The following is a 144,179-nucleotide window of genomic DNA, read 5'->3' as shown; positions in this document are numbered from 1 at the left end:
AATACCTCCTGACGGAGGTATTGTGATCACTTTGTTTTGTTTGTTTGTTTGTTTGTTTGTTCTCATCTTTAGTATAAAACTCTTCCCCCCATCTTTCCCAAATCTTCCCCACAGATAGGCCTAGGCCCTGGGACCAACCCATTCCATTTTGGTCCCAGTAGGACAAAGTTCAAGGTCACAGCAAGGTCACAACATCTACAGTTTTCCATCTGTCATCATTGAGACATTTTCAGAAATTCATCCAAAATTCAAAACGACTCCAATTCTCCTCCAATTGGATCCACCTGTAGCTTAGAACAATCTCTTGTATCTGGAACTAAATTGTCCACATCCACTGTGGAATGTGGACTCTGTGGACATTTACACTGAACACTGAAAATCCCATTTCCCACACATTTAAAATTAGAACTCAACTAATATTGATGTGAATTGAATCTAATTGGACAGACATATGACTGGGACCAGATTCAACTGTTTGTGTGTATGGAACAACCTGGAAACTGTGGAATTTAAACAGAAACAGTGGATCCACACATGCACAGAGTTCAGGGTGAAGGAGGAGCTCTGAGTTCTGAACACTGGGTTTGAATGTTTACTGTTGTGTCACCACAAAACCATCAATTCTGTAAATAAAAGTCTAATCTGTGCTTAGAGCCCAAGGCTTTAAAAGTGTAAAATTAGTAAAATGACATTAAAAAAATGGACAAATAGATTAAGACTGACCTTTCTAAGAGCAACAGAACTTTTTGAGTGAAAGATCTGTTGACTTACTGAACTTCAGTGGTATTCTTATTGTTCTTATTCTTGTATGTAAACCAGGGGTGGGGGGAGTGGCAGTTCATCACATGCGATAATGAAACAGACATTAGCCCATGGGCTCAGTGATGCTGTTACTGTTTCTGCTTCTGCCCAGATCCAAACCCTGTCATCCACATCATAGTCAGTCCTGTTCCCACTGACAGATCCAGCCAAAACGACCAGGAGTTTATTACCTACTGATCAATCCACTGATATTTATCAATGAATAATGGATGTACATCATTTTATCTTTGAGCTGAAAAAGTGTGTTCAACCCTAGAGGTGTGTGACAGGTGTCACCTACAATAATATCCTAAATGTTGGTTTTATGATGTGCAATTTTACATTATGGAGTATTCATACTGTCTGGAAAAGAAAACAAATGGACGGAGCATAGACGGTAACAGAGAGTTCCATGAAAGTCCTGAGTGGCTGAATGCGTGGCTCAGGAGCCAATCAGTGGACAGGATTCAGTTTGTGGTGACTGGGCGGAGCCAACACACAACAACATCACAAATGGAGGAAATCTGCAGGAGTTTACAGTCGACAGCATTTTATGTAAAAAAAAAAAAGAAAAGAAAAGAAAAGAAAGAAAGAAAGAAAGAAAGACAGAAAGAAAATCCCATTTTAAAGGACATTGTCGGATTATTGCTGCTGGGAAATTGAAAAAAAATTCTTCAGACTATTTTTGTGCCTACACCCCCCCCCCCCCCCCCCCATTCACCCCTGGGTTAGATGATCTGGTGAAATTGTATTTCTGAAGAAGGTTTGGATCCTTTTTGGGATGTGACGTTTACTCCTGTGGGGTGGGGGGGTGTCACCATTTATAAGGAGTCTATGGAGTTTTTGGGCGGCGCCCCAAACAGGAAACACATGACTGGACAATTCACTGAATGATGAAAACCTTTTTAAACTCCACTAGACTCAGATTCTACACAGTCCTCTGTATCATGTACAGCTCAGTTATTTAAATATTCATGTTTTTGTCAAATTTGTTCTTGTGATTCCTATCGTCTTCTTCATATGAGATGGGGGGGGGGGGGCTAGCGCCCTCTATTGACAAGCTGCCATTGATTGACAGGGTAGGTACACCTTCAAAGGACGAGTTAGGGTAAGCAACAAATGAAAGTTGGATAAATTTGAATGCAGTGTCCGAATCAGAGCATACATTAAAGCTAACAGGAGCAGAGAACACAGAGCAGTAGATGGAGGTTCAGGACGGACACCAGGGTGGTCCAACAGTCCTGGTCAAAAACACTGTTTCAGATCACCTTCATTAGAACCCTGCATTAGGTTTATGCATTCAAAAGATGACTTAGGAAAATATTTGGAAGAAAAAGCAGATGTTTTAGAGGTTGCACAAGTTGCTGAAGTTTCCTGTAAATGGACTAATTGTTCATTTTCAGCACAGACGAGACGAGCTGAGCTGTAAGAGAAGAGCAGAACTATCAGAACCAAGGTCTGAGGGATTCAGCTACAAATATATGGATGAAGTAACTCCGCCCACATCTGTGGAACTGGAGTAAATATATGGATGAAGTAACTCCGCCCACATCTGTGGAACTGGAGTAAATATATGGATGAAGTAACTCCGCCCACATCTGTGGTACTGGAGTAAATATATGGATGAAGTAACTCCGCCCACATCTGTGGTACTGGAGTAAATATATGGATGAAGTAGCTCCGCCCACATCTATGGAACTGGAGTAAATATATGGATGAAGTAACCCCGCCCACATCTGTGGTACTGGAGTAAATATATGGATGAAGTAACTCCGCCCACATCTGTGGTACTGGAGTAAATATATGGATGCAGTAACTCCGCCCACATCTGTAGTACTGGAGTAAATATATGGATGAAGTAACTCCGCCCACATCTGTGGTATTGGAGTAAATATATGGATGAAGTAACTCCGCCCACATCTGTGGTACTGGAGTAAATATATGGATGAAGTAACTCCGCCCACATCTGTGGTACTGGAGTGTAGAACTGGTTGTGGTCCATTCTGTGACTCCAGTGTGACACCAGAGCAGAAGCAGCTGATGGTGGACCACCTGATGTTAAATGCAGGTTCTTTGGTTCCTCTAAAGCGTTGGGATGTCCTTCATCCATCAGATTGTGAAGGGAAGCAGATCAGGGCTTTTGTCTCCACCAGCACCATGCGTTTGTTTGAACCTTTGGATCTGCCACAAACATTCTGAACAGTTCCTCCAGTAGACTGGGCTGATGATGCAGACTTTCAGAAGGAGGAGAAAACTGGGCATTCCACTAAAGCTGTCAATGATGTCACTGACAGAGGGGCGGAGCTTATTCCAGACTTCAACTGTAGCCGAACAACAAATGCAGATCACAAACAGTACTGGCAACAAGTTGTCAAAGAACACAGGAACATTTTTGGTCATTTCAATAAACCAACAGTGGTTGTTGGACTTTCTAAGGAACATTTTTATGTGAGTGTCAGTTTGATTTGGAGAATAAAATGACAGATTCTTCTGATCTGCCTTATTCATTTGAACAGTTCTGTTAGAGTATACAGAGACATCTGCACCTGTCTGGGACACCTCTGAATATTAATGAATTTGCATAACATTTGGACTGAAGTAATTTGGCCACATATTGAACCAAATGCAGGTTCTAATCCAGAGAATCTGAAAAACACATTTTTTTGGACCACCCTAATGAACATGCCTGCAAATGTAAAAAAGAAAAAAAAAAGTAGACAAAAGGCATTCCTCCCACTATAGGAAGGTAACAGTGCGCTCTTTTTGTGCAGCTGTCACTTCCTGTGTGACAGTTCTTAAACTCCGCTTTAATAAACTTGACAGTAGGAGCAGGAATCATCTGTTTTATGTGAACTTCACATGTTCAAACTAATGCATGAGTTTACACACATGCACAGTTACATGTTCAGCTTCACATTTAAGTCCATTGTTTTCCTTTCATTCCTTCTTCTATTGACTGTGATTAGACACAAGGAAGCCTTTTGAAACGTAAAAACAGCACATATTGCAGTTGGACTGATTGCACAACTCTTTGAAGTGTCTGTTGCTCAAACCTGCCTCCATCTGCGACGCCTCAAAAGGGAAGCGAAAACCTCGAACAGTTGAATTCACGCGTCAACGGCCTGTAGTTTGAAATGTGTGTGGTGCAAAGTTCAAGCTCCCACTCCCACCGTGTTCAGCTGAGAATTCAGCCCCAGTGGAGCAGTGGAAACTGAAGGTGTAGGGCCTTCAGAAGTGAGTAAGTGTCAGCCTGTTCAGACCCAGTGTGTTTTCATCTGTTCATTCTCTGTACATGTTTGAACAGGACTGTGAGCGCACATGCACTCAACATGGGGAAGTGAGAGAGAGCAGATAACAACATGTTCCAATCTGTCTGTCTGTGCTGCACACCAAAAACACACACCTAACCCTAACCCTAGACCTGAACCTGTTCTTCTGGGTCCAGGGGGTCCAGGGGGTTTTGGGTTTGGTTCTACAGTCATATGTCCAGAGCAGAAGGGTCTTACCTGTGTCTGCTGGGTCCTCCTCCCTCCTGTCCTGGGTCAGATGGGTCTGGGTTCTGGGTTCTGGTTCTGGTTCTGTCACAGCCCACACACACCAGGCGCTTTAATCAGATCCTTTCATTTTCCAACATGAGCAGAAGCAGAAGTTCCAGAAAACAGACCCTCCTGCTGCGCTGTCACTGCTTCAGCCCTGACTTCAGATAATGTTGACTTGGACTTCCTTGAGGAACTAAATTACTATGACACACCCACAAGCCTCTGCCGCTCACTCACACTCTCTCTCTCTCTCTCGCTCACTCTCTCTCTCTTTCTGTCTCTCTCGCTCACTCTCTCTCTCTCGCTCACTCTTTTGCTCACTCTCTCTCTCTCTCACCTGTCTTGTGTTTTCTCTGTAATGCTCCCTCTCTCTCTTCTAACTCCACTGTTCTTTCCCTTCTGCCCTTACTAATCTCTCTCTCTCTCTCTCACTCTCTCTCTCTTTCTGTCTCTCTCTCTCGCTCACTCTTTTGCTCACTCTCTCTCTCTCTCACCTGTCTTGTGTTTTCTCTGTAATGCTCCCTCTCTCTCTTCTAACTCCACTGTTCTTTCACTTCTGCCATTACTCATCTCTCTCTCTCTCTCTCTCTCTCTCTCTCTCTCTCTCTCTCTCTCTTCCCTGGTGGTGGTGGTATTGTTGGTATTGCTGATGTTGTGTCAGTGTCGTCTGTTCGTCTTTCAGACAGCTGAAGCTCACTGTCACTTACATCAAAAAAACTGTCCAGTTATTTCAACATAAATTCATCCTCCGTTCCTTTTTCAGAAAATGCTCAGTGACCTTATCGAACCAAGTAAACAAGACAACATGTCCCTTCAGTCCAGTGTACCAGTTAGTCCAGTCCAGTGTACCAGTTAGTCCAGTCCAGTGTACCAGTTAGTCCAGTGGTTGTGTTTTCTTTCAGGTCAGTAAATGAACAGTTCATTTGGTTTCTGTGATTTCACAGCAGAATGTGTGACGGTATTAAACTGAACTGTGTCAGTGAAGGAGCAGATCTGAAAACAACTGTCAATCAAACCGCATTCAGCCTTCGGACCCGTCCTCCGATCGGCACGCGGAAGCTGAGCGTCCGGCCCGGCCGAGCTCCGCCCACGGCTTCGTTCACCAACAGAGACGCCGAGCGTCCGGGGGCGGGACAACAGGTGTGATGTGTCCAGTGCTGGTCCAGTTTGTAGTGGTTTTTCCAGCAGTTCCACTCAGTCCCATTGAAGTGCATGGACGCTGAGCGTCTACGGACAAATGCACTGAGCAGAGATGGAATGAACAAACACAGACACGGGAATGGAGGAGAAGTGAACAACATCCAGTCCACTGATCTGGGATCAGACTGATTCTGAACCAACTGGTCTGAGAGATGAACGTGTTCCAACACATTTGGAGTCAATGAAATGAAAACAACTGAACAGATTTGAGCATTTAATGGGAGTCATTTTAGGAGAAGAGGAGCTTCCACTGCAGTCTGACACAAACAGCTGTGGGTTCAGACCTCTGTCTGTCTGTATCTCTGTCTTTCTCTCTCTTGCTCACTCTCTCTCTCTCTCTTTCTTTCTCTCTCTCTCTCTCTCTCTCTCTGTCTCTCTCTCCTCTGCTGGTGTTATTGTTGGTATTTTTTGGTATTGCTGACGTTGTGCCTCTGCTTGCTCTGACAAGTGAAAACCCCACAAAGAATGTAGCAGTAATCCAGTGATGCAGCCGCTGACAGGGGAGCGGCTTAAGCCCTTTGTGTGTGTGTGTGTGTAAGTGTGTGTAAGTGTGTGTGTGTGTGTGTGTGTGTATGTGTGTGTGTATCTGTGTGTGTGTGTATGTGAGGGTGTGTGTGTGTGTGTGAATGTGTGTGTATATGTGTGTGTGTGTGTGTTTACATGTAAGTGTGTAAGTGTGTGTGTGTGTGTATCTGTGTGTGTGTGTGTGTGTATGAGGGTGTGTGTATATGTGTGTGTGTGTGTGTGTGTGTGCGTGTAAGTGTGTGTGTGTGTGTGTGTGTGTGTGTGAGGGTGTGTGTAGGTGAATGTGTGTGTGTATATGTGTGTGTGTGTGTGTGTGTGTGTAGGTGTGTGTGTGTGTGTGAGGGTGTGTGTGTGTGTTTTTTAAATATCTGTGAAAAGCAGCACTGTCATCACATGTGACATTTGTCCAATCTGTTTGAAGGAAAGTTTAATGTAGTTTAATGTAGTTTAATATAATTTAATATAATTTAATGTAGTTTAATGTAGTTTAATATAGTTTAATGTAGTTTAATGTAGTTTAATATAATTTAATATCATTTAATGTAGTTTAATGTAGTTTAATATAGTTTAATGTAGTTTAATGTAGTTTAATATAATTTAATATCATTTAAAATAGTTTAATGTAGTTTAATGTAGTTTAATATAATTTAATATAATTTAATGTAGTTTAATGTAGTTTAATATAGTTTAATGTAGTTTAATGTAGTTTAATATAGTTTAATGTAGTTTAATATAGTTTAAAATAGTTTAATGTAGTTTAATATAGTTTAAAATAGTTTAATGTAGTTTAATATAGTTTAATGTAGTTTAATATAGTTTAATATAGTTTCATGTAGTTTAATATAGTTTAATATAGTTTAATGTAGTTTAATATAGTTTAATGTAGTTTAATATAGTTTAAAATAGTTTAATGTAGTTTAATATAGTTTAAAATAGTGTAATGTAGTTTAATGGAGTTTAATATAGTTTAAAATAGTTTAATGAAGTTTAATATAGTTTAAAATAGTTTAATGTAGTTTAATATAATTTAATGTAGTTTAATGTAATTTTAATATAGTTTAATGTAGTTTAATGTAGTTTAATGAAGTTTAATATAGTTTAAAATAGTTTAATGTAGTTTAATATAGTTTAAAATAGTTTAATGTAGTTTAATATAGTTTAATGTAGTTTAATATAGTTTAATATAGTTTCATGTAGTTTAATATAGTTTAATGTAGTTTAATATAGTTTAATGTAGTTTAATATAGTTTAAAATAGTTTAATGTAGTTTAATATAGTTTAAAATAGTGTAATGTAGTTTAATGTAGTTTAATATAGTTTAAAATAGTTTAATGAAGTTTAATATAGTTTAAAATAGTTTAATGTAGTTTAATGTAGTTTAATATAATTTAATGTAGTTTAACGTAGTTTAATATAGTTTAATGTAGTTTAATATAGTTTAATATAGTTTCATGTAGTTTAATATAGTTTAATGTAGTTTAATATAGTTTAATGTAGTTTAATATAGTTTAATATAGTTTCATGTAGTTTAATATAGTTTAATGTAGTTTAATATACTTTAATATAGTTTCATGTAGTTTAATGTAGTTTAATACAGTTTAATGTAGTTTAATTTAGTTTAACATAGTTTCATATACTTTAACATAGTTTAAAATAGTTTAATGTAGTTTAATATAGTGTTAAATAGTTAAATGTAGTTTAATGTAGTTTAATATAATTTAATGTAGTTTAATATAGTTTAATATAGTGTTAAATAGTTTAATATAGTTTAACGTAGTTTAATATAGTTTAAAATAGTTTAATATAGTTTAATGTAGTTTAATATAGTTTAATGTAGTTTAATGTAGTTTAATATAGTTTAACGTAGTTTAATTTAGTTTAACATAGTTTAAAATAGTTTAATATAGCTTAATGTAGTTTAATGTAGTTGAATATAGCTTTATATAGTTTCATGTAGTTTAATATAGTTTAATATAGTTTAATGTAGTTCAATATGGTTTCATGTAGTTTAATGTAGTTTAATATAGTTTCATGTAGTTTAATATAGTTTCATGTAGTTTAATATAGTTTCATGTAGTTTAATATAGTTTAATGTATTTTAATATAGTTTCATGTAGTTTAATATAGTTTAATGTAGTTTAATATAGTTTAATGTAGTTTAATATAGTTTAATATAGTTTCATGCAGTTTAATATAATTTAATATAGTTTAATGTAGTTTAATGTACTTTAATATAGTTTAACATAGTTTAATTTAGTTTAACATGGTTTAAAATTGTTTAATATAGTTTAATGTAGTTTAATATGGTTTAATATAGTTTAATATAGTTTAATATGGTTTAATATAGTTTAATGTTTAATATGGTTTAATATAGTTTAATATAGTTTAATATGGTTTAATATGGTTTAATATAGTTTAATATAGTTTAATATGGTTTAATATGGTTTAATATAGTTTAATGTAGTTTAATATAGTTTAATATGGTTTAATATAGTTTAATGTATTTTAATGTGGTTTAATATGGTTTAATATAGTTTAATGTAGTTTAACATAGTTTAATGTAATTTAATATAGTTTAAGATAGTTTAATATGGTTTTAATATGGTTTAATATAGTTTAATATAGTTTAATATGGTTTAATATGGTTTAATATAGTTTAATGTAGTTTAATATAATTTAATATAGTTTAATGTAGTTTAATGTACTTTAATATAGTTTAACATAGTTTAATTTAGTTTAACATGGTTTAAAATTGTTTAATATAGTTTAATGTAGTTTAATATGGTTTAATATAGTTTAATATAGTTTAATATGGTTTAATATAGTTTAATGTTTAATATGGTTTAATATAGTTTAATATAGTTTAATATGGTTTAATATGGTTTAATATAGTTTAATTTAGTTTAATATGGTTTAATATAGTTTAATGTAGTTTAATATAGTTTAATATGGTTTAATATAGTTTAATGTATTTTAATGTGGTTTAATATGGTTTAATATAGTTTAATGTAGTTTAACATAGTTTAATGTAATTTAATATAGTTTAAGATAGTTTAATATGGTTTTAATATGGTTTAATATAGTTTAACATAGTTTAATGTAGTTTAATATAGTTTAATGTAGTTTAACATAGTTTTATATAGTTTAACATAGTTTAAAATAGTTTAATATAGTTTAATGTAGTTGAATAAAGCTTAATATAGTTTCATGTAGTTTAATATTGTTTAATTTAGTTTAATATAGTTTCATATAGTTTCATGTAGTTTAATATAGTTTAATGTAGTTTAATATAGTTTAATTTAGTTTAATATAGTTTAATATAGTTTCATGTAGTTTAATATAGTTTAATGTAGTTTAATATAGTTCAATGTATTTTAATATAGTTTAATATGGTTTAATGTAGTTTAATATAGTTTAATGTAGTTTAATATAATTTAATATAGTTTAATGTAGTTTAATGTACTTTAATATAGTTTAACATAGTTTAATTTAGTTTAACATAGTTTAAAATAGTTTAATATAGTTTAATGTAGTTTAATGTAGTCGAATATAGCTTTATATAGTTTCATGTAGTTTAATATAGTTTCATGTAGTTTAATATAGTTTAATGTAGTTTAATATAGTTCAATATAGTTTAATATGGTTTCATGTAGTTTCATATAGTTTAATGTAGTTTAATATAGTTTAATGTAGTTTAATACAGTTTAATATAGTTTCATGTAGTTTAATATAGTTTAATGTAGTTTAATATAGTTTCATGTAGTTTAATTTAGTTTAATGTAGTTTAATATAGTTTAATGTAGTTTAATATAGTATAATATAGTTTCATGTAGTTTAATATAATTTAATGTAGTTTAATATAGTTTAATATAGTTTCATGTAGTTTAATACAGGCTAATGTAGTTTAATATAGTTTAATATATTTTAATGTAGTTTAATATGGTTTAATATATTTTAATATATTTTAATATGGTTTAATATATTTTAATATAGTTTAATATGGTTTAATATAGTTTAATGTAGTTTAATATTGTTTAATATAGTTTAATATGGTTTAATATAGTTTAATGTTGTTTAATATGGTTTAATATAGTTTAATATAGTTTAATGTAGTTCAATATGGTTTAATATAGTTTAATGTAGTTTAATATAGTTTAATATGGTTTAATATGGATTAATATAGTTTAATGTAGTTTAATATAGTTTAATATGGTTTAATATAGTTTAATGTTGTTTAATATGGTTTAATATAGTTTAATGTAGTTCAATATGGTTTAATATGGTTTAATATAGTTTAACGTAGTTTAACATAGTTTAATGTAATTTAATATAGTTTAATATAGTTTAATATGGTTTTAATATGGTTTAATATAGTTTAATATAGTTTAATGTAGTTTAACATAGTTTAATAAAGTTTAACATAGTTTAAAATAGGTTAATATAGTATAATGTAGTTTAATGTAGTTGAATAAAGCTTAATATAGTTTCATGTAGTTTAATATAGTTTAATGTAGTTTAATATAGTTTAATGTAGTTTAACATAGTTTAATATCGTTTAATATAGTTTCATGTAGTTTAATATAGTTTAATGTAGTTTAATGTAGTTTAATATAGTTTAATATAGTTTAATGTATTTTAATATAGTTTAATATGGTTTAATGTAGTTTAATATAGTTTATTTTAATATAGTTTAATGTAGTTTAATATATTTTAACGTAGTTTAATATAGTTTAATATGGTTTAATGTTGTTTAATATCGTTTAATATAGTTTAATATGGTTTAATATAGTTTAATGTAGTTTAATATAGTTTAATATAGTTTAATGTAGTTTAATATAATTTAAAATAGTTTAATATAGTTTAATATAGTTTAATATAGTTTAATGTAGTTTAATATAGTTTAATATTATTTAATGTAGTTTAATATAGTTTAATGTAGTTTAATATGGTTTAATATAGTTTAATGTAGTTTAATATAGTTTAATGTAGTTTAATATAGTTTAATATAGTTTAATATGGTTTAATATAGTTTAATATAGTTTAATGTAGTTTAACGTAGTTTAATATAGTTTAATGTAGTTTAATATAGTTTAATATAGTTTAATGTAGTTTAATATAGTTTAATATAGTTTAACGTAGTTTAATATAGTTTAATATAGTTTAATGTAGTTTAATATAGTTTAATATAGTGTAATGTAGTTTAATATAGTTTAATATAGTTTAATGTAGTTTAATGTAGTTTAATATAGTTTAATATAGTTTAATGTAGTTTAATATAGTTTAATATATTGGATGTTGGGGGTACTTGGATAAACAGTATTTTTTTGGGGGGGGGCGTTGAGAACCACTGATCCACACTCCCATCTTTTTCCACAGGTCAGCTCTACAGGTCCAGTTTACAAACCACCACATCTAGAACCTGTGGTTCCACACAGGTCTACACAGTAGTGCTGACATTAAATCAGAAAAAGTCCATCACAGTTTGTAAATGAATTTGTGGATCAGTTTAAAACTGAGTGGATCATGGCAGCTCCACATACTGACACCTTTAGTTTTTTTCTTCATGGGCTGAAGCTGTCCACTTTCACTGCAGACTCCAACATGAATGAAGCACCTAACCCTAACACCCCCCCCCCCCACACACACACACAGTTCTGATCTAAAGGAGTGAACTAAACACACACAAGGTGGACAGGACTGAAAGTGAACGAGTGAACGAGTACTGAAGGAGCACTGGAGCAAACGTGTGCTGGGGACCAGTCCTGCCTTTAGTCCTGCCTCCAGTCCTGACTCCAGTCCTGACTCCAGTCCTGCCTTTAGTCCTGACTTTAGTCCTGACTCCAGTCCTGCCTCCAGTCCTGCCTCCAGTCCTGACTCCAGTCCTGCCTCCAGTCCTGACTTTAGTCCTGACTCCAGTCCTGCCTCCAGTCCTGACTTTAGTCCTGCCTCCAGTCCTGACTCCAGTCCTGACTTTAGTCCTGCCTCCAGTCCTTACTCCAGTCCTGACTTTAGTCCTGCCTTTAGTCCTGCCTCCAGTCCTGACTCCAGTCCTGCCTCCAGTCCTGACTTTAGTCCTGACTCCAGTCCTGCCTCCAGTCCTGACTTTAGTCCTGCCTCCAGTCCTGCCTTTAGTCCTGCCTTTAGTCCTGCCTCCAGTCCTGACTCCAGTCCTGCCTCCAGTCCTGACTTTAGTCCTGACTCCAGTCCTGCCTCCAGTCCTGACTTTAGTCCTGCCTCCAGTCCTGCCTTTAGTCCTGACTTTAGTCCTGCCTCCAGTCCTGCCTTTAGTCCTGACTTTAGTCCTGCCTCCAGTCCTGCCTCCAGTCCTGACTTTAGTCCTGCCTCCAGTCCTGCCTTTAGTCCTGACTTTAGTCCTGCCTCCAGTCCTGCCTTTAGTCCTGACTTTAGTCCTGACTCCAGTCCTGCCTCCAGTCCTGACTTTAGTCCTGCCTCCAGTCCTGCCTTTAGTCCTGACTTTAGTCCTGACTCCAGTCCTGCCTCCAGTCCTGCCTCCAGTCCTGACTCCAGTCCTGCCTCCAGTCCTGACTTTAGTCCTGACTCCAGTCCTGCCTCCAGTCCTGACTTTAGTCCTGCCTCCAGTCCTTACTCCAGTCCTGACTTTAGTCCTGCCTTTAGTCCTGCCTCCAGTCCTGACTCCAGTCCTGCCTCCAGTCCTGACTTTAGTCCTGACTCCAGTCCTGCCTCCAGTCCTGACTTTAGTCCTGCCTCCAGTCCTGACTCCAGTCCTGACTTTAGTCCTGACTTTAGTCCTGCCTCCAGTCCTGCCTCCAGTCCTGACTTTAGTCCTGCCTCCAGTCCTGCCTTTAGTCCTGCCTTTAGTCCTGACTTTAGTCCTGCCTCCAGTCCTGCCTCCAGTCCTGCCTTTAGTCCTGACTTTAGTCCTGACTCCAGTCCTGCCTCCAGTCCTGACTTTAGTCCTGCCTCCAGTCCTGCCTTTAGTCCTGACTTTAGTCCTGACTCCAGTCCTGCCTCCAGTCCTGACTCCAGTCCTGCCTCCAGTCCTGACTTTAGTCCTGACTCCAGTCCTTCCTCCAGTCCTGACTTTAGTCCTGCCTCCAGTCCTGCCTTTAGTCCTGACTTTAGTCCTGCCTCCAGTCCTGCCTTTAGTCCTGCCTCCAGTCCTGCCTCCAGTCCTGACTTTAGTCCTGCCTCCAGTCCTGCCTCCAGTCCTGACTTTAGTCCTGCCTCCAGTCCTGCCTCCAGTCCTGACTTTAGTCCTGCCTCCAGTCCTGCCTCCAGTCCTGACTTTAGTCCTGACTTTAGTCCTGCCTCCAGTCCTGACTCCAGTCCTGCCTCCAGTCCTGACTTTAGTCCTGACTCCAGTCCTGCCTCCAGTCCTGACTTTAGTCCTGCCTCCAGTCCTGCCTTTAGTCCTGACTTTAGTCCTGCCTCCAGTCCTGCCTTTAGTCCTGACTTTAGTCCTGCCTCCAGTCCTGCCTCCAGTCCTGACTTTAGTCCTGCCTCCAGTCCTGCCTTTAGTCCTGACTTTAGTCCTGCCTCCAGTCCTGCCTCCAGTCCTGCCTTTAGTACTGACTTTAGTCCTGACTCCAGTCCTGCCTCCAGTCCTGACTTTAGTCCTGCCTCCAGTCCTGCCTTTAGTCCTGACTTTAGTCCTGACTCCAGTCCTGCCTCCAGTCCTGCCTCCAGTCCTGACTCCAGTCCTGCCTCCAGTCCTGACTTTAGTCCTGACTCCAGTCCTGCCTCCAGTCCTGACTTTAGTCCTGCCTCCAGTCCTGCCTTTAGTCCTGCCTTTAGTCCTGACTTTAGTCCTGCCTCCAGTCCTGCCTTTAGTCCTGCCTCCAGTCCTGCCTCCAGTCCTGACTTTAGTCCTGCCTCCAGTCCTGCCTCCAGTCCTGACTTTAGTCCTGCCTCCAGTCCTGCCTTTAGTCCTGCCTCCAGTCCTGCCTCCAGTCCTGACTTTAGTCCTGCCTCCAGTCCTGCCTCCAGTCCTGACTTTAGTCCTGCCTCCAGTCCTGCCTCCAGTCCTGACTTTAGTCCTGCCTCCAGTCCTGCCTTTAGTCCTGCCTCCAGTCCTGCCTCCAGTCCTGACTTTAGTCCTGCCTCCAGTCCTGCCTTTAGTCCTGCCTCCAGTCCTGCCTCCAGTCCTGACTTTAGTCCTGCCTCCAGTCCTGCCTCCAGTCCTGACTTTAGTCCTGCCTCCAGTCCTGCCTCCAGTCCTGCCTTTGTCCTGCCTTTAGTCCTGACTTTAGTCCTGACTCCAGTCCTGCCTTTAGTCCTGCCTTTAGTCCTGCCTCCAGTCCTGCCTCCAGTCCTGACTTCAGTCCTGACTTCAGTCCTGTCGGTTTCAGGAAGTGGATCTGCAGCTCTGCAGGGTTTATCAGTGTGGACGTCAACGACAGCAGCTGCAGCCGAAGCTCGGCCCAGGTTCGGCCCAGGCTCGGCCCAGGCTCGGCCCAGGTTCGGCCCAGGCTCGGCCCAGGTTCTGTCCAGGCTCAGCAATCTGAGCATCAGTTCATTCAAGAAGACATGAGAAAAAAAAGAAAAAAAAAAAAAAAAACAAGACCCAACAAAGCCTTGCAAAACCTGAACTAGGGTCAAAGGTCAAGAGCAGACCCAGCGGGACTCAGACCCAGGTGGGCACAGTGCAGACCCAGCTGGACTCAGACCCTGCAGACCCTAACCTTAACCCTAGACCTGCAGACCCCCCAGTGTGGACCTCAGACCCTGTAGACCCTAACCCTAACCCTGGACCTGCAGACCCCCCAGTGTGGACCTCAGACCCTGCAGACCCTAACCCTAACCCTAGACCTGCAGACCCCCCAGTGTGGACCTCAGACCCTGCAGACCCTAACCCTAGACCTGCAGACCCCCCAGTGTGGACCTCAGACCCTGTAGACCCTAACCCTGGACCTGCAGACCCCCCAGTGTGGACCTCAGACCCTGCAGACCCTAACCCTAACCCTAGACCTGCAGACCCCCCAGTGTGGACCTCAGACCCTGCAGACCCTAACCCTAGACCTGCAGACCCCCCAGTGTGGACCTCAGACCCTGCAGACTCTAACCCTTACCCTGGACCTGCAGACCCCCCAGTGTGGACCTCAGACCCTGCAGACCCTAACCCTAACCCTAGACCTGCAGACCCCCCAGTGTGGACCTCAGACCCTGCAGACCCTAACACTAGACCTGCAGACCCCTCAGTGTGGACCTCAGACCCTGCAGACCCTAACCCTAGACCTGCAGACCCCCCAGTGTGGACCTCAGACCCTGCAGACCCTAACCCTAGACCTGCAGACCCCCCAGTGTGGACCTCAGACCCTGCAGACTCTAACCCTTACCCTGGACCTGCAGACCCCCCAGTGTGGACCTCAGACCCTGCAGACCCTAACCCTAACCCTAGACCTGCAGACCCCCCAGTGTGGACCTCAGACCCTGCAGACTCTAACCCTTACCCTGGACCTGCAGACCCCCCAGTGTGGACCTCAGACCCTGCAGACCCTAACCCTAACCCTAGACCTGCAGACCCCCCAGTGTGGACCTCGGACCCTGTAGACCCTAACCCTAACCCTAGACCTGCAGACCCCCCAGTGTGGACCTCAGACCCTGCAGACCCTAACCCTAGACCTGCAGACCCCCCAGTGTGGACCTCAGACCCTGCAGACCCTAACCCTAACCCTAGACCTGCAGACCCCCCAGTGTGGACCTCAGACCCTGCAGACCCTAACCCTAACCCTAGACCTGCAGACCCCCCAGTGTGGACCTCAGACCCTGCAGACCCTAACCCTAACCCTAGACCTGCAGACCCCCCAGTGTGGACCTCGGACCCCTCAAACACCTGCTTCTTTGTTTCCCCCCCCTCAGCCCTTCTGTTCACATCAGCTCCAGTGAACACACGCTGAAGTTTGCAACTGCAGAATGAGGTCTGTCACCATGGCAACCGACAGGAAGTAGTGCTTAAGCGGTTTCCTGATGACTTCCCCTTTATCGTGTAATGACATCTGACAAGGAAACAGCAGCAGGAGCCGAGTATTTGAGTATTTATGTGAGTGTTAGCAGCAGGAGCCGAGTATTTGAGTATTTATGTGAGTGTTGAATAAACGACTGTAGTGGATCCGACAGAGCATGTGCAAATGAGCTGGTACCTGTTTAAGCTAACAGAGTACACAGGTAACAGAGTACACAGCTAACAGAGTACACAGAATACACAGGTAACAGAGTGCACAGGTAACAGAGTACACGGGTAACAGAGTACACAGGTAACAGAGTACACAGCTAACAGAGTACACAGAATACACAGGTAACAGAGTGCACAGGTAACAGAGTACACAGAATACACAGGTAACAGAGTACACAGCTAACAGAGTACACAGAATACACAAGTAACAGAGTGCACAGGTAACAGAGTACACAGGTAACAGAGTACACAGCTAACAGAGTACACAGAGTGCACAGGTAACAGAGTACACAGGTAACAGAGTACACAGCTGACTCATTGGCCCAGTTTGGTTCCGACATAATCAGAGAACATTTCTTGTGTCACTTGTGTGTCATTAAAGGATCAGACAGAGTTTGTGCAGCTGTCGTCGTCCACACACTCCAACACAAACCTGTGATCAGCTGATGAGTCACACACCAACAACTGACCTGAGAACCACTGACCACCTGAGGAGCTGTGCATTCATGCACAGGCTGTTCTAAGGAGCTGTGGTGTGCATTTATGCACAGCCTGTTCTAAGGAGCTGTGGTGTGCATTTATGCACAGGCTGTTCTAAGGAGCTGTGGTGTGCATTTCTGCCCAGGCTGTTCTAAGGAGCTGTGGTGTGCATTTCTGCCCAGGCTGTTCTAAGGAGCTGTGGTGTGCATTTATGCACAGGCTGTTCGAAGGAGCTGTGGTGTGCATTTATGCACAGGCTGTTCTAAGGAGCTGTGGTGTGCATTTCTGCCCAGGCTGTTCTAAGGAGCTGTGGTGTGCATTTCTGCCCAGGCTGTTCTAAGGAGCTGTGGTGTGCATTTCTGCCCAGGCTGTTCTAAGGAGCTGTGGTGTGCATTTCTGCCCAGGCTGTTCAGTTTGATGCTTTATTTGCACACTTGGGTCTGTGCTCAGGTGCCTCACTGACTTTCTCTTCAGTGTTCATGTTCAAATAAACACTATTTTTCACTGTTTTATCCAGAATTCTTCTGTTTTTTTGAAGTGTGCTGTGCAAAAGTCTGAGGACCCCTTTAGCTTTTGCAGGGTTGAAAGGATCAAATACATTTATTTGTCATTATTTTTTCTTCACAGACAACAAGAAAATACAAGAATTCTGAGACAGCCTTAACAGACACACAGAAAACTGAACTAAAGGGTTTATAAATGTTAGTCACAACTGAGTGTGCCGCCCCCCCCCAGTATCATGACAAGAAGCTCCAACAATAGAAACATCTGACGTGTCAAATCAAACCTGCTATAAATCATCAGAATGTTATTGGAATAAATCCCATATTGTCTGAACCAAATGGTTAAAGACGTGCCCAGTGCACAGGGAGCTCCCAGCAGACAGTTCCACTGGTAGGATTTATAAGTGTATGGGCATTAGAATGGGAGTAAACCAACCAGCCTACAGGTACAGCTCCAAAATGAGAAGATCATGAAAAAGTTGAATAATAATTCATGTAAAAGGAGAACTGAGTTCATACAAATGAACAGACTTTTCATAAGCCTGACATTTCTGTTGAAAATATCCTTTTTTTTTTTTTTTTTTTTTATATAATATTCTAATTTTCTGAGACACTGAATTTAGGGTTTTCATTCTCTGTAAGACATAAACATCAAAATGTCAAGAAATAAGGCTTGAAATATTTCCCTCTATGTCTAATGAGTCTGTAGAATGTTACATTGAGTTAACTTCCTGTCTAACTTCCATCCATGCTACAATAAATTAAGTTCAATAATTATACAAAGCAATTAAAATAGCAGAAGATTTGAATTTAAATCCACTTGGAATTGAGTCCAAAGAACTGATGATATGAAGTTAATGATTCTGCAAAGGAACTGACACTGGAACACACTGTAAGTTAACCCTTTCATGCATGAATTATGAGAACTTTGGTAAAACTTTATTTTCCTGAGTGTTTTTATTCCTCTTTAGGCATGAAAAAAAGAATGTGATTGAAATGTTTTATGAACCTATTTTTCATGGAGTTACTAAAATGTCCACTCATCTGGACAGCATGCATTTAATTTATGAAGCAAAGAAACATGTATTTAAAACCCATCATCAGAAAGTGTGAAAACTATGAAATAAAAACATTTTTCATGCACCTAATCTGATGTTTCCTCACATTTTAACATATTCTAATTCTAGTTATTACTCACTTTATAAAGATAATAAGCAAAAACAAAACTTTTAGAGGAAGAAAATTGTAAATTATTTTCCTAATAACAATTACCAGTTGATTTCCACTCAAACATGTTCAGGTTTATCAAGAACAGCAAAGTTACAGTAATGGTCTGAATGTCAGTGTGAAGGATAATGCACATGCCTGCACTGTGTTGGCTGATACGGAACTGAAACAACAACATCCACAAATATAGAAGAGAACAGCTGGAGAAGAACTGACCACTGGAGTGACCACTGGAGTGACCACTGTGCATGAAAGGGTTTAGGGTGGTCCGACAATCCTGGTACAAAATACAGTTTCAGATCACCTCTGTTAGAACCCTGCATTAGGTTTATGTATTCAAAAGATGATTTAGGAAAAAAATGGAAGAAAAAGGAGATGTTTTAGAGGTTCCACAAAGCCTGTCCATCAGAGCCTGGTCTGAAGAACCAACACCAGCAAAAGCCCCTGAAAAGGATTCTGCATTCCTTCAAAAGGTGTCTGAACATTAGGCTGTCCTACAGCAGCCTGGACAGCTTTGGACCACATCTGTGGAAGATATGGATGAAGTAACTCCGCCTACATCTGTGGAACTGGAGTAAATATATGGATGAAGTAACTCCGCCCACATCTGTGGAACTGGAGTAAATATATGGATGAAGTAACTCCGCCCACATCTGTGGTACTGGAGTGTAGAACTGGTTGTGGTCCATTCTGTGACTCCAGTGTGACACCAGAGCAGAAGCAGCTGATGGTGGACACCATGATGTTAAATGCAGGTTCTTTGGTTCCTCTAAAGCGTTGGGATGTCCTTCATCCATCAGATTGTGAAGGGAAGCAGATCAGGGCTTTTGTCTCCACCAGCACCATGCGTTTGTTTGAACCTTTGGATCTGCCACAAACATTCTGAACAGTTCCTCCAGTAGACTGGGCTGATGATGCAGACTTTCAGAAGGAGGAGAAAACTGGGCATTCCACTAAAGCTGTCAGTGATGTCACTGACAGAGGGGCGGAGCTTATTCCAGACTTCAACTGTAGCCGAACAACAAATGCAGATCACAAACAGTACTGGCAACAAGTTGTCAAAGAACACAGGAACATTTTTGGTCATTTCAATAAACCAACAGTGGTTGTTGGACTTTCTAAGGAACATTTTTATGTGAGTGTCAGTTTGATTTGGAGAATAAAATGACAGATTCTTCTGATCTGCCTTATTCATTTGAACAGTTCTGTTACAGTATACAGAGACATCTGCACCTGTCTGGGACACCTCTGAATATTAATTAATTTGCATAACATTTGGACTGAAGTAATTTGGCCACATATGGAACCAAATGCAGGTTCGAATCCAGAGAATCTGAAAAACACATTTTTCGGACCACCTTAGGTTAAAGCTCTACCGTATGATGTGGCATTTTTACACTTTTCTTTTGTCATCTTAAAATGCTCCTAATAAGTGTGTGTCAAACTAAAATGTAAAAGAAATCCGCCAGGCATTGAAACTCAAAAATGTTTAATTCTCATATATTTCTAATAAAAGTCTGACCAATCATTTTAGTCGGTCCGAATAAAATAATTGGCCGAACCTGACTGAGCCTCCTGTCAGTCATCCATTATGGCCGTCCAGCATCCGATCCATTATCTCCGTCTCACATCCGCTATGTGTTCCTCTGAATCTGACGCTTCACTGGCGCTGCTTCTCCTGTCACTGACCACAGTCTACTGTCTAGGATGCAGGCCCGGACTGGCTAATCGGGAGGACCGGGACAATTCCCGGTAGGCGGGTATAATATTTGGGCCGCGAGGGCCGGAGTTCACTTTAAATATGTATTTAATATTTTATTTATTTATTTTTTGGGGGCCGGTGTTCAGTCATAGCACTGAGTTGATCAAGTAATCTGCAGCCGCTGTTCCTGGGCCCCACCCCCTCTACTAGTAAACTGTTTGTTTTCTTCCTCTTTTTTTGCGGACACACCGTGACCTGACGTAACATGTCCGTGCAAACGGTTAGTAGCTCTATACTGTAGCTGTGAAGCAGATACGATCTGTGCTCTGTAGGCTGTGGATGGTCAGCTGTGTTTGCTGTCTTAATAGAAAGAACAAGGGTGGCACAGAGAAGACAAGAATTAAAAAGAGGAAAGCTCTGGAAGCAAACGCAGCCAAATGTGACAAAATCTGCAACTTTTTCACAAAAACGACCTCCAGTTGGAAACAACTAATGAGGACGATGAACCAGGTAAACCACCTTTCAAGTTAGTTAATTACGGAGTCAGTGAATTGTGTGGCATTGTGGCGTGGAACATAACATTATGCAATTTAAATAATAGTATGATGTGACGCCACAGAAGTGGGAAACTTTGTCTTGTAGCTCCTCAGAGCCAGAAAGCAGATCCAGCAGCAGACACCAGCCATGAGCCCACAAGTCCAGAGTGGGCAGGTAGGACTGCTCAGAGAGGGAAGAGGATTAGAAGAAATAGGCTCCAGTGAAGAGTATGGTGTAGGCCTGTTCAGTATGAAAGGTATCTGAGATGATTCAGCACTACATGAATGAAACTGACACCACGGCTTTGAAAATAAAAGATCTGTGCTGAGAATTCAGAGCATTTAAACTGTGCTTTAGTGTCAGAAGCAGAGCCAGGAGCCAGTAGTGATGAGGGGATTGTTCCTGTCAGGATGGAAGGAGAAGGTGAGCTGTTGGAACAGACTGTGTGAACAAGCAGTAGTTCCACTAAAACCACTGTCTAGACCCAAACCATAGTCCTGACCTGTTTTATTTTTATTATTAAAAGTGAGACAGTAAATACACAAAGCCCACAACTGAAAGGCAATAGCATAAAGTAATATCAAATAAACCTGCATATTTTGCCAATGCAAATATCTTAATTAGTTAAGTAAGTCAAAATGTCTGTAGATATTATTTTTTATTGTGATCCAGGTGCAGGTGAGTCTAGAGAAACTGGAGGAAGTGTGAAAGGGAGAGCAGAGTCTACTGATGACAGAGGAGCAGCTCAGCAGCACAACCTGAACCACTAATGACACACATGAACAGGAGTCTGTTGTTAGCTTTGACTGCTTTGCTCGCCCTCAGTCACAGGATATACAGGCATTTTTTTCTTATCATCCTCATCAAACCCCTAATATCACTATACCAAAAGTTTTCAATAGCAAAGATGGAACAAACCACAAGTAAGTTGTGATGGAAATCTTTTGTTGCAGAGGATACAAAAATAATAGTTATTAGAAAAAGCAGCAAGCTTTATTTTTTTTTATTTTTTTTTTTCAATATTTTTATATATTCTATCATTTCATTTCAAACATTTTAAAGCTTTGAAAAATGTTAACACTTATAAGAACAAAAATATAGATTCTGTTATTGTTGTGTTGTGAGGAATAATTATGTTGGAGATGTGGATGTGCACTCACTGTTGAAATAAATCCACATTGTGAAGCAACCTTTACTTGCACTGAATTGGAAATATTTTAGAAAATACACTGAATTACAAGGCTTTGGAGAACAGTGTGTAGACCTAACATGTAAGGTTAGAATCAGGCCCGGACTGGCTAATCGGGAGGACCGAGACAATTCCCGGTGGGCCGGTATAATATTTGGGCCGCGAGGGCCGGAGTTCACTTTAAATTAGGGCTGGGTAAAAAAAATCGATTTAATCGATCTTAGATCGATCTCATTTTAATTTTGCATAATCGATTAATAGGGGATGGGATCGATTTTTCAGAGCAGGACCGGGAGTATCCAGAACCGCAGGTGGCTCCGTCTTGCGAACCCCTGGGGAAGACTTGGTCTCGCTCGCGAAAAAGACGCGGAGGGGAAACCCCCCCCCCCACCGGAGCTCCTCTGGCCTCAAACTCGAACCCGCAGTGTGAAGGAAGTGGCCGCCCAGTGAGTCGCAGAAGCCGGTTGTTCTTGGAATAATAACTTGGACCCATACCATCACCTATGGCTGAGTATGGAGTTGGAGGAAGAGGAAAGCGACAATGTCCGACTGCTACACTACCCCCCGACCAACATTCACGGAGCGCGTGCACGCCCCAGCCCCGCTCCGGCCAACAATCACGGAGCGCCGTGAAACGTGGGATGAATCCTCATAGATCTTGGTAACTTCAAACGTACAGAAACAGGATTAATAATTTTTGAGATAGGAAATGGGCCTACGAACCTGGGTGCCAACTTGCGACTCTCGATCCGCAGAGGAAGATGCTTAGCCGACAGCCAAACCCTCTGGTCCGGATGGTAAACGGGAGCGGGGCTTCTCCAGGAGTCAGCCGTGGTCTTGTAACGGCCCGACGCCTTCAGCAGGGCTTGTCTAGCTCGAGTCCAGGTCCTCTTGCATCTATGGATGAGAGCCAAGGCCGAAGGCACGCCCACCTCCTTCTCCAGCGAGGGAAACAATGGCGGCTGGTAACCATACCCCACATGAAAGGGTGATAAACCTGAAGATGCACTGGGCAGAGAATTGTGGGCGAACTCCACCCATAACAACTGGCGGCTCCAGGAGGTGGGGTTCTGGGAGGCCAGCACATGGAGTCCCACCTCCAGGACCTGATTAAGTCTCTCCGTTTGGCCGTTGGTCTGAGGGTGGAAACCTGAAGACAGACTGACAGAAGCACCAACAAGAGAACAAAAAGCCTTCCAAAAACTGGCAGTAAACTGGGGCCCCCTATCGGAGACCACGTCTCTAGGGAAACCATGCAGGCGGAAAACATGGGTCAACAGCGCCTCCGCTGTTTCCTTAGCCGAAGGCAGTTTAGGTAGGGGAATAAAATGCACCATCTTAGAGAACCTATCCACCACCGTAAGTACAACCGTGTTACCATTGGATGAAGGTAACCCGGTCACAAAGTCAAAGGCGATGTCCGACCAGGGCCTCTTGGGGACAGGCAACGGACGCAACTCCCCCATCGGAGCCTTATTAGAGACCTTGCTGACCGCACACACAGGGCAGGCAGCCACATATTCAGCGACGTCCTTTTCCATCGCCGTCCACCAGAAGCGCTGTTTCAGCACAAACAGAGTCCTCTTCACTCCAGGATGGCACGCCATCTTAGAAGCATGTCCCCACTGGATCACCTGAGAACGGAGGTGAGGAGGAACAAAAAGGCGGTCTGGCGGGACGCCATCCGGAATTTCACAATCATTAAGGGCCTCCAAAACCAACTTCTCCACACTCCACTGAAAAGCCCCCACCATACAGGAACTGGGCAGAATAGTCTCAGGTTCAGAGAAACATGTGTCAGGGGAAAACACTCTGGAGAGAGCATCAGGCTTACCATTTTTAGAGCCTGGACGGTAGGAAAGAGTGAAATTAAAGCGAGTGAAAAACAGAGCCCACCTGGCCTGACGAGAGTTGAGGCGCTTCGCTGAGCACAGGTACTCCAGGTTTTTATGGTCCGTCCAGATGAGAAATGGCACGTCCGTCCCCTCCAACCAATGGCGCCACTCCTCCAACGCCACTTTAATGGCCAGCAACTCACGGTTTCCAATATCATAGTTCCGTTCAGCAGGCGACAGTCTCTTCGACAGAAAGGCACAAGGGTGTAGCCTGTTGTCAGAAGGAGAGCGTTGCGATATCACCGCCCCCACACCCAAGTCGGAGGCGTCGACTTCCACCACAAACTGTAGAGTCGGGTCGGGGACGGACAGGATGGGAGCCGAGGAGAACGCCCCCTTAAGGCGGTTGAAGGTCTTATCCGCTTCAGTATTCCACCTGAACACAGACTTAGAAGAAGTGAGAGCATGCAGAGGGGCAGCCACGCTGCTAAACCCCCGGATAAACTTCCTGTAGAAGTTAGCAAATCCTAGAAATCTTTGAATGTCCTTCCGGGACGTTGGAGTTGGCCACTCCCTGACAGCACTAACCTTTTCAGGGTCCATCTGAACGCTTCCTTCAGAAATGATGAAGCCCAAAAATGACACCGAAGGCTGATGGAATTCGCATTTCTCTGCCTTGACGAACAGTTGGTTAGTGAGGAGTCTTTGGAGCACCTGTCGCACATGCTGAATGTGTGTTTCCTCGTCTGGGGAAAAAATCAAAATGTCGTCCAAATAGACAAACACAAAAACATTCAACATGTCTCTGAGCACATCATTGACAAGGGCCTGGAAGACAGCAGGGGCGTTGGTCAGACCAAAGGGCATCACCAGGTATTCGTAGTGGCCACTAGGGGTGTTAAACGCTGTCTTCCATTCATCACCTTCCCTGATTCTGACTAAATGGTAGGCGTTACGAAGGTCTAACTTGGAAAAGATCTTAGCACCATGCAATAGTTCGAAGGCCGAGGACATTAGTGGCAAAGGGTATCTGTTGCGGACTGTAATATCATTGAGCCCCCGGTAGTCAATGCATGGCCTAAGTGACTTGTCCTTTTTATCCACAAAGAAAAAACCTGCTCTTGCAGGCGACGAAGAGGGCCTAATTAACCCAGCAGCCAGGGACTCGTCAATGTACTTTTTCATGGCTAAGTTTTCTGGTCCAGACAGAGAATATAACCTCCCTTTAGGAGGAGACGTACCAGGGTGTAAATCTATGCAGCAGTCATAAGGACGATGAGGAGGCAGAGCCGTAGCTTTAGACTTACTGAAAACCTCCTTTAAGTCGTGGTAACACGACGGAACCTTCTCTAGCGCAGGAAAATCCTTATTTTCCTCCAAGGGGACACTAACTGGGGCTACAGAAATCTGTGATGATTTGGGAGGACTAACAGGCAATTCAACAAACTTGCAACGAGTCTCACAATCTTTACTCCACGAAATAACCTCCCCTGTGCCCCAATCAATAAATGGTTCGTGAGTCTGTAACCAAGGGCAACCCAGAATTAATGGCTGAGAGTCAGAATTATAAACATGAAAGCTAATGCTTTCAGAGTGCCCATCCAGGAACTGCACAGCAACAGGTTCAGTGCAATGAGTAATGCGGCAGATCACGTGATCGTCCAAGGCTCGGGCTTCCAGCGGATGCTGAACCGGAGTCGTGATGAGTCCCAGTTTAATAACCAGGTTCTGGTCCATAAGGTTAGCGTCGGACCCGGAATCGATCAGGACGGGGTGCTGGAGAGACAGAGAGTTAGAACACAGAAGAACCACAGGAAACGGGCGAGTGACAGTGGATAAACACACAGTTCTGCTCAACAGCGACCCCTCACCTGTCTTGGCATCAGGTCTAAGAGTACAGTTACTGACTCTGTGTCCACTTTGGCCGCAGTACAGGCAAAGACCCTCAGTCATGCGTCGGCGACGTTCTTCTGCTGATATATGAGTCCGTCCCAACTGCATAGGTTCCTCCCGGTTACCCCCAGTCTCTGTCACCGGAAGGCGTAGCGTCTCACGACCAGGTCCCCTACTGGACGGAGAGTTGACCTCTGGTTCCATTGATTGCCAAACAGACTCCTGGTCAGCGACCCGGATGGCCTCGGTTATGACGTCGTCTAGGGAGTGAAGTTGTTGACGGAGCGCCATCTCACGGCCAACAGAGCGATTAAGGCCGGATAAAAAAGCAGTGATCAGGGCCTGGTTATTCCACCCTGATTCTACTGCTAACGAACGAAAGGCGCTCACATACTGCCTGATAGACTTTTCTCCCTGTCTGAGCCTCAAAATCTGGTGACCAGCGAACTGGCTCCGAACCGGGTGATCGTATACCCTCTTAAGTTCGGATACCAGTGCCGAAAAAGACTGAACAGCAGGAGAACCTTGTTCAAACAGAGCGTTAAAGTAACTGAGAGGGGGACCCTCCAACAGGCTAGCCACATAGGCAATTTTAACAGAATCTTTAGCAAAACAAACAGGTTGAGAATCAAAAATTAACTGAAGTTGTGTAAAAAAGTCTCGACAGGTGTCGGGATTACCAGAGTACTTAGATGGTGCCAGAATGTTCGGCTCATCCAAGTCTCGAACTGGCGGGGTGGTAGCCCGACTCTCGCCTGACACAGCTGCAGCCGCAGCTTGGGTACTAGTGAGCAGGGCCACCTGAGTAGTTAGCTGGTTCATCTTGTCGAGGAGAATATGGAGAGCTTGGTCATGTCCCCCTAGCCTGTGCCCCTGGGACTGAATAGCCTCCTTGACCTGTGTGAGTTCTGCTGGATTCATACTTTGGCCAGTTTGTACTGTGATAACGTTAGTACAAACACAGAATCCAAATGCAGAACTCCGACAACAAAAGTTAGTTCCAAAAGGTTTATTGTTCACACACAGGTGAAAAAATATAATGAGTGACAGAATCTTGAGGATAATGGTTGGGGATTTCCTCCTCTGATTCGTCCTCCGGATCGAGGGCAGCAGCCCGTCTCCCCGAGCGGTGTTAGGAGTCTTTTCCCCGACTGGGGAAAAGCAGAGGGAGGTCAGGGACGGAAACAGGTCATACACAGGCAGGCTAACAATCGAGCAACAGGACATAAGGACTAGGCAAACTCACGTACCGGTAGTCAGGGCGAGAAGGTCAAAACCAGATCAGATGAGGCAGACAAAACCGACAGGGATCAGGCAGAAGACGAGAAACCGAGGAATCCAAAACAGGTCAAAAAACAGGCAAGCAAACGAACAAACGAGGTCAAGTACGCTGGTCTGAACTACTGGAGTTACAAACTGGCGACTGACAAAGGAAAAGACAGGGTTTAAATACACAAAAGGGAGGGAAGACAACTAGACACAGGTGGAGCAAATCAGGGCGGAGACAGGTAATCAGGTCAGAGGTGAGGATGATCAGGGAACAGGAAGTAAAGACGACAGACAAGACACATGAGGGCAAACTTAACAAAATAAAACAGGAAGAGACAAACAAAACATAAAAGACAGACAAAACCAGACTATTGTCTGGCAGCAGGTATGACAGAACCTATTAGATTTAGTGTCAGAAGCAGAGCCAGGAGCCAGTAGTGATGAGGGGATTGTTCCTGTCAGGATGGAAGGAAAAGGTGAGCTGTTGGAACAGACTGTGTCAACAAGCAGTAGTTCCAGTAAAACCACTGTCTAGACCCAAACCATAGTCCTGACTTATTTTATTTTTCATCATTAAAAGTGAGACAGTAAATACACAAAGCCCACAGTTGAAAGGCAATAGCATAAAGTAATATTAAATAAACCTGCATATTTAGCCAATGTAAAGATCTGAACTGGTTCAGTAAGTCCAAATGTCTGTAGATATTATTTTTTATTGTGATCCAGGTGCAGGTGAGTCTAGAGAAACTGGAGGAAGTGTGAAAGGGAGAGCAGAGTCTACTGATGACAGAGGAGCAGCTCAGCAGCACAACCCTGAACCACTAATGACACAGATGAAGAGAACATGTAAGGTTAGAATTCCATGATTACCTCCGCCAAGGAGGTTATGTTTTTGCCAGGGTTTGTTTGTTTGTTTATTTGTTTGTTTGTCTGTCCGTTAGTGTGCAACATAACTCAAAAAGTTATGGACAGATTTGGATGAAATTTTCAGGGTTTGTTGGAAATGGGATAAGGAAGAAATGATTACATTTTGGTGGTGATCGGGGGTGGGGGTGCCCACGGGGGGGCCCATTTCCAACAAACCCTGAAAATTTCATCAAAATCTGTCCATAACTTTTTGAGTTATGTTGCACACTAACGGACAGACAAACAGACAGACAAACAAACAAACCCTGGCAAAAACATAACCTCCTTGGCGTAGGGGGGGCCACTGATCAGCCTTGGCGGAGGTCTGCGCTCTCCGAGTGCTTCTAGTTTTAATAAGAATTGGTCGTGATCTAAAGTGGGCCGGTCTGAGGTATGAAACTCCAGGGCTGAAAATGAGTCTCAGTCCGGCCCTGCTAGGATGTGTTTGGATAGAACTGACATGCACATGTGGAAGGGATTAAACAGATTTATGAACAGAAACGACAACTGAGGGGCACAAACGGGAGTCTGATGAATGAAGGATGGAGATAAAAGTCCGGAAGTCAGCTGTACTGGACTGAACAGGTCTGCATAAAGCTCAGCTTTTCTGACGGTGGGACTCATACAGGTACATGTACCTGGTGTCACACATGTAAGATGATGTAGGATGAGAATTGTATGGACTATGAAACCTCAAATGTCCACGGAAAATTCGCGGAGGCCGCGCGTTCACAGTGCGCGCGCCCATCCCCTGGGCACTGCAGTGAAGACCCTGACCCAGTACTGCACAGACCAGGTCTACTGATGGAACAGGTCTACTGCACAGACCAGGTCTACTGATGGAACAGGTCTACTGATGGAACAGGAGCCGCAGGCCCGTGGCAGGTGGATGATGCATCTGATTACTGAGGGAGGGGTCCGCGGACACGCCAAAACGGACCGGACCTCCACCTCTGCTTCCTCCGCGCGCATCAGGTGAGAGGAGGAGGAGCCTCAGTGCTCAGGCAGAGGGAAGGGGGCGGGGCTTTGGAGGGAGGCGGGTTGTTCATGTTCAAACTTTTACTAAGTGCTGTGAGAAATGCCACATCGGTAGGCAGAGCTTTAAATGAACTTGTCATTTAGTGTGTTGTACTTAAAATAGCAATTCCATTCAAATCAAGCATTTTAGTTTAATACACTCAAGTTTTCATTACTCATTACTTAATTTTTTTAAGGCAACCGGTTACTCCATTTTTTTTTTTAAGTCAGCTCAGCTGAACTGGTCTGACAGTGTAGTGTGTTTGTTCTAAAAGTAAAACCATGTCACTGTCCTTCTAAACTGATACAAACCTGAACTCCATCAGTGTGTCGGTGGAACTGGTTCAGACACCTGTGAGGATGGAAACTGTGCACCAGCCACAAACCAAAGACACATGCATTTGGGCTGAACTGTACTCAATGCCATCCACCATTTGAACAAATACATGATAATTCATGTCATGACCTGGATACAACTGAACCAAGTGTACAGTTTGAGTGGCTGTGCATACAGTTTTTTATAAACCAGTACTGTCACACAGTAAACACATACAGATGGTAGAACCACAACATCTAGACAAAGGCCTACGTTATTTATTTATTTTTATTTAACCTTTATTTACCCAGGCAAGCAATTAACCCTCCAGTATCCAGGTGTGCCTTTTACGCACACTTTGCACTTCGTTTTAAAAAACTTCATATTATTTTTCACAATTTAAATAAGGTTAGAATTCAAAAGTTGTTCATTTTTGCATGATCTTTAAAATTCTGTCCACCAACTAAACTGTGCACATTGTAAACAAAAGAAAATGACCAGACTAGCATCTGTCTGCCAAGTGTGCATAAAACGCACTGTTTCTAACATTTGATCTGTATGATTAGGGCTGACCTGGATTTACAAAAATAAAATCAAATTAGAGCAGAAAAATAGATCAATATATACTCTTTAATAGTTTGATTTATAGGTGTGCATTTTATGCACACTTGGTGACAGATGCTAGTATTTTTGTACATTTGACCTAGCGCCAAAAATAATAATAATGCAAATTAACCGATGTTGGAGTTAATCACTGACGTATGCCAGGATGAAAAAATCTAATAATATGTGATCCACTTTTTATGGAGTATATTGAAAAAAATATTTTTATGTTTTTTGCATCAAAAAATGGTTTGTTTCCATTACAAACACGGCATTTAAAGGGTTAAAAAATGTGACAATTATTGAGTATTTGGTATTTTTATTTATGGCTCAAGTTGATGAAATAGAAAAAAGTGTAAAAGAATTAAAAACAAACTGTATGAATTTTTTTTTACATTATTCCACAAGTGTGTGAAAAAGGCACACTTGGTGCTTAGTATGGGCCTTGGTGGACAGGATACCGGAGGGATAAGAACAGATTTTTATTTACAAATGCAGCCTGATCAAAGAGCAATGGCTCCTGGAGGGTTAGGGGGTGGGGGTGGGGGGTTAAAAGTAAAAACAAGGTGAAACAATGACAGAAACAAACAGTTCATAAATAAATACATTACAACAAGAACAGTGAGACATGGAAAAGACAAATACTCAACAGGTACTACAGTCAACAAACGGACTAAAACAGACTAAAACTGACTGACAGCTGGAGTTTCCAAACTCCCACATCTGATGAAATGCATCTGAATTTTTTGCATCTGATGTTTTTTTTATTCTAAATTTATGAAAATAGTTAAATTAAGAGACAAAATATTCAGATACTTAATTTCAGAGCAAAAAAATTCAGTGCTAGAAATTCAGTGGCTTTTATAATTCAAAATCTGATGAGACAGATTTACTTCCATCTTCCAGAGCTGAAGCAGAAGAGCGTCCATGAAAACGCAGGCGTCAGCTGATCGCAGTGTGTCATGAGCTGCTGTTCCTGCTTCTGTACGCTGCTGTCGTTCACAGACAGGAAACTGGACTTCCCTTTTTTACAAACAGCAAAGCAACATAGGAAAGACACGTTGTGAAAGCTGACATTGATCTGCATTTAGGGTAGGCTTCAAAAAAAAAAAAAAAAGTGTTTTAGGCTCCGTTCACACTGCAGGTAAATGTGGAACAAATCCCATTATTCACCCAAATGTGACCTGGATCTGATCTGTTACAGACCCTTTGGACAGCACTGATCTGACCCAGACCACTGTCATATGTGGTCCTAAATCTGATCCGGACCACTTTCATATGTGGTCCTAAATCTGACCCGGACCACTTTCATATGTGGTCCTAAATCTGACCCGGACCACTTTCATATGTGGTCCTAAATCTGACCCGGACCACTGTCATATGTGGTCCTAAATCTGACCCGGACCACTGTCATATGTGGTCCTAAATCTGACCCGGACCACTGTCATATGTGGTCCTAAATCTGACCCGGACCACTTTCATATGTGGTCCTAAATCTGACCCGGACCACTGTCATATGTGGTCCTAAATCTGACCCGGACCACTGTCATATGTGGTCCTAAATCTGACCCGGACCACTGTCATATGTGGTCCTAAATCTGACCCGGACCACTTTCATATGTGGTCCTAAATCTGACCCGGACCACTTTCATATGTGGTCCTAAATCTGACCCGGACCACTTTCATATGTGGTCCTAAATCCAATATGTATCTGATATTTTCCAATGTGACTTCAGTCTGAACATCCAGGTCGCATTTATCCGACCTTTACAGCATTGAAATGCGACAAACGTCCCAGGGTAAAAACATATTTCCTTCTGTAAACACAGTTTGTGTCTGCATGGTCTGGTATTACATCAGGACCTCTTTAGTGCCTGTGGGTCACTTCAGGGTCACATCAGGACCTCTTTAGTGCATGTGGGTCACTTCAGGACCTCTTTAGTGCATGTGGGTCACTTCAGGGTCACATCAGGACCTCTTTAGTCCATGTGGGTCACTTCAGGGTCACATAAGGACCTTTTTAGTCCATGTGGGTCACTTTAGGGTCACATCAGGACCTCTTTAGTGCATGTGGGTCACTTCAGGGTCACATCAGGCTAATGGCTGGAGTGCTAGCTGTTAGCATGGTAGTTAAGCATTGATGTTCAGTCAGCTTTGGTAAGCTAGCTTTGACAGGCTAACGGCTGGAGTGCTAGCTGTTAGCATGGTAGTTAAGTGGACGTTTCCAGTCATGCTGAAGCTGTCACATTACTATTATTATAATTTGTGCAATGACAACAAATGCAGGTTATTTTCAGAGCTAACAGTGTTTGTGAAACATGGATGTGATTCCGTTGACGTCGGAGGTTTGGAACAGTGTCGTATTCTGTGAACATGTGCAGCCAGTGATTCAAAGGAGGAGCTTCACCACTGATGGACATGGAAATGCTACGACCTACGACCTTCATCCAACATTCTCCTCATATTTCCCACAGTTAGTCTGGTGGTTCAACACAGCACAGTTCTCCATTTTGATTTGAATCATTAAAAGAATTGAACAGACTTCAAAGGTCAGGTGTTGTAAACGACACTGCAGATGAGTTCTTCAGATACGACAGGATCAAATGGATAGGACAGAGGTCATGTTGGTAGATTTGATACTTAACGTTATAAAAGCAGGTTATAAACATTAGTAAGTCATTTAAGTGGTTTAATGTTAGTGATGGGACTGTTGGCTCTTTGAAGGGAGTCGTTCAATCAGGAGTCGTTCAATCAGGAGTCGTTCAATCAGGAGTCGTTCACTGAAAAGAGTCGTTCAACAGACTGGCTCTGTGATGTTTTTTACATTCTTATGAAACACCAGTGTTTGGATAACTAAACAGGCTCCATGTGATGGCTGACATTCCAGTTTAAAGGTGTTTCATTGGTGCGGCAGTAAATATTATCTTATTATGCAGTTTTATGCAGCAGAAGCTATACTTTCAGGGTCCGACTGAACAATACCTGACGGAGAAGGCGCTGATGCGACAGCTGAAGAAACCCAGCACACACACACACACACACACACACACACACACTCACAGCCACTGTCACTTTCAGTTGTAGAACTGCTCTCATCTGGGACATTTGGTCTGAGCTGTTCCACCAGGACAGTCGCTGCTGACTTTTCAAATGCTGGTGCAAATGATTCGTTGACCCAGACTTGAAAGGTCTATGTTTTTGGCAAATATTGCAGGTTGCATGTCCAGCTGTTCTGTCTGAAAGTTCATCCAAATCCTCCTCCTTTTTCTTTGGCTCATTACTCACAGCTGCTCACTCACTCACTCTCAAACTTTTCTTTGGTTTTGACCAGTCTTCCAGCTCCTCCTCCTCCAGTCTTCCGGCTCCTCCTCCTCCAGTCTTCCGGCTCCTCCTCCTCCAGTCTTCCAGCTCCTCCTCCTCCAGTCTTCCGGCTCCTCCTCCTCCAGTCTTCCGGCTCCTCCTCCTCCAGTCTTCCAGCTCCTCCTCCTCCAGCTCCTCCTCCTCCAGTCTTCCGGCTCCTCCTCCTCCAGTCTTCCGGCTCCTCCTCCTCCAGTCTTCCAGCTCCTCCTCCTCCAGTCTTCCGGCTCCGCCTCCTCCAGTCTTCCGGCTCCTCCTCCTCCAGTCTTCCGGCTCCTCCTCCTCCAGTCTTCCAGCTCCTCCTCCTCCAGTCTTCCAGCTCCTCCTCCTCCAGTCTTCCAGCTCCTCCTCCTCCAGTCTTCCAGCTCCGCCTCCTCCAGTCTTCCAGCTCCTCCTCCTCCAGTCTTCCAGCTCCGCCTCCTCCAGTCTTCCAGCTCCTCTTCCTCCAGTCTGCTCACCTCACTCTTCAAACTGTTTTTTTTTTTTTTTTACTTCTTCCATCAGACATGCTCAGTGCACTCTTTTTTTTCTGCTGGTACATTCTCCTCCTGGCCAATGCCCCCCCACTGACTCTAAATAGCTGTGCGATAAATTATTGTATTTTGGTTTATTTTGGTTTATTGTATTAATTACATTACTTGTTTGTACATATATATATATATATATATATATATATATATATATATATATATATATATATATATATATACACACACACACACACATAGATAGATATATACACATATATATATATATATATATATATATATATATATATATATATATATATATGTTTTCGGTTTTCAAAGCCACGGTTCGTTTTTTTTCAGTTCGGTACAGGAAGAAAGAAAACCCCTCAAAATATCTTTAATACATTTATGAATTTTTGAAAAGTTTTCCCCCAATTTTTGGACACAATAGAATATAGAAAAACAGGAATAATATAATTCTGCTGCTACAAACCAAATAGAAAATACAATGAATTATTAATATTACAAAATGGAATGTACAAAACATTAGTATGGCACTTTTCCCTGACAAGTAGTTTTGAACAAACAACAAAAATGAAATCACAGTTCTGTCAGTTCACATTCTGCATAAGAATTCCACATGAAATGCAACATTAACAGGAGGACAAACTGGTATTCTGTTTAAACAAACTGAAGAGAAACACTGACAACAAAAAATTAACCAAATTCTTTATTTTAGGACAGAGAACAAACTGTTTAGGACACTTTGTGTACATGCACGCGTGCAGGGTGCGATTTGTCAGGGGGATGTTTTTTTTTTTTTTTTGGTCGGAGCCGGGGGGGGGGGGGGCGGGGGGGTCCAAAACTAACACTGGCGTGAAACGAAAGTGAAACTTTATATTCTGTCAACGTCCAACTCTGGGTTCTATCCCTCTGTTACATAGCGTGTGTGTGTGTGTGTGTGTGTGTGTGTGTGAGAGAGACAGAGAGAGAGAGAGACAGAGACAGAGCTAGTGTCAGTGTTGTAGAACTACCGTAGTTCCTAGGGGCCAAACAACGTCCGTCTTATCTGTGTCTCTTTCCTGGTTGTTGTCTTTCACCTGAACCTGAACTGATCCAAACTGGACTGGACTGATGCTGGAGGGTCTGCAGTCTCTTCCTTCCAGGTTCACATCAGATTTGTTGTTGTTGTTTTAGTTTTTTTTAACCTTATATCAGCTGCTATTTGGTATTTCGGGTCAATGTGTGCGTCCTTCAATATGTCCGTGTGGAACTTGCGCAGATTAAAAGTTCCGCATCAAACAACGTCTTTCATTCCTTTTTCTTTTTCTCAACATTCTGTGCCATTTGGGTACAGCTGTGTACCGAACCGAACAGGTGTGTACTGAAACGGTTCGGTACGTGTACCGTTACAGGCCTATAATATATATATATATATATATATATATATATATATATATATATATATATATATATATATATGTTTTGTTTTGTTTTTTTTATTCTGTTTACTTCTCCGTTCCATTGTTGGTTGTTTGTGGGATGTCTATTGTGATGGGTCAGTGTGTTTGTCTTGTACTGCTGCTGTAGTAACGAAACAATTTCCTGCAAAGGATCAATAAAGTATCTATCTATCTATCTATCTATCTATCTATCTATCTATCTATCTAAATGGACAGGCAATCGGACACTCCCTCCTTAAAAAAAAAAAAAAAAAGAACGGCTCTTTACAAAGACTCGGTTCCCATCGTTCATTTCAAAGAGCCGTTCAAAAGATTTGATTCGTTCAAATTCGTGAACGTCACATCACTCTTTAATACGTTGACTGATAGAAGGACAACAACCTACACAGTTCATTAGATCTGAGATTCAACAGCGTCAGCCAGACAAAGTGTGTGAACTGTGTGAAAATATAAATACAGAGCATTTTCTTTTTTTTATTTTATTTTTATTGAAGAGTGAGAGACACAACATTTTCCAGTCACATCAATCTGCCACATATTCCTCACAGTGTTCACATTCTAGAAAAACACTCCCCATCCAAAAAAAAAAAAAAAACGGCTCAGCGAGGCTAATACATTTCTGATTGTCTCTGTCCCACTTTCTCAGGGATTGGAAATGATTTTTTTTTTTTTCTTCAAAGATCCAGAGAGAGAACAGCATGGACATATCTAGCTTTATATAACATTCATTAGAAAAGAAAGATTGCAAGCAGTATTTATACAGACTGAAAATAAAAATAGAAAAGTACATGTTAAATTGAATAGTCTCCTTTTATATCACCATGGTAACATTTGGCATGTATTGTTTCAGATAATTTTCCCATTTTTCCCAGTGTCTGATGAATATTTCTAATTTTAGATTAACGGTGAAGGTGATTTTTTTTTTTTTTTCCATTTTGTAAATGTTCCATGTTATTTGAACCCATTGCTGAACAGTCAGCTCATCTTGTAACATCCATTTTTATGTTATTGTCTTTTTCCCTGCTGCCAAAAGAACATTCCAGAGACGTTCATCTATTTTCACAGCAGGTGTTTTGAGTCCTAAATATATAGTTCTGAAGTTAGAGAGAATCAGTGCATTTCCATGACAACTGTTCTTCCTGGTTTAATCTGATTACAGGTTGGATCCTATTTCAGATGTCCATGTAAACACCTTATTCCAGTTGAAACAGAACAGTTCAGATTAAATTTAAACCTGATTAAAGTCAGTGGTTTAATCCTCTTTTAACTGCGGTCTAAATTCTTCCTGGACATGTAAAGCCTTTATTCCGTTTGGACTTTATTCCTTCCATTCTGCACATGCTCAGTGTCTTGTCCTGTGGCGATGACGCACACATTCTGCGCTGGTGGAAGAATCTGCACTGCAGTCTAGTCTTCCCAAAGCGTTCCAGTGGAATATTCTGATGGGATCTACCAGCCTGGAAAACCCTGAAGGAACAGTTCAACACTGGCTTTGGATTCATTCATTTGTCCTGAACTAATGAGTTCCACAAGTGGGACAAACAGTTTGAACTGCAGCCCTAACGTTAGCTTAGCTTAGCCTAGCTTAGCATAATGGCTTCATTCCTCTGCTCAGACGTAGCCAGGCTTTTAGAGGTGATTTGTAGTATTTTAGGAGTGATTTGGGTCAGTTCAGTTCTCCCTAATCATTCCTTTAGTCCGCTGGGGTCAATATGATCACAAACTGAGGCTCAGATCATGGTCATGTGACTTACTGCAGGAAGAAAATCTGGGAAATAAAAACTAATGCAAAGCTAAAATGCTAAAGCAAAGCTAATTTAGCGCACACATCCCTTCAACAAAAAGATTTTCCAACTTCCGTCAACACAACAGTCCACAGATTGTATGAGTGCAGTAAGTCGCAGATCTGAAGAAATAATTAGAGAGAATCGGATTTGACAAAATCACTGAGAAAAGATGACAAATCACCTTTAAAAAACTGGATATGTGTGACCATGGAAATGCAGTGACTATGCTAAGCTAAGCTAACAGAAGGGCTAAGCTAAGCTAACAGAAGGGCTAAGCTAAGCTAACAGAAGGGTTAGGCTAAGCTAACAGAAGGGCTAGGCTAAGCCAACAGAAGGGCTAAGCTAAGCTAATAGAAGGGCTAAGCTAAGCTAACAGAAGGGTTAGGCTAAGCTAACAGAAGGGCTAAGCTAACAGAAGGGCTAAGCTAAGCTAACAGAAGGGCTGCCAGAACCCAATAAATGTCTCTCATGTAAACCTTTATTTGGGTTTAACATTTCCATGGAAACAGAAGAGAAAGTACTTTAGTTCCAGATTAATTTCTTCTGGAAAAATAAATCGGATTTAAAAAAAACATCATGTAACCGTACCCAATGTATATTTTAAAAATGAATTGCATTGCTTTATTGATCTCAGTCCAGTAGTTTTGAATCCCCTGACAGTCCCAGAATCTGTGGTAGTGATGGGCCAGCTGACAGCCACAGTCTGTCCAACATTTACTGTTTACCTGGAAAAGTCTGCACTCTGACATGGGCTTATGAAAAAGCCTGACATGTTTTTACAACTATATTCTTTCCACAGATGAGATCTCATGCTTTTCCATTCAGACGTGCAGATCCGCTCCCGGTCTTCATCTGTTATTACTAATCCTCTTCCTTTTCCCATTTTCCTTTAATGTATTTGGTGGAATGATTATTAAGATTTGAAAAATGCTTATAAAGCTGTGATATTCTCTCTCATGGGAGTTCTGATTCATATGCTTTTATAAAAAGTTTAATAAGGGGCTTCTATTGTTCTATATTTTTTATTCTGATTTCCTGATTGTAATAATTTATTTGTACATATCTGTAGAAGTCTTGTTTTTCCAATTTAAAAGTTTCCTTTAGTTTGTCAAAACTGTTCAACAGTTGTCTTTGGTAATTTGGTGAAATGTTTTAATACCTTTTATTATCCAAAATGTAAACCTGGAGTCTGTGTTATTTGGTATAAAATTTGAATCATATGCACACCAGCTAAGAACCTTAAATTCTTTCTCTAATTGGTATATTTTTATTTGTTCTCTCCAAATTTTAAGTGTTGATTTCACCCATGGGTTTTCCATTCCATCAATAGATGCCAGTTTTAAAGTCTGCTAATATGGTTTGTAAAGGGACTTCTGGTGATGTTCTGTACAGAGCATTTTCAAAGCCATCAGCCCATCTACCTAAAGGCGTCCATACACTGTGTGATTTTACAGACCATTTGTCACTGGTGCTCCTCTTTGTGGATGGGTCCAGATGTTCCTCTAATGGTGTGTGGTGTTTGGTGCAGTGGACAGGGGCTAAGGAGAAGACATGAACACCTCACCACCACCTCACCACCAGCAATCATGTGTTTGCAAGGAAAGCGCAGCTGTTTGAAATCCTGCTCGCTCCTGGTGAGGGTATGGCACTGTCAGAGCACTGCCACGAGCCCATGGGCCTCAGATTCTCACACTGTGCATGCACCAATACAATAACAGGCAGCTACTGTAAGCTAATGCTAAGCTAACAGTAGCTGGTATTGTCCTAGTGCAGTTTATCTGTTGCATCTTCCCTCTAGTTCCCTTTGCTGTAGGACTGACAGCCCATACTGTCCACGTCTGGACACACAACTCCTGCACCAAACACGTGGTCGTCTTTTCTTCTGTTTTCATTCCTCACAGATAATGTCACATGTTACCAAAGCAGCCCGTTGGTTTTTTTTAGCACTACCATTTGGTGACTCACACCAATACACAATCGTCTACGCACATACGGATTCCTTGGTATTTTAACGTTGTATTTCCAGATCCAACACTGGAACGTGTGGCGCGTCCTCTGGTGGATGGTCCTACAGTGTGGTGCGTCCTCTGGTGGATGGTCCTACAGTGTGATGCATCCTCTGGTGGATGGTCCTACAGTGTGGTTCGTCCTCTGGTGGATGGTCCTACAGTGTGGCGCGTCCTCTGGTGGATGGTCCTACAGTGTGGTTCGTCCTCTGGTGTATGGTCCTACAGTTTGAGAACAGGAATCGTGAGCCTGACTTTACCATTGATTCTCCCAGTTTGAGGCGGAGCTGCGTGCACCAGTTGGAATAATCCCACAGTGTATGGAGGCCTTAACCCTTCCTGCTGTTAGCTGAAGGCTTTGCCCACATGGCTTTGCCCAGGTGTTGGTGTTTGTGGTGTCCTGTTCAGAGGATGGTGCAGGAGGCGCTCCTCATGGGCAGGTTGGCGGGTATCTTGGCGTACTGCTGCCTGAAGCTGTTCCTCTTGTTGTTCAGTATCGGACCGGGATTCTCCAGACCGTCGGGGGGGAGCGCTAACTCTGCCGTGGCGTTCCCCTGGGCCTGGGCCTCCACTTTGGAGCCTCTGTTGTTTTTAGTCTTTTTGGCTTTCTCCTTGTCCTGAGGTTCGGCGGAAACGGCGGGGGGCTCGTTGGCGGCCTCTGGGGGGGGCAGCGTGTCCAGGGGCAGGTCGCTGGGGCTGGGCTTCCCCTCGGCCGGCTCCTCCCCACCAGTGATGTGCAGGTTGGACGCCATGCGCTTGGCGTTGGTGCTGGTGGAACTAGTGACATCACACAGTAGGAGTTAACAATGAGACTGTTTACAGAAATACAGTAACTGGAAGTAATCCCATTACTGTAATAGGGCTGCACAATTTTGGCAAAAAATAAAATCCTGATTTTTTTCCTCTAACAGCTCGATTTTCAATTTTGATTTTTGGGTGAAACTACAAAAGACAACAGAAGTCAGCATGTCATTTTCATGAGCAGCCCACAATGCAAGCCACTGCTCCGAACTCACACAATAAAAGGAAGGCCACTCTAAAATGGGCACTTCTATCACACAGCACAATGCCACAGATGTCACCAGTTTGGAGGGAATGTGCACTGGTCATGTGACTTCAGGAATGTCCAGCAGAGCTTCTGCCTGTGAACTGAATGTTCATTTCTGGACCATCAGCCATCTCCAAAGGTGTTTCAGAGAACTCATGAAGAAGACTGTGGGAGGAAAATGGTGCTCACACCAAATACTGACTGGTTTTCTCTGACCCCCCTGGACCAGCCACTACAGGAAAAGTGCCCATTTTAGAGTGGCCTTCCTTTTATTGTGTCCAGCCTAAGGCCCACCTGTGCAATAATCCTGCTGTCCAATCAGCATCTGGATCTGCCACAGCTGTGAGGAGGAGGGGTTATCAAAGGACAAGTGTTCACCAACACACATTTAGACACATTTAGGAGCTAGATTTGACAGAAATAAACCTGGAGTGAACACAGAAACAGTTTCAGATCTTTGAGTTCAGCTCAGGAAAAATGGAGCAAAAACCAAAGTGTTGCATTTGTATTTTTGTTCAGTGTAATTGTGTTTCCACATGTGCAGACTTGGCAGATTAACCTGTTTACATACGTGAAGTATTCAGAGTATTGAGGAGAAATAAAGGTGTGTTAATCTGATTTGTCATAATCAGATTACTGCTGTTATCTGATCAAACAGATCAGATTATCCTTTTCACATGATCCCTTCAATAATTGGATTACTCCAGAGTATTAAACTGAAGTGCTTGTTTTAATGCCTGCTCTTTTCACACTAAATACTACGAAGACACAGTCTGGACTGTCTTGTCTTTGTCTTCTTTCACTAATTCATTTTTCCTAAAAAAAGATCCAGTTTCATACTGTCATCTGTCCTCGTCTGTACTTAATGCTGTCAAATGTCATGGTCTGTACTTAAATCTGTCGTTGTCTGTACTTAAATCTGTTGTTGTCTGTACTTAAATCGGCCGTCTGTCATGGTCTGTACTTAAATCTGTCGTTGTCTGTACTTAAATCTGTCGTTGTCTGTACTTAAATCTGTTGTCGTCTGTACTTAAATCGGCCGTCTGTCATGGTCTGTACTTAAATCGGCTGTCTGTCATGGTCTGTACTTAAATCGGCCGTCTGTCATGGTCTGTACCTAAATCGTCCGTCTATCGTCGTCCATACTTAAATCGGCCGTCTGTCATGGTCTGTACTTAAATCGGTTGTCTGTCATGGTCTGTACCTAAATCGTCCGTCCGTCGTCGTCCATACTTAAATCGGCCGTCTGTCATGGTCTGTGCTTAAATCGGCCGTCTGTCATTGTCTGTACTTAAATCGGCTGTCTGTCATGGTCTGTACTTTAATCTGCCGTCTGTCGTCGTCTATACTTAAATCTGCCATCTGTCATGGTCTGTACTTAAATCGGCCGTCTGTCATGGTCTGTACTTAAATCTGCCATCTGTCGTCGTCTGTACTTAAATCTGCCGTCTGTCATGGTCTGTACTTAAATCAGCTGTCTTTCGTCGTCTGTACTTAAATCTGCCATTTGTCATCATCTGTACCTAAATCTGCCGTCTGTCATGGTCTGTACGTAAATCTGTCGTCTGTCGTCGTCTGTACTTAAATCTGCCGTCTGTCGTCATCTGTACTGAAATCTGCCGTCTGTCCTCATCTGTTCTGAAATCTGCCGTCTGTTCTGGTCTGTACTTAAATCGGCTGTCTGTCCTGGTCTGTACTTAAATCTGCCGTCTGTCATGATCTGTACTTAAGTCTGCTGTCTGTCGTCATCTGTACTTAAATCTGCCATCTGTCGTCGTCTGTACTTAAATCTGCTGTCTGTTGTCGTCTGTACTTAAATCTGCAGTCTGTCGTCATCTGTACTTAAAACTACAGTCTTTCCTGGTCTGTACTGAAATCGTCCGTCTGTCGTCGTCTGTACTTAAATCTTTGGTCTTTCGTCGTCTGTACTTAAATCTTCGGTCTGTCGTCATCTGTACTTAAATTGGCCGTCTTTCAAGGTCTGTACTTAAATCTGCCGTCTGTCGTCGTCTGTACTTAAATCTGCCGTCTGTCATGGTCTGTACTTAAATCGGCTGTCTTTTGTCGTCTGTACTTAAATCTGCCATCTGTCGTCTGTACTTAAATCGGCCATCTGTCGTCGTCTATACTTAAATCTGCCATCTGTCATGGTCTGTACTTAAATCTGCCGTCTGTCGTCAGCTGTACTTAAATCTGCTGTCTATCATGGTCTGTACTTAGATCGGCCATCTGTCGTCGTCTGTACTTAAATCGTCCGTCTGTCGTCGTCTGTACTTAAATCGGCCGTCTGTCATGGTCTGTACCTAAATTGTCCATCTGTCGTCGTCTGTACTTAAATCTGCCGTCTGTCGTCGTCTGTACTTAAATCTGCCGTCTGTCATGGTCTGTACTTAAATCAGCTGTCTTTCGTCGTCTGTACTTAAATCTGCCATTTGTCATCATCTGTACCTAAATCTGCCGTCTGTCATGGTCTGTACGTAAATCTGTCGTCTGTCGTCATCTGTACTGAAATCTGCCGTCTGTCCTCATCTGTTCTGAAATCTGCCGTCTGTTCTGGTCTGTACTTAAATCGGCTGTCTGTCCTGGTCTGTACTTAAATCTGCCGTCTGTCATGATCTGTACTTAAGTCTGCTGTCTGTCGTCATCTGTACTTAAATCTGCCATCTGTCGTCGTCTGTACTTAAATCTGCTGTCTGTTGTCGTCTGTACTTAAATCTGCAGTCTGTCGTCATCTGTACTTAAAACTACAGTCTTTCCTGGTCTGTACTGAAATCGTCCGTCTGTCGTCGTCTGTACTTAAATCTTTGGTCTTTCGTCGTCTGTACTTAAATCTTCGGTCTGTCGTCATCTGTACTTAAATTGGCCGTCTTTCAAGGTCTGTACTTAAATCTGCCGTCTGTCGTCGTCTGTACTTAAATCTGCCGTCTGTCATGGTCTGTACTTAAATCGGCTGTCTTTTGTCGTCTGTACTTAAATCTGCCATCTGTCGTCTGTACTTAAATCGGCCATCTGTCGTCGTCTATACTTAAATCTGCCATCTGTCATGGTCTGTACTTAAATCTGCCGTCTGTCGTCAGCTGTACTTAAATCTGCTGTCTATCATGGTCTGTACTTAGATCGGCCATCTGTCGTCGTCTGTACTTAAATCGTCCGTCTGTCGTCGTCTGTACTTAAATCGGCCGTCTGTCATGGTCTGTACCTAAATTGTCCATCTGTCGTCGTCTGTACTTAAATCTGCCGTCTGTCGTCGTCTGTACTTAAATCTGCCGTCTGTCATGGTCTGTACTTAAATCAGCTGTCTTTCGTCGTCTGTACTTAAATCTGCCATTTGTCGTCATCTGTACCTAAATCTGCCATCTGTCATGGTCTGTACGTAAATCTGTCGTCTGTCGTCGTCTGTACTGAAATCTGCCGTCTGTCGTCATCTGTTCTGAAATCTGCCGTCTGTTCTGGTCTGTACTTAAATCGGCTGTCTGTCCTGGTCTGTACTTAAATCTGCCGTCTGTCATGATCTGTACTTAAGTCTGCTGTCTGTCGTCATCTGTACTTAAATCTGCCATCTGTCGTCGTCTGTACTTAAATCTGCTGTCTGTTGTCGTCTGTACTTAAAACTGCAGTCTTTCCTGGTCTGTACTGAAATCGTCCGTCTGTCGTCATCTGTACTTAAATCTTTGGTCTTTCGTCGTCTGTACTTAAATCTTCGGTCTGTCGTCATCTGTACTTAAATTGGCCGTCTTTCAAGGTCTGTACTTAAATCTGCCGTCTGTCGTCGTCTGTACTTAAATCTGCCGTCTGTCATGGTCTGTACTTAAATCGGCTGTCTTTTGTCGTCTGTACTTAAATCTGCCATCTGTCGTCTGTACTTAAATCGGCCATCTGTCATGGTCTGTACTTAAATCGGCCATCTGTCGTCGTCTATACTTAAATCTGCCGTCTGTCATGGTCTGTACTTAAATCTGCCGTCTGTCGTCGTCTGTACTTAAATCTGCTGTCTATCATGGTCTGTACTTAGATCGGCCGTCTGTCGTCGTCTGTACTTAAATCGTTCGTCTGTCGTCGTCTGTACTTAAATCGGCCGTCTGTCATGGTCTGTACCTAAATCGTCCATCTGTCGTCGTCTGTACTTAAATCTGCCGTCTGTCGTCGTCTGTACTTAAATCGGCCGTTTGTCATGGTCTGTACCTAAATCGTCCGTCTGTCATCGTCTGTACTTAAATCTGCTTTCTGTCGTCGTCTGTACTTAAATCGGCCGTCTGTCATGGTCTGTACTTAAATCAGCCTTCTGTAATGGTCTGTACTTAAATCTGCCGTCTGTTGTTGTCTGTACTTAAATCTGCAGTCTGTCGTCATCTGTACTTAAAACTGCAGTCTTTCCTGGTCTGTACTGAAATCGTCCGTCTGTCGTCATCTGTACTTAAATCTTTGGTCTTTTGTCGTCTGTACTTAAATCTTCGGTCTGTCGTCATCTGTACTTAAATTGGCCGTCTTTCAAGGTCTGTACTTAAATCTGCGGTCTGTCGTCGTCTGTACTTAAATCGGCCGTCTGTCATGGTCTGTACTTAAATCGGCCATCTGTCGTCGTCTGTACTTAAATCGTCCGTCTGTCATCGTCTGTACTTAAATGGCCATCTGTCATGGTCTGTACTTAAGTCTGCCGTCTGTCGTCGTCTGTACTTAAATCTGCCGTCTGTCATGGTCTGTACTTAAATCAGCTGTCTTTCGTCGTCTGTACTTAAATCTGCCATTTGTCGTCATCTGTACCTAAATCTGCCGTCTGTCATGGTCTGTACGTAAATCTGTCGTCTGTCGTCGTCTGTACTTAAATCTGCCGTCTGTCGTCGTCTGTACTGAAATCTGCCGTCTGTCCTCATCTGTTCTGAAATCTGCCGTCTGTTCTGGTCTGTACTTAAATCGGCTGTCTGTCCTGGTCTGTACTTAAATCTGCCGTCTGTCATGATCTGTACTTAAGTCTGCTGTCTGTCGTCATCTGTACTGAAATCTGCCGTCTGTCGTCATCTGTTCTGAAATCTGCCATCTGTTCTGGTCTGTACTTAAATCGGCTGTCTGTCCTGGTCTGTACTTAAATCTGCCGTCTGTCATGATCTGTACTTAAGTCTGCTGTCTGTCGTCATCTGTACTTAAATCTGCCATCTGTCGTCGTCTGTACTTAAATCGGCCATCTGTCGTCGTCTGTACTTAAATCTGCCATCTGTCATGGTCTGTACTTAAATCTGCTGTCTATCATGGTCTGTACTTAGATCGGCCATCTGTCGTCGTCTGTACTTAAATCGTCCGTCTGTCGTCGTCTGTACTTAAATCATCCCTCTGTCGTCCATACTTAAATGTTCAGTCTGTCGTCGTCTGTACTTAAATCTTTGGTCTGTCGTCGTCTGTACTTAAATCTTCGGTCTGTTGTCATCTGTACTTAAATCGTCCGTCTGTCGTCATCTGTACTTAAATCTTTGGTCTGTCGTCATCTGTACTTTAATCTTCGGTCTGTCGTCATCTGTACTTAAATCGGCCGTCTGTCATGGTCTGTACTTAAATGTTCGGTCTGTCATCGTCCGTACTTAAATCGGCCGTCTGTCATGGTCTGTACTTAAATCTTCCGTCTGTCATCGTCTGTTCTTAAATGTGCGGTCTTTCGTCGTCTGTTCTTAAATCGTCCATCTGTCATCGTCCGTACTTAAATGTTCGGTCTGTTGTTGTCTGTTCTTAAATCATCTGTCTGTCATCGTCTGTACTTAAATCTTCGGTCTGTCGTCGTCTGTACTTAAATGTTCGGTCTTTTGTCATCTGTACTTAAATGTTTGGTGTGTCGTCGTCTGTACTTAAATCTTTGGTCTGTCGTCGTCTGTACTTCAATCATCCGTCTGTTCTTAAATCTTTGGTCTGTCGTCGTCCGTACTTAAATGTTCTGTCTGTCGTCGTCTGTACTTAAATCTGCCGTCTGTACTTAAATCTTTGGTCTGTCGTCGTCTGTACTTAAATCTGCCGTCTGTTCTTAAATCTTTGGTCTGTCGTCGTCTGTACTTAAATGTTCGGTCTGTCGTTGTCCGTACTCACCCGTTGGAGCTCTTGTCCTCAGAGTCCTTCTGCTCGCTGCTGTATCTCAGTTCTGCCGGGGTCTTGAACGACAGATCCTTCTTTCCTTTCAGCCAGTAGGTTTTCATGTAGCCTTTACCCTGACACATGGAAGAAAAGAGGACTGAACAGTGGTTTCCACTAAAAGAGTACAAATACTTCATTACTTTACTTCATTACTTTTGTACTATTGACTTCTCCTCAGCTTTCAATTGCATCCAACCACATATTTTAGCAGAAAGACTGAAGAGCATCCACAGCATGGAGCCGGCCTCATGTTCCTGCTCGTGGACTTTTTATGTGAGAGGTCACAACGTGTGAGAGTAAACAGAGTTTTATCCAGAGTTCTTTTCTCCTCCACTGGGGGGCCACAGGGGTGCGTCCTCTCCCCTCTTTTATTTGTGTTGAGTACCAAACTCAGTACCCGGGGCCTCATGTCCTTAAGTTCGCAGATGACTCAGTGATTGTGCGTCTTCTCAGGGATGATGACCCTGATCCTGGCCCTTTAGGGTCTGAGGTCACACGTCCTGTTTAAATGTGAATGTGTCCAAAACCAAAGGGGTGATGGTAGATTTTAGGCAGAATCCTGCAGTCTTCTGTCCTGTCGTCATTAATGTCCAGGCTGCTCAGGTGGTTCAGTAGTAGAACTACGTATGAACACTGCTGGACCACAGGCTGACGTTCCAGTCTCAGGTGGACGCTGGATGGAAAAAAGCTCATCAGAGGATGGATTTTTACTGTGAGCGCTGCAGTTTCAAAGTGGAAAACACTTTGATGAAAATGTTTTATTCTTCTTCTTGATACAGTGTTCCTAAATATCAGACCAACAGGATGAGGAATTCTTTGGTTCCGGTTCCATTGTTCTGCTGAAGAACTCTTTGTAATGTCTGTAATGGACCGTTTCTTGTATTTGTTGTTGGTTTGTTGTCTGTGTGATACTGCTGGCTGCAGAACAAACTGCCCTCAGGGAGAATAAAGCTGACCTTGACCCTTGGCCTTCAGTAGAAATTGTGGTTCTTGGTACGTTCCTGGGGTAATTATTTTTCAGCTGACTTTTTACTTCTACTCCTTATGTTTTAAAAACAGCCTTGTTACTCTTATTTCATTCCGGCTTGTCATCGTTCAAATAAAAAACAAAAAACATCCACATAGAGTGAATTTGATTGTGGTTGGATGAGAAGTATAAACATATTCCATTCTGACATCCTATTGGTCCACCTGCACATGACACAGATGATGTCACAGAGGAGCAGGTCCATTGACATGTGCAGATGAAGACAGAGGGCCCGCTGCATCATGAAGGAGCCCACCCACCCTAACCATAACCCCACCCACCCTGTAAATGCACTGTTGGTCCCTCCTCCCTCAGGCAGAAGTCCGCAGAGCATCCAGAGCAGGAGCAGCAGACTGAAGAACAGCTTCTGTCCAACAGCTGAGGGGCAGTTGAACTGAGGCACTGCTGGGTTAGGGTTAGGGTTAGGGGACGGACACACCAGGACCCTACCCCTACCCCTAGCCTTATTGCAGTGCTGTTCACAGCCTCTCACTGCCTCTGTGCACTCCACTGCTGTTTTTGTTCTGTCCTTCAGTGTGTACGGCATTTTTTCTCTTACATTTACTTTTATACTTTAAGTAGTTTTGAAACCAGTACTATTATTTATGTATTTGGTGCCAGACCACAGGTGTCAAACATGTGGCCCAGGGGCCAAATCCAGCCCCCTGAAGGGTCCAGTCTGGCCCCTGGGATGAATTTGTGAAATGCACAAATTCCACTGAAGATCTGACCAATCCTTTCAGTTCAGGTTCCACATTCAGACCAGTTCAATCTGAAGTGGGCAGGACCAGTTAAATACTATCAGAATAACAGAGAAATAATGACAACTGACAATGTTTGTGTTTGTAAATGTACATTTTTTCATGTATTTCCACTAAAACAAACTCCCAGAAAACCTCAGATCGGCTGAAACACTCCGTTTATTTAAATGCAGGTTCCAGACCCACCTGTTCTCAGCTGCATTTGAATACACTTTAGATTCATCAGTTCATAGCTGCACTATTCCTTTGAAGCTAAAAGTTTTTAACCATTTTATCTGTTGATTTGTTTTATCTATTATATCTGATTTTTGTTTGTTTTTTCTCATGCCTATACTTTTTATTGCTTCTGCTGTAATGCTTTTAATGTTTTATGTAAAGCACTTTGAAGTGTCTTGTACATGAAATGTGTTATAGAAATAAACCTTCTTTGCCTTGCTTTAAACAAAGTAGAATTTAGCAAAAAATGTGAATAACCTGAACAAATATGAACAACCTGAAATGTCTGAAGAGAAGTACAATTGTACCAATATTCTGTCTGTTCTTAAATGTTTTGTGTGTTTGTAGATTCACTGTGACCTGTACGTTCTAATGAACATGTGGAAATGAGAAACTGAGGCAGAATAGTGTTCAAATTACACTGATTTGTTCAGTTTGTTCATGTTCTTCACATCTTTTGAAAGGACAGTTTGTAGATGGAAACCTTTACATAATGTAAATTTACTTTTTTTGCTCTAAAACAGAGAAAAGTTTGGAGCTGACATTATTTCTATATTATTCTGTTATTGTTTTAGTGGTTCGGCCCGCTGCAGATCTAATTTAACTGAATGTGGAACTGAACTAACATGAGTTTGACAGAACTGTGGTAGACACATACTGTGACGGGGTAATAAAAACAAACAGACCAAAAAAAAAAAAAAAAAAACTTAATAAGGCATGGACATTAGGCAAAATAAAGACAGACGGCTATTTACAGGTGTGTGTGTGTGTGTGTGTGTGTGTGTCTATACACGTATGTGTGGTTACTGATGGTTCTTTTGTGTGAGTTGTTCATATTCAGATGGAAACAGAAGAGGGAATGAAAACCAAAGTGACAGTCTAGTAAATACGAGGGAGAAATCAGAAAAGGGTTTGAAATAAAAGGATAGAAAGAAGATTAAGGGAAAAAAGAGGAGAGAAAGAAAGGAAAGGGAAAGGAGAGAGAAAAAAAAAAAAAAAGGTTAAATCAGTGATCCCAAACACAATCACTGTGACAGCCTTTTCTTCCTTTTTCCTCCTCTCCTCCCCCTGACACCAGTACTTTTTACCCTCAGCCCTTGCTACAGGGTATTGTCATCTGTCCGTCCGTCCGTCCGTCTGTATGTGCAAAACCTTTGGTGTGGAGTGGACTGAAGGACCAGGGTTTACAAATGCAGACCCGTTCTGTTACACTTTGACTGGAGCTGATACTTACTACATATATTTGACATTATTTTTATGAACTCTTCTGTTGTTTTCATCTGCTTGTGTTTTGCCATCTGGTTCCATCTTTATATTATTACAGATTTTTGCCTCAGGTCTGTTATATCCTGTGTATTCTTGTTGCAAAATGATAAGGAGTAATAAATCCCTTCAAGGTACAGATATTTGTGTTAAAATACAGGGAGTAAAAGCCAAAATAAAATTTTTTAAAGTGAAGTACAAATACCAGAAAACTCTGCTTAAGTGCAATATCGAAATATTTGTACCTTATTTGACCGCTGCTTTATCTGCACAAATAGTGAGAAAAATTCCATGTCAAATTCTTGAATCAGTCCAGTCAGTGTGTGGTGTGTGTCTGCAGATAATGAGTGGATTTAGTCATGCTGGACAGCACGTGTCTCAGAAATAATGTCGTAAAGAGGAGGGGGTGTGGCCCTGTTTGTATTAAATGATTTGAAATGTAAGATAAATGGTGACTTGACAGTTGCTATAGACAATCTGATGGAATGTGTAACGGTTGAAATTAAGGTGGAAAAACACAAAAACATATTTCTTAGTTGTATTTACAGGACACCAGGGTCATGTATTGAGAACTTTAATAAGGAGATTACTGAGTTATATGAAAAATATTGTGATAAGGTGATTCTGGTTTGTGATGACTTTAACACTGATCTACTGAAATGGAATGAACATGTAAAAACGGCAGAATTTGTAAATACTATGTTTAGTTTGAGTCTTCATCCTGTAATTACAAAACCAAGTAGAATCACATTGGAAAGCGCAACATTGATTGATAATATTTTTACAAACATTATTGATGGTGAAATAAGGAGTGGTCTATTTCTGACTGACATAAGTGATCATTTACCAGTTTTTGTAGAACTGGAAATGAACAACAAATGATCTTTACCCAACTATAAGCAAAAACCTTGTTTGGTTAGAACGAAGTCACCAGAAGCAATTATGGCCTTAAAGGAGGAACTCATAAATGATGACTGGCATGACGTTTATGTAGATGATGTTAATGAATCATTTAATGCTTTCTTAGAAATATTCCTGACATTGTACAACAGACATTGTCCTGTGAAAGAATATAGATAAGATCTTAAAAAGAATAAGAAACCATGGTTAACTAAGGGATTGGAAAGGGCTTGTAAGAAGAAAAACAGGCTTTATAGGGAATTTCTGAAGCACAGAACGAAAGAAAAAGAGAATAAATATAAAAGATACAAAAATAGATTAACAGCAATCATAAGAACACATAAAAAAGCCTATTATGATCAGTTGTTAGAAAAACACAAAAATGATATTAAAGGTACTTGGAGAGTGTTAAATGATATGATTAAAAAAGTAATAAAAAGGATTTTTCTACATATGTTGTTAAAACTGGTGGAAAATATAGAGGACATCGTGAACATATTTAATGACTTTTTTGTTAATGTCGGTCCAAATTTGGCAAAAGATATTACCAAGTGGGAAAAGGATGAAAAAAACTTTGATTTTGTTATTGAAAACAATAATTCAATGTTTCTTGGTGGAGTTTGTGAAAGTGAAGTGTTGGAAGTGGTCAGGAAGTTTAAAAATAAAAAATCTACTGATAGAAATTCCATTGATATGTCACTCATAAAACAAGTGATAAACAGGATCCTTCAACCATTCACTCATGTATGCAACAAATCATTTCAAACAGGCACTTTTCCAGAAAAGATGAAAATAGCTAAAGTGATTCCAGTTTATAAAAATGGTGATAAGCACATGGTGTCAACTTATAGACCGGTGTCACTGTTACCACAGTTTTCTAAAATTCTTAAAAAACTGTAAAGAGGTTAGATGACTACGTAGATAAATAAAGGATATTAAATGATCACCAGTACGGATTTAGGAAAAATCGATCAACATCTTTAGCAGTAATGGAATTTACAGAAACTATAGCAGCAGCGGTGGATCAGAAACAACATACTGTTGGTGTTTTTATTGATTTAAGGAAGGCATTTGACACAACTGATCACTCAATATTACTCCGGAAATGTGAAATGTATGGTATAAGAGGTGTGACGCAAAACTTGTTAAAAAGTTATTTACAAAATAGGTCTCAGTTTGTATCAATTGGAAATACAAATTCACAACTTAGAAAAGTAACATGTGGGGTCCCACAAGGTTCAGTTCTGGGACCCAAGTTATTTATACTTTATCTAAATGATATTTTTATGGCATCTAGTGAGTTAACATTTACAATATTCGCAGATGATACTAATTTGCTATATTCAGGAGTAAATATGAAACAAATATTAGAAACTGTGGAAAAGGAATTGAGCAAGTTAAAAAAATGGTTTAATGTAAATAAGTTATCACTTAATGAAGATAAAACAAAATTTATGTTTTTTGGTGGTGCTAGGGGAAATGATGATATAAAACTGAAAATTAATGAAATTGAAATTGAAAGGGTGTATGAAACAAAATTTTTGGGAGTGATTATTGACCATAAACTGTTGGAAACCACAAATAGAATATATCAAACGCAAAATGTCCAAGGCTGTTGCGATTCTTTATAAAACTCGAGACTTGTTAAACAAAAAATGTTTGCATATGCTGTACTGTTCACTTGTAATGCCATATATGTCAGACTGTGTGGAAATATGGGGCAATGTGTATAAAACTAACATAGACCCGATAATTAAACGCCAAAAAAAAGCTATTAGAGTCATAAACAAAGCTGGTTATCTTCAATCAAGTAATCCACTTTTTGTAGAATCTGGTTTTCTAAAATTTTTTGATATTGTATATTTAAAAACAATGGAATTTATGTTTCATGTTAAAAGTAAAAATCTTCCTGTTTGTATTCAGAAAATTTTTAAGTTAAGAGAAGGACATTATAATTTAAGAGGGATGTTTGTGTTTGAAAAATGTAAAGTAAGAACAAACGTTAAATATCACAGTGTTTCAGTTACTGGTGTCAAACTATGGAACGAACTGAAGGATGAAGTGAAATTGTGTAGCTCACTGTCGAGTTTCAAAAAGAATTTAATTTGTCAAATTATGAAGGGCTATGAAAGTAATATGATTACAAAATGACTTATAACACTGAATGTAGTATAATTTGTGTTTAAGTATTTATCTGCTGCAACTTCAGGTGTGGACTTGGACTAAGGATGTGAATAGGAGAAGCAGAAATAAACGTCCGGCTTCAGCTTCTGCCTTTTTCAGTTACAAAATGTGTTAATTTTATGTTTGTTTGTTTTTTAATATGTATGTGTTTTGTATTTTGTATTTAACTGAAATAAACATTCATTCATTCATTCATAAAGGCAGGTGACACATGTTTCTAATCATCCATAAAGTGCTCCAGGGCTGATCCAACCTGACATGGAACAGATTCAATAGAACGTCCATCCAAATCACTGCAGACTTCATGTTTGCATAGAAAATGCATAAGTGTGTGTTCTCACACACCTCTGAACCCAGCCCCATTCCCATGCTGCTCATCACTTACCTTAACAAATATTTTGCCTCTCTCCTCAATAATGTAGGGCTCATGTTCCAGGTGGTCTTTGGTGGTCTGACTGATGTGGATCTGCATGCCCTGATCACACACACACACACACACACACACACACATACAGATACAGATGGAGTTACTGAAGCTGAATGCAGACCATTTTAAACCACAAAGGAGTGAACATCCTGCCTTATGTGCATATGCTCTGGATTTACAGACAGGTTACAAATGAAAGGACTGGAGGATCAATAGTGACTGTCACATGACTAAAAGATCCGTTCATGGTCAATACATTCACTCATCTTTGTAAGATGTAAACTAATAGTTTCTATGTAAACACATTTCCTCAAATACATAACGAATGACGGTGGTTGGAAGTAGAACATGAAATATTCACATTTAAACAGAACAAAGCAGCTTCAGGAAACTTTATTGGACTGGCACAAATCCAACCCCAGCTCGTATCCCTTATTAAACCTGTATGTGTGCAGGTGCAGTTCTCTGCACATTTGTCCATTTTCAGTTCTACAGACTTCTGTGGATCTTCCAGGGCCCATGTGGGGATCAGATCTGCAGTCTGAATTAATCTGACCGTCAGATTTAGACCAGATCCAGGAGCATGTGTCTGTTTATCAGATGACTGTCATTTTAAAGTTAATTTGACCTTCAACAAATAGAAAATGTACAAATATATATGAATAATACATGAACAAAGAATAATGGACATGCAGATCAGCAGACGTAGTTTGGAGTACGGTCAGTGTGTTTTTAGTCTGTTCCTGTTCTGAGCTCTGCACTGACACATGCAGGCATAGTGCTGGGTTCAGATGTAAAACTGGTCAGAAAATGAGGTCAAATGAGGTCAAATGAGGAATGGAAAACAGTCATTTTGCTTGAATGTGGCATAGGGAGGCTTCAGTGTACGGGGCTTTTCCCCCGTATACCCCCACCAGGCCTTTACCCCCGGACCCGGACCCGGACCCCTGCCATCTGGGTAGAGCCACCTACTTTGAACAAATATCTGTCTACTCTGAAAATGATTGAAAGCCCTGCACAACCTGATTAAAACACACTGTAGGTTCTTTTTCCTTTTCATGTGTCATCTGTAAATGTTTATTGAACTAAAATATGATTTCTTATTTTCTTTAATGAGAATGCATGATGGGTAAATTAAGCTCAGAGCCTTCCTTTTATATTTATTGTTCATCACAGAACACATTTCCCACAGAACGGTACACTAGTGTTAGTGTCAGTAATGAAAGCAGTGAGTAGCATGGAGCGTCAAATGAAAACCAACATGAACACAGAGCTGTTCCTGCACTCATGAACACGACTGAGGGAAAAGGAGCCTGTCTGAGAGCTCCTGTAGACTGGGACCACTGTGGGCTAGGGTTAGGGTTAGTACCACTCTGTAGGGTTAGGGTTAGGGTTAGTACCACTCTGTAGGGTTAGGGTTAGGGTTAGGGTTAGGGTTAGTACCACTCCGTTGCTCTCCATCCTGGAGGCTGTGTTGACGGTGTCTCCGAACAGACAGTAGCGAGGCATTTTCAGACCCACCACTCCGGCCACCACCATCCCAGAGTGAATACCTGACAGAGGAAAGCAGTTATGAGGGGGGGCTGAAAAGTTCATAGTCTTTGGCAGAAGCAGTTCTTCCACAGCAGTGAAACTGTGCAGACACTAAATTCAACCTCTAACTGCATGGTGTGCTCCAGATAAACCCACAGTGGAGAACTAATGTAGGACAGTGAACAGTAGTACCAGAGACATTTGGTGAACCATCTGTGGCACTGGAACTAACCCTAACCCTAACCCTAACCCTAACCTAACCTAACCCTAACCCTAACCTAACCCTAACCTAACCCTAACCCTAACCTAACCCTAACCCTAACCCTAACCTAACCTTAACCTAACCCTAACCTAACCCTAACCCTAACCTAACCCTAACCCTAACCCTAACCCTAACCTAACCCTAACCCTAACCTAACCCTAACCTAACCCTAACCTAACCCTAACCCTAACCCTAACCTAACCCTAACCTAAGCCTAACCCTAACCCTAACCTAACCTAACCCTAACCCTAACCTAAGCCTAACCCTAACCCTAACCTAACCCTAACCTAACCTAACCCTAACCCTAACCCTAACCTAACCCTAACCCACTGTGGTCAAATGTGTGCAGAAAAAGGGCTGACCCCCCCCCCCCCCCCCAGGACATTCATGCTGACATGGTGTCTACAGGGGCTGATGCTCCAGCTTTATCAACTGTGCAAAACTGGGAAGAGGAATTCAAGAGGGGGAGGGAGAACGAGGGAGGGGTGAAAAGCCAACATTTCCATGGCATGTGTCTGGTACTACTGGTACTACTGTAACTGCTGAAGGATTACATTTACCAAAGCAAAAACTGGTGAAAATGTCCATCTGTGGACTGAAAGGAAATCTTTCATTCCAAATGTCAGAGGTGTATCCAAATAAAACCACCTGTCGAATGGAAGAGCTGAAACACTCCAGGTTTCTACGGACATGTGGTGGTTGCAGCTCTATTTGTAGAACTGAAAACTACAGATTTCATTGTTGCTTATTACTGAGCTACTGAATCATCATGGTGGAATAAAAACCCTAAAACTACATGCATTCATTTCTGTTTTTGATTTTAGAAGTATCCTGGAGAATACAGTGAAGGAAGACTGTCAGCGTTTTTCTGGAGTCCATTCTGCTCTAATGACTGTTGTTGTCTTTTATTGTTTACTGTGTATCATGGATGTGTTTTCTGTTGTTTGGACTTCGTTCGGCTGATACCTTGGACAGGTCTGCCTTGGAAAACAGATTCCTAATAGTGATGGGACTTCCTGGTTAAATAAAGGTCAAATAAATAAATCCAATAAATCTACTTTTTAGGCCTAAGCTTCCAGATGGAGTCATTGTCACTACTGTTCCCATGTGATAAGGACTCAGTAATGGTTTGTTCCTTATCGTATTTGTGAATACACTCCTAGATTCAGAATTTTCTTTAGTTTATTTCTGCAACTGCAAGAAAAAAAAGTGCTTGTTTAAAGTGGATCGTCAAAAAGATATTCCAGGAGTTCTACTGGAAGAAGTGTGAGTGGATTTGAGCAGATTTAAAAGGTGGAGGATCAGGACTGAAGTGCAGAGGTGTAGATGTTCCTGTGCTGTGACCCTCCTGCAGACTGGTGCTCATGTTCTGCACCAGATACCAGCCAACATTCACAGGGTTTCAGCTGATCCTCTACAGCCCCCACAGACAGTTCAGTTAGTGCACACTCACCCACTCGGATCTGGATGTTGTCTCCGGTGGAAGGGTCTTTGAGGTGGTCTATGGAGCTCAGCATGTCCAGGGCCATGTCACAGATGTGGTGTGCATGGAAAGTGGTTTTGTTAGGGACACCTGCCACCACCATGTAAGCGTCACGAATGGTCTCAACCTGGACACAACACACAGTTCATAGTGTTCTGTCACCAAATGTTCAAACTGAAATTCTGTTTTACACACATTCCAGTTTCAGATCCTGTTCAAATGTTCAGATTCTATTAGTTCACAACTAACATCAGAACAGGATTGGAGTTCAATCCAACAAAGGAACCAACATTATTGAATAAAAGAGTGTGAAAGAATAATAAACGTGGAGAATCAGCGTTCAGTTTCTGTGCTCTGCAGGGACGTGCACAGGTAGACCTGAGGTGTCCCTCCAGACCTGTCCCTCCAGACCTGTCCCTCCAGACCTGCCCCTCCAGACCTGCCCCTCTGGCCTCGGTGCCCTTCTGGTGATTTTTTTTTTTTTTTTTAATTATTTATTTTTTTCCTCATTCAAAGAAGACAATAGAGTCCGCATCAACATGACATTATAATCATATTTTGATATTCAGTTAAATCCAAATAATTCCCAGTGCTCCTCCTCTCTGCCTCTCTCTCCTGCTCTGCTTGTGTTCACGCATGCTGCTCAGTAGCTCTGCTGTTGCAGATCACACGTCGCATGGCCTCCACTTTGTGCAAGAGACAAACTGGTCAGAACAGCGGTGCCTTTGACTGACACCTGTGGAAGCAAACCTTTGTCCTGTTCAACCCGTTTGTCTGGTTAGTGTAGCCAGTAGTCCAATGCTAGTGTGTGTCGGATGATTAGCTGTCGCCAGCAGAGATGTCACAGAGGTCACACAGGTCACACAGAGGTCACACAGAGGTCACACAGAGGTCACACAGGTCACAGAGGTTCCACAGAGGTCACAGAGGTTACACAGGTCACAGAGGTTCCACAGAGGTCACAGAGGTCACACAGAGGTCACACAGGTCACAGAGGTTCCACAGAGGTCACACAGAGGTCACAGAGGTTACACAGGTCACAGAGGTTCCACAGAGGTCACAGAGGTCACACAGAGGTCACAGAGGTCACACAGAGGTCACAGAGGTCACACAGGTCACAGAGGTTCCACAGAGGTCACAGAGGTCACACAGAGGTCACACAGGTCACAGAGGTTCCACAGAGGTCACAGAGGTCACACACAGGTCACAGAGGTTCCACAGAGGTCACACACAGGTCACACACAGGTCACAGAGGTTCCACAGAGGTCATAGAGGTCACACAGAGGTCACACAGAGGTCACAGAGGTCACACAGAGGTCACAGAGGTCACACAGAGGTCACACAGGTCACAGAGGTTCCACAGAGGTCACAGAGGTCACACACAGGTCACAGAGGTTCCACAGAGGTCACAGAGGTCACACAGAGGTCACAGAGGTCACACAGAGGTCACAGAGGTCACGGCCCACGGCCAGGTGATGCTAATTCAGTGCATTTGATCATGTGAGGACAGGTGGAGGGGCGAACCAGCAAATCCATGAAAATCCTCTGCGACTTATTTGTGTGAAAAGTTGTGAGTACCCGGTATATTTCCAGAGTCACAAATCTATAATAGGCTGTTAATCCAAAGTGTGTGTAGAAGTGTGTGTTGTTGTGGTGTCAGGCTGAACAGAGGCAGTGGAGTTTGGAGTTAGTGGGAGTGGACGACAGGAGCGGATCAGAGGTGAACACCCAGACTCTAGGCTTCATGTTATGTTCACACTGACGGGAGTATCACACATAATATGAAAGTGAAATCAAATCCCCTTTTTTGGAAATTATTGGGATGTGAAGTTTCAAATAATTAAATTATTGTCAAAGTCGTTGTTTGTCATTATAATAAGTTTCACAAGCATGAAAAAAAAATCTGTGTGTCTACAACACAGGTGTCCAACATGTGGCCCGGGGGCCAAATCCGGCCCACCAGAAGGTCCAATCCGGCCCCTGGGATGAATTTGAAATGCAATAATTACACTGAAGATATGAACAATCAAGGATGTTCAAATCATTTTATGTCATTTAAGTCTAAAGTAGATCAGAACCAGTAAAATACTGTCATAATAACCTATAAATAATGAAAACTGTACATTTGTCTCTTTGTTTTAGCGTAAAAAAAGTAAAATTACACAAAAATGTTTACATTTACAGACAAGTGTTTTACAAAAAATGTGAATGTCTGAAAAGTCTTAAGAGAAGAATGTGGAATTTTAATAATATTCTCCCTGTTAATTAATGTTTGGTGTATTTGTAGATCCACTGGGATCTCTAAGTTGTGATTCACTCGTATAAATGATAAACTGAGGTGGAATATTGTTCACATTGCACTTATTTTACTAACACATTTTCAGGTTGTTCATGTTTGTTCATGTTATGTTCAAGTACAATTCGTAGATGTGAACATTTTCATGACAGAATTGACTTTTTTCACTCCAAAGTTCTTCTCCTATTATTTATATGATTTTTCTGGTCCGGCCCACTTCAGACCAGATTAAGCGTCTGTGACCCCTGAACTAAAATGAGTTCGACCCCCCGGTCTACACTGTTCACTGTGGAGCACACTTTGATGTTTCTTATTCATCAGTTGCAGCAAAATTCCAAGAAAGGAAAGAGTAAAGAAACAGAGGGAAGTAGACTGTCAGCAGACAGCCCAGGGTACCGGGTCTGTTCTGTCCTGGATCAGACCACAGGTCAGTTCTGCACAGCTGTGTCAGTGTGCAGTCCTAGACTGGTTCTATGATACTGGTTTGTTCAGGCTGATACAGACTGTTCAGGAAATGAGTGACGGTCCTGGTCATGTGACTCAGTTTTGGCTCTGTAGATCTTTCCAGGGTTGGGTGGCTCCTAGTCCTCCTCTAGTCCTGTTTTTGCTCCTGGACTCCTCAGGCCTGTGCTCAGTGTACTTTACCAGTAGAATGTGTTTGGTTTGTTTTTTTCTAGTTCTTTGCTGTGAACAGTGTGAGGCCAGTGCAGTAACAGTACACTGTTGTGTAGAATACTAACATATGTGTAATACTGAATAAACAGTGATGGCAACTTATTGTGGACAATATTTATGAAAACGCTGCAGATCAGGATTGTGGGACTTGGGAGAGGGGTGCCCTTTTTTGTTGGCTGAGAACCTGCCCCTCTAAATGTCTGTGCACGCCACTGATGCTCCGTATATGTGGAACAAACTACCAGAAAATATCAGGTCTGATATCTGAGAGTCTGAGTTCTGTTCAGCCCAGGTTCCAGACTCACCTGTTCACTGGGTCTGGGTTCTGGTTCTGGTTCCAGACTCACCTGTTCACTGGTTCGGGTTCTGGTTCCAGACTCACCTGTTCACTGGGTCTGGGTTCTGGTTCCAGACTCACCTGTTCACTGGGTCTGGGTTCTGGTTCTGGTTCCAGACTCACCTGTTCACTGGGTCTGGGTTCTGGTTCTGGTTCCAGACTCACCTGTTCACTGCTGCCTTTGACTGAAAGGATTTGGACTTTTTACATTTTACATTCTCTTTTCCAAAACTCTGCACTGCAACTCTTACTTTAATATGTGTGTGTTTATATATTTTTGGGTTTTATGTGTTGTTTTCTTACTTGCTGTTTTTAATCACCTTTTACATGTTTGTTTTATAATGTTTTAAATGTGTTTCTGTTTCTTTTATAATGTTTTAAATGTGTTTCTGTTTCTCCTATAATGTTTTAAATGTGTTTGTTTCTTTTATAATGTTTTAAATGTGTTTGTTTCTTTTATAATGTTTTAAATGTGTTTCTGTTTCTCTTATAATGTTTTAAATGTGTTTCTGTTTCTCTTATAATGTCTTAAATGTGTTTCTGTTTCTTTTATAATGTTTTAAATGTGTTTGTTTCTTTTATAATGTTTTAAATGTGTTTCTGTTTCTCTTATAATGTTTTAAATGTGTTTCTGTTTCTCTTATAATGTCTTAAATGTGTTTCTGTTTCTTTTATAATGTTTTAAATGTGTTTGTTTCTTTTATAATGTTTTAAATGTGTTTGTTTCTTTTATAATGTTTTAAATGTGTTTCTGTTTCTTTTATAATGTTTTAAATGTGTTTGTTTCTTTTATAATGTTTTAAATGTGTTTCTGTTTCTCTTATAATGTTTTCAATGTGTTTGTTTCTTTTATAATGTTTTAAATGTGTTTCTGTTTCTCTTATAATGTTTTAAATGTGTTTCTGTTTCTCTTATAATGTCTTAAATGTGTTTCTGTTTCTTTTATAATGTTTTAAATGTGTTTGTTTCTTTTATAATGTTTTAAATGTGTTTCTGTTTCTCTTATAATGTCTTAAATGTGTTTCTGTTTCTTTTATAATGTTTTAAATGTGTTTGTTTCTTTTATAATGTTTTAAATGTGTTTGTTTCTTTTATAATGTTTTAAATGTGTTTCTGTTTCTTTTATAATGTTTTAAATGTGTTTGTTTCTTTTATAATGTTTTAAATGTGTTTCTGTTTCTCTTATAATGTTTTCAATGTGTTTGTTTCTTTTATAATGTTTTAAATGTGTTTCTGTTTCTCTTATAATGTTTTAAATGTGTTTCTGTTTCTCTTATAATGTCTTAAATGTGTTTCTGTTTCTTTTATAATGTTTTAAATGTGTTTGTTTCTTTTATAATGTTTTAAATGTGTTTCTGTTTCTCTTATAATGTTTTAAATGTGTTTGTTTCTTTTATAATGTTTTAAATGTGTTTCTGTTTCTCTTATAATGTTTTCAATGTGTTTGTTTCTTTTATAATGTTTTAAATGTGTTTCTGTTTCTCTTATAATGTTTTAAATGTGTTTCTGTTTCTCTTATAATGTCTTAAATGTGTTTCTGTTTCTCTTATAATGTTTTAAATGTGTTTGTTTCTTTTATAATGTTTTAAATGTGTTTCTGTTTCTCTTATAATGTTTTAAATGTGTTTCTGTTTCTCTTATAATGTCTTAAATGTGTTTCTGTTTCTTTTATAATGTTTTAAATGTGTTTGTTTCTTTTATAATGTTTTAAATGTGTTTGTTTCTTTTATAATGTTTTAAATGTGTTTCTGTTTCTTTTATAATGTTTTAAATGTGTTTGTTTCTTTTATAATGTTTTAAATGTGTTTCTGTTTCTCTTATAATGTTTTCAATGTGTTTGTTTCTTTTATAATATTTTAAATGTGTTTCTGTTTCTCTTATAATGTTTTAAATGTGTTTCTGTTTCTCTTATAATGTCTTAAATGTGTTTCTGTTTCTTTTATAATGTTTTAAATGTGTTTGTTTCTTTTATAATGTTTTAAATGTGTTTGTCTCTTTAATAATGTCTTAAATGTGTTTCTGTTTCTTTTATAATGTTTTAAATGTGTTTGTTTCTTTTATAATGTTTTAAATGTGTTTCTGTTTCTCTTATAATGTTTTAAATGTGTTTCTGTTTCTCTTATAATGTCTTAAATGTGTTTCTGTTTCTTTTATAATGTTTTAAATGTGTTTGTTTCTTTTATAATGTTTTAAATGTGTTTGTTTCTTTTATAATGTTTTAAATGTGTTTCTGTTTCTTTTATAATGTTTTAAATGTGTTTGTTTCTTTTATAATGTTTTAAATGTGTTTCTGTTTCTTTTATAATGTTTTAAATGTGTTTCTGTTTCTCCTATAATGTTTTAAATGTGTTTGTTTCTTTTATAATGTTTTAAATGTGTTTGTTTCTTTTATAATGTTTTAAATGTGTTTCTGTTTCTCTTATAATGTTTTAAATGTGTTTCTGTTTCTCTTATAATGTCTTAAATGTGTTTCTGTTTCTTTTATAATGTTTTAAATGTGTTTGTTTCTTTTATAATGTTTTAAATGTGTTTCTGTTTCTCTTATAATGTTTTAAATGTGTTTCTGTTTCTCTTATAATGTCTTAAATGTGTTTCTGTTTCTTTTATAATGTTTTAAATGTGTTTGTTTCTTTTATAATGTTTTAAATGTGTTTGTTTCTTTTATAATGTTTTAAATGTGTTTCTGTTTCTTTTATAATGTTTTAAATGTGTTTGTTTCTTTTATAATGTTTTAAATGTGTTTCTGTTTCTCTTATAATGTTTTCAATGTGTTTGTTTCTTTTATAATGTTTTAAATGTGTTTCTGTTTCTCGTATAATGTTTTAAATGTGTTTCTGTTTCTCTTATAATGTCTTAAATGTGTTTCTGTTTCTTTTATAATGTTTTAAATGTGTTTGTTTCTTTTATAATGTTTTAAATGTGTTTCTGTTTCTCTTATAATGTTTTAAATGTGTTTGTTTCTTTTATAATGTTTTAAATGTGTTTCTGTTTCTCTTATAATGTTTTCAATGTGTTTGTTTCTTTTATAATGTTTTAAATGTGTTTCTGTTTCTCTTATAATGTCTTAAATGTGTTTCTGTTTCTCTTATAATGTTTTAAATGTGTTTGTTTCTTTTATAATGTTTTAAATGTGTTTCTGTTTCTCTTATAATGTTTTAAATGTGTTTCTGTTTCTCTTATAATGTCTTAAATGTGTTTCTGTTTCTTTTATAATGTTTTAAATGTGTTTGTTTCTTTTATAATGTTTTAAATGTGTTTGTTTCTTTTATAATGTTTTAAATGTGTTTCTGTTTCTTTTATAATGTTTTAAATGTGTTTGTTTCTTTTATAATGTTTTAAATGTGTTTCTGTTTCTCTTATAATGTTTTCAATGTGTTTGTTTCTTTTATAATGTTTTAAATGTGTTTCTGTTTCTCTTATAATGTTTTAAATGTGTTTCTCTTTCTCTTATACTTTCTTAAATGTGTTTGTTTCTTTTATAATGTTTTAAATGTGTTTGTTGCTTTTATAATGTTTTAAATGTGTTTGTCTCTTTTATAATGTCTTAAATGTGTTTCTGTTTCTTTTATAATATTTTAAATGTGTTTGTTTCTTTTATAATGTTTTAAATGTGTTTCTGTTTCTCTTATAATGTTTTAAATGTGTTTCTGTTTCTCTTATAATGTCTTAAATGTGTTTCTGTTTCTTTTATAATGTTTTAAATGTGTTTGTTTCTTTTATAATGTTTTAAATGTGTTTCTGTTTCTCTTATAATGTTTTAAATGTGTTTCTGTTTCTTTTATAATGTTTTAAATGTGTTTGTTTCTTTTATAATGTTTTAAATGTGTTTCTGTTTCTTTTATAATGTTTTAAATGTGTTTCTGTTTCTCCTATAATGTTTTAAATGTGTTTGTTTCTTTTATAATGTTTTAAATGTGTTTCTGTTTCTCTTATAATGTTTTAAATGTGTTTCTGTTTCTCTTATAATGTCTTAAATGTGTTTCTGTTTCTTTTATAATGTTTTAAATGTGTTTGTTTCTTTTATAATGTTTTAAATGTGTTTGTTTCTTTTATAATGTTTTAAATGTGTTTCTGTTTCTTTTATAATGTTTTAAATGTGTTTGTTTCTTTTATAATGTTTTAAATGTGTTTCTGTTTCTCTTATAATGTTTTCAATGTGTTTGTTTCTTTTATAATGTTTTAAATGTGTTTCTGTTTCTCTTATAATGTTTTAAATGTGTTTCTGTTTCTCTTATAATGTTTTAAATGTGTTTCTGTTTCTTTTATAGTGTTTTAAATGTGTTTGTTTCTTTTATAATGTTTTAAATGTGTTTGTCTCTTTTATAATGTCTTAAATGTGTTTCTGTTTCTTTTATAATGTTTTAAATGTGTTTGTTTCTTTTATAATGTTTTAAATGTGTTTCTGTTTCTCTTATAATGTTTTAAATGTGTTTCTGTTTCTCTTATAATGTCTTAAATGTGTTTCTGTTTCTTTTATAATGTTTTAAATGTGTTTGTTTCTTTTATAATGTTTTAAATGTGTTTGTTTCTTTTATAATGTTTTAAATGTGTTTCTGTTTCTTTTATAATGTTTTAAATGTGTTTGTTTCTTTTATAATGTTTTAAATGTGTTTCTGTTTCTTTTATAATGTTTTAAATGTGTTTCTGTTTCTCCTATAATGTTTTAAATGTGTTTGTTTCTTTTATAATGTTTTAAATGTGTTTCTGTTTCTCTTATAATGTTTTAAATGTGTTTCTGTTTCTCTTATAATGTCTTAAATGTGTTTCTGTTTCTTTTATAGTGTTTTAAATGTGTTTGTTTCTTTATAATGTTTTAAATGTGTTTGTCTCTTTTATAATGTCTTAAATGTGTTTCTGTTTCTTTTATAATGTTTTAAATGTGTTTGTTTCTTTTATAATGTTTTAAATGTGTTTCTGTTTCTCTTATAATGTTTTAAATGTGTTTCTGTTTCTCTTATAATGTCTTAAATGTGTTTCTGTTTCTTTTATAATGTTTTAAATGTGTTTGTTTCTTTTATAATGTTTTAAATGTGTTTGTTTCTTTTATAATGTTTTAAATGTGTTTCTGTTTCTTTTATAATGTTTTAAATGTGTTTGTTTCTTTTATAATGTTTTAAATGTGTTTCTGTTTCTTTTATAATGTTTTAAATGTGTTTCTGTTTCTCCTATAATGTTTTAAATGTGTTTGTTTCTTTTATAATGTTTTAAATGTGTTTCTGTTTCTTTTATAATGTTTTAAATGTGTTTCTGTTTCTCCTATAATGTTTTAAATGTGTTTGTTTCTTTTATAATGTTTTAAATGTGTTTCTGTTTCTCTTATAATGTTTTAAATGTGTTTCTGTTTCTCTTATAATGTCTTAAATGTGTTTCTGTTTCTTTTATAATGTTTTAAATGTGTTTCTGTTTCTCTTATAATGTTTTCAATGTGTTTGTTTCTTTTATAATGTTTTAAATGTGTTTCTGTTTCTCTTATAATGTTTTAAATGTGTTTCTGTTTCTCTTATAATGTTTTAAATGTGTTTCTGTTTCTTTTATAATGTTTTAAATTTGTTTCTGTTTCTCTTATAATGTTTTAAATTTGTTTCTGTTTCTCTTATAATGTTTTAAATGTGTTTCTGTTTCTTTTATGTTTTAAATGTGTTTCTGTTTCTTTTATAATGTTTTAAATTTGTTTCTATTTCTCTTATAATGTTTTAAATGTGTTTCTATTTCTCTTATAATGTTTTAAATGTGTTTCTGTTTCTCTTATAATGTTTTAAATGTGTTTCTGTTTCTCTTATAATGTTTTAAATGTGTTTCTGTTTCTTTTATAATGTTTTAAATGTGTTTCTGTTTCTCTTATAATGTTTTAAATGTGTTTCTGTTTCTCTTATAATGTTTTAAATGTGTTTCTGTTTCTTTTATAATGTTTTAAATATGTTTCTGTTTCTTTTATAATGTTTTAAATGTGTTTCTTTTTCCCTGCCGTTGTATTGCAGTGTCCTGTGTGAAGCACCTTGAATTGCCTTGTTGCTGAAATGTGTGATACAAATAAACTTGCCTTGCCTAAATAAAATATAAACAAAAAGAAAAACAAAAAACAGAAATGAACCTCCACAATATCTGCATTTGAATAAATACCTAAAAATATCGATACAGTGCTTTTTCATATTGATACAGTACTTTTTAAAACCCATACAGTATTGTGAAATAAAATATCCCATATATTGCAGAACCCATATTTTCTTGCAGCTCTAGTCATTAGTTGTATGTGTTTACAGAGGAACTGATGACTGCAGATGATGTAACAGGTCTGGGAGGGTTAGACTGTGTCATAGGGGAATGTTTTAACCCCTAGAGTTAAAGGGGGGGGGGTGATAATGAGAACTGGGGTTGGGTCTAAGACAGTTCTGTCAAACTCCTGTTGGTTCAGTTCCACATTCGGTTAAATTAGATCTGCAGTGGGCCCAACCAGTCCAATAAGAACAGAATAATAGAGAAATAATGACAACTACAAACTTTTCTGTTTTAGAGCAAAAAAAGTACATTTACATTATGAAAATGTTTCCATCTACAAACTGTCCTTTCAAAAGATGTGAATAACATGAACAAACTGAACACATCAGTGTAATTTAACACTATTCTGCCTCAGTTTCTCATTTCCACATGTTCATTAGAACGTACAGATCACAGTGGATCTACAAACACACACAACGTTTAAGAACAGACAGAATATTGGTAACATTGTACTGACTTTTCTTAAGATATTTCAGGTTATTCACTTTTTTTTTTTTTTTTTTTTACAAAATTCTACTTTGCTTTAGTGTAAATACATGAAAATATTTCCATTTCCAAACAGAAACCTTGTCAGTTGTCATTATTTCTGTTCTTCTGATAGTGTTGGACTGGTCCTGTCCACTGCAGACTGAACTGGTCTGAATGTGGAACCTGAACTAAAAGGACTGCGCAGATCTGAGTGGAATTTTTGCATTTCACAAATTCATGTCCAGGGCCGGACTGGAGCCTTTGGGGGGCCAGATTTGGGCTCAGGATGCATGTTTGACACCTGTGGTCTAAGACTTTCATTTACCTGTTTTCATGGCAGTTTCTGTGTTGTGCTCTAAATGCTTTGTCAGACTAGGACTGTTAGAAAATATCACTTCTGCAATATATCACAATACTTCATTTCACAATATTGTGTCGACATTAAAAAGTACTGTATGGATATTTTTAGGTATTTATTCAAATGCAGATATGGCGGAGGTTCCTTTTTGTCGTTTGGTTTTCTTTATTGTTTATATCTTATTTGTTATTATTTTTACACTGTTTTATTAAATACTGGTTTTCTGAATCCTCCTAAAAGCCCTTTTTACTGTCTGAGAGGCAGATGTTGGTTCCTTTGTTGGGATTGAACTCAAATCCTGTTCTGATGTTAGTTGTGAACTAATAGAACATGAACATTTGAAAAGGATCTGAAACTGGAATGTCTGTAAAACACAATTTCAGTTTGAACACAGTTGGAACATTTGGTGATAGAACATTAGATCCTGTTGGGATCAAATACAAATGTGTTTAGGATTTGGGCAGATTTATGATGGAATTCAATTCTTCCGGGAAAAATTTTTTAAAAATATATAAAAATCTTATATATATATATATATATATATATATATATATATATATATATATATATATATATATGAATAAATACATGTAAAATGAATAAATGATAATAAAAATAATTTAAAAAATCTTTAAAAAAAAAATCTAAAAAAAAAAACAATAAAAAATTGCCTTTTCAACAGTATCGTGATATTGTGATATATTGTGATATATCGTATCATGATTCTGTTATTATGATTTGTATCATATGCCAGATTCTTGCTGAGACACAGTCCTATTTCAGACCCGTTCTTATCTGGACAGAACAGAACGATCCAGAGAAAACTGCAGACACTTGGAAAAAGAGCACATGTTCTTTTCTCTGAAACTCACCTGTGTGTCCACCTGTTCTACTGAACCCACCTGTTCTACTGAACTCACCTGTTCTACTAAACCTGTTCTACTAAACTCACCTGTTCTACTAAACCCACCTGTTCTACTGAACCCACCTGTTCTACTGAACTCACCTGTTCTACTAAACCTGTTCTACTAAACTCACCTGTTCTACTAAACCCACCTGTTCTACTGAACTCACCTGTTCTACTAAACCTGTTCTACTAAACTCACCTGTTCTACTAAACCTGTTCTACTGAACTCACCTGTTCTACTAAACCTGTTCTACTAAACTCACCTGTTCTACTAAACCCACCTGTTCTACTGAACTCACCTGTTCTACTAAACCCACCTGTTCTACTAAACCCACCTGTTCTACTAAACTCACCTGTTCTACTAAACCCACCTGTTCTACTAAACTCACCTGTTCTACTAAACTCACCTGTTCTACTAAACTCACCTGTTCTACTAAACCCACCTGTTCTACTGAACTCACCTGTTCTACTTAACCCAACTGTTCTACTAAACCCACCTGTTCTACTAAACTCACCTGTTCTACTAAACCCACCTGTTCTACTAAACCCACCTGTTCTACTAAACCTGTTCTACTAAAGCCACCTGTTCTACTAAACCCACCTGTTCTACTAAACCTGTTCTACTGAACTCACCTGTTCTACTGAACTCACCTGTTCTACTAAACCCACCTGTTCTACTAAACCTGTTCTACTGAACTCACCTGTTCTACTGAACTCACCTGTTCTACTAAACTCACCTGTTCTACTAAACTCACCTGTTCTACTAAACTCACCTGTTCTACTGAACTCACCTGTTCTACTTAACCCAACTGTTCTACTAAACCCACCTGTTCTACTAAACTCACCTGTTCTACTAAACCCACCTGTTCTACTAAACCCACCTGTTCTACTAAACCTGTTCTACTAAAGCCACCTGTTCTACTAAACCCACCTGTTCTACTAAACCTGTTCTACTGAACTCACCTGTTCTACTGAACTCACCTGTTCTACTAAACCCACCTGTTCTACTAAACCTGTTCTACTGAACTCACCTGTTCTACTAAACCCACCTGTTCTACTAAACCTGTTCTACTGAACTCACCTGTTCTACTAAACCTGTTCTACTAAACTCACCTGTTCTACTAAACCTGTTCTACTAAACTCACCTGTTCTACTGAACCCACCTGTTCTACTAAACCCACCTGTTCTACTAAACCTGTTCTACTAAACTCACCTGTTCTACTAAACCCACCTGTTCTACTAAACTCACCTGTTCTACTAAACCCACCTGTTCTACTAAACCCACCTGTTCTTCTAAACCTGCCTGTTCTACTAAACCTGTTCTACTGAACTCACCTGTTCTACTAAACCTGTTCTACTAAACTCACCTGTTCTACTAAACCCACCTGTTCTACTAAACCTGTTCTACTGAACTCACCTGTTCTACTAAACCCACCTGTTCTACTAAACCTGTTCTACTGAACTCACCTGTTCTACTAAACCTGTTCTACTAAACTCACCTGTTCTACTAAACCTGTTCTACTAAACTCACCTGTTCTACTGAACCCACCTGTTCTACTAAACCCACCTGTTCTACTAAACCCACCTGTTCTACTGAACTCACCTGTTCTACTAAACCCACCTGTTCTACTAAACCCACCTGTTCTACTAAACCCACCTGTTCTACTGAACCCACCTGTTCTACTGAACTCACCTGTTCTACTAAACCCACCTGTTCTACTAAACCCACCTGTTCTACTGAACCCACCTGTTCTACTGAACTCACCTGTTCTACTAAACCTGTTCTACTAAACTCACCTGTTCTACTAAACCCACCTGTTCTACTGAACTCACCTGTTCTACTAAACCCACCTGTTCTACTAAACCCACCTGTTCTACTAAACCCACCTGTTCTACTGAACCCACCTGTTCTACTGAACTCACCTGTTCTACTAAACCCACCTGTTCTACTAAACCCACCTGTTCTACTGAACCCACCTGTTCTACTGAACTCACCTGTTCTACTAAACCCACCTGTTCTACTAAACCCACCTGTTCTACTGAACCCACCTGTTCTACTGAACTCACCTGTTCTACTAAACCCACCTGTTCTACTAAACCCACCTGTTCTACTAAACCTGTTCTACTTGTCAAGTTAGGTAGAGGATTAGGGCTCCTCAGGTTGACATGGGCATAGAGTGGGAACGTATGATCCAGGGTAAAAACAGTGATTAAATATAACATAATATTGACATGATGATTTGAGTTGATTTATTAAGTTGAATTTAAACTGATATATGTATTGTAATCAATAAGTATGATTAAGATAGAATAATGTTGATTCATTTGAATGCAAAGGGATGTGTTGAGACATGTTAGAGCAGAGCAGGGGCATGTCAGGACATGTCTTCATGAACACAGTAAGTGTTGCGCAATCAGAGAAATGAGAGAAACAATCGGCTATCTGTCGCACCCAAAACTGGTCAAAACTGGAAAGAAAGGGAAGTTCCAACGGAGACATCTGGATATGACTCATCTGTCGATGAAGTCATCTGGGTGTAGCCGGGGGAAGTCTAAAAGTTCTGTTAAAATCTAAAGTGCTATTATAGCATTTTCAGAAGTACGAGACGCTCCGAAGGAAAGGGTGCCCTACGTGTTCCACGTAGAGATTAGACTTAGAGTTATGCTCTTTTAGGACCAGAAAAGAGTGTGGCAGATTGGCTTCTAAGTTGTTAATCTTACTTCTCAAATAATGCTGGAGGTTTCACCAGATAGAGTAACTTTGCATCGAAGAGTCGAGATTTGAAGACAAAGACCTATCTCATCTGTGAGACAACGGATCAAAGACTTTAAAGACAAGAATTGTCTTTTAAGAGACTTTTACCATCTTCACGGGGACATTGTCAACAAGGAAGCTGTTCACCGGTGTTTAGTCGGTTTTTCCCTGTTTGGTCCGGACTGGAAAAGAAGAAGATTTTTATATTTCTTAATTCTTTTTCCTTTTACCCAGCATCGAATTCATCCGTTTTGGCCGAACTGATGAGTTCCTTCTCTAAATTATATTAATTTTGATTTTATCGGGATTTGAACTTTTTAAAATTTTCCTTAAATTCGGAAACAGAGGTCTTTCCTTTTTCTTCCCTTGAAGACCTCAAGCAAGGCAACCATTTGGGACAATTTCGAAAGGACTCAAAGAACTGAACTGTGGGTTGAAAGATTACAACGGGGTCAGGGTTGAAGTAAGGAGAGTAGAAATCAGTTAAGTTTAATGATCCGGTTGATGACTTATAACTTAGAAGTTCAGTGGATGATTATATTATTGATTAATTGATTGATGATTTATGTATATGCTTTGCTTTGCTAAGATTGCCTATAATAAATTTATAAAAAGTACATTCTAAATTCTCCTTGATTTATTCCCAATGTGGTACATTATGTTGGTGAATGTAAAAGGTTAGGTTCATTGTGTGCATGACAACAAAGGTCCTGAAAATTTCTTAGCCTTAATCCACCTACCATTTTTATGTCCCGAAAGCCTATTTTTCCTGGCTTTTAAATTATTACCTGTCATGTAACAAGTGCACTAATCCATGTGGAACAGCTACCAAAAACCAACTGGACTGGTATTATTACTGACCACAGAGTGGGTTTCTCCTGGCAGTTCTGGTATCAGAGTTAGCGGGGCAGAGGTTGGAATTAAAGGTAGTTAGAAGACAGGCGAGTGTTCCAAATTAAGTTCAGCTTAAGTAGTAATCTCAACGACTAGCGTTCTAGGGTAAGACCCTTGCCTAAGTAACGTGAGATCAGAACCCTATCTAAACGGAGAGCTGAGTCACGGTAGTACCGGAGGATTAAACATACTGAACTCACCTGTTCTACTGAACTCACCTGTTATACTAAACCCACCTGTTCTACTAAACCTGTTCTACTGAACTCACCTGTTCTACTAAACCTGTTCTACTAAACCCACCTGTTCTACTAAACCCACCTGTTCTACTAAACCTGTTCTACTGAACTCACCTGTTCTACTGAACTCACCTGTTCTACTAAACCCACCTGTTCTACTAAACCTGTTCTACTGAACTCACCTGTTCTACTAAACCTGTTCTACTAAACCCACCTGTTCTACTAAACCCACCTGTTCTACTGAACTCACCTGTTCTACTAAACCCACCTGTTCTACTAAACCCACCTGTTCTACTGAACTCACCTGTTCTACTAAACCTGTTCTACTAAACTCACCTGTTCTACTGAACTCACCTGTTCTACTAAACCCACCTGTTCTACTAAACTCACCTGTTCTACTAAACCCACCTGTTCTACTAAACCCACCTGTTCTACTAAACTCACCTGTTCTACTGAACTCACCTGTTCTACTAAACCCACCTGTTCTACTAAACCCACCCTTTTCTACTGAGCTCACCTGTTCTACTAAACCCACCTGTTCTACTAAACCCACCTGTTCTACTGAACTCACCTATTCTACTAAACCTGTTCTACTAAACTCACCTGTTCTACTGAACTCACCTGTTCTACTAAACCCACCTATTCTACTAAACCTGTTCTACTAAACCCACCTGTTCTACTAAACTCACCTGTTCTACTGAACTCACCTGTTCTACTAAACCCACCTGTTCTACTAAACCCACCTGTTCTACTGAACTCACCTGTTCTACTAAACCCACCTGTTCTACTGAACTCACCTGTTCTACTAAACCCACCTGTTCTACTAAACCCACCTGTTCTACTGAACTCACCTGTTCTACTAAACCCACCTGTTCTACTAAACCCACCTGTTCTACTAAACCCACCTATTCTACTAAACCTGTTCTACTAAACTCACCTGTTCTACTAAACCCACCTGTTCTACTAAACTCACCTGTTCTACTGAACCCACCTGTTCTACTGAACCCACCTGTTCTACTAAACCCACCTGTTCTTCTAAACTCACCTTTTCTACTGAACTCACCTGTTCTACTAAACCTGTTCTACTGAACTCACCTGTTCTACTAAACCCACCTGTTCTACTAAACCCACCTGTTCTACTGAACTCACCTGTTCTACTAAACCCACCTGTTCTACTAAACCTGTTCTACTAAACTCACCCGTTCTACTAAACTCACCCGTTCTACTGAACCCACCTGTTCTACTAAACCCACCTGTTCTACTAAACTCACCTGTTCTACTAAACCCACCTGTTCTACTGAACCCACCTGTTCTACTAAACCCACCTGTTCTACTAAACCTGTTCTACTAAACTTACCTGTTCTACTAAACTCACCTGTTCTACTAAACTCACCTGTTCTACTAAACCCACCTGTTCTACTAAACCCACCTGTTCTACTAAACTCACCTGTTCTACTAAACCCACCTGTTCTACTAAACCCACCTGTTCTACTAAACTCACCTGTTCTACTGAACTCACCTGTTCTACTAAACCCACCTGTTCTACTGAACTCACCTATTCTACTAAACCTGTTCTACTAAACTCACCTGTTCTACTGAACTCACCTGTTCTACTAAACCCACCTATTCTACTAAACCTGTTCTACTAAACCCACCTGTTCTACTAAACCCACCTGTTCTACTGAACTCACCTGTTCTACTAAACCCACCTGTTCTACTGAACTCACCTGTTCTACTAAACCCACCTGTTCTACTGAACCCACCTGTTCTACTAAACCTTTTCTACTGAACTGACCTGTTCTACTAAACCCACCTGTTCTACTAAACCCACCTGTTCTACTGAACTCACCTGTTCTACTAAACCCACCTGTTCTACTAAACCTTTTCTACTAAACTCACCCGTTCTACTAAACTCACCCGTTCTACTGAACCCACCTGTTCTACTAAACCCACCTGTTCTACTAAACTCACCTGTTCTACTAAACCCACCTGTTCTACTGAACCCACCTGTTCTACTGAACCCACCTGTTCTACTAAACCCACCTGTTCTTCTAAACTCACCTTTTCTACTGAACTCACCTGTTCTACTAAACCTGTTCTACTGAACTGACCTGTTCTACTAAACCCACCTGTTCTACTAAACCCACCTGTTCTACTGAACTCACCTGTTCTACTAAACCCACCTGTTCTACTAAACCTTTTCTACTAAACTCACCCGTTCTACTAAACTCACCCGTTCTACTGAACCCACCTGTTCTACTAAACCCACCTGTTCTACTAAACTCACCTGTTCTACTAAACCCACCTGTTCTACTGAACCCACCTGTTCTACTAAACCCACCTGTTCTACTAAACCTGTTCTACTAAACTCACCTGTTCTACTAAACCCACCTGTTCTACTAAACTCACCTGTTCTACTGAACCCACCTGTTCTACTAAACTCACCTGTTCTACTGAACCCAACTGTTCAACTAAATCCACCTATTCTACTAAACCTGTTCTACTAAACTCACCTGTTCTACTGAACCCACCTGTTCTACTAAACTCACCTGTTCTACTGAACCCACCTGTTCTACTAAACCCACCTATTCTACTAAACCTGTTCTACTAAACTCACCTGTTCTACTAAACCCACCTGTTCTACTAAACTCACGTGTTCTACTAAACCCACCTGTTCTACTAAACCCACCTGTTCTACTAAACCTGTTCTACTAAACCCACCTGTTCTACTAAACCTGTTCTACTAAAGCCACCTGTTCTACTAAACCTGTTCTACTAAACCCACCTGTTCTACTAAACCTGTTCTACTAAACCCACCTGCTCTACTAAACCCACCTGTTCTACTAAACTTGTTCTACTAAACTCACCTGTTCTACTAAACCCACCTGTTCTACTAAACCCACCTGTTCGACTGAACCTGTTCTACTAAACCTGTTCTACTAAACCCACTTGTTCTACTAAACCTGTTCTACTAAACTCACCTGTTCTACTAAACCCACCTGTTCTACTAAACTCACCTGTTCTACTGAACCCACCTTTTCTACTGAACCCACCTGTTCTACTAAACCCACCTATTCTACTAAACCTGTTCTACTAAACCCACCTGTTCTACTAAACCTTTTCTACTAAATCCGCCTTTTCTACGAAACCTGCTCTACTAAACTCACCTGTTCTACTAAACCTGTTCTACTAAACCCGCCTTTTCTACGAAACCTGCTCTACTAAACTCACCTGTTCTACTTAACCCACCTGTTCTACTAAACCCACCTGTTCTACTAAACCTGCTCCACTAAACTCACCTGTTCTACTAAACCCACCTGTTCTACTAAACCTGCTCTACTAAACCCACCTGTTCTACTAAACCTGCTCCACTAAACTCACCTGTTCTACTAAACCCACCTGTTCTACTAAACCTGCTCTACTAAAGTCACCTGTTCTACTAAACCTGTTCTGCTAAACCTGTTCTACTAAACCTGCTCTACTAAACTCACCTGTTCTACTAAACCTGTTCTGTTAAACCTGTTCTACTAAACCTGCTCTACTAAACTCACCTGTTCTACTAAACCTGTTCTGCTAAACCTGTTCTACTAAACCTGCTCTACTAAACTCACCTGTTCTACTAAACCCACCTGTTCTACCTAACCCATCTGTTCTACTAAACCTGTTCTACTAAACCCACCTGTTCTACTAAACCTGTTCTACTAAACCCACCTGTTCTACTAAACTCACCTGTTCTACTAAACCCACCTGTTCTACTAAACTCACCTGTTCTACTATACCCACCTGTTCTACCTAACCCACCTGTTCTACTAAACCTGTTTTACTAAACTCACCTGTTCTACTAAACCCACCTGTTCTACTAAACCTGTTCTACTAAACCCACCTGTTCTACTAAACTCACCTGTTCTACTAAACCCACCTGTTCTACCTAACCCACCTGTTCTACTAAACCTGTTCTACTAAACCCACCTGTTCTACTAAACCCACTTGTTCTACTAAACCTGTTCTACTAAACCCACCTGTTCTACTAAACCCACCTGTTCTACTAAACTCACCTGTTCTACTAAACTAACCTGTTCTACTAAACTCACCTGTTCTACTAAACCCACCTTTTCTACTAAACCTGTTCTACTAAACCCACCTGTTCTACTAAACTCACCTGTTCTACTAAACCTGTTCTACTAAACCTGTTCTACTAAACCCACCTTTTCTACGAAACCTGTTCTACTAAACTCACCTGTTCTACTAAACCTGCTCTACTAAACTCACCTGTTCTACTAAACCTGTTCTACTAAACCTGTTCTACTAAACCTGTTCTACTAAACCCACCTGTTCTCCTAAACCTGTTCCACTAAACCTGTTCTCCTAAACCTTTTCTACTAAACCCACCTTTTCTCCTAAACCTGTTCTACTAAACCTGTTCTCCTAAACCTGTTCTACTAAACTCACCTGTTCTACTAAACCTGTTCTACTAAACCTGCTCTACTAAACCCACCTGTTCTCCTAAACCTGTTCTACTAAACCTGTTCTACTAAACCTGCTCTACTAAACCCACCTGTTCTACTAAACCTGTTCTACTAAACCTGCTCTACTAAACCTGCTCTACTAAACCTGTTCTACTAAACCTGTTCTCCTAAACCTGTTCTACTAAACCCACCTGTTCTACATAACCTGTTCTACTAAACTGTTCTACTAAACCCACCTGTTCTCCTAAACCTGTTCTCCTAAACCTGTTCTACTAAACCTGTTCTACTAAACCTGCTCTACTAAACCCACCTGTTCTCCTAAACCTGTTCTACTAAACCTGTTCTACTAAACCCACCTGTTCTCCTAAACCTGTTCTACTAAACCTGTTCTACTAAACCCACCTGTTCTCCTAAACCTGTTCTCCTAAACCTGTTCTCCTAAACCTGTTCTACTAAACCTGTTCTACTAAACCTGCTCTACTAAACCCACCTGTTCTCCTAAACCTGTTCTACTAAACCTTTTCTACTAAACCCACCTGTTCTCCTAAACCTGTTCTACTAAACCTGTTCTACTAAACCCACCTGTTCTCCTAAACCTGTTCTACTAAACCTTCTCTACTAAACCCACCTGTTCTCCTAAACCTTTTCTACTAAACCTGTTCTACTAAACCTGTTCTACTAAACCTGTTCTCCTAAACCTGTTCTACTAAACCTGTTCTCCTAAACCTTTTCTACTAAACCTTTTCTACTAAACCTGTTCTACTAAACCTGTTCTACTAAACCTGTTCTCCTAAACCTGTTCTACTAAACCTGTTCTACTAAACCTTTTCTACTAAACCTGTTCTACTAAACCTGTTCTACTAAACCTGTTCTACTAAACCTTTTCTACTAAACCTGCTCTACTAAACCCACCTGTTCTCCTAAACCTGTTCTACTAAACCTTCTCTACTAAACCCACCTGTTCTCCTAAACCTGTTCTCCTAAACCTTTTCTACTAAACCTGCTGTACTAAACCTGTTCTACTAAACCTGTTCTACTAAACCTTTTCTACTAAACCTGTTCTCCTAAACCTGTTCTACTAAACCTGTTCTACTAAACCTTTTCTACTAAACCTGTTCTACTAAACCTGTTCTACTAAACCTGTTCTACTAAACCTTTTCTACTAAACCTGTTCTACTAAACCTTTTCTACTAAACCTGCTCTACTAAACCCACCTGTTCTCCTAAACCTGTTCTACTAAACCTGTTCTACTAAACCCACCTGTTCTCCTAAACCTGTTCTACTAAACCTGTTCTACTAAACCCACCTGTTCTACTAAACCTGTTCTACTAAACCTTTTCTACTAAACCTGTTCTACTAAACCTTTTCTACTAAACCTGCTCTACTAAACCCACCTGTTCTCCTAAACCTGTTCTACTAAACCTTCTCTACTAAACCCACCTGTTCTACTAAACCTGTTCTACTAAACCTGTTCTACTAAACCTTTTCTACTAAACCTGCTCTACTAAACCCACCTGTTCTCCTAAACCTGTTCTACTAAACCTTCTCTACTAAACCCACCTGTTCTCCTAAACCTGTTCTCCTAAACCTTTTCTACTAAACCTGCTGTACTAAACCTGTTCTACTAAACCTGTTCTACTAAACCTGTTCTCCTAAACCTTTTCTACTAAACCTTTTCTACTAAACCTTTTCTACTAAACCTGTTCTCCTAAACCTGTTCTACTAAACCTGTTCTACTAAACCTTTTCTACTAAACCTGTTCTACTAAACCTTTTCTACTAAACCTGTTCTACTAAACCTTTTCTACTAACCTGCTCTACTAAACCCACCTGTTCTCCTAAACCTGTTCTACTAAACCTGTTCTACTAAACCCACCTGTTCTCCTAAACCTGTTCTACTAAACCTGTTCTACTAAACCCACCTGTTCTACTAAACCTGTTCTACTAAACCTTTTCTACTAAACCTGTTCTACTAAACCTTTTCTACTAAACCTGCTCTACTAAACCCACCTGTTCTCCTAAACCTGTTCTACTAAACCTTCTCTACTAAACCCACCTGTTCTACTAAACCTGTTCTACTAAACCTGTTCTACTAAACCTTTTCTACTAAACCTGCTCTACTAAACCCACCTGTTCTCCTAAACCTGTTCTACTAAACCTTCTCTACTAAACCCACCTGTTCTCCTAAACCTGTTCTCCTAAACCTTTTCTACTAAACCTGCTGTACTAAACCCACCTGTTCTCCTAAACCTGTTCTCCTAAACCTGCTCTACTAAACCCACCTGTTCTCCTAAACCTGTTCTCCTAAACCTGCTCTACTAAACCCACCTGTTCTCCTAAACCTGTTCTACTAAACCTGCTCTACTAAACCCACCTGTTCTACTAAACCTGTTCTACTAAACCTTTTCTACTAAACTTGCTCTACTAAACCTTTTCTACTAAACCTGCTCTACTAAACCCACCTGTTCTCCTAAACCTGTTCTACTAAACCTTTTCTACTAAACCTGCTGTACTAAACCCACCTGTTCTCCTAAACCTGTTCTCCTAAACCTGTTCTACTAAACCTGCTCTACTAAACCCACCTGTTCTCCTAAACCTGTTCTACTAAACCTGCTCTACTAAACCCACCTGTTCTACTAAACCTGTTCTACTAAACCTTTTCTACTAAACTTGCTCTACTAAACCTTTTCTACTAAACCTGCTCTACTAAACCCACCTGTTCTCCTAAACCTGTTCTACTAAACCTTTTCTACTAAACCTGCTGTACTAAACCCACCTGTTCTCCTAAACCTGTTCTCCTAAACCTGTTCTACTAAACCTGCTCTACTAAACCCACCTGTTCTCCTAAACCTGTTCTACTAAACCTTCTCTACTAAACCCACCTGTTCTACTAAACCTGTTCTACTAAACCTGTTCTACTAAACCTTTTCTACTAAACCTGCTCTACTAAACCCACCTGTTCTACTAAACCTGTTCTACTAAACCTTTTCTACTAAACTTGCTCTACTAAACCTTTTCTACTAAACCTGCTCTACTAAACCCACCTGTTCTCCTAAACCTGTTCTCCTAAACCTTTTCTACTAAACCTGCTGTACTAAACCCACCTGTTCTCCTAAACCTGTTCTACTAAACCTGCTGTACTAAACCCACCTGTTCTCCTAAACCTGTTCTCCTAAACCTGTTCTACTAAACTCACCTTGTAGACGTTGTGTTTCTCACTCAGTGTATCGAAGACGATGTAGATCTCGTTCAGCATGTCCACCACCTGCATGGGTGTGATGTGGATGCAGATCTCATTAAACTTGACCACGTCGCTGAACAGGATGGTCACATCTGGGAACACCTGGGACACACACACACACACACACACATTTATAAACACACAAACACACACACACAAACATACACACACGCACACACACATTTACAAACACACAAACACACACACACAAACATACACACACACATGCACACACACACACACGCGCACACGCACACACACACACACACATTTACAAACACACAAACACACACACATTTACAAACACACAAACACACACACATTTACAAACACACAAACATACACACATTCACAAACACACACACGCGCACACACACATTCACAAACACACACACACACAAACATACACACACATACACATGCACACACACACACGCACACACACACACACACATTTACAAACACACAAACATACACACACACACACACATTTACAAACACACAAACATACACACACACACAGACACATTTACAAACACACAAACACACACACACATTTACAAACACACACACACATTTACAAGCACACACACAAACACACACACACACACATTTTCAAACACACACACACACACATTTACAAACACACACACACATTTACACACACACACACACACACACACACACACACATGGCACCAGTTCACTGACTTGGCCCTCATACGGTTCTCATTCATTCATTCATTCATTCATTCATTCATTCATCTGTCAAAGCCACACACACTTTCTCCTGAACTCATCTACATTTATCCATAACTCCATAGTGAATATCCTCCAGTGCTCAGATCTGTCCTCACTCTGTAAACTGGTTTTTATCGGTGCTAAATGTCCAGGGGAAAAATCTGATATTATTACAGATATTGTCAAACTTGAGTTAAAAATCTTCTTTTTCAAATGTAAATAATATTTCAAAGGAAGTACATGACAGAAGTGAAATGACATGAAGCTACAGAACACATCCTCCTTCTAACGCGGCCCTCTGAGGTCTGCGTTCAAATCAGCCCTTTAACGAGGAACTGGGCGAGCGCTCACTTTCAACCAATGAGCCCAGAAACAGGAGAGCACATTTTGTGTTGGGGTTAACAAACCAATGCACAAACGCATTTTGTGTTGCGTTAGTTGTTAACGAACATAGAGCGAGCCCAGAAACGGGATAGCGCAAAATGTGTTAAATAGACGCATTTTGCGTTGGGCTGGGCTTAACGATTTAACGAACTAGTGCAGAAAGGAGCCCCAGGTTCACTGCTGGAGCTCCAATGACACAGAGCTGGAGGAGGACATCTACTGGTCACTAAGATGAAGTGCAACTGAGACGTGTGGAAGAGTCCAGCTGGTTTCCACTGTGCAGCAGACCTATTTAATGCACAGCACGTCCAGTGGTTCATGGATGGTTTTGGACTGGATGGTCCATGCACGTTCCTGTTGGACTACACTAGATGACTGTGTGTTTGTATGGATACAATAAGAACACTACGAGTAATAATGACAACGATTACTGAAAACTATGATCCTGATTTGGAATGTGTGTATGTGACCCTACATAGATCTGCACTTGTTGTGCTGTGGGACGTTTAAATGTTACTGCTCCGTTCATCACATGTGCTCCACAAACACAGACTGAAGTCCTTTCACCTGGGGTCGGTGCAAACACAGATTAGATGATGGATCTGGAAAAAGGATGTTTGAAGGTTCGTTGGTAAATGGGTGATTGGAAGCACTCAGCTGCTTCATACGTCGCTCAAGTGTGTCGAATGTCACAAGTCACATGACCAAACCACGCCTCGGCGCCGTGCTTCAATACATCTGCTTTATGAGCTACTGTGCATGCACCAGAGCTTCACCTGTGAGCAGAACATCACTGCCCATGTGCAGAACGGATTGTATGAAACGTACACAGTGTGTGGCATCAAGTGAACAGAGTAGATTATCATAGGAATAATAAGTGAATTCTTCCCTTTGGGTGTATATGACAGTTAACTCATGTCCATACCTAACACGTATGACAGTTAACACATGACCATACCTGACATGTATGACAGTTAACTCATGTCCATACGTGACAAGTATGACAGTTAACTCATGTCCATACCTGACATGTCTCCAGTGCAGTGATGCCTTTGGGTGTATGACAGTTAACACATGACCATACCTGACATGTATGACAGTTAACTCATGTCCATACGTGACAAGTATGACAGTTAACTCATGTCCATACCTGACATGTATGACAGTTAACTCATGTCCATACGTGACAAGTATGACAGTTAACTCATGTCCATACCTGACATGTATGACAGGTAAGTCATGTCCATACCTGACATATATGACAGTTAACGCATGTCCATACGTGACAAGTATGACAGTTAACACATGTCCATACCTGACATGTATGACAGTTAACACATGTCCATACATGATATGTATGACAGTTAACTCATGTCCATACCTGACATGTATGACAGGTAACTCATGTCCATACCTGACATGTATGACAGTTAACACATGTCCATACCTGACATGTATGACAGTTAACTCATGTCCATACCTGACATGTATGACAGTTAACTCATGTCCATACCTGACATGTATGACAGTTAACGCATGTCCATACCTGACATGTATGACAGTTAACTCATGTCCATACCTGACATGTATGACAGTTAACTCATGTCCATACCTGACATGTCTCCAGTGCAGTGATGCCTTTGGGTGTATGACAGTTAACTCATTTCCATACCTGACATGTATGACAGTTAACTCATGTCCATACCTGACATGTATGACAGTTAACACATGTCCATACCTTACATGTATGACAGTTAACTCATGTCCATACCTGACATGTATGACAGTTAACACATGTCCATACCTGACATGTATGACAGTTAACTCATGTCCATACCTGACATGTATGACAGTTAACTCATGTCCATACCTGACATGTATGACAGTTAACGCATGTCCACACCTGACATGTATGACAGTTAACTCATGTCCATACCTGACATGTATGACAGTTAACTCATGTCCATACCTGACATGTCTCCAGTGCAGTGATGCCTTTGGGTGTATGACAGTTAACTCATGTCCATACCTGACATGTATGACAGTTAACTCATGTCCATACCTGACATGTATGACAGTTAACACATGTCCATACCTGACATGTATGACAGTTAACTCATGTCCATACCTGACATGTATGACAGTTAACACATGTCCATACCTGACATGTATGACAGTTAACACATGTCCATACCTGACATGTATGACAGTTAACTCATGTTCATACCTGACATGTATGACAGTTAACGCATGTCCACACCTGACATGTATGACAGTTAACTCATGTCCATACCTGACATGTATGACAGTTAACTCATGTCCATACCTGACATGTCTCCAGTGCAGTGATGCCTTTGGGTGTATGACAGTTAACACATGTCCATACCTGACATGTATGACAGTTAACTCATGTCCATACCTGACTTAACTGTCATACATGACAGTTAACTCATGTCCATACCTGACATGTATGACAGTTAACTCATGTCCATACCTGACATGTATGACAGTTAACTCATGTCCATACCTGACATGTCTCCAGTGCAGTGATGCCTTTGGGTGTATGACAGTTAACACATGTCCATACCTGACATGTATGACAGTTAACTCATGTCCATACCTGACATGTCTCCAGTGCAGTGATGCCTTTGGGTGTATGACAGTTAACACATGTCCATACCTGACATGTATGACAGTTAACTCATGTCCATACCTGACATGTATGACAGTTAACTCATGTCCATACCTGACATGTATGACAGTTAACTCATGTCCATACCTGACATGTATGACAGTTAACTCATGTCCATACCTGACATGTCTCCAGTGCAGTGATGCCTTTGGGTGTATGACAGTTAACACATGTCCATACCTGACATGTATGACAGTTAACTCATGTCCATACCTGACATGTCTCCAGTGCAGTGATGCCTTTGCGGAGGCGGTCGGCCACAGCTTTGGGGATCATGGCGTACAGCAGAGAGTCTCCTCTCTTCTTCTCTTCATCCAGTTTCTTGATGATTTCCTGCAGCTGAGCGTACTTCTGTTGTTCCTACAGGGTCATAAATGGCACACAGGAGTCTACAGTTACAGTCTCACCTCTATTAAAGATCCAAAATCCTTCTGTGCCTTTTCTAACCCTATTAATCAGGGTTCTCAAACTCCTGTTCTTTCAGGTTCCACATTCAGTCTGATTCGATCTGCAGTGGACTGAACCAGTAAAATAAGAACAGAAGAACCGATAAATAATGACAACTGACAATTTATGTCTGTGTTTGAGTGAAAAAACAAACACTAAATTATGAAAATACTTACTTTTATAAACTATGTAAATAACCTGAAAAAACTGAAATTTCTTCATTTAAAATCAGTGTAATTTCCTGGATTCACCTGCGAACACACACCTCTGACATTTTCTGCGCTCACAGCTGAATATGAATGTGACAGGACTTGTGCTACTCTGTTCCAAGGCCACCTGATGTCCTGGTCCAGTCTGAGACCCAGTGATGCTGAAGCTCTGGACCACAGGTGTCAAACATGCATCCCGGGCCCAAATCCAGCCCACCAAAGGGTCCAGTCCGGCCCACCAAAGGGTCCAGTCCGGCCCACCAAAGGGTCCAGTCCGGCCCATCAAAGGGTCCAGTCCGGCCCACCAAAGGGTCCAGTCCGGCCCACCAAAGGGCCCAAATCCAGCCCACCAAAGGGTCCAGTCCGGCCCACCAAAGGGTCCAGTCCGGCCCACCAAAGGGTCCAGTCCGGCCCATCAAAGGGTCCAGTCCGGCCCACCAAAGGGTCCAGTCCGGCCCACCAAAGGGCCCAAATCCAGCCCACCAAAGGGTCCAGTCCGGCCCACCAAAGGGTCCAGTCCGGCCCTGGACATGAGTTTGTGAAATGCATAAATTCCCCTCAGATGTGCCCAGTCCTGTTAGTTCAGTTCCACATTCAGACCAGTTCAGTCTGCAGTGGACAGGACCAGTCCAGTACTATCAAAATAACAGAAATAATGACAACTGAATATGTTTCTGTTTGGAAATGGAAATATTTTTATGTATTTACACTAAAACAAAGTAGAATTTTGGAAAAAATGTGAATAACCTGAACAAATCTGAACAACCTGAAATGTGTGAACAGAAGTCAGTACAGTTTGAATAATATTCTGTCTGTTCTTAAATGTTTGGTGTAGATCCACTGGGATCTGTCAGTTCTAATGAACATGTGGAAATGAGAAACTGAGGCAGAATAGTGTTCAAATGACACTGATGTGTTCAGTTCATTCATGTTATTCACATGGATTGAAAGGACAGTTTGTAGATGGAAACCTGTTCATAAGGTAAATGTACTTTTTTTGTTCTAAAACAGAACATTTTGGAGTTGACATTATTCCTATATTATTCTGTTATTGGTTGGGTCCACTGCAGATGGACTTTAGCTGAATGTGGAACTGAACTAGCATGAGTGTGACGGCGGTGCTCTGCAGATTAAAGGCTTTTGGAGGTTTTCCTTCACCTGGTCCAGGGCCAGTTGCAGTTCGGCTGACTGTTGCGTTCCTGCTAAAATCAGCTCTCTGCTGGAGTCGTGCAGGTTCAGATCATTGACGTACACTCCCATCTTTATCATGTCCTCCACTGTCTCGATACTGCAAAACACAAAGAGCACAGAACAGACAGGTGGAACCAAAGGAAAACCAGGTGTAAATGCAGTGGGTTGGAAAGCTCTGCCTCTTTCATTTCAGAGTCAGTCCCCCCTCCTCAGTGTTTGGTTTGTGTGGGTCTGTATGCACACGGTCGGATGGTGCTTTTATCAAACTGTGGGGTGTGTTGTCATTGGTACATCAACTTGTACAGCTTCAAATACAAGGAGCTACGACCTGGGTAACATTTGTCCTCTGTTCTCATGACCAGTGGATCTAAGTATTGGAATCTTAACCCATAAAGACTCTATGCTACTTTGTGTCAATTTTTCTCTAGTTAACATTTCTCAAGTGATTTATCTTCCATTTATTGTAATATTATCCTCTGTGTTTTGCTTTTTTCACTGTAAATCATGTATTTTCCTGTATTTACTTTCCTATATTTTATTTAGATTTCATGAAAACTCAGAGTAAATTCAATATTATTAATATTAACAGAAACACAAGAAATAGAAGAAAAAGGGACATTCTGTTTCTTTTACTTTCATAAATATCTTGTACATAATTGAATGCTGTTTTATCCATCTATACTGTCTGTATTATGTCATGTTTTTTTTTATTCATTTTTTCCCTTTCTTTTTTTCTCTTTTTTTTCCTTCATATGTTTTTAAAGGTACAGGTTTAAGGTGATCATGTTTATCCCCCCCCCCCCCCCCCCCCATGTAGAACCAGCCTTGATCTGTGCATACTTAAAAAACAAAACCATTACTTACATTTACTAATTCCAATTTAAATTCCTAATGACTTTTTGGACTCTTGGTGTTAATAAAGCTCCACCTCCTGCAGATTTTCATATTTTGGTGAAGTGTGTTTTTTTTTTCCTTGGGAACACAGTGCATGTGTATCTTGTTTTTTTTTTTTGTTTTTTTGGGTTTTTTTTGTTTTTTTCGTATTGCATGTGTATGTTGAATCCACACTATCCGATCCTAAATAAATGTGCTTCCATCTTACATGGGCGTCCCCAGGAAGATGAGTGAGTCCCACTGGGGCACATATTTCATCTGACCCTTCAGGTGCAGAGGTTTCTTCGGAGGTTCCCGCATGTCCTCGAAGATGGTCTCACTGCATTTACCTAAACACACCAGGAAAGACACGGACACACAACTGCCTTTAGGGACGCATGTCAGAGCCCAGACCACAGGTGTCAAACATGTGGCCCCCAGCCCACCAAAGGGTCCAGTCCGGCCCACCAAAGGGTCCAGTCCAGCCCACCAAAGGGTCCAGTCCGGCCCACCAAAGGGTCCAGTCCGGCCCACCAAAGGGTCCAGTCCAGCCCACCAAAGGGTCCAGTCCAGCCCACGGGATGAACTTGGATAGTGTAAAACTTACACTGAAGATATACTCAACCAAGAGTGTTGAACTAGTTTTAGTTCAGGTTCCACATACAGACTATTGTGATCTCAAGTACAACAATCACAAAAAAAACTCTAAATAATGACTCCAAATTTTCTTCTTGGTTTAATGTGAAAAAAAATATCATGTTATGCTGATGAATAATGACAACTTCAAAATGTTCTCCTTGTTATAGTGCAAAAACTAAAATTAAATTATGAAAATATTTACATGAACAAATTATCATTTAACCGTAAAATGAGAATAACCTGAAATGTCTCAAGAAAATTGAATGCAATTTTAACAATATTCTAATAATAATAATAAAAGCGTCTGTAGTTACCGGTGACTGTTTGGAAGGCCATAATAAAAGCGTCTGTAGTTACCGGTGACTGTCTGGAAGGCCATAATAAAAGCGTCTGTAGTTACCGGTGACTGTCTGGAAGGCCATAATAAAAGCGTCTGTAGTTACCGGTGACTGTTTGGAAGGCCATAATAAAAGCGTCTGTAGTTACCGGTGACTGTTTGGAAGGCCATAATAAAAGCGTCTGTAGTTACCGGTGACTGTCTGGAAGGCCATAATAAAAGCGTCTGTATTTACCGGTGACTGTTTGGAAGGCCATAATAAAAGCGTCTGTAGTTACCGGTGACTGTCTGGAAGGCCATAATAAAAGCGTCTGTAGTTACCGGTGACTGTCTGGAAGGCCATAATAAAAGCGTCTGTATTTACCGGTGACTGTTTGGAAGGCCATAATAAAAGCGTCTGTAGTTACCGGTGACTGTTTGGAAGGCCATAATAAAAGCGTCTGCATTTACCGGTGACTGTTTGGAAGGCCATAATAAAAGCGTCTGTAGTTACCGGTGACTGTCTGGAAGGCCATAATAAAAGCGTCTGTAGTTACCGGTGACTGTTTGGAAGGCCATAATAAAAGCGTCTGTAGTTACCGGTGACTGTCTGGAAGGCCATAATAAAAGCGTCTGTAGTTACCGGTGACTGTCTGGAAGGCCATAATAAAAGCGTCTGTAGTTACCGGTGACTGTTTGGAAGGCCATAATAAAAGCGTCTGTAGTTACCGGTGACTGTCTGGAAGGCCATAATAAAAGCGTCTGTAGTTACCGGTGACTGTCTGGAAGGCCAAAATAAAAGCGTCTGTAGTTACCGGTGACTGTCTGGAAGGCCATAATAAAAGCGTCTGTAGTTACCGGTGACTGTCTGGAAGGCCATAATAAAAGTGTCTGTAGTTACCGGTGACTGTTTGGAAGGCCATAATAAAAGCGTCTGTAGTTACCGGTGACTGTCTGGAAGGCCATAATAAAAGCGTCTGTAGTTACCGGTGACTGTTTGGAAGGCCATAATAAAAGCGTCTGTAGTTACCGGTGACTGTCTGGAAGGCCATAATAAAAGCGTCTGTAGTTACCGGTGACTGTCTGGAAGGCCATAATAAAAGCGTCTGTATTTACCGGTGACTGTTTGGAAGGCCATAATAAAAGCGTCTGTAGTTACCGGTGACTGTTTGGAAGGCCATAATAAAAGCGTCTGTAGTTACCGGTGACTGTTTGGAAGGCCATAATAAAAGCGTCTGCATTTACCGGTGACTGTTTGGAAGGCCATAATAAAAGCGTCTGTAGTTACCGGTGACTGTCTGGAAGGCCATAATAAAAGCGTCTGTAGTTACCGGTGACTGTCTGGAAGGCCATAATAAAAGCGTCTGTATTTACCGGTGACTGTTTGGAAGGCCATAATAAAAGCGTCTGTAGTTACCGGTGACTGTTTGGAAGGCCATAATAAAAGCGTCTGTATTTACCGGTGACTGTTGGAAGGCCATAATAAAAGCGTCTGTAGTTACCGGTGACTGTTTGGAAGGCCATAATAAAAGCGTCTGTAGTTACCGGTGACTGTTTGGAAGGCCATAATAAAAGTGTCTGTAGTTACCGGTGACTGTTTGGAAGGCTAACAGCTCTATGTCCTCTCCTCCAGAGTTGGCAGAGCTGTTGTACTGGGTCAGAGCGCTGCTGTACTCCTGGTCTGTGCCCTTCAACTCCTCTACTGCCTTGGACTCTGGAGGGGGGGGGGCAAACAGTGGAGGATGGACAGAAGGACAGACGGATGAAAGACCAGAATGAGCATCAACATGAGGATAAACAACAGAACAATACATATGGACCATGCAGAAGAAATGAGCAGAAGATGCTTCTGTATGCTGACGGCTGTGTACCAGTGGAATCCAAACTGGACCTCCACAGACGTTCCATCCCTCAGAATGAGAACATGCTGCAGTGTGAAGGCCTGTCCTCTGTCTGCTTCCCTCTTGGTTCTGTCGTTCTCCAGTGGAACTCAAACACATGGGGCCTGAAGGACTCAGATCCCACAGAACAGGCGCTCATGTGCTGCCTGCTCTAAAATATGTGTGTGCTGTTGGTTTGTATGTCACAGGTGATCAGCCCAGATTTCCTGCACAAATGACAGCAGCTGTAAAGTCTTATAGACCGCCCCAATTAAATGTGGATTTTGTGTGTGCTACCGGTCGTCATGGAGACAGTAGACTGTCCAAACTGCTGTGGGATACGCCAGCACTAATGAATCTGCAGTAGTTCTTTTCCACTTTGTCTGTTGTTGTTTATCAGTGGTGAAGTGTGTTATTAGTCAAATAAATAAACTCTGACAGAAGCCATTTTAGTCATTTTGTATGATTTTTTGTTGTTGTTGTTGTTTTTAATATTAGCGGAACCAATAGGGTCTTTTACTCTTTTAGTCTGCATTGGTATTTATTGATTATTTATTGTTGATTATTTAAATGCATTTAGTCGTAGTTGTGTTCAATAGTCCTGTATTTGTGCACTGATTTATTTCTGTTTGTCACATTGCACTGTGGATGTGGGCTGATGTCTGTGGTCAGCTGCAAACCAACGGCCTGTAGGGGATAAATAAAGTTTTCTGAATCTGAATCTGAATAAATACCTTCTGTCTGTATGGTGAACAAAAACTGTGAAGTCCGTGGGCATGAGAGAAAACCCTTCACATCAGAGTTCATACAGAAGGATCAGGAGTCCAGACACAACACTGTGTGTGTGTGCGTGTGTGTGTGTGTGTGTGTGTGTGTGTGCGTGTGTGTGTGTGTGTCTGTGTGTGTGTGTGGGGGGGGGTCGTATGTCTCAAATTCTTATCATTTTTTCTTCTGTCATTCCATAAATGTTGCTGTGATCTGATCAGATTGTAAATAAGAATCTGTTCTTCATTGCTTGCCTGGGTAAATAAAGGTTAAATAAATAAAATACGATTGGTTCTCTGCGTTGTGCCTAAGCCCCGCCTCCTCGCCACAACTACTGCAGCCAGTTTTGCACAAAGTTCAAACCTGCCTTTCAGAAGCACTAAATATAGACACAGAATCAGCCACTGCAACCAGTTCCAGGTTTGGTCAATCACATTGCACGCACTAAATAAATATTTGCATTTACTCCTCCCACTAATTTAGTGTGTTCTGTCAGAAACGCCCACATTTCATATTCATCAGGACAAACACTCAATGGGCTGGAGCAGCGGTTTGGTCCATCTGAGACACAGACCTGGGTGTGTCCTGTTCACAGACCAGCTTCAACGGGTTTTTGCATGTGCAGTCGAGTTAGTGCATGTTTTTACACGTGCATGTGCAGTCGAGTTAGTGCATGTTTTTACACGTGCATGTGCAGTCGAGTTAGTGCATGTTTTTACACGTGCATGTGCAGTCGAGTTAGTGCATGTTTTTACATGTGCATGTGCAGTCAAGTTTGTGCATGTTTTTACTCATGCATGTGCAGTCAAGTTAGTGCATGTTTTTACTCGTGCATGTGCAGTCGAATTAGTGCATGTTTTTACTCGTGCATGTGCAGTCGAGTTCGTGCATGTTTTTACTTGTGCATGTGCAGTCGAGTTAGTGCATGTTTTTACACGTGCATGTGCAGTCGAGTTTGTGCATGTTTTTACACGTGCATGTGCAGTCAAGTTAGTGCATGTTTTTACTCGTGCATGTGCAGTCGAGTTAGTGCATGTTTTCACTCATGCATGTGCAGTCGAGTTTGTGCATGTTTTTACACGTGCATGTGCAGTCGAGTTTGTGCATGTTTTTACACGTGCATGTGCAGTCGAGTTTGTGCATGTTTTTACATGTGCATGTGCAGTCGAGTTTGTGCATGTTTTTACTCATGCATGTGCAGTCGAGTTAGTGCATGTTTTTACTCGTGCATGTGCAGTCGAATTAGTGCATGTTTTTACTCGTGCATGTGCAGTCGAGTTCGTGCATGTTTTTACTTGTGCATGTGCAGTCGAGTTAGTGCATGTTTTTACACGTGCATGTGCAGTCGAGTTAGTGCATGTTTTTACACGTGCATGTGCAGTCGAGTTAGTGCATGTTTTTACACGTGCATGTGCAGTCGAGTTAGTGCATGTTTTTACACGTGCATGTGCAGTCGAGTTTGTGCATGTTTTTACTCGTGCATGTGCAGTCGAGTTAGTGCATGTTTTTACTCGTGCATGTGCAGTCGAATTAGTGCATGTTTTTACTCGTGCATGTGCAGTCGAGTTCGTGCATGTTTTTACTTGTGCATGTGCAGTCGAGTTAGTGCATGTTTTCACTCATGCATGTGCAGTCAAGTTTGTGCATGTTTTTACACGTGCATGTGCAGTCGAGTTAGTGCATGTTTTTACACGTGCATGTGCAGTTGAGTTAGTGCATGTTTTCACTCATGCATGTGCAGTCGAGTTTGTGCATGTTTTTACACGTGCATGTGCAGTCGAGTTTGTGCATGTTTTTACACGTGCATGTGCAGTCGAGTTTGTGCATGTTTTTACACGTGCATGTGCAGTCGAGTTTGTGCATGTTTTTACACGTGCAAACCTTTAGTAAATCAGGCCTAAATGTGAATTGTAACTCTGCAGATGTTTGATTCTTCAGAATGACAAAGTGCTGCAGTGTGGAAGTCTGTACCTCTTTCTTCTTCCCTCTTGGTTTTCTCGTTCTCTTCTTTCTCCTCCGGCTCTTCTTTGCTCAGTTTGGGGATGTTGACCTTCTGCTTACTTTCCACCACTGCTTTAGACAGCAGCTCAAACACATTATTCAGGTGGGTGTAGATCTGAGGATACAAACAGGCAGCTGGAGTCACTGATGACACACTAACGGACAAGAAGGTTCTATTGTGGAATATTATGTTCCATCACATGACATCACTTTAAGAAGGATCAACTCAAATGTAAAAGTCATTGAAATGGCAATGGAGTTCATGTTCAGTCAAATACTCATTTGGACATCATTTATATTCAAATGTGTTACTGTGTTAATAACATTAACACTAAACACCCTTCAAACAGAGTTTACTTTTTACATGTGCTTTGGTTTGGTTACTTAAAGAAACACATATTTCCAACCTTATCCCTCTGGTATCCCGTCCACCAAGGTCTTTACTAAACACCAAGTGTGCAATTTTTCACACACTTGTGGAATAATGTCAATTTTTTTTCATACAGTTTGTTTTTAATTCTTTTACACTTTTTTCTATTTCATCAACTTGAGCCGTAAATAAAAATACCAAATACTCAATAATTGTCACATTTTTTTTAACCCTTTAAATGCCGTGTTTGTAATGGAAACAAACCATTTTTTGGTGCAAAAAACAAAAAAAATATTTTTTTCAATATACTCCATAAAAGTGGATCACATATTATTAGATTTTTTCATCCTGGCATATGCCAATGATTAACTCCAACACTGGTTAATTTGCATTATTATTATTTTTGGCACTAGGTCAAATGTTCAAAAATACTAGCATCTGTCACCAAGTGTGCATAAAATGCACACCTATAAATCCAACTATTAAATATTATATATTGATTTATTTTTCTGCTCTAATTTGATTTTATTTTAGTAAATCCAGGTCAGTCCTAATCATACAGATCAAATGTTAGAAACAGTGCGTTTTATGCACACTTGGCAGACAGATGCTAGTCTGCTCATTTTCTTTTGTTTACAATGTGCACATTTGAGTTGGTGGACAGAATTTTAAAGATCATGCACAAATGAACAACTTTTGAATTCTAACCTTATTTAAATTGTGAAAAATAATCTGAAGTTTTTTAACACGAAGTGCAAAGTGTGCGTAAAAGGCACAGCCGGATACTGGAGGGTTAAGTAAAGTAAATCTTCCACAGTGGAACAAACACTGTTGTTTACTGGCTACATTGTTCTGTTTGTTAGGAAGTCATACGGTGGACGTACATGTTCTTATAAATCAACTTTTATAAAAAACACTTCTCTCCTCGTGAAAAGACCGTAAACTTTATGACGTATATGAATATGAGTGCTTTAACATGTAAATTCTGATTAAATATCATCAACAGTTATTTACAGGGATGCTTATTAATGTATTATTTAACTTGGATAATAATTTTGACTGCATTAACTAACACTAATTAATGTAAATATTGCATAAATTAACCCAGTAAATGATACGTACTGACACTGAATGAACCTTAACCGAGGACAATTCATGTTTATTTTTGTGTAACACAAGTTTATTCATCAGATGATTTGAACTGTATTCATCCCCTCAGGGAAATTTAACTGTATGATAAATATGTAAAGTCCAACTCCACAGTCGGAGCAGGCGGTACAATTAAACACAGGAAATCAAGAGAATGGAATGTCTGATTATAGAAATAATGGAAAAGCTCATGCCTAACTTTGCATCGGCACCTGTAGAAAACGATAACTCAGTCCAACTGTTACTGCGTGTATAAAGTGTAACTACTGGAACCAATATTAATGTTCCTTCACCTGACATACCAGCACATGTTTAACTTCTACTTCAAACTTCTGGCTCCAGTGGTTCATTTATGGATCCTCAGTGTAAAGTGTTTGACTTAATCCAGTGTTTGGTTTGATGGTTGCAGAAGTTCCCCTCCTCCACTCACATTACCATGAACTCCAACATGGGTCAGACCACAGTGAACTCTAATCTAATCTAATCTAATCTGGTCTAATCTAATCTAATCTAATCTAATCTAATCTAATCTAATCTGGTCTAATCTAATCTAATCTAATCTAATCTAATCTGGTCTGGTCTAATCTAATCTAATCTGGTCTAATCTAATCTAATCTGGTCTAATCTAATCTATTCTAATCTGGTCTAATCTAATCTAATCTGGTCTAATCTAATCTAATCTGGTCTAATCTAATCTATTCTAATCTGGTCTAATCTAATCTAATCTGGTCTAATCTTATCTAATCTGGTCTAATCTAATCTAATCTGGTCTAAACTAATCTAATCTGGTCTAATCTAATCTAATCTAATCTGGTCTAATCTAATCTAATCTGGTCTAATCTAATCAAATCTAATCTGGTCTAATCTAATCTAATCTAATCTAATCTGGTCTAATCTAATCTAATCTAATCTGGTCTAATCTAATCGTCCACTCATGTTGTCCCATCTGAACTCTAACATAGGTCGGACCAGAGTGAACTCTAAAATAATCTAATCTGGTCTAATCTAATCTGATCTAATCTAATCTAATATGATCTAATCTAATCTAATCTTCCACTCATGTTGTCCCATATGAACTCCAACATAGGTCCGACCAGAGTGAACTCTAAACTAATCTAATCTGGTCTAATATAATCTGATCTAATCTAATCTAATCTAATCTGATCTAATCTAATCTAATCTAATCTTCCACTCATGTTGTCCCATATGAACTCCAACATAGGTCCGACCAGAGTGAACTCTAAACTAATCTAATCTGGTCTAATCTAATTTAATCTAATCTGATCTAATCTAATCTAACATGGTTCCACTCACGTTGTCCCAGCTGAACTCGAGCATTGGTCGGACCAGAGTGAACTCTAATCTAATCTAATCTAATCTGGTCTAATCTAATCTAATCTAATCTAATCTACTGTAATCTAATCTAATCTGATCTAATCTAATCTAATCTGTTCCACTCACATTGTCCCAGCTGAACTCAAGCATTGGTCAAACATGAGTGAACTCTAATATAATCTAATCTGGTCTATTCTAATCTAATCTAATATAATCTAATCTTCCACTCATGTTGTCCCATCTGAACTCCAACATAGGTCCGACCAGAGTGAACTCTAAACTAATCTAATCTGGTCTAATCTAATCTAATCTGATCTAATCTAATCTAACATGGTTCCACTCACGTTGTCCCATCTGAACTCGAGCATTGGACGGACCAGAGTGAACTCTAATCTAATCTATTCTGGTCTAATCTAATCTAATCTAATCTTGTCTAATCTAATCTAATCTAATCTAATCTAATCTAACATGTTCCACTCACATTGTCCCATCTGAACTCAAGCATTGGTCAGGCCAGAGTGAACTCTAATCTAATCTAATCTGGTCTAATCTAATCTAATCTTGTCTAATCTAATCTAATCTAACATGTTCCACTCACATTGTCCCAGCTGAACTCAAGCATTGGTCAGACCAGAGTGAACTCTAATCTAATCTAATCTGGTCTAATCTAATCTAATCTTCCACTCATGTTGTCCCATCTGAACTCCAACATAGGTCCGACCAGAGTGAACTCTAAACTAATCTAATCTGGTCTAATCTAATTTAATCTAATCTGATCTAATCTAATCTAACATGGTTCCACTCATGTTGTCCCATCTGAACTCGAGCATTGGACGGACCAGAGTGAACTCTAATCTAATCTATTCTGGTCTAATCTAATCTAATCTAATCTTGTCTAATCTAATCTAATCTAACATGTTCCACTCACATTGTCCCATCTGAACTCAAGCATTGGTCAGACCAGAGTGAACTCTAATCTAATCTAATCTGGTCTAATCTAATCTAATCTAATCTAATCTTGTCTAATCTAATCTAATCTAACATGTTCCACTCACATTGTCCCAGCTGAACTCAAGCATTGGTCAGACCAGAGTGAACTCTAATCTAATCTAATCTGGTCTAATCTAATCTAATCTTCCACTCATGTTGTCCCATCTGAACTCCAACATAGGTCCGACCAGAGTGAACTCTAAACTAATCTAATCTGGTCTAATCTAATTTAATCTAATCTGATCTAATCTAATCTAACATGGTTCCACTCACGTTGTCCCAGCTGAACTCGAGCATTGGTCGGACCAGAGTGAACTCTAATCTAATCTAATCTAATCTGGTCTAATCTAATCTAATCTACTGTAATCTAATCTAATCTGATCTAATCTAATCTAATCTAATCTAATCTAATCTAATCTGTTCCACTCACATTGTCCCAGCTGAACTCAAGCATTGGTCAAACATGAGTGAACTCTAATATAATCTAATCTGGTCTATTCTAATCTAATCTAATCTAATTTTCCACTCATGTTGTCCCATCTGAACTCCAACATAGGTCCGACCAGAGTGAACTCTAAACTAATCTAATCTGGTCTAATCTAATCTAATCTGATCTAATCTAATCTAACATGGTTCCACTCACGTTGTCCCATCTGAACTCGAGCATTGGACGGACCAGAGTGAACTCTAATCTAATCTATTCTGGTCTAATCTAATCTAATCTAATCTAATCTTGTCTAATCTAATCTAATCTAACATGTTCCACTCACATTGTCCCATCTGAACTCAAGCATTGGTCAGACCAGAGTGAACTCTAATCTAATCTAATCTGGTCTAATCTAATCTAATCTAATCTTGTCTAATCTAATCTAATCTAACATGTTCCACTCACATTGTCCCAGCTGAACTCAAGCATTGGTCAGACCAGAGTGAACTCTAATCTAATCTAATCTGGTCTAATCTAATCTAATCTAATCTTGTCTAATCTAATCTAATCTAACATGTTCCACTCACATTGTCCCAGCTGAACTCAAGCATTGGTCAGACCAGAGTGAACTCTAATCTAATCTAATCTGGTCTAATCTAATCTAATCTTCCACTCATGTTGTCCCATCTGAACTCCAACATAGGTCCGACCAGAGTGAACTCTAAACTAATCTAATCTGGTCTAATCTAATTTAATCTAATCTGATCTAATCTAATCTAACATGGTTCCACTCACGTTGTCCCAGCTGAACTCGAGCATTGGTCGGACCAGAGTGAACTCTAATCTAATCTAATCTAATCTAACATGTTCCACTCACATTGTCCCATCTGAACTCAAGCATTGGTCGGACCGGAGTGAACTCTAATCTAATCTAATCTAATCTAATATGGTCTAATCTAATCTAATCTAATCTAATCTAATCTGGTCTAATCTAATCTAATCTAACATGTTCCACTCACATTGTCCAAGATGAACTCAAGCATTGGTCAAACAAGAGTGAACTCTAATATAATCTAATCTGGTCTATTCTATTCTAATCTAATCTAATCTAATCTAATCTGGTCTAATCTAATCTAATCTAATCTAATCTGGTCTAATCTAATCTAATCTAACATGTTCCACTCACATTGTCCAAGATGAACTCAAGCATTGGTCAAACAAGAGTGAACTCTAATATAATCTAATCTGGTCTATTCTAATCTAATCTAATCTAATCTAATCTAATCTAATCTAATCTAATCTTCCACTCATGTTGTCCCATATGAACTCCAACATAGGTCCGACCAGAGTGAACTCTAAACTAATCTAATCTGGTCTAATCTAATCTGATCTAATATAATCTAATCTAATCTGATCTAATCTAATCTAACATGGTTCCACTCACGTTGTCCCAGCTGAACTCGAGCATTGGATGGACCAGAGTGAACTCTAATCTAATCTAATCTAATCTAATCTAATCTAATCTAATCTAATCTAATCTAACATGTTCCACTCACATTGTCCCATCTGAACTCAAGCATTGGTCGGACCAGAGTGAACTCTAATCTAATCTAATCTAATCTGGTCTAATCTAATCTAACATGTTCCACTCACATTGTCCCAGCTGAACTCCAGCACTGGTCAGACCAGAGTGAACTCTAATCTAATCTAATCTGGTCTAATCTAATCTAATCTAATCTAGTCTAATCTAATCTAATCTAATCTAATCGAATCTGGTCTAATCTAATCTAATCTAATCTGGTCTAATCTAATCTAATCTAGTCTAATCTAATCTAATCTAATCGAATCTGGTCTAATCTAATCTAATCTAATCTGGTCTAATCTAATCTAATCTAATCTAATCTTCCACTCACGTTGTCCCAACTGAACTCTAACATAGGTCGGACCAGAGTGAACTCTAATCTAATCTGGTCTAATCTAATCTAATCTCATCTCATCTCATCTCATCTCATCTAATCTAACATCTTCCACTCACGTTGTCCCAGCTGAACTCCAGCATTGGTCGGACCAGAGTGAACTCTTCGTTGACCTTCTTGCCCTGCAGGTCGGAGAACACCTCCTTGAGTCCGTCTCCGATGCGATACATGGTCATGTCTCTGCGAAAAATGACGCTGAAGGGGAACATGTCGAAGAAGATGCCCCGTTTCATGGGCAGCTTCTCATAGCTGGGCGCCGTCTTCTGCTGGGGCATACGGTGTTTGAAGGCCGCGTTGTCAAAGTTCATTTTATAAACCTGGGAGAAGACAGGAGACACAGAAGGAATGAAAGGAAAAGTGCAAACAATCCATGGGGGAGTCTCCAGTTTTCCAAAATTAGTCCTTTGTTATCATATCCATGGGGCAGTGGTTTCAGTTTCACAGTGGGTAGGGTTACATGATTTTTTTAAAATCTGATTTATTTTTCCAGAAGAAATTAATCCAGAACTAAAGTCCTTTCTCTTCTGTTTCCATGGAAATGTTAAGCCTGAATGAAGGTTTACATGAGAAATGTTTATTGGGTTCTGGCAGCCATTCTGTTAGCTTAGCTTAGCCCTTCTGTTAGCTCAGCCCTTCTGTTATCTTAGCTTAGCATAGTCACTGCATTTCCATGGTCACACGTAGCTAGTTTTTTAAAGGTGATTTGTCGTCTTTTCTCAGTGATTTTGTCAAATCCGATTCTCTCTAATTATTTCTTCAGATCTGCGACTTACTGCACTCATACAATCTGTGGACTGTTGTGTTGACACAAGTTGGAAAATCTTTTTGTCGAAGGGATGTGTGCGCTAAATTAGCTTTGCTTTAGTGTTTTAGCTTTGCATTAGTTTTTATTTCCCAGATTTTCTTCCTGCAGTAAGTCACATGACCATGATCTGAGCCTCAGTTTGTGATCATATTGACCCCAGCGGACTAAAGGAATGATTAGGAGAACTGAACTGACCCAAATCACTCCTAAAATACTACAAATCACCTCTAAATGCCTGGCTACGTCTGAGCAGAGGAATGACGCCATTATGCTAAGCTAGGCTAAGCTAAGCTAACGTTAGGGCTGCAGTTCAAACTGTTTGTCCCACTTGTGGAACTCATTAGTTCAGGACAAATGAATGAATCCAAAGCCAGTGTTGAACTGTTCCTTCAGGGTTTTCCAGGCTGGTAGATCCCATCAGAATATTCCACTGGAACGCTTTGGGAAGACTAGACTGCAGTGCAGATTCTTCCACCGGCGCAGAATGTGTGCGTCATCGCCACAGGACAAGACACTGAGCATGTGCAGAATGGAAGGAATAAAGTCCAAACGGAATAAAGGCTTTACATGTCCAGGAAGAATTTAGACCGCAGTTAAAAGAGGATTAAACCACTGACTTTAATCAGGTTTAAATTTAATCTGAACTTTTCTGTTTCAACTGGAATAAGGTGTTTACATGGACATCTGAAATAGGATCCAACCTGTAATCACATTAAACCAGGAAGAAAAATTGTCATGGAAACGCACAGATTGCTGCTGTAAATACAGTGTCCCAATCAACACTTACCTACTTCCAATAAACAAATGTAAACCAAAGCTCCACCTGGGTTAGGGTTAGGGTTAGGGGGTTAGGCTCCTCATCATTTCCACACAGATAGAACCCCTACCAGGTGAACCATCCTGGACCTGGAGTACGTACCACATAGGTCATTTTCTCGGTTTCCTCTTTGGACAGGATTTCCACTTCGATGTCTGTGTTGTAGAACTGGCGTCCCACCTGAGACAGCTGACCTGTGGGTTCAGGAACACACACCTGATCAGGTTTGGAGAAAAGGCAGATGCACTTTTATAAAACATGTGGACATGACAAGACACAGTTTGGAGTATTCACACTGTTCAAAAAAAGGTCTGTGCAAAGAGAAGATTCAGCTGATTATTGGGTTCAAATGTCTTAGTTCAAGTCCAATTATCTGCCAGTGCAGGAAGTTTAACAGAGGAAAGACTGACATGAGCCACAGCTGAAGAATAGATCTGCACAAAGCACTGGACTCAAACACTGCAGAAGGAACACTGGCTGTTATTGAAACAGTTAGTGCTCAACCAGTCAGCCCAAGTTCTGGATCTGTGGTGTATTGTCTGTTGATAAAGTATATAAAAAAGTAATGATCTGCCAGTGCAGTAAGAAAATTACACTTATCAAGTTTTCTTCAAATAAGAAAATATTAACTAAGGATCAGAGAATGATACAGTTCTTATTTTAAGTAGAATATGCTTGTTTCAAGTCTTCATAGTATATATATGTATGGTCCTATGAAGGTGTAATAACTCCATAGGTATGTATAGGTTAAACTGCATAAAACACGTACAAATGTTCCTGTGTCCTCCACACTCTCCTTCAACAGTGGAGCTGTTTGTTGTAAATATTACTTAACAGTAGGTGTAATATCTCAGTGGGGTTCAGCCCAACATGAACATTCTGAGAACAAGTCCAACAATCTGAACAAGATGAAGTCTCAATACGTAAATGAATCTAAAAACTGACCTTTCAAGATTAATATTCCAAATTCAAGTCAGTTTTTCTGCGTCAGATATTCCTTATTTATTATATTTTTAACAACCAACATATTACACAATATATACTCCAGGAAACATTTTAGCTCGGAAGTCCTCTACTGAACAGAATCCTTGTGTTAGATTCCAGTGGAGCAGAGGATGGAACCTTGACTTTGTTAAGACATATTCATGACCTCCTCCAGGAGGTATTGGGATCACTTTGCTGTGTGTGTCTGTGTGTGTTTGTTTGTTTGTTTGTTCATCTTTAGTGGAAAACTCTTTCACCCATCTTTCCCAAATCTTCCCCACAGATAGGCCTAGGCCCTGGGACCAACCCAGTCCATTTTGGTCCCAGTAGGACAAAGTTCAAGGTCACAGCAAGGTCACAACATCTACAGTTTTCCATCTGTCATCATGGAGACATTTTCCAAAATTCATCCAAAATTCAAAACGACTCCGATTAGCCTCCAATTTGATCCACCTGTAGCTTAGAACAATATCTTGTTACCTTATGTTTTTGCAAGGGTTTGTTTGTTTGTTTGTTTGTTGGTTGGTTGGTTGGTTGGTTGGTTGGTTGGTTAAATAACTCAAAAAGTAATGGACGGATCTGCCTTAGCGGAGGTCTGCGCTGTCTGAGTACTTTCCTAGTTATTTCTGAAATCAAATGAACCACATCCATCTGAGATGAGAACATACAGTCATGGAAAAAAGTATTAGACCGTCCAAAGTAATCAAAATCAACGGTTTGGCAACCAAGTCCTAACTCCTGAGTGTGTCATGTGACTAAAACAGACAGAAAAGAAAACATGGAATGAATAAAAGCAGTGTTTGTGTCAGTACAATGACACACATACTGATGGAACAACTGAAGGGATTTGGGTTTTTAGCCAGAAAACATGTTCAATGAATTGATATCAACTGTGAAATTCAACTACTATGAGCTGTTTGTGTTGGTCTCATTATATTTGTCCAAACAGATGGACCTGTAGTTGGAGCAGGACTTCAAATGAACTGAAGAAACTGAATGAACCAGGGTGGGCTCATCCTTTTTCTGTGACTGTCCGTCTGGTTCATTGACTGTAGAACTGTTCTTGTATGTCAGTGTGCACTGGATGGACCACACAACCAGGACAGATGCAAACCCCCCAGCAGCAGCTGTGGTTGGGGGTTCCAATCCTGTTTGCACTGTGCTGCAGCTTGTGTTACTTTTAACAAACTGGGTGAAGCCTTTGTGTTGTGTTACCTCATTTGTGTTGTGTTACCTCCTTTGTGTTGTGTTACCTCCTTTGTGTTGTTGTGTTACCTTTGACGCACTGGGTGAAGCCTTTGTGTTGTGTTACCTCCTTTGTGTTGTGTTACCTCCTTTGTGTTGTGTTACCTCCTTTGTGTTGTTGTGTTACCTTTGACGCACTGGGTGAAGCCTTTGTGTTGTGTTACCTCCTTTGTGTTGTGTTACCTCCTTTGTGCTGTTGTGTTACCTCCTTTGTGCTGTTGTGTTACCTCCTTTGTGTTGTGTTACCTCCTTTGTGTTGTGTTACCTCCTTTGTGTTGTGTTACCTCCTTTGTGCTGTTGTGTTACCTTTGACGCACTGGGTGAAGCCTTTGTGTTGTGTTACCTCCTTTGTGTTGTTGTGTTACCTTTGATGAACTGGGTGAAGCCTTTGTGTTGTGTTACCTCCTTTGTGTTGTTGTGTTACCTTTGACGAACTGGGTGAAGCCTTTGTGTTGTGTTACCTCCTTTGTGTTGTTGTGTTACCTCCTTTGTGTTGTGTTACCTCCTTTGTGCTGTTGTGTTACCTTTGACAAACTGGGTGAAGCCTTTGTGTTGTGTTACCTTTTTTGTGCTGTTGTGTTACCTTTGACGAACTGGGTGAAGCCTTTGTGTTGTGTTACCTCCTTTGTGTTGTGTTACCTCTTCTGTGTTGTTGTGTTACCTTTGACGAACTGGGTGAAGCCTTTGTGTTGTGTTACCTCCTTTGTGTTGTGTTACCTCTTCTGTGTTGTTGTGTTACCTTTGACGAACTGGGTGAAGCCTTTGTGTTGTGTTACCTCTTTTGTGCTGTTGTGTTACCTTTGACGAACTGGGTGAAGCCTTTGTGTTGTGTTACCTCCTTTGTGCTGTTGTGTTACCTTTGACGAACTGGGTGAAGCCTTTGTGTTGTGTTACCTCTTTTGTGCTGTTGTGTTACCTTTGACGAACTGGGTGAAGCCTTTGTGTTGTGTTACCTCCTTTGTGCTGTTGTGTTACCTTTGACGAACTGGGTGAAGCCTTTGCGGGTGCTGCGGTAGTGCAGGGTCAGGCTGGTCTCACACTCCTCCTCCACGCAGAAACTGGGCGGCTGAACTTTAGGGAAGGAGAAGCGGAAGTACTCGTGCAGGTTGTCCAACTCGTTGATGAAGTCCCGAACATTTCTGCCCAACACCTAAAGACAAACCACAACAAAGACAAGTGGATAGGTGATGCACACAAAGGTCATTTCAGTAAAGGAAAAGAAAGCATTGCCTGTGGGAATCCACTCCTTATTTTGTCTACAAAATGGTATTTATTTATTTACTTTCTTCCATACTTATTTCTTGTTTGTTGTCAACATTTTAGCCCTAACTGCCAGTACCTGCCAGAATGATGCACAGACAGTGGATGCTTGTGTCTGAGTGTTTTGTTTTTCATTTTCCAGATACATTTTCAGTGGTCAGACTTGATTTGAAGCTCACTGTGTTCATCCCACCAGCAGATACTTGTGTTTATTAGAAAAGGTTTTCTATCCTGTGGCCTCGTTCTGCAGGTCTGTGAGAATGGCAGGAGGTTTGTCAGTTCTTTGGCGCTGTTGGAACCCTCACTGCTAACCTTTGCGTTCACTGAAGGTTTGACCACGGGCCGGTATCAGAATGTGTTCAGTAGTGCAAACCTGAACCACAAGCACAGGAGCACTGATGGTAGTGTTCAGGTGTAACGTCTCTGTCCGTTTGTTCTGCTGTTCTGAGGCTCTGCTCTTGGGTCCTCCATTGTACTTGTTTCAGTACAATCTGGCCAACATGGACCCAGCAGACGCCAACATCCTCCGCCATGCGCTGGCGAGCCAGGGGTTGCTGGTGGGTCAACACGACCAAACTCTCCGGGAGATTGCTGATTCGATGAAGACCCTCTCCATGGATGTGGCTGGGATCGCAGATCGTGTTTTTAACCCAGAGTCAGCGCCTGGTAGGAGAGGCCCAGCGATACTCTGGGGACCCTGAAGGTTGTAATCCCTTCTTAACGAACTGTTCTATCCTGTTTGCTCTCCAACCCCACACGTATTTGTCAGAAGGCGCCAAAGTAGCCTTTACACTCAATCATCTGACCAGAAGAGCCCGGCTGTAGGGAACGGCAGAGTGGGAGAAGGGGACACCCGCCTGCTCATCTTTCCAGGTATTCTCCAACGAATTACGCAAGGTGTTTGGACCGGTGTCGCAGGGTCCTGACACCACGGGTGGTCTTATGAACCTTACACAGGGGAATCAGTCAGTAGCTGATTATGCCATAGAGCACAGGTGTCAAACATGCGTCCCAGAGGCCAAAGCTGTCCCACCAAAGGGTCCAGTCCAGCCCTTGGGATGAATTTGTGAATGCAAAAATTACACTGAACATATAAACAATCCTTTTAGTTCAGGTTCCACATTCAGACCAGTTCAGTCTGCAGTGGGCAGGACCAGTCCAACACTATCAGAAGAACAGAAATAATGACAACTGACAATGTTTCTGTTTGTAAATGTAAATATTTTCATGTATTTACACTAAAGCAAAATAGATTTTCACAAAAAATGTGAATAACCTGAACAAATATGAACAACCTGAAATGTTTTAAGAGAAATAAGTACAATTTTAACAATATTCTGTCTGTTATTAAATGTTGTGTGTGTTTGTAGATCCACTGTGATCTGTACGTTATAATTAACATGTGGAAATGATAAACTGAGGCAGAATAGTGTAAAAATTACACTGATTTTTTCAGTTTGTTCATGTTATTCACATCTTTTGAAAGGACAGTTTGTAAATATAAACCTTTTCATAATGTAAATGTACTTTTTTTGCTCTGAAACATAGCGAAAAGTTTGGAGTTGACATTATTTATACATTATGATGTTATATATGTTATGTTATTGTACTGGTCCAGCCCACTGCAGATCAAATTTAGCTGAACTCATATGAGTTTGACAGCCCTGCCATAGACTTTTGCACCCGGGCCCGGCTCATCTCCTGGAATTCAGACGCCCAGTGCGATGCTTTCCTGAATGGACTAACACCCCATACTAAACATCATCTGGTCTCGTTTGATCTGCCACCCTCTCTCGATGGTGTCACATCAGCCTCCAGACGTTAGTCTGGTTTTGTCTGTTTGGTTTGTCATTTCCTGTCTTATTTTGTTAAGTCCTCCTCATGTGTCATGTCTGGTGTCTTTACTTCCTGTTCCCCATTTCTCCCACCTGTGTGATTACCTCTCCTCCCCCTCTTGTGTATTTAAGCCCTGTGTTTCTCTTTGTCCTGTGTCAGTTCGTATTCTACCTTTGTGTGATACTTACCAGCGTTTTTGGATCCTGTTTGTCTGTTTGCCTGTTTTTGACCTGGATTGCCTTTTTGACTCCTGCCTTTTGCCCGACCCTCAATTGCGCTTCTGCCTCCAACTGATTCCTCATGTGTTTGACCTTCTGCCTGATTTACTGCTACGTGAGCCTGCCTGTTCCTTATGTCCTGTTGTCTTTCCGTTTGCTTTCCTGTGTATGACCTGGTTTGGACTCTGACTATTCTCTGCTTTTCCCTAGTCAGGTTACCGACGTGTGTTACCGGTTTGGGCTGTGAAGCCCAATCTCCGGTCCTGTCTCTGGAACCTGTGAAGAGTCCGGGACCCATTGCCTTCAAGGATCTGCTTATCAATATTGCCTGTGAATTGACTTTTATTATTGTGTTTAATAAACACAGTGAACTTTTACGTCTTTCTCCGGGTCTTGCAATTGGGTTCAGTTTCTGTACTCAGGCCATTACAGTTGGCCTCACTGACCTGACTACGAAGTTGGACAGGTGCATGCAGGTATGGAGAGGGGAGCAACGTCAGGAGAGGGCAGACTGACGTTCATCTGCACGTTCCCTGGGGCCGTCGTTCACCGCCAATTCACTTCCTAATCCCTCATCTTCAGGGAAGGTGGAACCCATGCAGCTGGTACGTACCAGCCTTTCTGCAGAGGAACGGGAGTGACGACGTCGAGAGAGCCTCTGGATGTACTGTGGTCAGGCTGGACATTTTGTCATGCGGTGTCCAGTAAAGGGGAAGTGCTCAGCAGCTTTAAGGGGCATCCTGTTGAGCCGGCCCCAGTTATCTGCCCCTACATTCTGACCTTTGTTCCATGTCCAGCTCCTGTCGGTGGGGGTCCCCATCACCCTCGCTGCCTTCTTAGACTCAGGGGTGGACGTCAGCCTGATTGACAAGGAATTCGTCAGGCAGCTGGCCCATGCCGGCCAGCGCACTGGACGGTCACCTCCTGGGGACGGTAACACATCAGGCCTGGCCTATCCCCATGCTCCTGTCTGGAAATCCTTATGAAACAGTCCAGTTCCACATTCTAGATTCCCCTCAGATTCCCCTTATCCTGGGTTACCTTTGGCTTCGGCAGCACAATCCACACATAGACTGGTCCACGGGGTGCATCGTGGGATGGAGTCCTGCCTGTGAGTCCGTCTGCCTTCAGCAGACCCCTAAGAAGGACAAAACCCTTAGACGCTGCATAGACCATCGAGGGCTGAATGACATAACTGTGAAAAATCATTACCCTCTTCCTTTCATTTCCTCTGCGTTCGAGCTGCTTCAGGGCGTCACCATCTACACAAAGCTGTACCTTTGCAATGCGTACCACCTGGTACAGATCCGAGAGGGCAATAAATAGAAAACAGCCTTTAACACCCCTACTGGCCACTGCGAGTATTTAGTGATGCCACTTGGGCTAACTAATGCCCTAGCTGTGTTTCAAGCTCTCATTAATGATGTTCTGAGAGATATGTTGAACAACTTCGTGTTTGTGTATCTTGACAATATCTTGATTTTCTCTCAGTCCAAGCAGGAGCATGTGCATCATGTCCAGATGGTTCTGCAGCGTCTGTTAGAAAATTCTCTGTTTGTGAAAGCAGAGAAGTGTGAGTTCCACACCTCGTCTGTTTCATTCCTGGATACATCATGGGACAAAACCAGTTGGAGATGGATCCAGCCAAGGTGTCAGCTGTCACATCTTGGCCTGTCCCTGAATCCTGTAAGCAGCTGCAGAGATTCCTGGGGTTCGCCAACTTCGACCAGAGGTTCATCTGGAATTACAGCACTGTGGCCGCCCCACTCACCGCCCTCACCTCCTCCAAGGTCCCATTCCAATGGACCACAGCTGCTGATAAAGCCTTCAGACACCTTAAAGACCGCTTCAGCACAGCACTGGTTCTACTGGTCCCTGACCCAGAGAGACAGTTTGTGGTGGAGGTGGATGCCTCCGATGAGGGTGTGGGGGCGGATCTGTCTCAAAGAGCTGCTGATGATCAAAAAATGCATCCATGTGCTTTCTTTTCCAGACGTTTATCTCCTGCGGAAAGAAATTATGACATTGGCAACTGGGAACTGCTGGCTGTTAAATTAGCCTTGGAGGAGTGGTGGCACTGGCTGGAGGGGACAAAGGTTCCGTTCCTGTTTTGGACTGACCATAAAAATCTGGAGTACATCCGTTCTGCCAAAAGACTCAACTCCCGCCAAGCCCGATGGTCTCTTTTTTTCACCTGATTTCACTTTTCTCTCTCTTATGGACCAGGTTCCTGTAACGGTAGGCCTGATGCTCTGTCCCGTCAGTTCCTGGTCTGGGAGGAGAACGGTGAACAGATAGACCCCATCCTTCCTGATTCTCACCGGGTTGCTGTACTTACCTGGGATGTGGAGGAATGGGTGAAAGCCACCCTGGAGGATCAGTCTGGTCCGAGTGCCTGTCCCCAGAACCGCCTGTTCGTTCCCCCGGACCTGAGGTCAGAAGTTTTACAGTGGATTCATGGTTCTACCCTTACCTGTCATCCAGGTATCCAACGCACCACGGAGGTGTTACGATGGCGGTTCTGGTGGCCATCCTAGGTAGGGGACTCAGCGGAGTTTGTTAATGCATGTCAGGTCTGTAGTCAGCATAAGGCTCCTCATCACCCTCCGGCCGGTCTCCTCCGCCCTCTATCCATACCCCATCGTCCCTGGTCACACATCTCATTAGGCTTTGTCACCGGGTTATCCCCATCAGAGGGTAATACTGTCATTTTAACGGTCCTAGACCGTTTTAGTAAAATGGCTCAGTTCATTCCCCTGCCGAAGCTTCGTTCAGTGAAGGAGACTGCAGAAGCAGTCCTCCAACATGTGTTCCGTATACTCTGCATCCCTGTGGATGTGGTGTCGGATCGAGGCCCCCAGTTCACCTCTGTGTTTTGGCAGGAGTTCTGTCGGTTGCTCGGGGCCTCGTCCAGTCTGTCATCGGGGTTCCACCCACAGTCTAATGGTCAGTCTGAGAGAATGAACCAGGAGATGGAGACCACCCTACGCTGTATGGCTTCCAGACATCCTGCAAGCTGGTCCAAACAGCTGTTGTGGGTAGAATATGCCCACAATACCCCCTTCCGCTCCGCCACAGGACTCACCCCATTTCAATGTGCTTACGGGTTTCAACCTCCGCTTTTCCCTGCAGTGGAGGCAGAACTGTCCTGTCCATCTGCTGAGGTGTTTATCCACCACTGTAGACGGACATGGGTCCAGACCAGAGCCGCCTTGAAGCAAGCGGTGGATAGATATTCTTTATCCGCCAATCGCCGTTGTTCACAGGCTCCTCAGTATCAGGTGGGGCAGAAGGTCTGGCTGTCTACCTGAGACCTGCCTCTGCAGACCGAATCCAAGAAACTGGCCCCGAAATACGTTGGTCCGTTCATCATAGAAAAGCTGATTAACCCGGTGGCTGTCAAGTTAAAGCTGCCGTGCACCATGCACATCCACCTGACCTTCCACATTTCCAAAATAAAACCAGTACGGGAGAGTCCACTGATGCCAGTTCTGCAGCACCACCCCCTCCACGCATGATTGATGGTGCCCCGGCTTTCACGGTACGCTGATTGCTGCGGTCTCTGTGTCGGGGGAGGGGGTCTTCAATACCTGGTAGACTTCAATACCTTTGACTTTGTGTTGGTGTCACTTCTTATGGTATGACTTCATCCACAAAAGTCAATGACATCTGTTATTGACTGTCTGATGTTTTTTTTACTACAGTACTACTCAGTAAAATCCAGTTCAACAGCTTTTGCATCGACATCATGAATGTTGTCACAGCAGTGAATGTGCTCACCTTTAGAATTCGTTCATATCCATAGTTTCCGATCCTCTTAACCATATAGACTCCAAAGGCGTACATCAGCTCATCATGGGTCTTCCCCAGAACTTCTCCTGCTGCCTTTGCCAACCGCAGGATGAGGTTATCACTGCAAAAGAAAAGGAGGAACATTCTAGAAAAACAACCACTGCAAAGAAAAGGAGGAACGTTCTAGAAAAACAACCACTGCAAAAGAACAGGAGGAACGTTCTAGAAAAACAGACACTTCCACTTCAAGCACCTCATCGATTAATCGGTTGCAGCTCTATTTCAAACTGTGTATAATATAAATGCACAAAATCATCAGCTAACAGAATCAGAACGTTAATAAAAGTATTGTTTATCATTCATAATGAATCCCTTGTTTCTCTGCACCAGGTTGAAAAGTTCAAAGGTTATTTTCATCTGCAGCTCAAGGATCTAAATTAGTTCTCAGTTCTCCAGTGGAAAATATGAAGTGAGGAGGCGTTCATGTCTAACTGTTGAGTTTGGAACTAGAATCTGTATGATAAAAGCCAAGTGGCCTCTGTGTGTGTGTGTGTGTGTGTGTGTGTGTGTGTGTGTGTGTGTGTGTGGAATCACACTAAATCCATCCACAGCTGGCTGCTGCAGCAAGTCATACTAATGTACAGTATTTTTGGTCATTGAACAGACTAGCAAAAACGGCCATTTGATAGGACCAGTATTTTGGCAGATATGACAGATATGACAGATATTACAATCATGTTGTTTTGTCCAGAACACTTTGGCGGTGACTGCTGGATGAATGCGGTACAGCATGCTCGAATCCACAACAGCATAAAAACCACCACATCGAGAACCCATGTTCAATCCTACTGTGTAACAAACTATTTATTTCTGTTGAAACAGAAGTCTACATCTTATGGACAAATTTACTGACATTCTAAAGTACCCCAAAACATCATCAACCCATAGGATGTGTCACTGAAAAAAAAAAGACCATAGTAAAAGACTAATGGATAACCTATAGTAAAACAATAAGAACTGTGGTCTAGTTCTTCATTAACTACAGCTCCCATAAACCTGATCTGTTTTTACTGTGGAGAGGGGGAATAAAACAGACTGTAACTGACTGTGGTGAAGTACTTAAGTGTGAAATAAATAAATAAATAAATAAATAAATAAATATATAAGAACAAAAATCAGTAAATTTCTAACAATAAAAAATAAAAAACACTAAAATTACACAAGTAATCATGAAAAGATGAGAAAAAACAGTATTAAAACTAACTAAAAATAAACAGATTAACTGTTAATACTGAATCCAGCTGTAATAACGATGGTATTTGTTTTATTCCATCCACTAGTAATTATTTTGGACATCAGTGAATAGCATTCTGAAGGAATGAATGAATAATGAGAGGATGTACGTATTCTAAAACAGCCTCAGCCTATAGATTCTATATGCACACGATGCTGAAAAACAATGGATTGCACATTTTTTGCACTTAACATGAGTTTTTTTTTTTTTTTTAATTGATAAACCAGCCTACTTGTACATCTGATGTCGAACAAATTTGAGGTGTGGTATCTCTGCTCGGTTCTCGATCAGCCTCCACACATCCTCTCCGTAGGATTCGTTGATGTAGTCGTTCACCGCTTCCAGGTAGAGGCCGTACATCTTCAGGTTAGGGTTAGGAACAGGGTTAGGGTTAGGGTTAGGGTGAACCCACCTCCAGACTCAGGTTAGGGTTCAGGTTAGGGTTAGGGTGGACCCACCTCCAGACTCAGGTTAGGGTTCAGGTTAGGGTTAGGGTGGACCCACCTCCAGACTCAGGTTAGGGTTCAGGTTAGGGTTAGGGTGGACCCACCTCCAGACTCAGGTTAGGGTTCAGGTTAGGGTTAGGGTGGACCCACCTCCAGACTCAGGTTAGGGTTCAGGTTAGGGTTAGGGTGGACCCACCTCCAGACTCAGGTTAGGGTTCAGGTTAGGGTTAGGGTGGACCCACCTCCAGACTCAGGTTAGGGTTCAGGTTAGGGTTAGGGTGGACCCACCTCCAGACTGATGCCCGAGTTAAACCCTGAACTGGAAGAGCACAAGAGAAAGACTCAGGAAACACCACATATACCACTGATGAAGCCTTCTAAACCACAGCTGTCAAACATGCGGCCCGGGGCCAAAATCCAGCCCACCAAAGGGTCCAGTCCGGCCCTGGGATGAATGTGTGAAATGCAAAAATAACACTGAAGATATGAACAAAATCAAGGATGTTGAAATAATTTTAGGTCAGTTTAATCTGAAGTGGGTCAGACCAGTCAAATACGATCAGAATAACCGATAAATAATGACAACTGTACATTTGTCTCATTGTTTTAGTGTAAAAAAAGGAAAATTGCACAAAAATGTTCACATTTATAGACTGGCCTTTAACAAAAAATGTGAATATCGGAATTTCTTAATAGAAGTCTGTGGAATTGTAATAATATTCTGCCTGTTATTTAATGTTGTGTGTGTTTGTAGATCCGCTGTGATCTGTACGTTGTGATGCACATGTAGAAATGATAAACTAAGGCCTAATATTGTTTACATTGCACTGATTTTACTAACAAATGTTCAGCTTGTTCATATTTGTTCATGTTATGTTCAAGTACAGTTCACAGACGTAAACATTTTTATTATGGAATTTCCTCGGTTTATACTGTTTTATCTGTGATTTTGTTTGGTTCTGTTTGTTTTTCTCATGCCTATACTTTTTATTGCTTCTGCTGTGATTCTTTTAATGTTTTATGTAAAGCACTTTGAATTGTCTCGTACATGAAATGTGCTGTAGAAATAAACTTGCCTTGCCATAGTTTTTTCACTCCAAAGTTCTTATCCTATTATTTCTATTATTGGACTGGTCCGGCCCACTTTAGAGCAGATTAGACTGAATGTGGAACTGAACTAACATGGCTTTGAAAACCCTGAGTTAGGCCAATAAAGAGCTCCTTTTCCACTTCGTACTGTTGTCATTTTCTCTCCAAACATGTTAAAGATGTTCAGGGCAGGACGTCTTAGTGTTTCAAGTGTCATGTTTCATTCAACACTATGGATCAAAATGCAAAAATTACCCTGAAGATATTAACACTCAAGTGCATCAAACTCAAAAATAACAGCAGAATAACCTAGAAATAATGACTCCAGATGTTCTTCTTGGTTTAAAGTGAGAAAAATAATATGGTATTATGCTGATAAATAAGGGCAACAGTATTTTTTTTCTCTTTTATGTTTTGCAAAAAACATTAAATTCGGATATTCTGTAACAAGAAAGTATCAATAAACCTGAACAAATATGAACAACCTGGAATGTCTAAAGAAAAATAAGTGTAATTTTGACATTATTCTGCCTGTTTTGTGTCTTTGTAGATCTGATCTGTAATGCACCTGGAGAAATCATAAGTTGAGGCAGAATATTGATAAAATTGTACTTGTTTTTCTTCAGAAATTTCAGTTTTTTTCCAGTTATTCACATCTTTTTTTTTTTTTTTGTTTTGGATAGAAATAGTTTCATCATTTAATGTTATTTTTTGCACTAAAAAATTTGGAGTTGTCATTATTTATAGGTTATTCTGTTATTATTTTACTGGTCTCAGCCCCTGGAGATCCGATTGGGCTGAATGTGGAACCTGAAAGAACAGGAGTTTGAGAACCTTGGACTAAGTGAAATAGTAAAGGCAGCTAAAATTGAATTGAATTAAGCAGGAAAAAATAAGAAAAAATGCTTGAATTAAGGAAAAAATGTTGAATTAAGAAAAAAAAAAAAAATTCTATTAAGTAAAAAAAAAAAAAAAATCTTGAATTAAGCCAAATAAATAAATAAAATAAAATAAAATCTTGAATTAACTATTTCAATTTTTTTTTTGTTTTTTGTTTTAGTGCAAAAAAAATTACAATAAATTCTGAAACTCTTTCCATTTCCAAACTCTCTTGTACCAATAAAATGTGACTAACCTGAACAAATGTGTCCAACCTGAAATGTCTGTATTAAATTCAGTCCAGTTTGAACTCTTTTCTTCCTGTTCCTCAGTGTTTAGTGTCTTTGCAGATCTGATCCAGAATGCACATGGACTAATGAGAAGTGGAGGAAGAAGACTGAGAAAATTACACTGATTTATCTGAAGAATTCAGAGGTCGTGTTAACCAAAAATATTCCATCATTGACAGTTTTTTTTTTTTTTAAATGACGGAAAATCCCCCCCCCCCCCCCACACACACACACACCGAAATATACTGTTTATCCAAGTACCCCCAACACTCATTTCAGCATTTTAGGTTGAAAACAGTGGGCAACATTTGTTCCTTTACTGAAGGTCTAAACAGACAACAACATATATTAAACTGTAATATATTAAAAATAACACATTTTTATAAGTAAATTTTGTGCAACATATAAACTGAAAAGTGCCCCCTTCCATTGATAAGAAAAGTTAATTAATTAGTAAATGAACCTTTCATCGACAAAAAATAATTATTTAATTACTCAAATAAACTCTTGAAAATTCTGAAATAGAAATGTTCGTCATCTTCCTGATAAAACCTGCTCTGTGACTTCTGACAAATTTTACAGGAGAAACAAAAAACTGTTTCTAGAACAGGAAACTGTGAAATATGACCAAAAATATCTGTTCCTTTACTGTTGGTCCTTCTGATGGAATGGAAACCACTTCCACAGGAGGCTGACATTTGAAGCTGTAACAGAGGAGATAGCAGGTTTTTATTCCCAACCAAAACTGTCACTTAGCAGGTTTTATCAGGAAGCCGACGACATACTACCAAAGCTTAAACCAATAAAAGTACAAGTGTCAGTTTTATTATATGAACATATTTATTGCGTTGCATATTTCAGTATTAATTCTCATTATGTATTTTCTATTCAGAACATGCATTCAGAACTTATTTAATGTATTTTTCCCAAAAATTCCAGGTACCCCCTGGGCTTCTTCCAAGTACCTTTAGGGGTACATGTACCCCAATTTGAGAAAGATGAGTTTATTATATGGACAATATATAATTTTTTGTGTTTTTTGTAATAAATCAGTCAGGATTCAAATAATTAAACTGGCATTTAAAGGGTTAAAATCCTGAAAATTGTTGAGCGGGACTGAAGTTTTTTTTTTTTTTTTTTTAGTGATAGTTAACAAGACAATGTGGACAGAAAAAACAACAACACATAAACAAAGGGAAACTCAAACAAGTAAACAAACAAACAAACCAAAAACAACAACAATGACAGAGTATTGACAAACAACAACAACAACAACAACAACGTCATATTACCAAGAAAAAGATCATAAATGTAAATAGCAACTAAACCACATAGCTTGGTCAGGGGTGAGAGGGAAAAGAGGAAGAGGGGGGAGTGAATGAAAGTGAGAAAGAGAGAGGGGGGAGTGAGGGGGGAGTGAGGGGGGAAAGAATAATTGTTGTAATAAAACAAAAACATTTAATAATAGCAGTAGCTTAATTTGCTAGAAGTACTGTGGCAGCGGTAGCGGCGGAGGCAGTCACAGTACTACGAGTTAAATAACTGAATATTTGTAACAGTGTATTTGTATCAGTTACTATCTGTTTGGAGTTTAAATGAATCAGTTTAAATTAATGGGGGGGGGGGGGGGCAGCAGCATGCAGAGCCCAAAGAGGGGAGGACACCATCAACCCCCCACACATCCCCCAGCACCCCCAGCAGCACCAGCACAGCCCAAGGACCACACCAGCCATGGCCAGTCAAAGGGTATTCCTCCTACCCCCCCACCCACCCCCTTTTTTTTTCTCTCCTTTGTTTGTTTGTTTTTTTTTTGTTTGTTTGTTTGTTTTATTTTGTTGTTGAATGTAGACCTAGTCCACTCTGCAGCTGGACCACTGTCAGACCATTTAGGAGACGGTCTGTCCACTGTGGAGGGACCGTTTGGAATTTTGGATTGTTCCTGTACAGGAGACAGGGGTGGAGGCCTTTGAGCCAGCAACCTCACACTGCCCTGCTCAAAGACCACGGCCGTACCACCAGGGGGCCAAGGGTTGGGAGAGGCCGAGGGCTGGGAGGGGCCGAGGGCTGGGAGGGGCCGAGGGCTGAGAGAGGCCGAGGGCTGGGAGGGGCCGAGGGCTGGGAGGGGCCGAGGGCTGAGAGAGGCCGAGGGCTGAGAGAGGCCGAGGGCTGGGAGGGGCCGAGGGCTGAGAGAGGCCGAGGGCTGGGAGGGGCCGAGGGCTGGGAGGGGCCGAGGGCTGAGAGAGGCCGAGGGCTGAGAGAGGCCGAGGGCTGGGAGGGGCCGAGGGCTGGGAGGGGCCGAGGGCTGAGAGAGGCCGAGGGCTGGGAGGGGCCGAGGGCTGAGAGAGGCCGAGGGCTGAGAGGGGCCGAGGGCTGGGAGGGGCCGAGGGCTGGGAGGGGCCGAGGGCTGAGAGAGGCCGAGGGCTGAGAGAGGCCGAGGGCTGAGAGGGGCCGAGGGCTGGGAGGGGCCGAGGGCTGGGAGAGGCCGAGGGCTGGGAGGGGCCAGCGCCGCCCCCCCCTCAGGCCCTGCACTGCCCGGCTCCAGCCCCCCCCCCCCCCCCCCCCCCCCAAATTCATTATTACCCAGACTTACAAATGCCTCCACCACCACCTTCATGAGCTATGGCAGTGATAATGAAAATAGTAATGAGAATAAAGCTGATAATGATGATAGTAGTACTGGTGACAATAATAACAAAGATTATGACAATAGTAGTAATGACAGTAAAACCACTAACAACAGCAATGATAAGGATAATACACAGTAATAATGATAACAATAAAAATATTACTTTCTAATCCAAAAAAAAACAATGGGGGGGGGGGGGGGCTTGGTTGAAGAGATAAAGAGGGGAGGAGAGAGAGAGAGAGAGAGGGGAAGAAAGAAGTGTGGGTGGGAATGAAGGGGAGCAGGGATCCTGGTTTGTGTGTATGTGGAGGAAGAGAGGAAGAATGGAGTGAATGTGGAGGATGTCAGTAAAAATGTCTGTTCTGGGTTGGATGTGGTCTGGTATGTGGTCCTGTAGGTGGTTCTGGTTCTGGGTTGGATGTGGTCTGGTATGTGGTCCTGTAGGTGGTTCTGGGTTGGATGTGGTCTGATATGTGGTCCTGTAGGTGGTTCTGGTTCTGGGTTGGATGTGGTCTGGTATGTGGTCCTGTAGGTGGTTCTGGGTTGGATGTGGTCTGGTATGTGGTCCTGTATGTGGTTCTGGTTCTGGGTTGGATGTGGTCTGGTATGTGGTCCTGTAGGTGGTTCTGGGTTGGATGTGGTCTGGTATGTGGTCCTGTAGGTGGTTCTGGTTCTGGGTTGGATGTGGTCTGGTATGTGGTCCTGTAGGTGGTTCTGGGTTGGATGTGGTCTGATATGTGGTCCTGTAGGTGGTTCTGGTTCTGGGTTGGATGTGGTCTGGTATGTGGTCCTGTAGGTGGTTCTGGGTTGGATGTGGTCTGGTATGTGGTCCTGTAGGTGGTTCTGGGTTGGATGTGGTCTGGTATGTGGTCCTGTAGGTGGTTCTGGGTTGGATGTGGTCTGGTATGTGGTTCTAGTCCTGGGTGGACTTTGGATGGTTTGTGAATGGGTTCCATGTTTCCTCACAGGCTGACATGTTGCTTGTTTTGTCGGCTGTTGTTTCTAGTTCCGTGTTCTCAGAGTTCATTTGTCCAGTGGCTGATGTGACAGGAGTGTTTGGATTTCCAGTTTTGAAAACTGATTTTCTTGGCGACGGTCAGAGACATTAGTAATGGGTTGTTGTGTTTAGTTGGATTGTAATGTGTGTCCAGTCCCCAGTACACAGAGCGTTGGGGATGCTGGGATTGTGCAGCCCCAGATCCACCAGAGTGTTCCTGTGACTGTTCTCCAGAATGGGAGAACATGCTGGTGGGACCAGGTGGTGTGAAGAGAACCATCTGTGTGACCCAGGGTGCACTGGGAGCAGATGTCTGAGCTGGTCAGCCCCATTTCAAACATTTCCTCTGAGTGATGTGTGTTCTGTGAATGGTTTTATATTGTATCAGGTGTACATTTGTGTTGGTGGTCATGGAGAAGATGTTTTTGTTGATCTGTATCCACAAATCAGGGTTGGGAGGTAAAGCCAAGTCCTTTTCCCATTTGGTGGTTGGGAGTGTTATAGAGGTTTCTGACGATGAGAGAAGTTTATACATTTTAGAAATAATTTATTTGGGGGGGGGGTTGTAATTTTAAAGATTTCTTCACTTAAAGAAGAAGGTTGTAATATGTTGTTAGATATGTTGATTTTAGATTGAACCCTTTCATGCACTGTGGTGGCTGATCTGGAACTGAAACAACCAAACCCATGAACATACAAGAGAACAGCTGGAGAAGAACTGACCACTGGAGTGACCACTGGAGTGACCACTGTGCATGAAAGGATTAAACATTTAAAATGACACAAAAATGTGTACATTTACAGAAGAGCCTTTCAGAAAACATGTGAACAACCTGAACAAATGTGAACATCCTGAAATGTCTTCAGTAGTCTGTGTAACTGCACCAGTATTCTGTCTGTTATTAAATGTTTGGTGGATTTGGAACTCCACTGTCATCTGTCAGTTGTGATGCACATGTATAAATGATAAACTAGGTGCAACATTGTTAAAAGTGCACATATTTTTTCAAAATAATTTTCAGGTTCATATTTGTTCATGTTACGGTTCATAGATGTAAACATTTTCATGATGGAATTGGACTTTTTTCACTCAAAAACTTTAGAGGTGACATTATTTCTCAGTTCTCACACTATTATTTCTATTATTTGACTGGTCCGGCCCACTTTAAATCAGATTAGATGGATTTACTTTTCTTTTTAAAGTTGGAAAAGATTCAGTTTTCTGTTCGTGGACAAATGAATTTATGAACAATGGAATCCTTTTTTCTCTGCTGTCAGCAGGAGTGTCCTGCTGTCTCCTGTGTCCTTTTGACAGACAAACGTGTTGTTGGTTTGGATTGTATTGACTCTTAATCAGCCCTGAGTGTTGGAAAGAGGAGTTCATAATGTTATTTAGCTTGTTTTTTTGTTTTTTTTTTCCTTTTTTGGGATGTTTGGTAGGTTTGTTGTATAATTTGTCTGTATATGTTGTGTCTGTGTGGTTCCCTATGTATGGGTGCATGTTTGTGTAAATGTATAATTTGAAATTAAAAAAAAAAAAAAGATAAAAAAAATTAATAAAAAAAAAAAAAAAAAATCTGATCAGTCCAGTGGTTTCCAACCTTTTTTGACTCCTGACCCCATTTTAACATCACAAATGTCTGGCAACCCCAGACATTCAAAATGGAGAATTTTTTTTTTTTTTTCTTTGGCTAAAATTATTTTTTTTTTGATCATGTAATTGTTTGCTATACTATGTTGCAAATAAACATTAATTTTAGAGGACATTTAGGCTATATATATAATTACATATATTTTTTATTAGTAATTTTTTTTTTTATCAATTCCTAGAAATTTCAGGCAACCCCAGGTCGGGTCCAGACCCCCAAGTTGAAGAAGCCAGTATTAGTCTGAATGTGGATCTGGACTAAAATGACTGCGACGCCCCTGCATCATTGACCTGCATTCACACACACTCAGTAAATCCAACATTCAAGCTAATGTCCATGCAGAGCAGAACAGACGGGTGTCCTTACCTGCAGTCCCAGTCTTGTGTGCAGTGGTAGCTCCAGTCTGTTCCAGGTTAGGGTCGGCTCAGCGCTGCTCCTGCTGACAGCCTCCACCTGCACATGACAGCTGGCTCTGCCCTGACACTTGACTGTCAGGACAACAGGTGACCACAGCTAAAATCAGAAGCACAGACAAGTGTTTGTGGCAGGTCACAAACAAAAGAGCTGATGGGAAAAAAAGGTCTGATGAAAGAAAAAGACCTGATGGAAAAAAAGATCTGATGAAAGAAAAAGACCTGATGGAAAAAAAAGGTCTGATGAAAGAAAAAGACCTGGTGGAAAAAAAAGGTCTGATGAAAGAAAAAGACCTGATGGAAAAAAAAGGTCTGATGAAAGAAAAAGACCTGGTGGAAAAAAAAGGTCTGATGAAAGAAAAAGACCTGGTGGAAAAAAAGGTCTGATGAAAGAAAAAGACCTGATGGAAAAAAAAGGTCTGATGAAAGAAAAAGACCAGGTGGAAAAAAAAAGGTCTGATGAAAGAAAAAGACCAGGTGGAAAAAAAAGGTCTGATGAAAGAAAAAGACCTGATGGAAAAAAAAGGTCTGATGAAAGAAAAAGACCTGATGGAAAAAAAAGGTCTGATGAAAGAAAAAGACCTGGTGGAAAAAAAAAGGTCTGATGAAAGAAAAAGACCAGGTGGAAAAAAAAAGGTCTGATGAAAGAAAAAGACCTGGTGGAAAAAAAAGGTCTGATGAAAGAAAAAGACCTGATGGAAAAAAAAGGTCTGATGAAAGAAAAAGACCTGGTGGAAAAAAAAGGTCTGATGAAAGAAAAAGACCAGGTGGAAAAAAAAGGTCTGATGAAAGAAAAAGACCTGATGGAAAAAAAGGTCTGATGAAAGAAAAAGACCAGGTGGAAAAAAAGGTCTGATGAAAGAAAAAGACCTGATGGAAAAAAAGGTCTGATGAAAGAAAAAGACCAGGTGGAAAAAAAAAGGTCTGATGAAAGAAAAAGACCAGGTGGAAAAAAAGGTCTGATGAAAGAAAAAGACCTGATGGAAAAAAAAGGTCTGATGAAAGAAAAAGACCAGGTGGAAAAAAAAGGTCTGATGAAAGAAAAAGACCAGGTGGAAAAAAAAGGTCTGATGAAAGAAAAAGACCTGATGGAAAAAAAAAGGTCTGATGAAAGAAAAAGACCAGGTGGAAAAAAAAAGGTCTGATGAAAGAAAAAGACCTGATGGAAACAAAGGTCTGATGAAAGAAAAAGACCAGGTGGAAAAAAAAAGGTCTGATGAAAGAAAAAGACCTGGTGGAAAAAAAAAGGTCTGATGAAAGAAAAAGACCTGATGGAAAAAAAAGGTCTGATGAAAGAAAAAGACCTGGTGGAAAAAAAAGGTCTGATGAAAGAAAAAGACCAGGTGGAAAAAAAGGTCTGATGAAAGAAAAAGACCAGGTGGAAAAAAAGGTCTGATGAAAGAAAAAGACCAGGTGGAAAAAAAAGGTCTGATGAAAGAAAAAGACCTGATGGAAAAAAAAGGTCTGATGAAAGAAAAAGACCAGGTGGAAAAAAAAGTTCTGATGAAAGAAAAAGACCTGATGGAAAAAAAGGTCTGATGAAAGAAAAAGACCTGGTGGAAAAAAAGGTCTAATGAAAGAAAAAGACCTGATGGAAAAAAAAAAGGTCTGATGAAAGAAAAAGACCAGGTGGAAAAAAAAGGTCTGATGAAAGAAAAAGACCAGGTGGAAAAAAAAGGTCTGATGAAAGAAAAAGACCTGATGGAAAAAAAAGGTCTGATGAAAGAAAAAGACCTGATGGAAAAAAAAAGGTCTGATGAAAGAAAAAGACCAGGTGGAAAAAAAAGGTCTGATGAAAGAAAAAGACCAGGTGGAAAAAAAAAAGGTCTGATGAAAGAAAAAGACCAGGTGGAAAAAAAAGGTCTGATGAAAGAAAAAGACCTGATGGAAAAAAAAAGGTCTGATGAAAGAAAAAGACCTGATGGAAAAAAAAGGTCTGATGAAAGAAAAAGACCAGGTGGAAAAAAAAGGTCTGATGAAAGAAAAAGACCTGATGGAAAAAAAAGGTCTGATGAAAGAAAAAGACCTGATGGAAAAAAAAAAGGTCTGATGAAAGAAAAAGACCAGGTGGAAAAGAAAGGTCTGATGAAAGAAAAAGACCAGGTGGAAAAAAAAGATCTGATGAAAGAAAAAGACCAGGTGGAAAAAAAGGTCTGATGAAAGAAAAAGACCAGGTGGAAAAAAAGGTCTGATGAAAGTAAAAGACCTGATGGAAAAAAAGGTCTGATGAAAGAAAAAGACCAGGTGAAAAAAAAAAAGGTCTGATGAAAGAAAAAGACCAGGTGGAAAAAAAGGTCTGATGAAAGAAAAAGACCTGATGGAAAAAAAAAGGTCTGATGAAAGAAAAAGACCAGGTGGAAAAAAAAGGTCTGATGAAAGAAAAAGACCTGATGGAAAAAAAAGGTCTGATGAAAGAAAAAGACCAGGTGGAAAAAAAGGTCTGATGAAAGAAAAAGACCTGATGGAAAAAAAAGGTCTGATGAAAGAAAAAGACCAGGTGAAAAAAAAAAGGTCTGATGAAAGAAAAAGACCTGATGGAAAAAAAAGGTCTGATGAAAGAAAAAGACCAGGTGGAAAAAAAAAGGTCTGATGAAAGAAAAAGACCTGATGGAAACAAAAGGTCTGATGAAAGAAAAAGACCAGGTGGAAAAAAAAGGTCTGATGAAAGAAAAAGACCTGGTGGAAAAAAAAGGTCTGATGAAAGAAAAAGACCTGATGGAAAAAAAAGGTCTGATGAAAGAAAAAGACCTGGTGGAAAAAAAAGGTCTGATGAAAGAAAAAGACCAGGTGGAAAAAAAGGTCTGATGAAAGAAAAAGACCAGGTGGAAAAAAAGGTCTGATGAAAGAAAAAGACCTGATGGAAAAAAAAGGTCTGATGAAAGAAAAAGACCTGATGGAAAAAAAGGTCTGATGAAAGAAAAAGACCAGGTGGAAAAAAAAAGGTCTGATGAAAGAAAAAGACCAGGTGGAAAAAAAAGGTCTGATGAAAGAAAAAGACCTGATGGAAAAAAAAGGTCTGATGAAAGAAAAAGACCAGGTGGAAAAAAAAGGTCTGATGAAAGAAAAAGACCTGATGGAAAAAAAAAGGTCTGATGAAAGAAAAAGACCTGATGGAAAAAAAAGGTCTGATGAAAGAAAAAGACCAGGTGGAAAAGAAAGGTCTGATGAAAGAAAAAGACCAGGTGGAAAAAAAGGTCTGATGAAAGAAAAAGACCTGATGGAAAAAAAGGTCTGATGAAAGAAAAAGACCAGGTGAAAAAAAAAAGGTCTGATGAAAGAAAAAGACCAGGTGGAAAAAAAGGTCTGATGAAAGAAAAAGACCTGATGGAAAAAAAAAGGTCTGATGAAAGAAAAAGACCAGGTGGAAAAAAAAGGTCTGATGAAAGAAAAAGACCTGATGGAAAAAAAAGGTCTGATGAAAGAAAAAGACCAGGTGGAAAAAAAGGTCTGATGAAAGAAAAAGACCTGATGGAAAAAAAAGGTCTGATGAAAGAAAAAGACCAGGTGGAAAAAAAAAGGTCTGATGAAAGAAAAAGACCTGATGGAAAAAAAAAGGTCTGATGAAAGAAAAAGACCAGGTGGAAAAAAAAGGTCTGATGAAAGAAAAAGACCTGATGGAAACAAAAGGTCTGATGAAAGAAAAAGACCAGGTGGAAAAAAAAGGTCTGATGAAAGAAAAAGACCTGGTGGAAAAAAAAGGTCTGATGAAAGAAAAAGACCTGATGGAAAAAAAAGGTCTGATGAAAGAAAAAGACCTGGTGGAAAAAAAAAGGTCTGATGAAAGAAAAAGACCAGGTGGAAAAAAAAGGTCTGATGAAAGAAAAAGACCAGGTGGAAAAAAAGGTCTGATGAAAGAAAAAGACCTGATGGAAAAAAAAGGTCTGATGAAAGAAAAAGACCTGATGGAAAAAAAGGTCTGATGAAAGAAAAAGACCAGGTGGAAAAAAAAAGGTCTGATGAAAGAAAAAGACCAGGTGGAAAAAAAAGGTCTGATGAAAGAAAAAGACCTGATGGAAAAAAAAGGTCTGATGAAAGAAAAAGACCTGATGGAAACAAAAGGTCTGATGAAAGAAAAAGACCTGATGGAAACAAAAGGTCTGATGAAAGAAAAAGACCAGGTGGAAAAAAAGGTCTGATGAAAGAAAAAGACCAGGTGGAAAAAAAAAGGTCTGATGAAAGAAAAAGACCAGGTGGAAAAAAAGGTCTGATGAAAGAAAAAGACCAGGTGGAAAAAAAGGTCTGATGAAAGAAAAAGACCTGATGGAAAAAAAGGTCTGATGAAAGAAAAAGACCAGGTGAAAAAAAAAAAGGTCTGATGAAAGAAAAAGACCAGGTGGAAAAAAAGGTCTGATGAAAGAAAAAGACCTGATGGAAAAAAAAAGGTCTGATGAAAGAAAAAGACCAGGTGGAAAAAAAAGGTCTGATGAAAGAAAAAGACCTGATGGAAAAAAAAGGTCTGATGAAAGAAAAAGACCAGGTGGAAAAAAAGGTCTGATGAAAGAAAAAGACCTGATGGAAAAAAAAGGTCTGATGAAAGAAAAAGACCAGGTGGAAAAAAAAGGTCTGATGAAAGAAAAAGACCTGATGGAAAAAAAAGGTCTGATGAAAGAAAAAGACCAGGTGGAAAAAAAAAGGTCTGATGAAAGAAAAAGACCTGATGGAAACAAAAGGTCTGATGAAAGAAAAAGACCAGGTGGAAAAAAAAGGTCTGATGAAAGAAAAAGACCTGGTGGAAAAAAAAGGTCTGATGAAAGAAAAAGACCTGATGGAAAAAAAAAGGTCTGATGAAAGAAAAAGACCTGGTGGAAAAAAAAAGGTCTGATGAAAGAAAAAGACCAGGTGGAAAAAAAGGTCTGATGAAAGAAAAAGACCAGGTGGAAAAAAAAGGTCTGATGAAAGAAAAAGACCTGATGGAAAAAAAAAGGTCTGATGAAAGAAAAGACCAGGTGGAAAAAAAAGGTCTGATGAAAGAAAAAGACCTGATGGAAAAAAAAGGTCTGATGAAAGAAAAAGACCTGATGGAAACAAAAGGTCTGATGAAAGAAAAAGACCTGATGGAAACAAAAGGTCTGATGAAAGAAAAAGACCAGGTGGAAAAAAAAGGTCTGATGAAAGAAAAAGACCAGGTGGAAAAAAAAAGGTCTGATGAAAGAAAAAGACCTGATGGAAAAAAAAGGTCTGATGAAAGAAAAAGACCTGGTGGAAAAAAAAGGTCTGATGAAAGAAAAAGACCAGGTGGAAAAAAAAGGTCTGATGAAAGAAAAAGACCAGGTGGAAAAAAAAAGGTCTGATGAAAGAAAAAGACCTGATGGAAACAAAAGGTCTGATGAAAGAAAAAGACCAGGTGGAAAAAAAAGGTCTGATGAAAGAAAAAGACCTGGTGGAAAAAAAAAGGTCTGATGAAAGAAAAAGACCTGATGGAAAAAAAAGGTCTGATGAAAGAAAAAGACCTGGTGGAAAAAAAGGTCTGATGAAAGAAAAAGACCAGGTGGAAAAAAAGGTCTGATGAAAGAAAAAGACCAGGTGGAAAAAAAGGTCTGATGAAAGAAAAAGACCTGATGGAAAAAAAAGGTCTGATGAAAGAAAAAGACCTGATGGAAAAAAAGGTCTGATGAAAGAAAAAGACCAGGTGGAAAAAAAAAGGTCTGATGAAAGAAAAAGACCAGGTGGAAAAAAAAGGTCTGATGAAAGAAAAAGACCTGATGGAAAAAAAAGGTCTGATGAAAGAAAAAGACCTGATGGAAACAAAAGGTCTGATGAAAGAAAAAGACCTGATGGAAACAAAAGGTCTGATGAAAGAAAAAGACCAGGTGGAAAAAAAAAGGTCTGATGAAAGAAAAAGACCTGGTGGAAAAAAAAGGTCTGATGAAAGAAAAAGACCTGATGGAAAAAAAAGGTCTGATGAAAGAAAAAGACCTGGTGGAAAAAAAAGGTCTGATGAAAGAAAAAGACCAGGTGGAAAAAAAGGTCTGATGAAAGAAAAAGACCAGGTGGAAAAAAAGGTCTGATGAAAGAAAAAGACCTGATGGAAAAAAAGGTGTGATGAAAGAAAAAGACCAGGTGGAAAAAAAAAGGTCTGATGAAAGAAAAAGACCAGGTGGAAAAAAAAGGTCTGATGAAAGAAAAAGACCTGATGGAAAAAAAAGGTCTGATGAAAGAAAAAGACCAGGTGGAAAAAAAAAAGGTCTGATGAAAGAAAAAGACCTGATGGAAACAAAAGGTCTGATGAAAGAAAAAGACCAGGTGGAAAAAAGACCTGGGCAAACAGAAGAGCTGGTGGAAACAGTGCTCAGATCCTCAGGTGTTGAAGGTCTGGGCTCTGTTTGCAAATGCACAGATTTGGAAGGCCCCCCCACAGACATGGGTTCTGTGGGGGTAAGCCCCCCCCGCCCGTTGGTGAATCCATCCAGTTGCAGTGCAACAGAATCCACAGAACACAAAGTGGAGCTCCTGATCTGAAATGAACCTCGTCTGATTTATTCATTTGACTTTTTAAATTTAATTATTTATTTCATTATTTTGTACCGTGACCACCAGGTTTCTTTGCTAATTATTTCAGCGCATGTTCGCATAATGACCGTCAGGTGCACATGATGAACTGACAGGACTGTTCTGCACAACGGCATTAGAAATGGATTTGGATGGTTTGTTGTTGTGTGTGTTTGTATTGTTTGTTGTTGTGTGTGTTTGTAGTTTTTGTTGTTGTGTGTTTGTATTATTTGTTGTTGTTTGTTGTTGTTGTGTTTGTATTGTTTGTTGTTGTGTGTGTTTGTAGTGTTTGTTGTTGTGTGTGTTTGTAGTGTTTGTTGTTGTGTGTTTGTAGTGTTTGTTGTTGTGTGTGTTTGTAGTTTTTGTTGTTGTGTGTTTGTATTGTTTGTTGTTGTGTGTGTTTGTATTGTTTGTTGTTGTGTGTTTGTATTGTTTGTTGTTGTTGTGTTTGTATTGTTTGTTGTTGTGTGTGTTTGTAGTTTTTGTTGTTGTGTGTTTGTATTGTTTGTTGTTGTGTGTTTGTATTATTTGTTGTTGTGTGTTTGTATTGTTTGTTGTTGTGTGTTTGTATTGTTTGTTGTTGTTGTGTGTTTGTATTGTTTGTTGTTGTGTGTTTGTATTATTTGTTGTTGTGTGTGTTTGTATTGTTTGTTGTTGTGTGTGTTTGTATTGTTTGTTTTTATGTGTTTGTATTGTGTGTTGTTGTTGTTTGTTACTGTGTGTTTGTATTGTTTGTTGTTGTGTGTGTTTGTATTGTTTGTTGTTGTGTGTTTGTATTGTTTGTTGTTGTTTGTTGCTGTGTGTGTTTGTATTGTTTGTTGTTGTTGTTGTTGTTGTTGTTGTGTTTGTATTGTTTGTTGTTGTTTGTTGCTGTGTGAGTTTGTAATGTTTGTTGTTGTTTGTTACTGTGTATGTCTGTATTGTTAGTTGTTAGTTGTTTTGTGTTTGTATTGTTTGTTGTTGTGTGTGTTTGTATTGTTTGTTGTTGTTTGTTACTGTGTGTGTTTGTATTGTTTGTTGTTGTTTGTTGTTGTGTGTTTGTATTGTTTGTTGTTGTTTGTTACTTTGTGTGTTTGTAATCTTTGTTGTTGTTTGTTGTTGTGTTTTTATTGTTTGTTTTATGTGTTTGTTGTGTGTTTGTGTTGTTTGTTGTTGTGTGTTTGTATTATTTCTTGTTGTGTGTTTGTATTGTTTGTTGTTGTTGTGTGTTTGTGTTGTTTGTTGTTGTGTTTTTGTATTGTTTGTTGTTGTTTCTTACTGTGTGTGTTTGTATTGTTTGTTGTTGTTGTGTTTGTATTGTTTGTTGTTTTTGTTGCTGTGTGAGTTTGTGTTGTTTGTTGTTTTTATTGTTTTTTGTTGTTTGTTACTGTGTATGTCTGTATTGTTTGTTTGTTTTTGTTGTGTGTGTTTGTATTGTTAGTTGTTTGTTGTTGTGTGTTTGTATTGTTTGTTGTTGTTTGTTGTTGTGTGTGTTTGTATTGTTTGTTGTTGTGTGTGTTTGTATTGTTTGTTGTGTTTTGTTACTGTGTGTGTTTGTATTGTTTGTTGTTGTTGTTTGTTGTTGTGTGTTTGTATTGTTTGTTGTTGTTTGTTACTTTGTGTGTTTGTATTCTTTGTTGTTGTTTGTTGTTGTGTGTTTGTATTGTTTGTTTTATGTGTTTGTTGTTGTGTGTTTGTATTGTTTGTTGTTGTGTGTTTGTGTTGTTTGTTGTTGTGTGTTTGTGTTGTTTGTTGTTGTGTGTTTGTATTGTTTGTTTTATGTGTTTGTTGTTGTGTGTTTGTATTATTTGTTGTTGTGTGTTTGTATTATTTGTTGTTGTGTGTTTGTGTTGTTTGTTGTTGTGTGTTTGTGTTGTTTGTTGTTGTGTGTTTGTATTGTTTGTCTGGACCTCATCAGTTAAAGGTTGAACAGTGTCCGTTTTCAGTGTTTTACAAACATACTGTTCCTTTCTTCTCAGACCTGTGTTTGGAGTTTCAGAATCTAATTCCACCTTAAAAACCCATCTGTCCCAGTTCCTGTCAGACCTGTGTTTGGAGTTTCAGAATGTAATTCCACCTTAAAAATCCATCTGTCCCAGTTCCTGTCAGGTGTTTTTGGAGTTTCAGAATGTAATTCCACCTTAAAACCCCATCTGTCCCAGTTCCTGTCAGACCTGTGTTTGGAGTTTCAGAATCTTATTCCACCTTAAAAACCCATCTGTCCCAGTTCCTATCAGACCTGTGTTTGGAGTTTCAGAATCTAATTCCACCTTAAAAACCTCCCAGTTCCTGTCAGACCTGTGTTTGGAGTTTCAGAATGTAATTCCACCTTAAAAACCCACCTGTCCCAGTTCCTGTCAGCTGTGTTTGTGTTTTGGTCTTCATCTCTGTGGGTCAGCTGACGTACATTCAGCTGTTCTGCACTCTTCAGTGTGTCCACTAGGGGACACTGTTCCTACAGAAATGCTCCACACCAGCTCTGTCCCAGTCTGCACTCTTCAGTGTGTCCACTAGGGGACACTGTTCCTACAGAAATGCTCCACACCAGCTCTGTCCCAGTCTGCACTCTTCAGTGTGTCCACTAGGGGGCAGTGTTCCCACAGAAATGCTCCACACCAGCTTTGTCCCAGTCTGCACTCTTCAGTGTGTCCACTAGGGGACACTGTTCCACAGAAATGCTCCACACCAGCTTTGTCCCAGTCTGCACTCTTCAGTGTGTCCACTAGGGGACACTGTTCCTACAGAAATGCTCCACACCAGCTTTGTCCCAGTCTGCACTCTTCAGTGTGTCCACTAGGGGACACTGTTCCTACAGAAATGCTCCACACCAGCTCTGTCCCACTCTGCACTCTTCAGTGTGTCCACTAGGGGGCAGTGTTCCCACAGAAATGCTCCACACCAGCTTTGTCCCAGTCTGCGCTCTGAGGTCTGTTCCTGTCAAACTGGAAAATAATAAATAACTAAACAGAATGTGTGACACTGTCCTTTTGGTTGGACCAGACAGACCCATCAGCTGTTGTGTTCTTTTAGGATCCTGTGGCCTTTAATATGAGGAAAGCACACCTGATTCAAAACGGCAGTTTTCAGGAATAACGACAAATTAAAGCCACAAGTGGCATCTGAAGGCCCTCGCCACGGGCACATCCAGTAGAAGTATGTCCATCGTTCAGCAGGTGGCGCTTTGTCTTCTGACAAATGGGCGAAGGCCTGGGAGACTGGCAGATGACTCAAATTTGAGCCAAATCGTTGTTCGTATGTCTGAACTGATGCAATTTTCGTGAAGGTAAATTTGTAGGGGGCGCTACTGAGCGATATGGCATTTTCTTTTGATAAATGGTGTCGTCCACTTACACCCACATGACTGACCCCGAATGGGCGTGTCCCATTGACTCCCATTCATTCTGAGCAGGTGTAAATATGCGACTTGTGCACATGTCATGTACATGTTCTTAAAGGTCTCAGTGCCATGAATGTGAATATGTGTGAGAGTGGCCACAGTGGAGAAAGGCGACTGCGTCACTGGTGATTTGGTCCCCATGCGCCCACTGCAGACTCAGTAGGCCCTGCGCCGGCTTTACTCGGCTCGGGTCTAATTACTCACATTTATAAGTTGTTTTTTTTTCATATTCAAACTGTGACCTTGAAGGTTCGGTGTCTCCAGATTTTCATGTCCAGTCAAACTAAGAAAACGCTGTCAGTTGTAATTAAAGTGTCAATTAGGGATCATCAGGACCTCACAGCTGTGCACATGTCAGGGCGGGGGGTGGGGGGGGTCATCACAGCTGGGGAGCCCTAGACGTCCTTAAACCCTTCAATAGTCCAACAGCTGGAAACTGGAGTACACTGGAGTACACTGGAGCACACTGGAGTACACTGGAGGACACTGGAGGACACTGGAGTACACTGGAGGACACTGGAGCACACTGGAGCACACTAGAGCAAACTGGAGGACACTGGAGCACACTGGAGCACACTGGAGGACACTGGAGTACACTGGAGCACACTGGAGCACACTGGAGCACACTGGAGGACACTGGAGCACACTGGAGGACACTGGAGGACACTGGAGTACACGGGAGGACACTGGAGTACACTGGAGGACACTGGAGCACACTGGAGGACACTGGAGTACACTGGAGGACACTGGAGCACACTGGAGCACACTGGAGTACACTGGAGCACACTGGAGGACACTGGAGTACACTGGAGCACACTGGAGCACACTGGAGCACACTGGAGGACACTGGAGTACACTGGAGGACACTGGAGCACACTGGAGTACACTGGAGGACACTGGAGGACACTGGAGTACACTGGAGGACACTGGAGCACACTGGAGCACACTAGAGCACACTGGAGGACACTGGAGCACACTGGAGGACACTGGAGTACACTGGAGCACACTGGAGCACACTGGAGCACACTGGAGGACACTGGAGCACACTGGAGGACACTGGAGCACACTGGAGGACACTGGAGGACACTGGAGCACACTGGAGGACACTGGAGGACACTGGAGTACACTGGAGCACACTGGAGGACACTGGAGCACACTGGAGCACACTGGAGGACACTGGAGGACACTGGAGTACACTGGAGGACACTGGAGTACACTGGAGGACACTGGAGCACACTGGAGGACACTGGAGGACACTGGAGGACACTGGAGCACACTGGAGGACACTGGAGCACACTGGAGCACACTGGAGGACACTGGAGGACACTGGAGGACACTGGAGTACACTGGAGGACACTGGAGCACACTGGAGGACACTGGAGTACACTGGAGCACACTGGAGGACACTGGAGGACACTGGAGTACACTGGAGGACACTGGAGGACACTGGAGTACACTGGAGCACACTGGAGGACACTGGAGCACACTGGAGCACACTGGAGGACACTGGAGTACACTGGAGCACACTGGAGGACACTGGAGCACACTGGAGCACACTGGAGTACAGAAAACCAGCAGACTGTAGGGCAGGGCTGTCAAACTCTATTTAGTTCAGTTCCACTTTCAGCCTAATTCCATCTGCAGCGGGCCAAACCTTTAAAATTATAACATAAAAAAACCTAGAAATAATGACAACTCAAAGGTTTTATCTTCATTTTAGTGCAATAAAAAACATTGAATTATGTTTGTGTTTTTGTGTTTTTACTTTTACAAACTATCTTTTCACCAAAACAGATGTGAATAACCAGAAAAAAAATATTTCTTGAGAAAAACAAGCTAAATTTTAACACTGTTCTGCCTCATCTTATCACCTGTACATGTGCATTTACACATAATGTTACACAAACATAATACTGTTGAAATTTTGAAGTTTGGAATGTGGAACTAAAATGAGAACCATGTCTACACCAGGTCTGTCAGACTCATTCTGGTTCAGTTCCATATTCAGCCCAGTTTGATCACAAGTGGGCCAGAACAGTAAAAGAATGACTTCAGGACAAATCCAAGTTTTTCTTTGTTTTAGTACAAAAAACCCAATTAAATTATGACAATATTTACATTTTACAAAAAAAGATGTGAATAACCTGGAAAAACACATATTTCATTTGAAAAACTAGTGTAATTGTAACACTGTTCTGCCTGGACTTCTTATTTCTACATGTGCATTTCCACACAGTGTTCCATAAACATTTGGGAACAGACAGAATATTGTTCAAATGTTGGAGTTTGAACTAAAATTTGAACAGTTTCTCCAATATTCCATCTGTTCTTCTGAACACAACTGCAGATCCCAGTGGATCCATAAATGCACCAAACATTTAGGAACAGGCAGAATATTGTTCAAACTGCACAGTTCAGGTTGTTCATCTGTGCTTTTATTTATGTGTTTATTTGCATTTTATTGTGAAAGAATAGTTTTGTAAATGTAAATATTTTCACAGTGTAATCTTATTTTTTACTTTAATTTTTCACAGTAAATGTGTGTTTGTCATTATTTGTGGTTTATTGTGTTGTTCTTCTGACTGTAGATCTCATTGGTCTGGATGTGGAACCTGAACCAAAAGGATTAGTTCAACCTGGACTGTTCAGGTTCAGACTCAGACTGTTGGTCTGATTCTGCATGAATCAGACCAACTGGAGGAGTTCACTGGAGGAGCCCACGCAGAGTCAGTGAATACACATGTAAGTTTATATCAGTTCAAGGACAGAACTGAGCAAACACAAACAGGACACACACAGACGGGTACCACAGACATGGGGGGTACCACACAGACAGATGGGTACCACACAGATGGGTGGTACCACACAGACAGATGGGTACCACACAGACAGATGGGTACCACACAGATGGGTGGTACCACACAGACAGATGGGTACCACACAGACAGATGGGTACCACACAGATGGGTGGTACCACACAGACAGATGGGTGCCACACAGACAGATGGGTACCACACAGATGGGTGGTACCACACAGACAGATGGGTATGACACAGATGGGTGGTACCATCTGGTTCTCCTCTTACCTGACCGGCAGAAGCTTCACTGTGTCAATAAACAACTTCCAATCTGACTCAGCGGATCTACTGTGTGGTGTGTCCCAAGGCTCTGTCCTGGGACCAGTCCTATTCTTACTCTATGTCCTCCCACTTGGCCACATTATCCGACAGTACAGTGATGTCTCCTATCATCTATTCGCGGATGACATCCAGATATACTGCTCCTTTAACTCCTCTGAGCCCCACAAACTGAGTTCCTTAATCATCTGCTTGTCAGAGCTGAAGCAGTGGCTAAATGAGAACAGCCTCCAGCTGAACTCCAGTCAAACACAGACCCTCATCATTGCCCCGGATAGTGCAATCCCAGGGATCAAACATCACCTTGGAGACCTGAGTTCCTCGGTAAAGACAAAACTGAGGAATCTGGGTGTCATCTTTGACCAGGACATGTCTTTAGAATTCTACTCCAAACACCTAGTCAAAAACTGTTTCTTCCACCTACGCAACATCTCCAAACTCAGATCTATGGTGTCCACAAATGAGCTCGAGATGATCGTTCACGCTTTCGTATCTTCTCGCTTAGACTACTGCAACAGCCTGTTTATATGCTTAAACAGAAGGAGCTGGCCCGTCTACAGTTTGTCCAGAACTCTGCTGCCAGGCTCCTGACCCGCACAAACAGGAGAACCCACATCACTCCCATCCTTAAATCTCTCCACTGGCTCCTGTTCTATATCGTCTTCATTTCAAAATTCTTGTGCTAACTTTCCGGGCTCTACATGGCCAGGCCCCTGCATACATTGCTTCCCTGATCCAGCCCTACAGCTCGACTCGTAGCTTGAGGTCTTCAGGACAGTACCTGCTGATGGTTCCACGGACCTGTTTTAGCACACGCGGTGACAGGTCTTTTAAAGCTGTGGCACCACGTCTATGGAATGACCTGCCTCTACACCTACGGTCCATGGACTCTGTACAGAGCTTTAAGAAACACCTCCAAACCCTCCTGTTCAAAAAGGCTTTTTAGTCTCCCACCTGACCCAGGACCACCACAGACTGATTACACTCTATGTATTCATCATAACGTACTCCATGTGTCATCCCCCCCCCCAGTCTCTCTATATCTCTATCGCTCTCTCTTTTCTCCTCCTTTACTCTCTCTCTCTCTCTTTAACCCCAACTGGTCAAGGCAGACAGCCATCCTTCAGGAGTCTGGGTCTGCTCGAGGTTTCTGCTGTTAAAGGGAAGTTTTTCCTTCCACTGTCACCAATCACAAGTGTTTGCCCCTGAAGGATTCTGTTGGGTCTCTGTAAACTTAATCTGATTCTGATTTGAATTGATAAAGCACTTTGTGACTCTGTCTGTGAAAAGTGCTCTATAAATAAAATTTACTTTACTTTACTTTACCACACAGATGGGTGGTACCACACAGACAGATGGGTACCACACAGATGGGTGGTACCACACAGACAGATGGGTACCACACAGATGGGTGGTACCACACAGACAGATGGGTACGACACAGATGGGTGGTACCACACAGATGGGTGGTACCACACAGACAGATGGGTACCACACAGATGGGTACCACACAGACAGATGGGTACGACACAGATGGGTGGTACCACACAGACAGGTACTACACAGACAGATGGGTACCACACAGATGGGTGGTACCACACAGACAGATGGGTACGACACAGATGGGTGGTACCACACAGATGGGTGGTACCACACAGACAGATGGGTACCACACAGATGGGTGGTACCACACAGACAGATGGGTACGACACAGATGGGTGGTACCACACAGACAGATGGGTACGACACAGATGGGTGGTACCACACAGATGGGTGGTACCACACAGACAGATGGGTACGACACAGATGGGTGGTACCACCCAGATGGGTGGTACCACACAGACAGGTACTACACAGACAGATGGGTACCACACAGATGGGTGGTACCACACAGACAGATGGGTACCACAGACAGGTGGTACTACACAGACAGGTGGTACCACACAGATGGGTACCACATACACGGGTGGTACCCAACAGACGGTCCCATGGAGGACCGTTCCCTTTCACCTCTGATCTACAGAAGTTGTTTGACAGCAACAACATGGACCAACAGACCAGAGGAAACTGTGGAGGAATGTGAAAACAAATGGTGAAACAGAACTTCTGTTCCTGTGTCATTTACAAACACATCCATGGTCAGTTCTGGTCAGTGTTTTTTTTTTTGTTTTTGTTTTTTTTTGTTTGTTTTTGTTTTTTACTAAAACCATGCCATGCTTTCACATTAGTCTAGAACTATGTTAATTATGTGTTCTCTCATTATTACAGGGCATTCCATGATAACTAAGCCAATCAGTTTACACACTCATTTCTGTTTGATGTGAAATATAAATATAAAACTTTGATCAACAAAGACAACAAAATGAACAAAAGTTAATCAAATAATAAACAAAATAAAAACTAATTATTCTGAAACGACTTGCAAACAACAACACCCACACTTCAACAACTGATGCCACTGGACACTACACACAGGCTGAAGTATTTATGTTACTGCAATTGTTGGATAAATACTTTTTTTAGCTGGTTCTATGTTCATTCTAATGGACTCTAAGCTCCGCCCCACTACTTCCTGAACTTCAGGTGGTTCTTTATTTCCTGTTTTTCATTATTGGACACACTGATTAGCCCAGGTGTGTCTGCTACTCCTTGTTGTGATACTGATTAATTAGACACACCTGGATTAATCAGTGTGTCCAATAATGAAAAACAGGAAATAAAGAACCAGTTGAAGTTCAGGAAGTAGTGGGGCGGAGCTTAGAGTCCACTGTCATGTCCTTGTGCTGGTTTATGACACTAACAGACACACAGATGCACAAACACAGCAGGCTAATTACACATATTGAACCTTTAAATTGTGTCCATGACTGAGGATCTGTGGTTCAAATGTTGGCAGAGCACAAACAGAATGTGTTTGGCCCACAGTCCCACAGCAGTGCGGTGGTGCCACACTTCCGGTCCAAACAGCTGTTTATAGTTCGGTGGCTGCAGCCTGTCCACATAAACCTGTACACCCATGGGCAGTGAGGGGCTGGGACTGCACTAAAACTGGAGCTGTGAGCCTGTGGATGTGCACAAACAGCACTAAAGCCATAGGTATGAGTCTAAATACAAGTGTGTGTCTGTGTGGAGGAGCTGGAACTGTTCTGACCCTGTGCTTGAACCCCCCCCCCACTCCAAAAGTTAAAGGATGGTGCATATTCTCCCTGCCCATCCCCTGGTACCTGTGTCTTATTGGTCTGACTGTAGATACAGCAGGAGCAGGGCTCCAACACAACACCAGCTGAATGCTAATGCTGTGGGGTGGTCTTCCTGTGGCTGTATTTATAGTTCCTGTGGGAGTCCTCCCCCTCCCCCCTCCCCCCTCCCCCTCTCTCCTTCCCACTCTGCTTCCCCTCCCTCTGTTTCACCTGTCACCATCTCTATCTTCTACCATTCCTGTTTTGTTCTCCCCTCACTACCACACCGCCTCACTGACCCCTCCCATCATTATTTCGTGCAGTATTTGGGTTCAGTCGCTCCAGATGATTCCAACTCTGTCTGACACCAAATACATTCAAGCACTAATTCTAACGGCAGATACACTCCTGGGATCCACAGTTTATTCAGGATTTAAAGGTGGGCTATGAGGTCTTAGAGAAGCACTTCCAGCAGCTACCTTTGAAAATACTCCATTCTAAAGGACAAACCCCTTTCTTCAGACCCCCACCCCCACCCCCAAAGCCACGCCTCCAGAGCACTGGCACACATAATGTCCAAGGGTTCATGAGTCCTTTTCTGTTCAGGTCCAGTCGTACTGGTGTTAGATGTCCTTCTCCAGTCCTTTACTGTTCAGGTCCAGTCATACTGGTGTTAGATGTCCCTCTCCAGTCCTTTACTGTTCAGGTCCAGTCGTACTGGTGTTAGATGTCCTTCTCCAGTCCTTTACTGTTCAGGTCCAGTCGTACTGGTGTTAGATGTCCTTCTCCAGTCCTTTTCTGTTCAGGTCCAGTCATACTGGTGTTAGATGTCCCTCTCCAGTCCTTTACTGTTCAGGTCCCAGTTCAGAGGCAGATCAGCAGTCCTCCAGCAGACCCCTGTCTTATTCAGACCTCTGTCTCCACTCCAGTCCTCTGGGAGTTCACCTTCTGTCCAATCACAGGGCATTTTCCACTGACCTTTAGTTTGATGCTGCTAAAACATGGCTTTTTTTTTTTTTTTTTTTTTTTTACAAAAATCTCCACCCTGGCCCTTCTGACAGAGTGCATCTGTGTTCAGGGACCAGTCCATGGTGTTCTGGAACACCATCACATCCATGCTGACTGTTCTGCACAGGGGCTTTAGGCGTCCACCACACTGTCTTCAGCTTTGGAGGAGTTCAGTATTTGGACTCATCGTTGTCATCATCTGTCGTCACCGTCATCTGTCGTCATCTGTCAGCGTCTGTCGTCATCTGTCGTCATCTGTCATTGTTGTCTGTTGTCGTCTGTTGTCGTCTGTCGTCATCTGTCGTTGTCGTCTGTCGCTGTTGTCTGTTGTCTGCCATCTTCTGTCGTTGTCTGTCGTCGTCTGTCGTCGTCTATCGTCATCTGTCGTTGTCGTCTGTCGCTGTTGTCTGTCGTTGTCTGTCGTCTTCTGTTGTTGTCTGTCGTCGTCTGTCATCGTCTGTCGTTGTCTGTCATTGTTTGTCATCATCTGACGTCTGTCGTCCTCTGTCGTTATCTGTCGTTATCTGTCGTTGTTGTCTGTCATCGTCTGTTGTCTGTCGTCTTCTGTCATCGTCTGTCATCATCTGTCGTCGTCTGTTGTTATCTGTCATCGTCTGTCGCCTGTCATCATCTGTCGTTGTCGTTCTCTGCTGTCTGTCGTCTGTCATTGTCTGTTGTTGTCTGTCGTCATTTGTCGTTGTCTGTCGTTGTCTATCCTCGTCTGTCGTCTTCTGTCGTTGTCTGTCATCATCTGCCATTGTCTGTCGTTGTCGTCTGTCATTGTCTGTTGTCGTCAGTCGTCATCTGTCGTCTGTCATCATCTGTCGTCTGTCGTCGTCTGTCGGCATCTGTCGTCTGTCATCATCTGTCATCTGTTGTTGTCGTCTGTCGTCATCTGTCATTGTCGTCTGTTGTTGTTGTCTGTCATCTGTTGTCGTCATTTATTGTCGTCTGTCATTCTGTCTTCGTCTGTCGTTGTCGTCTGTCGTCGTCATCTGTCATCGTCTGTCGTCTGTCATTGTCGTCTGTCATTGTTGTCTGTCATCTGTTGTCATCATTTATTGTCGTCTGTCATTGTCTGTCTTCGTCTGTCGTTGTCGTCTGTCGTTGTCGTCTGTCGTTGTCGTCATCTGTCATCGTCTGTCGTCATCTGTCGTTGTCTGTCATTGTCGTCTGTCATTGTCTGTCGTCTGTTGTCATCTGTCGTTGTCTGTCATCGTCTGTCGTCATCTGTCATTGTCGTCTGTCATTGTCGTCTGTCATTGTCGTCTGTCGTTGTCGTCTGTCGTCGTCTGTTGTTGTTGTCCGTCGTTGTCTGTCGTCGTCTGTCGCCATCTGACTTTAACCACACGTCGTACTTGAACCACTGGGAGGTTCAGTATTTGGACTTGAACCACTGGGAGAGGGTTCAGGAGGTTTTATGACCTAAAAGACTACGACCTAAAAGACTACGACCTGAAAGACTACGACCTAAAAGACTACTACCTGAAAGACTACGACCTAAAAGACTACGACCTGGAAGACTACGACCTAAAAGACTACGACCTGAAAGACTACGACCTGAAAAACTACGACCTGAAAGACTACGACCTGAAAGACTACGACCTAAAAGACTACGACCTGAAAGACTACGACCTGAAAGACTACGACCTAAAAGACTACGACCTGAAAGACTACGACCTGAAAGACTACGACCTGAAAAACTACGACCTAAAAGACTACGACCTGAAAGACTACGACCTGAAAAACTACGACCTAAAAGACTACGACCTGAAAGACTACGACCTGAAAGACTACGACCTGAAAGACTACGACCTAAAAGACTACGACCTGAAAGACTACGACCTAAAAGACTACGACCTGAAAGACTACGACCTAAAAGACTACGACCTGAAAGACTACGACCTGAAAGACTACGACCTAAAAGACTACGACCTGAGAGACTACGACCTAAAAGACTACGACCTGAAAGACTACGACCTAAAAGACTACGACCTGAAAGACTACGACCTGAAAGACTACGACCTGAAAGACTACGACCTGAAAAACTACGATCTAAAAGACTACGACCTGAAAGACTACGACCTGAAAGACTACGACCTGAAAGACTACGACCTGAAAGACTACGACCTAAAAGACTACGACCTGAAAGACTACGACCTAAAAGACTACTACCTGAAAGACTACGACCTGAAAAACTACGACCTGAAAGACTACGACCTGAAAGACTACGACCTTCATAAATAAATAAATAAATAAATAAATAACAGTGATGCGTGCGATACAAAGCAGTACAGTCTGATAAGTGCAGTCCAGAGCAGGACAGGGTACATGATGAAACTCTTTCCATTTCCAAACTCTCCTGTACCAATAAAATGTGACTAACCTGAACAAATGTGTCCAACCTGAAATGTCTGTATTAAATTCAGTCCAGTTTGAACTCTTTTCTTCCTGTTCCTCAGTGTTTAGTGTCTTTGGGGGGGTTTGTTGTGAAGCACTTTGTGCTACATGTAACATGTATGAAAAGTGCTATAGAAATAAAGTTTGATTGACTGATTGATCGATTTGGAGATCTGATCCAGAATGCACATGGACTAATGAGAAGTTACTCTTCAAAAATCACCCAAATTCACCGACAAATTACCCTAAAACCATCTAAAAATTATGGACAAATGAGAAGTGGAGGAAGAATATTGTTAAAATTGCACTGATTTTTCTGAAGAAATTTCTTTTTTTTCAGGTTATTCACATATTTTTTTGTTTGGATAGTTTATAAAAGTAAGTATTTTATAATTTAATGTTTTTTTTCTTTACTCTAAAACAAAGACAAAAATTTGGAGTTGACATTAATTATAGGTTACACTGTAAGCCCAGACTTTGTATTTACTAAAATGCTTTAATTACAATGTACTTAAATGATTTAAGTTTTATTACATTACTATAAAATGTTAAGTATGTTCTACTAATTTGTAGAAATAGTCGAAAGTATGAAAAAGTTAAAGTTGAATGGAATTAAGTCACTAAGTTTTAGTCATGACCACACCTTTTTATCAGTGCATTGCATTGTGGGTATTGGGCATGTTGTTGAAAATGTGTTCTTTTTCTGTGCAGGGGTTCAGCGAGGTTGTGGTGTCAGTGTTCATTTGGACTTAATGTGTGTGTATGGCAGTGTTTATTGGCCTTTTTGTGTTTGTTTGTGTATTTTTGTAGAGTTGCACCATGAGTCAGAACCAGAGGAAGAACTATGGCTTTCCTGTTCATCCATGACTGTTTGAACACATAGTGAAGCTGTAAGCTTCATCAAATCAAAAGCACTGTCTGTACTAGCTGTTTACATCAACCTAACAAGTTCTTCACTTCCAGCTGCACTACAACGTAGTTATTGTAAGTTGAATAATTTTACAAAGCAATTTAAATTGCAATTCATGGAATGTAAATCATCTCAGAAGTGAGTCCAATGAACTGATGATGTTAAGTCTAATGATCATAAAAAGCAAATGACACTGCAACAGATTTTAAGTTGAATTAATTTGGCATTTAGTGTGTTGTACTTAAAACAGCAATTCCATTCAAATCAAGCATTTCAGTTTAATAGACTCAAGTTTTCATTAGTCATTACTTACATTTTTTAAGGTAACGAGTTACCTCAGATTTTTTAAGTAAACTCAACGATCCGGTCTTACAGTGTAGTATTTGACTGGTCCGGCCCACTTGAAGTCATATTAGGCTGAATGTGGAACTGAACTAAAAGGAGTTTGAACCCCTGCTACAGAGTCTACGTTCTGACCCCTAACCCTAACCCCTAGTTTTCCCTCAGTGCATTTTCTCCTCTGACCCCCTCAGACGGTGCAGCGTAGGCTCTGTTAGAACTGTACACATTTAAGTGACTGAAATTCTGCAGACAGGTCCATGTTTGAATGTGCAGTAAATAAAACTGTTCATTTCATTTGACAGGTGGATATTTGTGGCTCCACACAGTCCGACTGTTCAGCATGAAATAAGTGCTTTTGCCTCCAGGGGTCCATGTTCTGATGGGACTGAAAACTGCAACTACTAGGGCTTTGCATGGGCCAGGAGGACATGATCAGGGAGTGCACAGGTGTCAAACATGCGGGGGCCCGGGTCCAAATCTGGCCCCTCCGCCAAAGGTTCCATTGCGGCCCTGCAGAATGAAAGTGCATAAATGAACCTGAACAGTCCAGGTTGAACAGATCCTTTTGGTTCAGGTTCCACATACAGACCCATGTGATCTACAGTCAAAAGAACAACACAATAAACCACAAATAATGACAACGACAAGTTTTCTTTGTGAAACATTATGTGGAAAAAATTTAAGTGAAAAAAAATCACATTACACTGTGAAAATATTTACATTTACAAAACTATTCTTTCACAATAAAATGCAAATAAATACATAAATAAAAGCACAGATGAACAACCTGAACTGTGCAGTTTGAACAATATTCTGCCTGTTCCTAAATGTTTGGTGCATTTATGGATCCACTGGGATCTGCAGTTATGTTCAGAATAACAGACGGAATATTGGAGAAACTGTTCACATTTTAGTTCAAACTCCAACATCTGAACAATATTCTGCCTGTTCCTAAATGTTTATGGAACACTGTGTGTAAATGCACATGTAGAAATAAGAAGTCCAGGCAGAAGAGTGTTCAAACTGCACTAATTTTTCAAATGAAGTTTCTGTTTTTTCAGGTTATTCACATCTTTTTTTGTGAAATGTCAGTATTCTTATAATTTAATTGTTTTTTTTGTACCAAAACAACAATAAAAACTTGGATTTGTCATTATTTATAGGTTCTTCAGTCATTATTTGACTGGTTCTGGCCCACTGCAGATCAAACTGGGCTGAATATGGAACTGAACCAGAATGAGTTGGACAGCACCAGGTTAGTGAAAGCCTTAGTAGGAGGGATTTGGGGTGACTATGGTTAATAGTGTGTTTTCAGCCTTTGTTTTTCTTATTTTAGTCCATGGGAGTGGTTTCCAGCCTTCACCTGCTTCATGAACTGTAACCATGGCGTCATGCACATGTCTGTCACTGAAACATGATTCTCTGACTCAGTCTCATATAAATACACATCCACTGCACTTACGTCCTGGACACTGAGGAAAAGCAAGGAAAATGCACTGCAGCTGAAACTACGCACGACAAAACTTCATAGGATTGTAGTTTATTTACAACGGACAGAATTTGTGTGAAACAGAGTTGGATTGTAGCTTTGGCTCATGTCCTATCTGTGTCTGTCTCTGCATTAGCTGAATTGAATCTTAACCTAATGTTTAACCCTCTGGTATCCAGGTGTGCCTTTTATGCACACTTTGCACTTTGTGTTAAAAAACTTCATGTTATTTTTCACAATTTAAATAAGGTTAGAATTCAAAAGTTGTTCATTTTTGCATAATCTTTAAAATTCTGTCCACCAACTCAAATGTGCACATTGTAAACAAAAGAAAATGAGCAGACTGGATTCTGTCTGCCAAGTGTGCATAAAATGCACTATTTCCTCCATTAGAACCACTGTTTTTGATCCAAAGCCTTTAAGGCATAAATCCTGCTTTTACTGAGATCTGGCTTCATTTGAGAGGGGAGGGGCTAAATTAATTTATTAATGTTGTTAATGTTGCTGTTAATCCTTGACATATGCCAGGATGAAAAAAACAAATAACATGTGATCCAATTTTTATGTAGCATTTTGAAAAAAAAAAAAATCATATTTTGTGTTTTTTGAAACAAAAAATGTAGTGACATCATGATGAAAGAGATCATTTAAAAGGTTAAAAAAAATGTAAAATTAATGATTAATATGTATGATTAGGACTGACCTGGATTTACAAAAATGAAATCAAATTAGAGCAGAAAAATAAACCAATATATAATATTTAATAGTTTGATTTATAGGTGTGCATTTTACGCACACTTGGTGACAGATGCTAGTATTTTTGAACATTTGACCTAGTGCCAAAAATAATAATAATGCAAATTAACCAGTGTTGGAGTTAATCACTGACATATACCAGGAAGAAAATATCTAATAGTATATGATCCACTTTTTATGTAGCATATTGAAAAAAAAAAGTGTTTTTTGCACCAAAAAAATGGTTTGTTTCCATTACAAATACGGCATTTAAAGGGTTAAAAAATGTGACAATTATTGAGTATTTGGTATTTTTATTTACAGCTCAAGTTGATGAAATAGAAAAAAAGTATAAAAGAAAAAAAAAATGTATGAAAAAATTTTTTGGACATTATTCCACAAGTGTGAGAGAAAGGCACACCTGGTGCTTAGTAAGGGCCTTGGAGTAGGGGATACCGGAGGGTTAACTGAATTGTTTATGGTCCTCTGGAAAAGATGTTAAATGAAATGTTCATTTTTTCCAGAAGGAAGTGACCGTTAACACCGGCTAAAACCAAAACAAATCCATAAGAATTCTGACCGTGTGTTTATTAGTTGTATAGTCCAACCCATGCCACAGCTGTGTGTGGATGGTGTTGTTCAGACAGGAGTTGATGCATCACTGCACTGGATTCATGCACAGGGATCTGAAAGAAGTCATGAAGAAATACAGATAGTAATGATTAGAACTTATCCCTCCGGTATCCTGTCCACCAAGGCCCTTACTAAACACCAAGTGTACCATTTTGGCACACTTGTGGAATAATGTCAAAAAATGTTCATACAGTTTGTTTTTAATTCTTTTACACTTTTTTCTAGTTCATCAACTTGAGCCGTAAATAAAAATACCAAGTACTCAATAATTGTCACATTTTTTAACTCTTTAAATGCCATGTTTGTAATGGAAACAAACCATTTTTTTGGTGCAAAAAACACATTTTTTTTTTCAGTATACTCCATAAAAAGTGGATCATATACTGTTAGATTTTTTCATCCTGGCACATGTCAGTGATTAACTCCAACATTGGTTATTTTGCATTATTATTTTTGGCGCTAGGTCAAATGTTCAAGGGTTAGAACACATGTCCAGCTGTGGGTCTGGTTCATTCAGACTCAGGGTTAGAACACATGTCCAGCTGTGGGTCTGGTTCATTCGGACTCAGGGTTAGAACACATGTCCAGCTGTGGGTCTGGTTCATTCAGACTCAGGGTTAGAACACATGTCCAGCTGTGGGTCTGGTTCATTCAGACTCAGGGTTAGAACACCTGTCCAGCTGTGGGTCTGGTTCATTCAGACTCAGGGTTAGAACACATGTCCAGCTGTGGGTCTGGTTCATTCAGACTCAGGGTTAGAACACATGTCCAGCTGTGGGTCTGGTTCATTCAGACTCAGGGTTAGAACACATGTCCAGCTGTGGGTCTGGTTCATTCAGACTCAGGGTTAGAACACATGTCCAGCTGTGGGTCTGGTTCATTCGGACTCAGGGTTAGAACACCTGTCCAGCTGTGGGTCTGGTTCATTCAGACTCAGGGTTAGAACACATGTCCAGCTGTGGGTCTGGTTCATTCAGACTCAGGGTTAGAACACATGTCCAGCTGTGGGTCTGGTTCATTCAGACTCAGGGTTAGAACACATGTCCAGCTGTGGGTCTGGTTCATTCAGACTCAGGGTTAGAACACATGTCCAGCTGTGGGTCTGGTTCATTCAGACTCAGGGTTAGAACACATGTCCAGCTGTGGGTTTGGTTCATTCAGACTCAGGGTTAGAACACATGTCCAGCTGTGGGTTTGGTTCATTCAGACTCAGGGTTAGAACACATGTCCAGCTGTGGGTTTGGTTCATTCAGACTCAGGGTTAGAACACCAATCCAGCTGTGGGTCTGGTTCATTCAGACTCAGGGTTAGAACACATGTCCAGCTGTGGGTCTGGTTCATTCGGACTCAGGGTTAGAACACATGTCCAGCTGTGGGTCTGGTTCATTCAGACTCAGGGTTAGAACACATGTCCAGCTGTGGGTTTGGTTCATTCAGACTCAGGGTTAGAACACATGTCCAGCTGTGGGTCTGGTTCATTCGGACTCAGGGTTAGAACACATGTCCAGCTGTGGGTTTGGTTCATTCAGACTCAGGGTTAGAACACCTGTCCAGCTGTGGGTCTGGTTCATTCAGACTCAGGGTTAGAACACCTGTCCAGCTGTGGGTCTGGTTCATTCAGACTCAGGGTTAGAACACATGTCCAGCTGTGGGTCTGGTTCATTCAGACTCAGGGTTAGAACACATGTCCAGCTGTGGGTCTGGTTCATTCAGACTCAGGGTTAGAACACATGTCCAGCTGTGGGTCTGGTTCATTCAGACTCAGGGTTAGAACACATGTCCAGCTGTGGGTCTGGTTCATTCGGACTCTGGGTTAGAACACATGTCCAGCTGTGGGTCTGGTTCATTCAGACTCAGGGTTAGAACACATGTCCAGCTGTGGGTTTGGTTCATTCAGACTCAGGGTTAGAACACATGTCCAGCTGTGGGTCTGGTTCATTCAGACTCAGGGTTAGAACACATGTCCAGCTGTGGGTTTGGTTCATTCAGACTCAGGGTTAGAACACATGTCCAGCTGTGGGTCTGGTTCATTCAGACTCAGGGTTAGAACACATGTCCAGCTGTGGGTCTGGTTCATTCAGACTCAGGGTTAGAACACATGTCCAGCTGTGGGTCTGGTTCATTCAGACTCAGGGTTAGAACACATGTCCAGCTGTGGGTCTGGTTCATTCAGACTCAGGGTTAGAACACATGTCCAGCTGTGGGTCTGGTTCATTCAGACTCAGGGTTAGAACACATGTCCAGCTGTGGGTCTGGTTCATTCAGACTCAGGGTTAGAACACATGTCCAGCTGTGGGTCTGGTTCATTCAGACTCAGGGTTAGAACACATGTCCAGCTGTGGGTTTGGTTCATTCAGACTCAGGGTTAGAACACATGTCCAGCTGTGGGTTTGGTTCATTCAGACTCAGGGTTAGAACACATGTCCAGCTGTGGGTCTGGTTCATTCAGACTCAGGGTTAGAACACATGTCCAGCTGTGGGTCTGGTTCATTCAGACTCAGGGTTAGAACACATGTCCAGCTGTGGGTCTGGTTCATTCAGACTCAGGGTTAGAAC

General features: G+C 40.6%; 3 protein-coding genes across 5 annotated transcripts in view; all 3 read right to left on the bottom strand.

The window, feature by feature from the left end:
• Nucleotides 1-4,586, bottom strand: part of LOC115436014 (tumor necrosis factor, alpha-induced protein 8-like protein 2 B) — a 45,294-nt gene extending 40,708 nt beyond the window's left edge. For 2 of the 3 annotated variants that reach the window (XM_030158701.1, XM_030158700.1), the window contains exon 1: nucleotides 4,308-4,586. The gene's annotated coding sequence lies outside the window, so the exon portion shown is untranslated. The remainder of the gene's footprint in view (nucleotides 1-4,307) is intronic. The other variant, XM_030158699.1, reaches the window with a different exon arrangement.
• Nucleotides 4,587-39,182: 34,596 nt separating this feature from the next.
• On the bottom strand, nucleotides 39,183-109,896 carry LOC115435861 (soluble guanylate cyclase 88E-like). Its single transcript, XM_030158469.1, has 16 exons — nucleotides 109,769-109,896; nucleotides 108,231-108,363; nucleotides 102,112-102,286; nucleotides 99,010-99,101; nucleotides 97,345-97,602; nucleotides 91,009-91,153; nucleotides 87,981-88,106; nucleotides 85,667-85,787; nucleotides 84,532-84,661; nucleotides 82,931-83,077; nucleotides 78,857-79,003; nucleotides 55,964-56,120; nucleotides 54,159-54,268; nucleotides 52,674-52,763; nucleotides 45,893-46,011; nucleotides 39,183-39,555 (listed from the first exon to the last, which is right to left on the bottom strand). Exons 1-16 carry the CDS (start codon nucleotides 109,894-109,896, stop codon nucleotides 39,183-39,185), a joined length of 2,451 nt encoding a protein of 816 aa, XP_030014329.1.
• An 18,308-nt stretch (nucleotides 109,897-128,204) lies between these two features.
• Nucleotides 128,205-130,860, bottom strand: LOC115435860 (keratin-associated protein 10-8-like). Its single transcript, XM_030158468.1, has 2 exons — nucleotides 130,821-130,860; nucleotides 128,205-129,346 (listed from the first exon to the last, which is right to left on the bottom strand). The coding sequence occupies exons 1-2, from the start codon at nucleotides 130,858-130,860 to the stop codon at nucleotides 128,205-128,207; spliced, it is 1,182 nt and encodes a 393-aa protein (XP_030014328.1).
• Between the last annotated feature and the right edge of the window lie 13,319 nt (nucleotides 130,861-144,179).

This window comes from Sphaeramia orbicularis, chromosome 16 (genome assembly GCF_902148855.1).
Source record: "Sphaeramia orbicularis chromosome 16, fSphaOr1.1, whole genome shotgun sequence".
NCBI classification, from domain to species: Eukaryota; Metazoa; Chordata; class Actinopteri; order Kurtiformes; family Apogonidae; genus Sphaeramia; species Sphaeramia orbicularis.
Note: the sequence above shows the minus strand (reverse complement) of the source record. Positions and strands in the feature narration are given on the sequence as shown.

Excerpts from the sequence above, each read along its gene's own strand:
- LOC115435860 (XM_030158468.1), bottom strand. The coding sequence starts at position 130,860 with ATGGTACCACCCATCTGTGTCATACCCATCTGTCTGTGTG. Across the intron at positions 129,347-130,820 it reads CATACCCATCTGTCTGTGTG|TGTGCTCCAGTGTGCTCCAG; the intron begins GTACCACCCATC and ends TCTGTACTCCAG.
- LOC115435861 (XM_030158469.1), bottom strand. The coding sequence starts at position 109,896 with ATGTACGGCCTCTACCTGGAAGCGGTGAACGACTACATCAACGAATCC. Across the intron at positions 108,364-109,768 it reads GTTCGACATCAGATGTACAA|TGATAACCTCATCCTGCGGT; the intron begins GTAGGCTGGTTT and ends TTTCTTTTGCAG. Across the intron at positions 85,788-87,980 it reads AGCCTTCCAAACAGTCACCG|GTAAATGCAGTGAGACCATC; the intron begins GTAACTACAGAC and ends TGGTGTGTTTAG.